Here is a 119173-nt window from a genome sequence, read left to right on the forward strand (position 1 = left end):
AACCTTGGGTTCCTATTTATATAAATAGAGATAGGATGATATACAGAGGCGTGTTATACGGATTTGAGATTGGCTGAGAGCCATAATTAACCATATAGAAACTACAAAATCTCTCCCCCACTTAGTATATCTATCTAAAGGAATCCCAAAATTATTGAAATGTATTCTTTTTTTTCCCCTCTAGTATCTACATCTAAGGAATCCCAAAATTATGGATAGGCATTCTATTTTTAATGAATAAAATTATTCAAAATATTGATTAAATGTAACAATAACAATCATATATTTAAAAAATAAATGGCTTTTGAAAACTGCTTTAATCAAGTTTTTTTTTGTTTGTTATATGCCAGAAAGAAAAATTTGCTGAAACAAAAGTTTTTGCGTTCCTCGGCAGCAGTTATTCGTTGAAAATTGTGTAAATAAACTTTTAACAATTATATGTTTAAAGAGATGAAACAGATAATAATTTATGCAACTTTGGCTCAGTTGTAAATCATTGGTATTTATAACCGAGAATATATATATATATATTTAAATAATAATAAAAAAAAACCATTATATATAGTTTGATACAACTAACATGGTTTTGATGAGGAAAAGGATAGTGATTTGCGAAAAACTATATTAAATATGGTACAGATTCCGCCACTGGAAAAAAAAAAAAAAAAAAAAAAACAACAACCTAAAATATGGTTTGATACAACTAACAGGATAGTAAAATCATATTAAATATGGGAGCAGATTCATTATCATTTCATTTTTGCAACCATTATTTTCACAATTTTAAAGCTGTTTGATTTAAACAAAATAAATTTTTAGAAACTGGGTCAAATATTATAAAAAGATATTCTATACACGTTAAAAAATTTAAAATAAGTAATAATGTATATTTTATTCTTATCCTCAGATTAAACCCTAGCTCAATAAGCCATGAAATTTCAAAGCTACTCACAGTTAGTACATTTACACACGACAGTCACTAGCACCATGATCAACGTAGTGTTATCGTTATATTTTGTTTAAAAAGTTCCCAATTATAGCTGACTGAATTACAGATATGGTAAATACTTTAAGCATTCATTTGTCAGGCACCCATAACTTTTATATAATATTTACATAAGAAATTGTTTTGAAAAAAATATTTAGAGAAACTTTATTCAAGAGAAGGATCCTTTTCTTTAGTTCTAGTATTACTAAATCATGAAAAGTATTTTAAAATATTCATTTTTTGTTATTCGATTCGGGAAACTACTCTCCCTCTTTGAAAAATGCAGGTTATGTAAGTGGACACTTTTACAGGAGTAAAACTAATTCACAAAAAAAAAAAAAAAACTTGATAACAAATTATAGCCATCAATCATTAACTGCAAAATATTCCAAATTATAATATTAAAAGAAGAATTTCAGAATTAAAACAATTGGAACAGTAGTACTTAAATATTTTTCATACTTTTGTATTCATCCAAGAAAAATTATTCCATAGCAATCATATATATCTGCTTTATTAAGCAAATGGTTTAAATATATGTTTATAAAAAATACTAAACAATGAAGTTTGCGCCACTTGTGAATGTTCCATATGATTCAGAACTGCTAGCACAAGATAAAAAATTTCTATATATTTTTACATACAATATGACATAAACTGTACACATGAAATGACCTAATAGCAGGAAAAAATAGTTTTCATATTACTTGATCACTGTAAATGACAAGGGTAAATTATTTACAATCCAATTCCCAGAAGCTTTACAATAAATAACCACAACAATAAATGCTGTAAAAAGAAACTGTGCACAAACGTTTTTTATCACTTAGTCTAGCACAGGAAATTTTAAAACACAGTTTAAAATGTTATGCATTCTTATTTCCTATCATGAAAATTTAGATTTCTTTTTATCACTTCTCTTTTTCGAATGTCTTACTTTCTTAATATAACACTCTACAAGATATTTGACTTTCACAGGGTTAATTTCACCAGACTTGTTATGACATATCTGGAAGGAAAAACGAAAAACATAAATTATCTTGCATAAGCATATTATTCCAACAAAACTACCAATACAAAATTAAAATATGCACACGTTGCAAATAGATTAAAAAAGGTCAAATTTTAATATCAATCAAAATTAATAAATGTAAAGAAAAATCTAATAAATTTGACTATGACATAGTCTTAGGCTTCCCAATAAGCCTTGCATACCAATGCATTCCTGTCACACATGATATACATTCATATATATTAAGATTGATTACAGCACCCTCTGTCGATGATGCAGAAATTTGTTAAAGCATGCATTTTAATTTATTCAGTAGACCACAATATTCAGTTTTATTTAAGATATAAGTTAATAAATTCATAAAAGCTATTTCCCTTTTAAAACTTGAGCCTCTACCCTTGCCATCTTGGTTATCGTTTAAATTTTTAACTTTTATTTTCTCGATATTCTTAGTACTTAACAAACTTTTGATGATATATTATTAGACAGCACATAAAAAAAGTAGAAAATAAAGAGGTAACTTTATTAGGGTAGGGAAAATAAAGCTTGATAAATTAATAAAATAATGGGATTTGTAGTTTTGAATAAGTTATTTAAACATGTTTTTTTTTTTTTTTTAATATTTCTAAAATTTTAATCTTATTGAACTGATGAAAAGCGATTTGCACGAGGTTAAAAATTTCCTTTAACATTAATTGCATAAAAATAAACGTAATTACCAAAAATCTAATAACTATTTGCTATTTAAATATCTTTAAAAAACTGTTGAATACAAACTTGTTTGGCAGACTTTGTGAGAAAAAACTAATAGAGACTCTAAAATACTGAATGCTTTTATCTCTAATTCTGAGTGGATGACAGACTTATATTATACATGTATCGAAAGATACTGCCAAATTAGAGTAAAAATCTATCAGCAGTTTATTTGTAAAAATTAAATAAAAAGAATTAAAAGCATATTTAGAATTTTGCCACCTTGCCTTCACTCCTTCGACAGTAGAGTCTGGTCGGGAGAGGAAGGACCCCGTAAGATTAATAATTTGCAAAGATTAAATTGTTTATAGTAGGTAAACCATTCAATTTGAGCCTACCCACGAAAAACTGGTAAGTTTAAACTTCCATAAATTTATTAAAATAAATTATAACCTAATCACAGGCTGAAATTAAAAACATTGGGAACAATTAGTAAAAGAAACAAACTTTTTACACTCTTGCTTTTTCAGTCATATTACAAGTAACTCAACTTTGCAGCATATTAAAAATACAATAGTAGTAACACTCTTTAATAGAACTCTAGAATTTAAAAGATTTTTTATATAAAACTGTAGAAATATATTATTAAAATTTAAAAACTTTATTCTAATAAAATTTACTTACTTTGGGAACAGCTCTTCTAAGAATATCTTTGTATTCTTCTTTATTTACATCTCTTGATTTATAAAAAGGTTTCAATGCTAATTTTACTTCCTCTATTACACGCTCCTGCCGGTTCAGTTTCTTTAAAAACTACACAAATACAAACAAAATTTTAGACAATCTGTCACATGAAAAATATAAAAAAGTTAATGACAATTTACTGCAAATTGACAATGTTACAGCAAATTAATGAAAGAAGTGACTATTAATACAGGGCTGAAAAGAATAGAAGCGCTAGTTCACTCCTTTGAAGAAACTCCCGCCACGCCAAACCTCCGACTTTCGCATGTAACGTCACGTTGTCGCAAAGCTTGCGTTCTTTTACTTTAAGAACGAAGCGTTCGGTCTAACTAGTTTCAACTAATATTGGAGCATTCCTTTTTGTGACACATTTCAAGACACTCTTTGTTTCCTATAATGATTTTTCTCTGTTTTGTGAAGTGAATTACAAAAATTTAAAATTATTTGTGAAATGCCAGTTTGCACGATTGCAACTTACAAAAATTCTGATAAAAACACAAAAGGAAAAAATATAATTTTCCACGTGCCCCCTAAAGTAAATGAACAACTATGCAAAGAATGGATTAAACGTTACAAACGAAATGACACAGTTAATATAGAACAGCAATACGTTTATTCTATCTTTAAGAACTTTTATAAAAGTTCACCATCTAAATAGAAACCGCCTCGTTACTTCAAAAAGCAAGGCAGGCGAAAAAATTAAAAGATGAATAAGGTCAAAGAAAATTAAAACGTAAATAAAATATATAGTATATAGTTAAAATTCTCCTAATTTCATAACATATTTTTTAATGTTGTTATTCTAAATATTTATGATTTTTTAAAAATTATATTATCTTAAATTTAAATATCTATAAGCAATTGTAAAATTTCTAATGTCATTATGAACCTAAATTATTATTTTTTTTCAGTAATTAGCGTTTAAGGTTGATGTTTCCTAATGATTGAGTATGAACAAATTGCTATTAACGGCATATTTCAAAATCATGATTCTAAATTTAACCCAGGGTTTCCGCTACGGTAGCTTTTTTCGCAAAATGCGAAAAGACCCCTCAAAAATGCTAAAATTAAACAAAGCATTTTCGCATTTTTGCTAAAGAATTTTACTAAATTTCATTAAAAAAAAAAGCTTCCGCGAAAAACCATGACGCTAACATCCATGAAAAAAACTTGATCAAACAAGAAGGATTGATCAGACAAGATTTTATATACCAATGATGTGTCTGAACAGTACCCATTAATAACTTCTGTTATAGAGTATTGTGCAACAATACCAATACACACTGTTGACTGTGAAAGGGGCTTTAGCTGCCTTAATTTGATTAAAACTAATATTCGAAACAGGTTGTTAATCAACCATGTAAACAATTTGTTAATGATTAATATTGAGGGCCCTGAAAGTGCAGTTAACTTTCAAGAAGCATTTGTAAAATGGGCAAACATGAAAGAAAGGAAGATTGTTAATTATAAACCAAAATGTTTTGATAAATAATAAATGTGTTTTTTTAGTTATAGGTATTCTTTTTGATATTCTTGTACATTAAGCTATTCTTTGTCAGATATCTTACAGTACTTGTTTGATACAAAGTAATTTTATAAGCCTAATGGCATTTTAGCATTTTGCTAAAACTTTTTTTCAGATTTTAGCTTTGTTGCTAATGAATTTTTAGACTCAGCTTAAACCCTGATTTAACCCAACTATTGTTATCAAAGAATATGCAGACAATAAAACTGTCGATATATGCTTTAATTTTTCTTAATAATTGAAGTTTAAACTGAACTTTTTAAAATAAAATATTTATAGTGTGATATTCGCCAACTAGTAAAATATTTTTATAAGTTTAAAATGGTATTTTTATTCATATAATGGCCAAGAAAGTTTTTTGAATCATGTTTATGAACGAAATAATGTAAAGTTTGAAATCTAATAACCACAAAAAGTCTAACTTATTTTTACGGAGAGAAAGATGCAAAGTTATCATATTATCTTTGCTAGCGATCTCCAAGATCTGTGTATCAGTGACGTCATGAGGAGGGAAATTGTAGCTTCAGCTCTAAGAGCGGAATGAACTAGCCCTTCTATTCTCTTTAGCCCTGCTATTAATAAGCATGTTAAAGATTAGTATAAATATTAATTTATTAAAAAAAAATGTATTTCGTAGTCTCAGAAGACACCAGGGATGGTGCATGGACATGTAAATAACAAAGTGGAGATGTAAACTTAGAAAACTATATTTTATACTATTACTACATTCTTATAAGACTTAGAATTACTGCAGAGGTTAAAAAGTTTTCATATTTAAAAAAAAGTATTTAATTAAAGAATTTAAAAATTAAATAAATAATAAATATAGTTTAGTTGTTACAGTATTTAAAATTAAACTCTATAACAATATAAATTAAATAGAGATAAATAGACATTTTGCACAATAAATAATGTTAATGAAAGACTTCAAGTTCTCATAAAGTAATATTTTTGGTGATTTTGATAACTCTTTCCCTTATCCACAAGCAAGAATAGGTAAATAATGTGTATACAACATGTAAACGTGCAAATAGCATGTAAATGTAATGAAAATATATGTAATAACAATGTAATATTAACAGGGTGCATAGTCAAATCTTTTAACAAAAAATAAGCACCTTTTAAGTACTTTTTAAGCACTCAAAAAGTATTTTTAAGCATGATATACATTAACAAAATGCAAAATAATTTTCAAGTCTTTACACCACCATCATGATAAAATAACCAATTTCTGACAAAAAAATCTTTTTTTGATTATATTAGCCACCATAAAAAAAGATCGAAATATTTTTCGGTTCGATATCACAGGGTGGAAAATGAAGCCTGAAATAGAGAATATCTTGCAAAATGCAGTAGAATTGCACATGAGAGTGCTAGAATCTCACCGAACCTAGCTCAGTAAACTCACATGCGGACTCGTAAGTATTTTCATCAAACATGTAAAATGATTGGCGCTTTTGTACGCTATGGACCGACGGGATGCCGAAATAGACTGTGGTTGAATGAATTGTGAAAACGTTGAATAGAACAATGTGAAAAGCACGCTATTGCTTAATACGTGACGAAAATTGACACGGTAAAGAATAGAAATCTCATTTTCGAAAAGGGAAAATTAAGCATTTTTAAAAACACCCAATATAAAAAGCACTTTTACAGGCTTTTAAAAAAACGGAAATCAAAAATAAGCACTTTTTAAAAACGCTATGCACCATGATTAAAATGTAATAAAAATTTGTAGCTTATGTTATTTAATTAAAGTTTATGTAAACAATTTTATGAAGTCTCTTTTTCAAAATCAATTCAGATAATTGCATATACAAATGAAGTGGATTTGATTGCTAGAACAAATAATGATTTGAAGGATGCATTCACCTAACTTTAAATGTCAGCTAAAAAATTTATTATTAAAAAACAAACAAATATAAGATGGTTACTAGAGATAGAACAATGTAACCCTACTTTGAAATTGACACAAATATATTTGAAACCATACAAAACTTCTTTTATCTGGGTTCTGCAATTGGCTTTGATAACAGCATAAAAGTTAAAACCACACTATCAACAGATATTGAAATGACTTAGACCAACATACATAAAAGATATATCCATTACAGCTCAAACCTATTATATTCCCAGCCCTGACTTATTATTATACAAAAACGGACAAATTGGAAGATATTTTTATTCATTCACCCTTTCTAATGTCACTAATTACCAAACCTTAACTTTTTAATTTGTAAAATTTTAAAAAAGGAGGATCAGCTGGTATGCATAGCAATTACATTTACAGACAGCTACTTTGCGGGGGGAAAAAACACTCAGAATAACTTTTGACCAGATCTTCACATATTAGAACTCAATGTTAATGATTTAAAGATATGTCCTCAAATATGATAATTAGTGCAGATAAAATTTTAAGTTACAAAGTTGGACACAAAAACATACTTTCTCTGAATAAGATACTTTTATTCTAATGTATTTGGATTCTTTACTTTACAAATATGGGATGAGAAATGTGGTTCGAATAGTTTGCTCAGAAGAGAGGTCAAAAGTTGTTAATGTTAATTTTACTTTTTGTACATCTCGCCATATCTTGAGAATTAAGTGAATCAAAAACATTTTCACACAATAACTTTTAACTGTTATTTTTTGATATTTTATTTAATAAAGGTTGAAAAACATTTAATTGTAAAGTATGCAACTTTTTATGACAAATACAAAATGTGAATGAAATCAGTTGCATTGTTCTCAAGAAATCAATTTTATAAATATTTGACTTTTTTAACATTTGATATCTCAAATAACATTTGATGAGCTACCTAAAATATGGTTTGTATCAATTCATTAATTAGCATATTTAAGGTCAGCCTTTTGACCCCTTAAATCCCAGTACATGAGAATTAGAATATTAGGTTATTTGGCATGTTTTTTTTGTTTTTCATTATGCATGTTGATACAACAGTGTAACCTGACAAGCTGATCATCTATTTACAGAGACCCCCACCAGGGGGAGAGGTGGGCGCACGATGCGCCCACTTAAAGCTTGGGGGGGAATTTTTACACTAAATAAAACGAATAGTTTGGGGGAGAATTTAGAATTTGCCCAAGATCTTGGGGGCGATGGGGGCTACTGTCTATTTACAACCTCTATTATTAAGAAAACAAAAGGGAGAAAAATGTAACCTAATTATCTATCTTATATGTTGATTTATATCACTAACATACTCGCATACTGAATTTATTCCAAGATCCACTGGATAACTTACTTTTTAATAGTAGTTTAATCAATGTAAGTGTAAGGTTGAACCTTTTTTCATCAAAGGTTTAATTTTGAAGTAAATATATAAAAAGAACATCAAAATATATTATGAAAAAATGTTCAAATAAAGAAACAAAATAATTTTAGAACAAATAAACATGAAGTGCAAAATTTAAAAAAAAAGCAACAAAAAAAAAAGTGTAAAAGGCATTCTTTTTTTATCTATGTTCTTCAACAAATATAATTTTATATGAATTAAATATAATCTTAAGAGAATAAATATTTTATACTGAAATTCTTATTTAAACATAAGGAGTTTTTTTAAAGAAAAAACTTTTGAAAATTTTTTACTGCTATTCAAGACGTTCTTTGTAACCTTAAGGATAACACAGACTTCAAATTACAATTATAACACTTTAATAGAACATTTTCTTTTCTTTAGAAGGTATGTAGTAATGAGTTCAAACACAAAACTTTAATAACAAAAAGCCATACTATTTAACTAACTTGCGATAAAATTAATTTTCAAAATTCATACGTATTTATTATACAAAAAATATTTAAAAGAGAACTTACCTTCTCTTTAACTTGCATCTCTACAGCAGAACTTGGAAGTTCATCTAAAATTTTCAATTGTGAGTCCTCCAATTTTAAGATTTTTTCAGCAATTTTTTGCTCTTTGCGAGCTTTCTTGTTTTTCTCTATTTGCATTTTTACAGAATGCTTTGATTTAGAGTCTGTTCTGTGATCATGCTTGGATTTTTTAGACGAGGATTCATTAGTACCTTTTGACCCTGAGCGTGATTTTGAACGTTCATGTTTTGATACAGATTCGTGAGGCCGTTTTTCAGAAGTCCTGATATCAGCAGAAAACAGAGTATCAAAAATGTCTCCAGTTTCTTTTGGAGTTGATGGCAGAGGAGAACCTGTGGGAGAATAATCATTTACACTATCAACAGAACAGTCACCTGGTGAGTATGGTGAATCTACATCCATATCAATAACCTCATTCTTTTCTCCAGGAGTAGGAGGTTTAGAAGGCTGTTCTGATTTTTGATTGGAGCTTACTGGTATAGTTTGGCAATGAGAAAGCATTTGTGTAATGGACATAACATGAGGTTTATTATTGCTAATATTTTGATTTGGCATAAGCGGAACTTGATTTGGTGCTAAAAACCTGTTGCTTTGTTGATTGGTAATATTGCTAGGAAGACTGACAGGCAGGTTTTGAGTTGTAAATGGTAATGGCGATTGATGATTTGCTAAAGCTGCACATAAATTAGGTGGAAGGTGAGGAAGGGGAGGTAACTGCAATTGTGGTATATTGAGGTTATGAGCAATACCCAGGTTCTGAAGAATCGAATTGGGTGGTAATGGGGGTTGAACATTTAGTTGAGGGTGTCTAATTTGAGAAATTAAACTAATGGCTGATGGTGGTGGCGGAGGTGGCGGCACTGAAGTCATATGAGGAATGTTAGGGGGGTTGGGTGGTGGTGGCAGAGAGGTATCTGTATGTATAAAATTTCCAGAAATTACAGGAGGCATGTGATTTGTAGCTAAAATATTAGAGCCATTTACTTGAAAACTCAAAGTTCTAGGGGGCAGTAAAGAGGAGATGTTAGCTTGAGATGAATGAGACAAGAAACTTGGAGGCGGCAGTAGCATACCAGTAAAAGCAAGTGAACTTGGTGTTTGAGTTTCAACAGTAACTGGTTGAGCAGTGCTGGAAACTATAGGAGGAGTTTGGTTATGAAGAACACTATGAGACTCTTCATGAACAACATCAGTTGGCTCAGGTTCAGGTGGCAAAGGAGGCAGTTCAGGGGAAGGAGGAGGTTTAGGATTTGATGATGGTAGGGGTGGTGGTGCAGGAAAGGATGGAGATGGACTTTTTGTGGGCTCACATGGATCATAACTGTCATTATCAGCAGGAGACGGAGGTGATGGTGATCGAGGGGATCTTCTTTTTGAGATAAAAGTATCTTCTTCTTTGGAAAATTTATCAATTAATTCTTCAGATACAGTAGACTTTGCTTCCATTTCAATGGTTCCATCCTTTGCTTCTTGATTTGCAAGATCATCAGTACTATTTGAACTGTTACTGAAATTATCTGCATCATTAACTGATCCAACAGAATCATTGTCATCATCATGATGGGACTCTTCATCTGACTTATCAGAAGCAATAGAATTGTTACCATCAGGATCATCACCACCTTGCCAATAGCTCTCGCTAACTGACAATACTTGGGTAGGTCTTTCCGGTGGGGTAACAGGTCTTTTAACTGACATGCCATCTAATGAAGATTTTTTATCTGAACTTTTAGATTTGCTCCTTAAATCTTCATTCAAATTTGCATCTTTATCAAGATCTTCCTTAGTTAATATCTGATCCGCTGAGTTTACTTCAAGTGCTTCTGAAGTGGATACATCTTTGGGAGAGGAATTACGATTAAAACTGACATTAATGATAATGCTATCACCTTTTGCAAATATTTCTTTGGACTCTATTGAAGTCATCTCAGAATAGGCATTCCTTTCAGTTTCCCTTTTGCGCTGATGAAGTTCTTTTTCAAGTTTTGGATCTTTCTTATCTTTTGTCTTTGATTTCTCTTTTCGGTCTTTTTGTTCAACTACAATTTTCAACTTGTCATCAATTTTACGCACCTCTCTTTGTTTGTCAATGAAACTCTCATGAGGATGTGTGTGCTTATGTTTTTCACGGGAATGATCTTTAGAAGCTTTGATATTATCATCCTTACGATCCTTTCGTTTGTTTTTGTGTTCTTTATCTTTAGATTTAGTTTTTTCATAGATTGCTCTTTCAAATCTCTCTTCTTTATCATACCTGGAATCTCTTTCATACCTATTATCATCTTTTATTTTTTCTCTTTCTTTATCATATTTTGATTCTTCTTTAGAATGTCTACTCTTATCATGTTTATCTTTTCTATCTTTGGAATGCTTTTCTTTAGGATGCCTATCTTTATGATCCTTGTGGTATTTCTTTTTATCCCGATCAGAATAATCCCAGTCTTCTTTACTTTTATCATTTTTCCGAGAACGTGATTCATTTTTAGATTTTTCTGAACCTTTCTTTTTATCTTCACGTCTGCGATCACTGCTTTTACTGTCAGTCCTCCTATTATTATCAAAGTTCTTTCGTTCTTTATTTCTAGATTCTCTTTCTCGATACAATAATCTTTCATCTTTAGGTCTGCCATCACGGTAGCTTCTTTCACGTGTATGTTTTGAAAGTCTTTTCCAACTAACATCACCAGCTCCCAAATCAACTCTACTCAATACACTTGTACGCTTGTTATCAAACGAGGGTGGTTCTTGAACGTTATCCTTATCGCGATTTCTTTTTAATTTAGGAATTCTAGGCAAATCTGAAATGCTCATTCGTGGAGCACGTTCCACATAATCACTAGTATCATCATAATAACGATCTCTCTTTCTTCTTTCAGTCTCTCTGGCAGGTTTGTCTTCAATTATTTCCCCTTCTTCTTGATCTTCAAATACCTGATCAGAGAATTTTTTATTATCATCAGAAACATATCGTGAAGAGCTTTCAGTTGCTCCTGAAGTTTTTGTTTGATGATTTCCTTTCCCCTTTTCAGAAGCTGGTTCATCAGGAAATTCATCAAGATCTTCACTACCAGCTTCAGAAATGTCTTCTATTCCTAAATCAACATCTGGATCTTTAACATTATCAGATGCATTATTGTTTACTACATTGTCTTCTTGTTTGCCAGGGGCATCATTTTCATATTCATAATCTGGTGTTCTTGAAAAATCTTGATTAGCATTTTCACAATGAACAGCCTGCATGGGTGAATTTTCTATTTCTCCTTCTAAATTTTCATCTAAACAAGGAGTACTGGCATCCTCAAAAGACTCACAATCTTCATATTCATTGTCAGATTTGACAGTCTCGTCATTAGAAATGTTTATTGTTTCTGTAGTGACAGTGCCAGTAACCCCCTGAGAAGGTGGAGGATTTGAATCAGTGATATCTTCAACATCACTTTCATCGTCATCATTCTGCTGTCTATTTGAAAAATTAAAACTTGATTCATTATCAACACTTACGTTTTGATTTGAGTTAACTTGATTATCTCCATCACTATCATCATTCTTATGTTTTGAGGAATTGGGGCTAGGTTGTGTTTCATTTAAAGAATTTTCATCCATATATTCACCAACTTCATTCTGAGAATTTTCATCAGTGCATTCTCCTGTCTCCCCTTGCTCAATATGTTGTTCACTATTTTTAAAATTAAAAGTAGCACCGCTTCCAACTTGTGAATCACGGCAGTTTGAGTCATTGGAATCTCCACCATCTTCTGGCTCACTTCTATCTGCATTTTGCTGATTGCTGGAAAAGCTGAAATGGGAATTGTTTTCACTTTGGGAGATAGCACACTCTTCTGGTAGAATTCTTCTGTCATTCCTAGAAGAATGAGCAGAACTAGAATTAGAGTTAGCACCAGGCTGGGAGTTTTCATTCAAGTCCACATGACGGATTTCATTACGATCATTGGCAACACAAAAATTATACTTTTTATGTTTATAAGGTTGCTCAGTATGAGAAGTGGAATCACTGACATTTGAAGTATTTTCTTGAAACTCATCTACTTCCATTTGAGACATAGAATCATTAGTATTGTCATTGGTGCAACTATTTAGAGCTTCAGGAGTATTTTTCCCAACAGGTTCTAATGCAGAGTTATCATTTTCACAGAAATCATTTTCATTACAAATGCTATTTTCACACTGAGTAAGAGACTTAGGAGATGACTTTACGCTGCATGAATTGCTACCATAGCCTTGGTAGCTTTTTCTAGTAGAATCCACAGAATTTTCCTCATCTTGCACTTCCATATCACTCTCTTGATTTTCTTCATCGCTACAAGATTCATTCATTTGTGTATTTTGAGTCTGAGTGTCATGTTTTTTACCACTCTCTTCACAGGAACTTCTTTTTAATGAGATTCTACCGGTATACTTATCATAATTTTTATTTAAAATTGGAGAACTAGATTGATCACAATCAATATCAACTTGATAAGAAGCTCTAGCATTTGCATCACCTGCCACATTATTGATTTTGGAACATGCAAATCCCTGAGGTTCAGTTATTCTCTCACTTTCTTCTTCAGCTGGCATGTCTTCATCGATCACTAGCTCATTGTCAGTTGAGTCACTTACATCATTAGTGTCACTCTGCTGAGATTCTTCCACACATTTATATGAAATCTTAACTGGTTCAACTTGATCAGACAAAGAGTTATCTTCTTCTCCAACAGATTCAATATCACTGTAAATATCTACTTCATCTTCACTATGGTGGCTTTTATTATCTTTATTTGAGTCTTGTGTTTTTTTCATGTCATCAGAGGTAGATGTACAACAAAAACTCTTAGGACCAGTAGGAGAATTAGGCTCATTGTTATATCGTTCATTACCTCCTCCACCAAATGCAGATCCTGACAGGATACACTCATCATAACTTAAAGGTCGCTCCCTAGGAGCAGATGATGAGCTACAAGAGTAATTCTGCCTAGGTGTCTCACCATATTTGGAGTTGCTTTGAGTGGAATGTAGAGGGATTTGCTTCCCAACTGCCTTGTTAATGTATGGAGATACCGCATTATCACTAAAGAAGGATGAATTAGCAAATGGACTTTCACTTTCACTGTTTTCTCCAGAAACAGATAAAGGGAACATTGAATCTAAATTGAGAAGTGTTCTTGTTTTAATGCTTGAATTACGTAATACGGAACCATCTCTAGAAACAGTTAGGACATCCGGACTATGCAGGAGACTCTGGCTTTGAAGAATACTACCAACAACATCGAAATTATCTGCTGTAGGAGAGGAAGGCAACCTGAAATATAAAATAATGTAATAATAGTATAAAATATATAAGATTAAGCATCCTAAATAAACACTAATTTCATAAACTTATAATTACAAGAATAATTAACAATCAGCTGAAAATCAAAGATTATATGAAATAACTGATAAAATATACTATTACAATCTATTTATATATGTAGTGATAATAACGAAAGAATGTTTTAAAGTTTTAACTATGATACTTGAAATAATCAAATATTATATTCAATGAAAACTTATTCATAACACATTAATGAAAATCACCAAAATCAAGTTTATTTTATGCTTTTATAGCACAATTTTTAATAAGATGTTCTTATTTCAACAAAGAAACATTTAATACTGGACAAAAGAAGAAAAATATTTGCATATGCAAATTTTTGTTTCGTACCTAAAATCACTATAGCCTTCATCAGAATCCATTGTATAGTGACTTTGAGAGTTAGTAGTAGCTGCAGTAGTGGCAGATGTAAGTAATCTTTGATTTCTGGCCCTGTATAATTCATTCCTGCGTTTAGTACTCATTAAGGGACATCTTGATTTTGTTCCATTTGTTACAACCTGATTCTAAAAAAAACATACATAACTTTTCAGCATATGTTTACATTTTTCTAAACATTTCAAAACAAAACATTTGAAAGTATGAGATAAAGTATATAAAGTCTGATTGATCCATTAATACCTAGTCTGCATGCTTCTAAAAATGTACTAAGCCCTTGGGAATTCCCTTTTTTATTGACTTAAATTATTTTTATATACAGTTATAATTGTGATTTAAATTATAATTCTGAATTATCTATGGACTCCGCAATAAGTTCATTATAAACAGTTGTTAACCATATTCAAATTCTTTGAAAAGTTATTTTTTGAAAATGACAATAGTATTCATGTTAGTAGTGATTACAATAGTAAATAATTTGTTTGTAAATAATGAATTGATTTGGATTATAAGAGCTTACCGATTTGCATATCAAAAGTTAGTAAAGAATCCAGGATTTCCTATTCCCAATTCTCTTCTGGGGAAATTTTTTTTTTTTTTAAATAAAAGGATGTTTTGGAAAAGGTTTGTGCTACTTATCAACTTGTTTGTCTTAGGTTAAATATGAAGCAAGAGTAAGACTGGACATAACGTCATAATGATATGTCCCATCACTTGCAACAGCAAAAATCCAAAGGAAATGAAGTTAAATACCTCTATGAACCAATTACAAATTTTTCAACTGTCCACTATAAGTACATGAAAGAAGGTTTGTTAGATAGAAGTTCAGGAGGGACCAATAAAAAGTTCACTACAATCGAGTGTTGACTGTATCCCCGGCTCATTATAGCAGTGTTTGACTGGATTTATTTCACTTAAATTTTCAGTAAGCACATTACATTTTTTCAAATATTTTAAATAAAAATATAATATCAAATTTCAATTTTCTTTAAATGGGGGAAAACAAATTTACAAACAAAAAACAGCACTTTATAAGGTTTTCTGATCATTTTTATAATGGTTTAGTAATACTTTTTACAAGCATTTTTTCAAAAAGCATTCTACACATTTTATCACTAGTGCTCACAAATATATTTTTTGACTATGATAAAGATAGTCAACTTTTATCATTTAAAGAGTCCAAATTTTTTGGCGTTTATTTTTCCCTTTCACTGTATGAAATTTTTTTTCTTCGTAAAACATAAAATATTAAATATCACATGCTTCCAAATATTTTACAGTTAGTGGTACTCTTTATTCATTTAAAAATAATATACTTTATATCTCATTTTGGCAAGCGTCTCACATTTTTGATACACAAAATTAAAAAGAGCAAATTTAATTAAGGTGGCAAACAACATACAAGCAGTATATAAAATAGAACAGTATAAGTATACTTATACAATTAAAATTTGTATCCACATACTTGATATAATCGAGTATTGGCAGATCGATGATCTAATTCTTCATCAGAGGACTCTGACGTTGATAGAATACTCCGGACAAGAGATTTTTGATAGAGAAAGCGCTGTGAGAGCAAAAAGTCAAATTACACATAAAAAGTATTGTGTCAGTTAATTTTGTTTCAGAATTCAGAAAATAAAAAACAAACAATTTATTGTACATGTTTATTACCTGGCGCACTCTAGCATATTCCCTTGTTGAATGTGGGCTACGTAGAGCCTGTGGCATTGCTGGTTGAGAAATTCTACTACGGGGAAATGTCCGAGAATTGCTAAAACGACGTTTAATGCTCTGTAGCACCCGATGAAAATCCAGCAAACATTTATCTACAAAAGAAAAAATTGATTAATGTAGTCACATTTTTATTAAGCTATTCTCTTCTTCTTTTTTTTTTCAATGACAGGAATAAATGTATTAGGTTATGCTAGAGAGAGAGAGATAACTAGTAAATTATCTTTTAAAAAATACTTTTTTAATTACTTGATAAGAAGACTTTTTTTGTGTTACAATTGGCAAAAATATTTAACTGATCATTGGTAAAAAACAAAATAAATCATAATTATTAATTCATAAATAATGACAGATTTATATTTTTACATATGCAAAACTAAATTAGATCACATTATGATCTTTAATCCTTTCATTGTCATTCCAGACTTTTTTGAACTTTAAGTGCCAGGCTTTCCTACATTAAAAAAAAAAGTTTCTCCTTTTTATTTAATAGAAAAATAGAGTGAAATAGAGGATTACAGTACAATTTGGCCGAGGTAAATGTTTGTAGGGTTTAAATTGATTGTTCTAATATTATATCCTAACCACTTTCTTTTATAGTTTGGCTGATCTTTGCTCTAATAATTTTTTAAGACCCAGTTTAATTTTTTAAATGAAATTCTCCTATATTGCAATACATGACTATTTTTGTTGCATGAATAATTAGAAAAAAACCTTATTCAAAACACCTTTTAACAAACACTTATAGTCAAAAATGTACATTTATTGCATTTGTAAAAATTTTAACAAATGCATAAATTAAAAAATGCTGGTTAATGAAATAAAATGTGATTCTAGATCAAAATAAAAAATACTTCAACAATAAAGGCATAGTTCAATTTCTTAAAACTTGTCAAAAGTGTAGTTTTTATAACACTTAAAAAAGGTAAGCATAATCTATTCTGTAGGAAAAAATGCATAGGTACAACCAATAAATGAGGTAGAATTTAAGGCAAAAATAATAATAAAAATAACAAAAAGAAAAAAATGGAAAACTTACCTCTGATTCGAATGTAGTTCTCACATGTAGGACATTGCCAAAAGTCCATATGAGGATTACAAAGAGTTCTGATGCATGCATAATGATAAAACTTTTGACATTCATGGCACAATAAGAGAGACTCATCACCTTCCTCTTCATTACACACTTCACAAAAATTTGCTTGACTTTCAGTATTAGATTCTGATTCTAGTTCAGAATTGTAGGGAAGTTCAGAATTGTTAACAAATATCTGAAAAGAAATAACTTAGAAGTTAAATATTTTTTATTAATCAAGACCATATAAGTCTTATTAAAGGTACAAAAACAACAGCTCCATTCAATTCATAATTATTTTACTAAAAAGTTTACCATCAAAGAAAGTTTCATCTGGAACTGAATTTTCCAGAATAGTGAAAAAACTCTGTGAAATAGGGTGGATTAAATGCAGAATTTAATGGTTTAACACAAAGATCTTTAATACTCATTGCAATGAAATCAAAGAGTATAAACCAAAGCTTATTCTTTTTAGGGTTTAAAGTCATCTGTAGGCCCTTTGATCCTAGTAACTAGGATCAAAGGGCACACAGACAAAAGGAATTGATGTAAGAGAATTTATGAAACAGTTCCTTGCAAACAGACGTGAACACACATACAATCTTTCTGCCATAAGGCAGCGTGTAAAAGTTCCATGTGACTCTGCTTAAGAGGAAATAATGTTAGTAACTTCAGCATCATAGATATCTACCACTTCCAGGGAAGAAAACTTGCATCATTCATTGAAGGGCAGCACTTGTTGTCTTTAAACTCTTTCTAAGATTTTGGAGAAATCCCCCGATATTTACAGAATCAATAAATTTCTCGATAATTCCCGGTTTTCCCTCTCGCTGGACACCCTGTAGTTACACACCTAGATATTAAAAATAACAGGCTCTATTCATGTCAATTCCAAAGATAGCATCCCTAAAGATCTTTAATTTCAGCAGTTATTTAATTGCCTTTTTAGTAGATTCTAATGATTTCATTTGAATTTTAGTTTTTTTTTTGTGACATTATGACTCTCAAATTTTGAATGATGACGATTCTACCCTAAATAAATGTTTTTTCCCTCCGGCAGTTATAAGATATTTATTTTCAGCTGAAAAAACTATGATATCGCAATTTTGTTTTATCTATGTATCAGTCTAATGCAAGATATGAGACAATATAAATTTAAATCTCCTAATAAGATTAAAACCGCTCTTTTTCCTCTGCAAGTTTCAAAATTTTTATATATGTGATAGTAATTTAAAAAAAAGGACTTTAATAAATTATTTTGAACAAATTACCTAATAATATACATGATTTCCTTCCTTTTTTTTTCAATATGGACATTATTATTTTTTTGTCATATCATACAGCAAACACAGAATGAAATAGACACTTTGGCTTACAAAAGAGCACTCGCGAAAGAATGCAACAAGCTATGCTAAAGCTTAAGACTACTAAATAAAAGAAATAAATCTTAAACAAAGAAGATTCTCACCTTTTTAATTATTTTTTCTTCTTTGTGGTGACGAATCAATATTATGTTGAACTTCAATCTATCGATCGGACAAGTGTTGACATTCTAAAAAACAATTACATTTTAAAACATTTAAATGAAGTTAAAAAAAACTTTGTACAGAAAAAATATACTTTAAGCTTTTCTTTCTTATTCAGACTTGCTTTTATAAGATAAATAATAATGAAAAATAACCAAAAAAATATTAATGATACCTTGGCCCATTCTTGCAAGCACTCAAGGCAAAATACATGATCACAGGTCTCAGGAGTAGCTATGTCTTGTCCTAGAAATTTACTGAGGCATATTGCACATTTCTCAGATTGTTCATTGTCACTTAAATCAGTAGAGGCTTCAGCACCTTCATAAATTTATAAGTTAAAGGCATAAAAATTTTTTTTTTTTTAAAAACTGAATCATATAAAATTATAATAACAATAAGAAAAATATTAAACTCTAATTTGAATTTATTTTAAAACACACTTTATTCCAAAGGAAAAATCAGGACATTTAATGAGCCAGTATACATATATCAGATGACTTTTTTAGAAATAAAGCAAATGGCAAAAAAAAAAAAAAAAAAAAAATTTATAAGCTTTCCTAAGTGTAATAAGAAAAAAATTTATCACAAAAGAATAATAAAATATACTTCAGCAGAGCCTTGATCGATTGTTTCTCAAAGACCCTTTAATTGCGAACGTAGCTACGGGAAAACAATAAATGCCAGTTAATATAAAATGTTGCCTTCAAAATATATGAAAAGTAATGTAATCTTACCTACAAGATTTGTTAGTGCATTTGTTCAAACAGGGTGTTTAGCAGGTCCAGAGAAGGAAAAAAAAAAATTCCTCTGAACTAGTTCTTGAGTCCTTTTTACGCAGCATTTTACTCTTCATTTTTTTTACTAATACTTTTTTATTTATAAAAATTATTAATGTTATTTTATTTAATGTATTTTACATTGGTCAAATATAAAAAAGCTAAAATTTTTTGATAGACTAACGACCAATAACACGTTTCTTTATTGAGTAAAAAGTCAATGACATGTCTTTCGTAAGCATGATACATTATTTAATATATATAAAAAAAATTGTGTGCTAAAACAGTTATAAATCTGTAGTATTGCTATTTTTATATGCACTATGACTTTCTACATAGAGCAATCTGGCGATAAAAATTCAACTATGTTCAAAAACAGATTCAGAAAATTACATAATAGTTTTAAATTTACATCTCTTCTTTAGATTTTCTCAAAATTAAACAATGTCCAAAGAAGAATATTTAAAAAAAATATTAACTTACATTATAATACATCCTTCCTTCCAAAAAAATCTATACTATTATTTACATAAAAGTGGCTTTTTATTCCCTCTTCAAATTTCAATACAATTAAAAATTTTAAAAAAAGTATGCAGTTTTAATGCACTATAAATCAAGAATAACTTGAAATTTTGTTCAATACATTCTAAGATGTTCTATGCATGACAAATTAGTCACACGACACACATGGAGCCAGTAATCCAGAGAAAGTAAATAAGCAATATGCTGGCTTTAGGGAAACAGAATCACAAATTCACAGAGCAACATGTAGGACGACATTTCCATAAATTTCTGATTCTGAGGAGTTCAATACCAGGGATGAGAGTAGTCAGAAAGTAACAAAGAGGAAATCCAAATATATATATATAAACAAAAATTTGACAAAAAAAGTGCGATTTTTAAACTTGTAAACCATGTGATTATAAATCCCGATATGAGGCTTTTAAATAACGTAAATATGAAACTCTACATCGAATTTAAAAAATGCGAAAATGCAAATCATGATGCGTAATTTTTAGATCACGATGCATAATTTTTAAATCGCGCGATATTACAACCGCAAAAACGAATCACGACATTGGATTTTAAGCTCACGTGAATACGTATTGCTACATAGGGTTTTAAAAGCTCGTAAATACAAATCGCGATATTGGTTTTTTAAATCTCGTAAATAAGAATCGCAATGTAAAATATTTAAATCGCCTGAATAATAATCGCAACGTTCAACTTTTAAATCAGGTAAATACGAAAATCGATGTTTGATAATAAAATCGAGATTTATATACAAAACACGATATTGGATTTTTTAATCTCGTAAATAAGAATCATAATGTACGATATTTAAATAGCGTAAATAAGAATCGCAATGCGCAACTTTTAAATCGGGTAAATACGAAAATCGATGATTGATATTAAAATCGTGTGAATAAAAATCGAGATATTTGCTGAGCCTGGACTTGGGATTTCTAAAACGCTTGTTTGTATTGTTTTTGTTTAGACATGATAAATAAAAATTTACAAGATTAATTGAATGAGAAATAAATATTTCAAATCCACCTCTATTTTTTGCTCTTTTTTTGTTTGTTTTCATGCCAGAATACAAGGAGCAGCGACGCCTGGATTACGAAAATACGAGCTATCCTGCCGACGGATAAAAAATACTGAAAATCTTACTTTCTGTGTGTGAAATCGGAGAAAATAGCTAATATAAGTAAAAATGCGGAGGGGTTAGCAGCTAGGACGTAGTTTGAATTTTCTGTTTATCTTTGAAAATCGTAAATAAATATAATTATTTTACTTCAACGGCTGAATTTTAAAAGAAAAGTGGGATATTATATAAAAAAAAGAAAAAGAAAGAAATTTTTAGAGAATCGGAGTTTTTGATAAAAAGGCTGAAATTCGAGAGACAAAAAAAATCTCATCCCTATATAAAGGTCAACCAGTTTTATCCCAAGGAAATGATTTTTAGAGAAACTTCAGAGAGAGGAACAAGGACTTCAATAATTTTGCTCCGCGGAAAATTAAATTCATCATAAAATATTTTAACTTGTGCAAAAAAAAATTTCAGCGGAAATTAGCGGAAAAAATCTGAAAAAAAAAAAGCGGAAATCCGCGGAAGAATCTCATCCCTGTCAATACTTATGCAGTGTGAATTTCAAATTCGAACTATCACTGTCTTATGCGCACCTTTCTACAGGACAAAAATCTAAAAATTGGGGCAAATAAGAATAAATCTGAAACATTGCTAACATTTCTTTTAACAAATAAATAAGTTTGCAAATGGAAAAAAAAAACTCCTCAAATTTTAAGTTATTAAAATCAAAGAGCCAATTAAAAGAATCTGTATTATAAATTTGTATTAAAGATTCAAATGCATGGAAATTATAGAAAATCCATAGTTTTTGAGATACTCTTTCCAACACATCCAAACAAACTGAAAAGGTGGCGAAAGCTCTATGGTTCAGGGATGCGTCTGGGTGTAAAGTAAAGTATTTGAGATACATAGAGTTTTAAATTATTTGTTCTGGATAAAAATAAGATTTGAAATAAGAAGAAAAATACTTAACAAAAATTAGTAATGCAATTAAACCCAGATCAAAACTGGTAGGACAAGTAACGTTCCACAAGTACTTTTTTTCCAAAACTTGTCTTGAAACTAAATTTCAATCACAGTTCCAATTGATACAGCCTCAAAAAATTCTATGGCAGCAAGAGGCAATTATTTCTTAAACTAGGGGTGCACAACCTTTTTCAGTGAAGGGCCACATGCACAGCAGATTGACCAATGAAGGGCCGCATGCCAAAGTGTTTAGACCGACATATTGAAAGCAATTGTTGGTGGTGATTGTTATATAAGCATCATTGTTTATATAACACTAAATTCTTTTTGTCGGTTAACCTTGTAATCTCTTTGCAGAAAATACAATACTTTAAAACATTTAAAATTAGAAAATGCAAAACTGATTACTTAAGAAGGAAAACAGAATTCGAAAATCAGAATCAATTTATCAGAAAAAATTTAAATAAATTGAAATAATTAAAAAACTATGGAAAAATTGAAATTTTTTTTAATCACATTACAAAATACAACAGTCCATTTAAACATAAATTTTAACGTTAAATTTTTTTTCTTCATAGAATTAAATTTCAAATAAATAAATATTCTAGTTATTAATATAAGTTCAAGTTAAATACTTTGATTTAAAGAAAGTTTATAGTGTTAAAAATGATTAAAACAAAACCCCTTAAGTGGAAAATAAAATTTAGCATTTATTAGGGAATGTACTTTAACTTTCAGACATTTTCATTTTAAATTAATAATAAGAGGCTGAGAGAGGGAAGAAAACGAAAGAAAGAAAACACATTAAATTTTAAAGAACTATATTCCTTAATAATAAAAAACTATTAAGATACTTGTTTACAACTTTTTATGACGAATATATTTTTAACATGACACTTACTATTTACAATTAATACACAATCAATAAAATTTACACTACTTTACGAAACTTATCTTGATTAAATTTTTTATACAGTTAAAATTTAATGATATACAAATCATTTCCCAGCACATAATCAAAAATGATATAAACTGCTCCAAGAAGGTAGAAAATGGTTTAAAAAATTTCTTAATGGTTATACTGTAATTTGCAAAATTTTTGAATATTTTGATAATTTTATCTACTTGATCATGTGATATTTTTTGAGCCATTAAATGAAAATGTAATGATTGTATTTAAAGACTTCTCTGCAATTTTGAACAGGCCAAATTCATTCTGGAAAACAGTCTTTCGACAGAAGCTGTTGCTGTGGGTAGTATGAAACTTAGAGCAAATAACATAATCAGTTTTGGAATTTGTCCTAGATGGTGTTCTTCCTTTCTGGGTTTTTAAATCGCGGAAATACAAATAGCGATGTGTTATTTTTTAATTGCTTGAATACGAATTGCTATGTGTTATTTTTTAATTGCTTGAATACGAATTGCCATGTGTAATTTTTAAATTGCGTAAATAAAAAACTCGATGCTTGTTTTTCAAATCGCGTGAATACGAATCGTGTGGCTTTTAAATTGCGAAAGGACTACTTACAACACTTGATTTTTAAAATGCATGAATATGAATCACGATATATGGTTTTTGAAACGCGTGCATATGAATTGCGAGAAAAGTAGCAATAGATGATTTTTTAAACGCCAGAACACGAATCGCGATTTTAAATCCCATAAATACGAAACGCGATGGATTATTTTTAAATCTCGTTAATGTTAATACGAAATGCGATACGCAATTTTCAGATAGCGTAAATACAAATTACGATGTATGACTTTTAAATTACATGTGACAACAAAAAGAATAGGTTCCATGTGTGTTGTTAAACTTGCACGTGTTCATGGGACTAAAGAATTCTGCCGTGTTTTGAATTATTTTTTTTGCAAAACGGAAATATGAACACATCTCGTTTTTTTTCTTCCTGGGAAGGTGTTGATTTGGCTAAGATACGTAGTTACTTTTTAAGTTACGAAAAAAATTAAAACTGAATCGAATTTCACGAGTTGTAATATTGTGTGAAAATATCAGGTATATTCTAAATCGCAAATAAAAATGCAGCAATAACGGGGAAGAAGAAAAAACATGTTCGAAAAACTTCTTAAAAAATGCGTGTTAAAATCGGTACAACGCAAATGATAAAATCGGCACAAACAGAGCACGTAAAAAATAATTATTTTAATGCGCGATTCAAAACTCGCTTGCTGTCAAACCATAGTATTAAAAATATCATAATCTTTTTAAATCACGGGGAAAACGTAATAACTACTAACCAAAATACTTTTATATTTCAGATGAAATTGGAGTAAATAAAGTCCATCAAAATTTTATGTAATTTAAATGCGGGATTTGAAATTAAAATCTCGCAATAGCGTATAAAAAATATCGGTACTTTCAAAACCTTGTAGAAATGTGTAGCGATAATTTCTAAAATAACGATTGAAAAATAATTTAATTTGCGATAAAATCATTACAAAAAATGGTTATCTAAATGAGCGATTCTTTACTCGCGATTCGTAATAATATCGAAGTTTTAAAAACCGGGCGGAAATGTGCAGCAATAACTGTTGAACAAAGAATCTAAAGTCATTTAGATTTTCCATGAAGTTTGCACAAATAAAGCGTTTCATAACTTTCAAAAATCGCTATTTCAGAAACTACTTGAAAATGGGTAGCAATAACTACCGAAAAGTCATTGGAATAGGCACATACGAAAAGCATCAAAAGTGGTAATTAAAATTCGTAAATCGTAATAATGATGTATTAAAAATATTGAGATTTTTAAAACTATGCTGAAATCCGTAGCGTTAACCATCGAAAAACTACATTGATTGAGATTGGGTGCTTCAAAAACTTAAAAGTGTAAATTTAAATTACCGAATTTTTTAAAATTATTTTTCAAAAACAAATATTAAATTTTTTTTCTTCATTTTTTTCAGATTGCGGCCGCGGGCCGCACATCGAGGGTTGGCGGGCCGCAGGTTGAGCACCCCTATCTTAAACCACTTATTTTTTATGCTTTAACAAATTCCAGAGACTGTATAAAGTTCAATTTAAAACCTTTTAATAATAATATTAGCAACAGAGATATTCAAATTAGAATCTGCTGACAAAAAAATTAATTGTTCAACAATTAATTTTGTTATTATTAGAAATAGAACTGAAATATATTTTTATAGCTTTAAACATACTTTTATAGACAGTTAGGCAATATATTTATATTACAATTAAGAATATATATGATAGTTTTTATCAATATTATTCAATAAATTAAAATCTTTAAGATATAAAATTATATATATAAATAAAAAATACAATTGAGACATGTATTCACACTAAGCAAATTAAACAAACTTGTTTGCAAATTTAGCAACTTAAATCAAAATCTACAGATTGAAGTTTAAGCGCTATTACAAATTTCTTTATCATGAGTCAAAAACATACCAACAATACTTTATCAATATGCTGATACACCCATGATATAAAAAATAGAGTGATAGTATACAGTTAAAACTTGATCGGTAAATTCTGAATATGTGATAATTCCAGATATTTGAGAGCTTAAAATCTCAATTCTAAACATTACCTCATTTTCAGGAAAAAAGAAAAGAACATCATAGTAAACACTCATAAAAAATTTAAAAAACGATAAATTAGGGAAAAACTAACAGTTGTCCATAAAAATTAAAGTTGTCAAGGAAAAATAAAAATTAAAATAGCAAAATGGAAATAAACAGCAAAATAATTCATAATAAAAATTACTGAAATTGCAAAAAAAAGAAAGAAAAAAAAATGTAAAATGGAAGCAAAGCAAAAAAGAGGAAAAGAGAACATTGAAATTTATGTTTTACATAACAGCACTAAAAGAAAAAAAGAAAATAATAAAGTGGCACCGGACAGGCTTTATAGTGGGTAAAAGAAAAAATCGGGACATTTCAATAGTACACTATGTTAGACTACTTTCAAAAAAGCTATAAAAAATAAATTATAATTGGTTCCACTTAAGTATTATTACGCTTAAGTAGAACTAATTTTATTTCAAAAAATACATGCTTATAGAAAAATAATAAAGATAACATGAAAATAAATTAAAATATTATGATAGTTTATGGATTATCTTAAAGAAATTTTTTTCATAGATTTCTGAAAATTCTAGTTAGTCAGGTTTTTACCACACATTTAACATAAAACACAATAAAGTTTAAATTCATCACACAAAGCTATAGTTTAATAACACTAAAATATGCAGAAAAACACTTTTCATTACAATTAGAACAAAAATATAACAAATATTACTTGCCTAGTTAAAAAAATAAACTAGATATCATGATATGTATATTCTTTTTCTTTGTTAAATTTAAAAAGACAGGAGAATAAATTAGCCATTTTCAAATTTAAAACTTCTGCAATATTTGTTAATTTCATTAAGCCAATAATTATTTTTATTATTGTGAGACTACATTAATGTATAAATTTCACAAAAGATATGCATTTAAATTAAAAATTATTTTTTGCCTTATTTCTCATAGTTTAAATACCCTAAAAAATAATTTCTTTTAATGGTATTTAAATGTACAAGCTTAAATTATTCCTTCTCTTCAATTTTCTTCATCAGTTTCAGAAAACAACACTAGGAAACTCTTAACAAAACACTTTTTCTTACTAAAAATTCTACTGTCCTGGCAAGCAATAACAACAATAATAAAAATATTAAAGTTCTGTACATACAGTCGACTTTAAGCTTTTAAATCAAAAATTTCATGCGATTTTAAAAGACACTAGGTGCCTTCACCTTCTTCCAATGTACGCTTTACATAAATTCTTTGAAATTTTAATACCTTTAGCACCAGAAGTTCGTTTTTTGATCAGAAATGTATTACTCCGAAATGTTTTTTGTAAACTTTTTCTTCACCACAAGACACATTTTAATACAAAACCAAATGTTAGAACACTTAAATTTGAAAGCAACAAAAACAAAACAACAAAAATTGCAATTGAAATGACTTTAACACAGTTTTTTGATGAGGAAAGACAAAACTTTCCTTCAAAGCTGAAACAGTGTATATAAAGTCAGCAACTCTAATCAAAAGCTATAGATTACAGTTTATAACCTTTACAAAAATTTATTTTTCATATGTCTAAATCATATCATTCAAATTTAGATGATATGCATTGTTAACACATGATTTACAATAATAAAAAAGGAATAAATAGTACAATCTTTATTAAGTTTTTTGCAATTTTTGATTTCTCTAACATCTTTATGGCAAAAAATTTCACTTACATTTTTATTAAATATTTGTAAAGACAAAACTGCACATGTAGAACTGCAAAACTGTAATCTAATAAATATTGTAGTTTTCTTTCACTGTAATCTTTTTTATTCTTAAATGCTCTTCAGTTTTACCTGGACTTAGCACCATGTTCTTACTTGATAAACTGATACTGTTTTACTATGAAATGGCATTTTTAAGAAATATTTTTAGGCTATAATTATTTTTTAAAAATATTATAATTACTTCAAAAGGAAGAAAAACATTTCAACCCCTGCTGACACCGTGCACCCTCGGTCCCTAAGCAGGATGTTTAAAGTGGTCACCCACCCGCTTACAGGTCGTAGTCAGTGACATTTAACTTCGGTGTTCTATGGGGAACCGTGTCTTTACTATCAGTCCACTAAGGGACTTGAACATTTTTTAAAGCCAATATAATTGAAGAAATATATTTATGCAAGGCAATAGAGAAGCTTACCTAGTCTATGATCCGAGATTATTTCTTTAAGCTCATCCGCTGAGGAATTGACCTCACTTTCACACTGTATTGGCTTGACTTTTTTAGGCTTTATTTCTACATCACTGTCTTCCTCTGACTCACTGCTAAGAATTTTCTTGCAATTCTTTTTACCTGTATTAAATGGTTTTCGAATTTCATCATCAGATCTATCAGACTCTTTACCACCACTAGCCATATTGATTGAAAGTGGAGTAGATTTTAATAGATGATCATCATCACTTTGAGAAGATAATACATTCAGATATTACTTTTTTTATCAGAGTAATATTGTATGTAGCCTGTAATGATGAAAAATGGCAAAATTTTAATGTTGAAGAAAATAACACAAATTTTTATAAAAAAAGTAAAAAAGAATATATTAAAGTATTTTAAAATAGTCTATAAAGAATATTTGTGGTAGAACACTGTGTGAATTTCTTGAAATACTCATCAACATACTATGAAGTTAAATTTAGAGAGAGAAAAAATTGTTTATCGACAATTTAAATCGTTAGTCGGTAGAAGTTTTGTGGCATAAAAGCTAGGAATGGTTATGTTATGCCAGTCGCTATGTTTAAAATATTGGAATAAAAAATTTTTAAATTAAAATGCGATTATTTTGATAATTAATGATAAATAGCCGTTCTCTGAAAAGTACAGCCACACTGCTACTTAAAAATTGTTTTGTCCTTTATAAAAGAAAAGATTAATTGTTTTTTTAAACACTGAAAAGGCAGCACTAGTCAAAGCTGGCAAGTTTCTCCCGAGGTGGTTAAAACCACTCGTAGAAACCGGTTAAAACTGGCAGGGCAGAAACCCTTTTCTGCCACATTTGTGGCAGAAATTCAGAAAATGACATAAAAGTAAGCACTGAGATTGACATACAATGGATAATTCATAGAAAAAACAATTAAATGCTAAACAAAGTACAATTTATTTACAAAATTATCACCATTCAAAATCAAATATTACATTGTTTGCACTCTGCAGTAATCTATAACAAAAGACATGTTTTGATGCAGTTTCTAAACCTGAACAATTTCTCAATTTGTTATGCACAAATGAGAAATTTGAAAAGATACTCTCAAGTCCAGCAGAACTAGCAGGCATTGCCATCAAGGAACAAGCAAGATTTGTGAAACTTTCAACTATTACATATTTTTTAAAACTGGACAACCATGAAGTAGCTGAGGTATTTGTCAAAACTTGACTGGAAAAATAAATTTCAGGAAATGGGGCTAATTTGTTTTGCAAAGCTATGACATAAGGTACAAAATCTGGGTTAATATTGGCGAGTAAAATTCTGGCACTTTCTTCTTGAGCACATGATAATTTCAATCCCAAATACTTTGGATGCAGCATATAAGCTGGCGAATGATAATCAGTAAGTGCCTGTTCAAATCTGTATGTCACTTCTTTTTCTATAAACAGCCATATGATTCTCTTCACTTAATTCATTTTTCAGTTAATTTAAACAAAATGTCATTAAGCAATTACTAGAACTAATAGAGATTAGTTTCTGCCGGTTTTTACCGATTAGAACCAGTTTCTGCCTTCAAAAAGCCAACCCTGGCACTAGTACTTTTGAAAAAACATTGAATAACATCCAGGGGTGCCTAATATCATTTGTGTGCCAGGTTCTCCCAAAGTTCAAAGACTGTTTCAGGGTTTACCTACTTTAAGATTATATATTTGACTGCAACACGCGCATAAATGTCTCATTTTTTTCTTTTACAAAAAGATGCAGTGCTCACTTTAAAACAGTTATATACACCACATTAATTATATTGAGAAACTATCTATCACATGAATATTTTTAATCAGTAAAATTCAGGTTATAAATTTAGTTAAAAGTATTATTTTTTAATATATATATATATATATATAGATATAAAACCCCAGGGTTGATAACATTTGAACAACTAAAAGAAGAGCATTTTGTTCATTTTGCGGAGCACTTTTTAAACTTTAGTGAAATAATTGAATAACAAAATAAAACTCAAATTTAAAAAAAAAAATTTTTTTTCAATACATTTCTTTAATGAAAGAAAACTATTAAAGCAAAAACACATTTAAACAGAACCGATAACAAAAAATATTAAATTAAGAATTTTAGTCAGAAAATCATTTTAAATATTAAATAAAAATCAAAGCATGAGAAGCTAACAATGCTTTCATAAAGAAAGAAAATAATGTTTTGCTATATTAAAAATAATTGTTTTCAAATCTAGATAATTTTTTTGTTTTCAATAGCATCTTTTTTAAAAAATCCTTTTATTTTCTTCAAGCCAATATTATTTTAACAAATCTATTAAAATTGGCAGAGCAAATGGTGCATTCAGCATTGTTCCAAAATTTTGCAATGATATTGGGAACCCTGTTAACATATTAACCAGTATTTACCGAATTTAGCACAATATTGAATTATTATTAAAGGTAATTGGCAGCTGTTAAAAATCAATGGGAAAATTTTTTTTTATTGCTGCATAGTAGGGCATCATTGGAACAACAAATTTCAGTATTTAAAAAAAAAAAAAATTTTTTTTTTTTAAAATACAAGATAGGTCAAAGCAATGATTGAAATTTCGCAAATTTATTTTCAGTTGGGTGGATTTTTTAAGTTTTATCACTCTAAAATACTTTTGAATACAAATCATTATTATTTATAAAAAGGTTAGCATGATTTAAACCATTTAATACATCAAGTCCGACTTTCAATATCTATTTGAAATACAATGAATTTTGATTAGTTTAAAATTTTTTTAACGTAACACAAAATTTATATCGAATTAAACATAACCTAAAGGTAGGTGGCAAATATAATTACAAGATGAACAAAAAAGAGGTCTCTATAAAAATTAGAGACTATGAAAATTCTTAGAAATCTTAAAATATTTCTCTGTAATGCAAGTTGTGATTTTTTGATGGGTTTGGTATTTGTATAAATATAAAAAGTAATGCACTTGAAAGTGGCTATAAATTTCGTCCATTTCTTACTTTCTCAGGGGCGGGAAGTAGTCAATTAAACTTGGCGACTATTTATGTGTCATGCCCTTGTACTCAAACCTATATTTTACTTTTATTAACATTAGCAACAAAAAAAAAAGAAAGTTGTAGAAATTCGGCAATCAGAAACAAACATATATTTATATAGATAATATACTTATATAAACCTATCTCTTATCCTTAAGTTTATATATCTCATTTAATCTACATTTATCATAGTGACAGATATAGGACTTTTAAAAGAACATTGAGGTAAGAAAAAAAAAAGGCTAATAATTGGCTGAGTGCTCATTTGACAGGCATTCGAATTATGATAGCTCAGTTTACATGACATACATAAAATCAAGTTGAATTTTCAAGAAATCAATCAATAACAATTTTATATTTAAAACTAAAGCTTATACTTAGGTATAATATAAAGATGACCTAAACAGAAATTCCATTCTGTTTTCATCCATATATGAAAAAAACTGCTTAATCAAAATCAAATCCTTTTTTAGTAAAAAGATTTGAAACTTTTTTGCTTCCTTTAATATTGGACAGCATAACTTTACATTAACTACTTAAACAGAATTTTAGGTCTTATGTAGTTTAACTCTGGCACAATGAATGACAACATAAATTTTTTAGATTTGAAATTTATGAGTTCAAAGACATAATTTGCTATTTAAAATACAGACTTGTCAGTTAAAAGTCAACTTAATGGAATGAAAGATATAAAAAGTGAAAACAATAAAAATCTAACAAAATGTATGAATATATTTAATTTTTATAGCGTCACAAACACAAAAAGAATAAAGTATTTTTAACAATAATACTTTTTATGTGATCTGCCATATTTCTTATGATTTCAGACGCCATTTTAGTTTATTAATAAACAAATATTTTCAAAAGATCATTTGAATTCACAACATAATATCAAACTCATATAATAGTATATTTGGCTTACAAGGAGATTTAAAACGAATTTTATTCGCTATAGTCTCTTAATTAGTCTAGTTTGTTATGTACGCAAACTCTACAAATCTAGAGATCGAATACTTGTCAAGAGATCAATTAATTTGTTAGATATGGTTTATATGAAAGTATATTGAATTTTTAAGAATGTTATTTCGTATAAACATTATTAAATTCATATCTAAATATTCAACTTTTCACTCTAATCAATTTAACTTAAAATATACAAATAATTTCTCCTTCGCTGCCGTCATTCCCGGATTATTGCATTTGATGCCAAAGTACGTCGTGGTAAGTAATAAGATACGAAAAAAAATTATTTCTTAAAAAAACAACGAATAAAACGAATTAGGCAAATTTTTATTCATAGCTTGGTGCTAAAATAAAAGTTTTAAGTTATTAAATTTTGATATTTGAAGCGATTTCTGGATTTTTCAAATTTTTAATAATCGACATACGATTCATTATACTTAACTGTAACCATGTTTGATTGAATCGAGAAGCAGCAAAAGATTAATTTTATCCTTGTTTTGATAGGCTATTTTGTTGATTTGCGAATTTAAGAATTAAAATGACAAATAATTCTGTGATATTTTTTTCCTTCTAAATAGACATTTATTGGTAGTTAATGTATTTTATATCAAAATATTAGTTGATTTGTTAATTTATTTCATCCAAAACAATAAGGAAAAAAATTATGTAAAGTTCTGATCAAGTTTGAAATGATGATCAGGATGCCGGCCTATCAACCAATCAAAGAGGGGATCGTCGGGGAGCATTAAGCATTCCAGGAATTATTGTTTATTTGATGAACTTGTCATCGTCATGCCAGCCGGTGCGAAGGGGTCTAAATAATCAGCTGATCCGCTAAGAATTTCAGTTTCATTTCATATTTAGTAAGCTTAGCCAGAACAAGCTTTTTTCCTGAAAATCTTTTGGAAAACTTGGAAGCTTGCGAAAAATATGGAACAAATCTTTAAGTAAGCAATATTAATGTTTTTTTGTTTGCATATAAGTGTTATTAAATCATAAAAAAATTAATTAATGTAAGAAATTTTTAGTATATTATGAGATTCATATTTTTTTTCTTTTGAAATTCATAATTTGATTCATTAAAGCAAGGTAAATAAATATTGCAATCTGGCTCTAATTCTCTTATGTTTTTCTAAATTTATATTAAAATGCTGTTTCTAGAGAATTAAAAGTTTTCTTGGGTCATCCCACACCCCTTTTTATAAGATACTACCTACAATTCTGAAATAAAACGATTTTATTTTTCTTTACTAATCAGGCACTAATTATCATTATATTTATTATTGCTGAAATGAAAAAACAAAAATAAGTAGAAACCCTGTGGCAGAATTTTTTCCAAATATCTGTCCGAGAAAGATATTAAGCTAATCTCTAACATTAATATCTTTCTGCAAGATATTTTTAATGTTACTACATATATGTTACTAATTTTAATTAACAAAAGCGCTGTGTTTACAAAAAAAAAAAAAAACTATAAATTTTTTAATTGAGCATGTAATAATGTTTTACTCCAATATGGGTGATATTCTCACATTTTGTTGGGAGGGGAGGAATTATTTTCTTCTTCACATTTTTTAAATAATCATCATAATGGGGATATTTCCGTATCCTGATATGTTACGCCAACTACAATCGCCAAGGTGTCAAATTAATTTTAAACTTGCAAATTTTTATACAAAAACGATTTAGATGTTTGCCTGGGGGCTACGAGTTATACCTTTCTAGTTGGTCCATTTCAGTGATGTGCTTTATAGTGTCTCGCGGGCCACTACCGGAAGTTTCTAAGATTTGGCTATAGTTCTGCCACAGATCACGATACTGAAATCTCCCCATCATAATAAAAAAACATAATTAAAAATCATGAAATCTATAGCAATAATTACCCCCCCCCCCCCAAAAAAAAACAGCGAAATCATGCAAAACGGATTCCTCAAATGTGTGTTTCTTTTCGAGATCAAGTTGTTGTAATAAGCAATAAATAATATCTCCTAAGAAATATCAAATTTAGAAACTGTGGAGAAATCATTAGCAATAACTGCCTAAAATTCGAAAAGAATTATTACCTTAAAAAGTAATTGAAAAAGTATTGCCAATAACTCAAGTGAACGACTCGAATTTTCCATATTGTTTGAAATATATCGGGATATTTAAAAACCGTATGAATATCAATTTAAACAAATACTGAAAATATAATCGAAACATTACATCGATTTATGGTACTATTAGGGTAAATTGAGCGAATAGTGATCCAAAAGTGATTATTTAAATGCACGATTCAAATCATACATAAATTTTACGTCAATTAGGTTAATTATACGAAGATTACGCTGTAAATTTCTGTAGATAAGAAAAGTAAAATTTTTTACTTTTTAAAAGAAAAATCTTTCTGCATGAACTCTAACGTTCTGCGACAATGGTGCCGTGTCGCTATGCTTCTGCCACGAGGAGTAGAAGATGGGCTTAAAAATTTTTTAAAGATAGTTATCTTTGTGAATTTTTTTTACATTATAAAAATTTTTATTTTAACATTCTGTTTTTCACAAGCATCACATAGTATTTTTAAATTATATTACTATATGGTACTTCGGGATTATCCCGTCAACCATTTTCGCCAAACCTAAAAACTAGTGCCAAAGGTTCTGGCGAGTGTTGGTAGGTCAACTGGATTATCCCAAAGAGGAATGAGGCACTTTGGGATTATCCCGTCGACCATTTTGTTTGCGCTTTAAAAACTATCAAGGATTTTTGACAGCCAAAATTATTTATATAATAATATATATGATTATTATTAATAATATATAATTTGTTTATTATTATGATTTGATAAATTTGTTGTGTTTACAATGTTAATTTTATAAAAACTAAGGCCAAACCTAAAAACTAGCACTAAATGATTTGGCGAGCGTTGGCAGGTTGACAGGATAATCCCTAACTAACTCCTATAAAAATGCCTGTGTATTTGCCTGAAATTGTTTAAAGTGAATTTTTCTTTTGTAAATGGAATTGCACAAGTTTTTCATTTCTTTAATTTCTGATTTTGAGATTTATTTTTAAATACAATTTAAGCATGAATATTAAATTCCTGTTTATAGATTTGTTGATGAACATCAGAAAGATTATATTAATGGATTGAAAGAAGCCGTAGCTATCAAAAGTGTGTCAGCATGGCCTGATTATCGTCCTGAAATAAACAAGATGCTGCAGTGGGCTGCCAAAGTAATCTATTATTTCTTCTACTTGGGGTGATTTTGTGTTGTGATCTGTGGCAGACTAATCGCTAAGTCTCTGCAACTAGAAACTAGAAAAAACATTACAGAACGAGACCAACTTGAAAGGTATAACTCTTAGCCATCCCTGGGTTAACCTCTATTTTTTATTTTTTTAAAAAATTTCCCGTTTAAAATGATTTTGGTGGCTTAGCGATTGTAGTTTGTTTTGCAGATCACGATACAGAAATATCCCCTTCAACTTGATCTGTGTCATGATTAAATAAAAAATATATTTAAAAAATTCTTTAGTTTATTTAAATTTATTACTGAAAAATTGCAATTAGTCTATTGCTAAAAGAATCGTTGGAAGTTTGTTACAAAATAAAATTCTAATACAAAACTTTGACTGAAGTTGCATTTTTTTGCACAAAATTACTATGTCAACCAAAATAATTATTTATGAAATAAAATTTTTTTTAAGGATGTCTGATAGCGTCTTACTAATATTTCACCCTTTAAAAAATTTTTGAACTTCATTTTGGACTCTATTTTAGGGCTGCACAACCTTTTTGAGTGAAGGGCCCCTTTCGCTGAAGGTTGACTAGCGAAGTTTTTCAAATTTACAAATTTGTTTCAAAATTTACATAAACGATGAAAAAAAATATATAGAAATTTCTATGCTCTACCTTACAATCAATCTAATTGAGGCTGATTTGAAGAAAATTTCTTTTTCTGCTTTTCACAGTCCCACTTTCCATTTTACTTTCAGGCATCAAGAATTTGACAACAGCAGTTGGTTTTTCTATCGAGCTGAGAGCATTGTTTTAAGGCATTCAATTGATGAACCAATATTATCGATTTTAGGTGACTTTCAAGAATTTTAAGCATGACACTGGCAGGTCTTGTTAAATTGTTGTTTAGTTAGAACACTTGTGTTCCAAATTGAAGTTTTTCTTTTTTTTTTTAAATGAACTATTCTATAAAATATAAATTAAAATACTTTTAATAAATTCTGTCATTTTTGTACAAATTACGCCAGAATTAAGTTGCGACGAAGGGGTTGAAACTTAAATTAATCTTATTCAATAATTTGCGTGCAGAAAATTTTTAAATTCAGATTTGAGGTTCACTATTTTATCTAAGTCTGCGGCTCCTTTACCTTATATTAACAACGGCTAATGAGGTTCACTGATTTTTTTAACTTTATATAGTAATGTATTTGTTTATTTCCCTTCCATCTTTTGTTCACTGACACTCTTATGGAATGCATTTCCCCCTCATTAAACAAAGAGGAAATAAAATTAATGTTCCACTCCTTTAAGTTTGATTGATGGCAACTTATCAGAGAACCACAGATTATTTTTAATGTACTGGAAAAAATAAAGAATTTTCTTCCTCACCCCTTATTTACCTAATGATCAAGAAATATTGAAGATTAATCTGGACATGTGTAGTGAAAAGATTCATCCACCTATTCCTCTTCTTCATGAATGACTGGAATATCCATATTTTTCTTCAGTTGTTCTAATTCAAAATGGCAGTGAAAATCAACCAAGCAAAATTTTTCTCGATATTGGATAAAAGGTTCTGCACTGTATTACATGGTGCGTAGCATTTTTAAAAGGTGCTTATTTTCGATTTTATTTTTTAAAAGCCCTAAAAAGTTTTTTTTTTTTTAATGAGTATTTTTAAAAAGTGCTTAATTTTCCCTTTTCGAAAAGGATATTTTCTTCTTCTTTAAAATGTCAATTTTCGACATGTATTATTCAAAAGCGTGCTTTTCACATTGTTCTATTCAACGTTTTCACAATAAATTCAACCAAAATCTATTCCGGCATCCCGTCGGTCCGTAGCACATGAAAGCACCAATCATTGTACATGTTTGATGAAATACTTAGTCCGCAAGTGCGTCTACTGAGCTGGGTTTGGTGAGATTATTGCACCCTCATGTGCAACTCTGCTGCATTTTGCAAGATATTCTCAATTTCAGACTTCATTTTCCACCCTCTGATATCGAACCGCAAAATCTCCTTGATCATTTTATAATGGCTAATATAATTACGAAAAGAGTTCTTTGTCAGAAACTAGTTACTTTATCATGATCATGTAAAGTCTTTGAAAATTATTTTGCATTTTGTTGCTGTATGTAGTGTTTAAAAATATTTTTTGAGTGCTTAAAAAGTACTTAAAAGGAGCTTATTTTTTGTTATAAAATTTGGCTACGCACCCCGTATATTGTTTAATTTTAACATTTCACCTGTATGGACTGATCTTGATTTTTTCTCCTAATCAATGATACTATAAAGAGTTCTAATGTTAATAACACCGATATGCTTTTAGAAATTAGAAGAGGAAGGTGCTACTGTTACTCTAGTTGACATTGGTAAACAAACACTACCCGATGGAAAGATAATACCTCTGCCTCCTATTTTGTTAGGAACTTTAGGAAATGATCCATCTAAGAAAACAGTCTGTGTGTATGGTCATCTTGATGTTCAGCCAGCTTATAAGGTAATATTTAATGTATCGGGGAAAAAAAAACAATCACAACTTATTCACAGTATCTCATAAAAGTCAAATTTTATTTAATTTATCAATAGGAAGATGGCTGGAATACAGAACCTTTTGTACTGACAGAGAAAGATGGAAAGCTTTACGGTCGCGGATCGTCTGACGATAAAGGCCCAGTTTTAGGCTGGCTTTATGCAATAAATGCATACAGAAAGACTGGTAATGCTTTGCCTGTTAACTTGAAGGTAAGTATTATTAAATTTCATAGGGTCAAAATTGTACTGAAATTTCTCACTTTCACACTGCATTTGCATATCGCAAAGATAGCAACAACAAAAAAATTTAGTTGCACAAAAACCCATCAATTTAAAGTTAGTAAGAGTCTGGGACTAATGCCCAGAGGGACAGACTGTATTCAATGTTCCAACAAAACTAAACACTATTCTCGAGAATTTTAATTAATCTAAAATAAATTTACATATTTTGTTTTTAAAGTCACATCTTAAATACAATTATCTCTCTAAAATTTACTATGATTTTAAAATATGAGCTAGCTGCTAATTACAGTTAAAAAAAAATTTTTTTTTAATAATAAATTTAAAAAATATATAATTCACCCCATTTCTAAATATATTTTTTTCGATCAGTGTAATTTACTATATTACCATATTTTTCTCTTTTTCAACTTGGTAGAAAATGCATTCTTTTTAATTAGCTAACCCAATTATCATCTTACGTGACATCTCTCTCTCTCTATATATTATTATCTCTTGCGTAATTAACATCTGCTCAAGAGTAAATTCTCTATCAAATATTTGACAATGGAGCAAAGCACCTGCTTTGTATCATTTTGATTATTTAGCTGCTTGTTTTATTCATTCCTTTTCACTTCATTTATAATTCCATTTGTTGTTTTATTTTTCTGGAAAGTATCAGTAATAATATCTTTCCAGCTAAATAAAACAGTAATTAGTTTCTGTGAGTGTGGGAGCATTTCAAGACACTCAAATCAATTCACTTTTTTGAATGGAAGTAAAGATTCTAATCTCTCTTTGTCATCTATTTTTTATTATTATTTTATTTTTTATATATTCATCTGAATCTTTTTTTATGGTTTCTTTATTGTGCTGTGCTTAAAATTCTGCCCCTTCAATTTTTTACTAAGTAATTCATTTTTGGACATCACATCAGCTACTAAAGCATTGTTACTTGTTTTTAAACTTTCTAAGCTTGTTTTTAAGCTTGCTAAGCATAATATCACAGCCAATAATTTAGAGAAAGGTTTAAAAATATGATTCATAATTTAGTATTATTTCTATACAAGACATTTTTACTTTTCACTGGAAGAAAAGAAAAAAAATTAAATTCACAGGAAAAAAGAAATTTTGTTTAAACAAATAGCATTAATGTCTGTGTTTGAGAAGACATCATGAAAATCATAAATTTGTTGATAACTTAAAAATTTAAAAATTTTCCTACTGTCGAAGTATGGAGTACAGCATATTACAAAGAGTCTGAAATTATGATAACTTTCAAAGTCACCTTCAAATTGCTAATATTGAGGATAAAATATTATCTATTTTAAAAGAGTTAAAAAAAATAACTATCCTTCTGCTATTGTGACAAATTTGTTTTGAGGAAAATACATTTTTCAGTTTAAGCGAGCTTTGGAAAAGAGCAATATGGAAAATCTTTTTTTATATTTCTGGTATCAATATCAAAAAAAGAGAGATTTTATAGTCTTTTTAAAATCTTGACCTTTTTTTATAACGAAAATTTTTACTGCTGATGCTGATCAAACTATCATTCTCCTTACATGAAAGAAAAAAATCTTTTGTTGTTTTTAGGAATTCTACCGCACTTTTCAAAAGAATGCACCCTTTTACATATCATTCATCATGTAAAACATAAAGGCATATTTGAATATTATATAGGCAAATAATATAACTACAGCTTATATACTTGTCATTGTATTAAAATTGTATACAATACTCCTGACCCTTTGAATTTTAGACTGTATTAAATTAGAAACAAATAATAGTTTTTATGTAATTTCATAAAATAAAAAATTGCTGCACTACTCTCTATTTCTATAACATACTAGCTCCTAAAAATTAATCTTAGCTCTTAGAAATTTTAAATTTTTGTTGACTCCTCTTATCTATATAAAAATCTTATCCATATTTAGTCCGTTTAATGGATTTTGATATCAATTATATATGTGTAAAATGAAGCATTTCAGATATTCTTTTCTTTAAATTAAAATTAAGATTTTCTTTAACCTAAATTAAAGCACTGAACTGTCACTGTGAAGATCTGGGGTTCGATCTCCTGTGGTGGCTCGAAGCCCCCCACCCAATTTCAGATCGATGGGTATCGGCTTGTCTGGTAAGTAAAGGTGGCCTGTGCGTAGTTATGACCACATTGCCTCTGTCATGCAGTTGGTTACGAAATTGTGTAGCCTTAACCTCCATGTTCCTCCTGATCCGAATGTAAGATTTCAGATATCCTTTTCTTTAAATTAAAAAAAAACATCAACGTTCTTATACTGAAATAAGCGAATATTTATTGTATTGTAGGCACTATTATATACTTATATAGAATTTTTTTTTTATAGTTTTGCTTTGAAGGAATGGAAGAATCTGGCTCTGAAGGACTGGATGATCTTGTGTATGCGGAAAAAGATAAATTTTTTAAGGATGTTGACTACATTTGTATTTCAGATAATTATTGGCTGGGTAAAAGCAAGCCTTGCATCACTTATGGATTAAGGTAAATTATATTAATATCTGACTTTAATTTTCAATTAGTGTACTTTTTTTATTTTAAATTCAAATTTATGAATTTTTATTATATTATGTTTCTTTCTTGAATGATTTTATATTTAATTTTTTGTTGTTGAAATTTTTATCAATTGTTGCATATATTATGTAATAATCACACAAATCATAACATATATCCCCATAACTCACGTAAAATGGAACAGTATACTGTAAGGTTGCTATAACTTAAGTGTATAAAAATTTCCTGAAAATGAATTTGTAACTGGAAAAACTTGATACTTGACTTTCACAAAATAATGTAATAAAATAATTGCTGAAAATACTTAAACCAGCTAATTTAAAGATAAACAATGTTACATGTTTTATATCATTTAAATGGAAAAAATGTTCATTTGGGTCAGCTTGAAATTTTGGATTTTCTTTTAATATGCCTGTCTTAACTATTAATATAAAAAAAAAAATCATTACAAGGCAAAATATTGTAACTTTAGTAAACTTTAAGTTTTTTTTTTTTTTGAATAATTGCTTTTTATTAACAAAGTACATGCTACTGTACTTTGGATCTATTGCATTGATTTCGAAAATCCTTTTCCTGTTTTGTGCCTTTTGTTCTGATACATTTTTTTCTGAGTAGACTTTTTGAAATTTTTATTTATTGATTCTTTTTATTTAAAAACAGATTTTCAAAATGTCAAAAAGGAAGAAAAAAAACTAGCCCCAAAATTTTCTAATAGAGTAAGAATTATAAAAAGAGGTTATAACTTACTACTCTCATTGAATTATTTTCTAAGAAAAAACAATTCAAAGTTAATCATTTTAAAAAGAGAAATTTAGCAATAACCTACTCCCACTAAATATGCAATAATATGTGCCTATTCTAAGTAAATATGTCCAAAAACCTGATACAATATTTGAGCTAAAGCTAATTTTTCTAGTGATGAAATAAGCAAACAAGTTTTATAAAGAAAAAAATTAAAAGATTTTTACCTGATGGTTTTATAGAGTAAAAATCTTATCTATAATTCCTAAATGAACTCAAATGTTTAAGCATGAACTAACTTTTGAACTAAAAAATAAATATCCTATAGATTTGAAAAAAATTAAAAATATCAGTGATGTATTTATTATACTCTTTGAAAAGAAATTTTCAAAGAATATTAATTTATTCTTTTTGTTCATCAACTATATGTTATAATTGATGGTCTAATTTATAACAACATTTTTATTTTTAGAACCAGTAAATATATTATTTTTGTTTCTGATTTTCCTTTTCACATTTTTCATGTAAATAGCAATTGTTGCATTTGTTGGGTTAAATAGTTGATAGTATTTATTATAATTGCTTATTTCAATTGATCTACATATTTTCTTTTATTTTTTAGGGGTGTATGCTATTTCTGCATTGAAGTTACATGCGCTTGTAAGGATTTGCACTCAGGTGTTTTTGGAGGGGCTGTGTAAGTTAAAAAAGAACTTTTTTTGAACTGAATGGTTTCATTATTTTTGATGAATTTCTTGACTTCTTTTGTTAGATTAGCCTGTTTTTTAGAAAGTATAACCTATTTGCACCATAAAAGTTTCTTAATAGTGAATTTCCTGCTTTGTTGTCTTTAAGTCTTAATAATGAAATAGAAAGTTGAAGATTCTTTCTTCTTATTTTCGATTTTTAAAATCCCTTAAAGGAGATTTTTTCATTGGATGCTTTTAAAAAGTGCTTAAATTTCCCTTTTTCAAAATGAGATTTTTTCTTTACTATGTTGATTTTTGCTTCAAATTATGCAAAAAGACACAGTTCACATTATTCTATTCAACATTTTCATAATTAATTCAACCCCAATCTATTTTGGCGTATTGTCAGTCCATAGCGTGTGAAAACGTCGTTTGTTTTACATGATTCAAAATTTCATGATTTTTGACAATTGTCAAAAACAATGTCGAAAGATTTTTTTTGACATGACGGTTAAAACAAGATAAAACCGTCAATGGTCAAAGAGTTTCCAACCCTGTCTAATTATGATATTTTTTTAAAGTGCTTAAAAATATTTTTTTAGTACTTGAAAAGTGCTTAAAAGGTTCTTATTTTTTGTTGAATAATTTGGCTACGCGCCCTGAATAATGATTAAATTAATCATTTATTTATTTTCAGACATGAAGCTATGAATGATTTAATTGCTCTTATGGGTTCGTTAACTGATGCTAGAGGAAATATATTGATTTCTGGAATAATGGATGATGTTGCACAGGTGACTCCGGAAGAAGAGAAACTTTATCAAAATATAGATTTTGATGTGGTAAGCTATGTCATAAAAATTTGTTCAAAAGTTTCAATTAATACCAATTTACAAAAATTGTTTTATTTTTTAAAAATTATTTTGTAGGAAATGTAAAAATGAAGTTTTGAATAGGTATAAAATTGTATTTTTATAGCCTAGTTTATTACTACCATAAGTTCTTATTTTATTCCATTCTGGCAGATAATGCTTGCAGAATTAAATGTAAAAAAAAAAGTTTTGGATAAGTATAAAATTATATTGATATAGCTTAGTTTATTACTATCATAAGTTTCTATTTTATTCCATTCTAACAGATAATGCATGTATAAGTAAATCGTGAAAAGAAGTAAATAAAATGTCACAAAATATTAAAAATTTGCCATTAATTATTATTCTGAATAATTTCTCTAAGAAATATTTTGTTATTCTGTTGTTTTTTTTCTTCCTTTTTTTCAAATTTTAATTGCATTACTCCCACGGGTCTGGGAGAACTGGGAAAACCTGGAATTATCAGGGAATTTTATTTTTACTCTTAAAAGCAGGGAAAAGTTAAATTTTTTTCCAGGAAACTAGAATATTCCTACATTATACTTGGAAAATAACCAGTCTCAGAATTGTCTGTAACAGTAATCAGTTATTGAAATTGCAGTTAAATAATTCTGACATCTATTGCAATTATTTGTTGTAAAAATTTCACATTTTAGTTCAACGCCCGTGCTTTCGTCCTCATTTAATGATATTTTTTCGCTCACAAAATCTAACATTTGACATTGCAAATAAAAAATTTAAGTTTTTTGATGAAAATGTGCATAATATAGATAAAATATGGTCTGGATTTAAATTGAAGTATTCCTGATTTATCTGTAAAAGTCAGTGAATTTTTTTTTCTGAAATTGAGTGAGAACTCTTTCATTGTTTTTTTCCCCTTCCTATTTTGTGTATGCAATTTCTTCAATAAAATTCTTAATTTGGAACTTGTACAGGTTTCTTTAAATTTATTTCATTTCTCTGCTTTTTTGTTGATTAGTTGTCTTTTATAATAATTTCACCATCAGTTAATATGCTATTGTAAATTAATGAATTGACATGTATATCTTTTCAACAAAATTGAAAATGTAGTACACCATTTTATTTTTTGTACATACTTTTTCATTGTATTAGCTGAGAGAAAAAGTAGGTTTAAAAATGAGATGTTAATTCAGGCTAGTTCCATCTATGATTTTTTGAAACAAGAAATTTTGTAACTTAAAACAATCTTTATTGTAAATATTAAAATAAAATTAATTTTAGTACTTGCAAACCTTATTTTTTTAGCATATTCCAACTGCTATATTTCTTCTTCCTAGGCAATACAGCTGGTTACCGGCCAAGGCCATCTCAGTCAATTTACCCCATCTAAATCTATTTGGTGCTATATTTCTCCATCTTTTAACTCCCAAGTCCTTTAACCACTCTTCTACTCCAACTAACCACCTTGTTCGAGGTCTTCCTTTTTTTCTTTCTAGTGTTAGGAAGGTTATTTTCTTTAATAGGATTTTCATCACTATATCAAAATACATGTCCTAGGCACCTTATTTGAGAAACGTTGATCATTTTTACTATGTTAGGTTCTTTGTATTTTGATTGTAATTCAGGGTTGTAACAAATTCTCCAGGTTCGGTTTCTTAATATTTTTCTCTCAAAAGTCATCAATATATCTTTTTCTGCCTTGTTGATTGCTCAGCAATTGTTGCCATATAAAACTATTGGTCTCACTACTGTCTTGTACAATTGTATTTTTGTTTTATAACTTAAGTATTTAGATTTGAACTGGTTTCTCAATCCATGATAGCATATTTTAGCCATGTTGGTTCTATTTTTGATGTTAATTTTTATGTTATTATTGTTTTACTATTGTGCCTAAATATTTAAATTGAGCCACTTGTTCAAACTCATACTCATTCATTTTCAGTGGTTGCGGATTTGTAATTCTGTTTGTTATTGCCATGAATTTAGTTTTTTGCCTCGTTGGCTGACAGTCCTATGTTTTTTGCTGTGGCCTCGTGTGAACAGAAAGCCTCTACTATAGCTGCTCTTGTTCTTGCCATCATATCGATATTGTCTGCAAATGCTAGCAGTTGTACAAATTTTAAAAAAAATTGTGTTCTATGTTTGTTTACCAGAGTTTCTAATTGTCTTCTCTGGTACTATATTAAACAGGTGACATGACAGGGAGTCACTCTCTTTCAGTTGTTATTTAGTATAGGAATCATCTGATACTTCTGATCCCAACTTTACTGTATATTTTATTCTATTAAGTGTCATTCTCATGATGTTGACCAATTTCTTGGGGATTCTTAACTCTGACATTGCTTGATACAATTTCTCTCTATGGATGCTATCTTAAGCTGTTCTAAAGGCAATAAAGAGATGAAAGGTATCTATATTATATTCTCTGGTCTTCTCAAATATTTGTCTCATCATCATCATAGTTGGCCAGATAGCCCAATGTGAGCCAATGCCTTCCGATTTAACTAATGCTGTGTTAACTAATCTGTCATTGATCTGCCTTTTTTAAATCCACACTGGTATTTCCCAATTGCACTACAAGTAAAAGTAACAAGTCGTTCTGCTAGGACGTTTGTCAATATTTTGTATGTGTTCAAAAGAGTAATTCCTCTATAGTTCTTACAGTCCAGCCTGCCTCTTTTCTTGTGCATTGAACAGATGGAACCATTTTCCCATTCAATGTACATTTTTTCCATAGTCCATACACAGACTATAATGGTGTGTATTTCTTTGATGTGTTTAGGCTCCTTTACTTTCAGGATTTTGGCATTGATGCCACCCTGTCTTGTCGAGCTGTTGTTATTTAGTTTATTTATTGCTTTTTCAACTTCATCCAGGTAAGTTGGTTCTAGTTCCTTGTCTTGTGGGGTCCTAATTATATCTTCCTCTGTCCCTTCTAAAGTTTCTTTTCCTTTAAGACCCCTTCTGAAATGTTCTCTCCATCTCCTAAGTATTTCAGTATTATCATTAATAAGTGTTCCGTTTTCATCACGACTATATTTCTTCATTTCATTAAATTAAATGTGTATTTTTTGTGCATGAAAAATCTCAGTTGGGTCTCACATTGTAGGGAAATGTAATCTCTACTGCAACTATGCAGGGACTTTTATTTAATGCAATTTTTTCAAGTCTTCATTCTTGAACATAAAATATAATGAATTTTATAAGTTATTTTAAGTGTAAATTTTTATAGTCTTTTAACTTCCCTTGAATGAATTTTAAGTTTGCACAATATGTTAACCACCATAGTTGCGAACTTTTACGATTTTTAAAAAAAAAAATTTTTTTTTAGATTTTTTAATGTGGTAGTTGAAAAGCTGAGTAAAAGTATCAAAGTTATTAGCAATTTTGAAATTTTGCATGGCTTTTGCACATCTAAGGCATCTTATATATGTTTTTTATGTTGTGGTTAAAACAATTTTAAATTAAAATTTTCAAACAAAGATTTATTTATTAAAAATTTAAATCGATTACTGCTAGACATCATTTTTTAAAAATCATAAAAGTTCGCAGGTGTGGTTTACATGAATTATTCTAAAAACGAAAATTTATTTTTTAATTGAAATACTTTGAGGATTTTTGTATTTTCATGTGTTCTTATTATATATTTAAGTTGATAAATTATTTTATTCTATGTATTTATTTCATTTCTCTTTACAGGAAGAGTTTAGATGTGATGTAGGCTGTGAAAAAGTAGTTCGAGCAGACAAAAAGAAAACATTAATGAGAAGATGGCGATTTCCATCTTTATCATTGCATGGTAAATATAGAAGTTCCAGTTTAAATTTTTTATTTCTCGCCCATTGATAAATACTGGAGCATTCAATCCACTTAATAGATTGGCGTAAGGCTTTTAAAATTTAAGGAACTCTCCAATGTAACTTTAGAAAAATCTTACTACTGGGTTTCTTGCTTTACATGAAAAAGAAAATACCACATTGCATGGAAAATTGCATTAGAGAAAAAAGAAAAAACATTTTATCAGTAGCTCAATTCTAATACAAGGGCATGAAATTTTAAATTTTAATTAAATTAAATTTTTTTAGTCATGCTTAAATTTTTGCTTGATACTATTTCATGAAAAGTATGAATAGTTTTTAACAGATGTGGTACAAAACTTTTTTTGGTTATCAAAATCATAAAAGAAATTAAAAAGGTAAAACATTTGCAAATAAATAAAACAGTAATTATATTAACTTAAAATAATGTTGGTTCCAATATCATACACATATTATTAGAAGTCATTTAAAAGAGAAAAATATTTGAAATGCTTCCATACTTTTAACACTTCGTGTTTGTTAACCACTGCCTTTTGGCACTAAAATTCAATTCGTCAATTGAGCCTTAGAGTCAAGGCCTGTTAATTCTGAGCAAATAAATTATTAAATGTCTTTAAAGATTATGCATTTATGCTTTCTTCAGTCTATTGTGAACAGTGAGCTCAGGAAACTGTGCTCTTTGGTAAATAACACAAAATGATATAATCTGCAACAAATTTTAAAGTCTCACTGAACACTTTTGACTGTAAAACTTTATCCAGCAAAACTTTTTCACTGTAAACTATGCAGCACTGTAAAATTTATCCATCAGAGTCAATATAAGTGAATTAGCCCCTGTTGATAATGCTTGAAAGGATGGAAATCTGGCCAGACCAGAACCTATGACCTTCTTTTGACTATTCTGCCCCTAAATTGACTGACTATTTCTGCCCTGAAACTGAATGTTAATAGTACAGCAGTAGTATAATCATTATATAAATATAAGTTATATATTTTTTTTTCAGGGATTGAAGGAGCTTTTAGTGAAGCAGGAGCAAAAACAGTTATTCCTGGTAAAGTTATAGGAAAGTTTTCTATTCGAACTGTACCGAACCAAGATCCTAAAAAAATTGAACAGCAGGTAATAGATCACCTGCAAAAAGTACATGCTGCTCGAAAAACTCCCAACAAACTTAAGTGAGTTAATAAATTTTTTGAAATTAGCACTTAAGTTAAATGAAATAGTATAATATAAAAATTTCAAAAGCTATTTTTTTCAAGTTGACTGAAAAATTGAAACCTGTTAACAAAAGATAGAGTGCATCAATTTTAAAAGGTGTGGGAGATTATTATTATTTTTTTGAGGTGAGGAAAGAAGTTTTTGCAAAAATGATACACCCTGCGATTTTTATTCTGGGTCTTATAAAAATGAGATATCTTTTTTAGTCTACTATAAAGCATAGTTTTTGAAAGAAATATTTTTTTTGTCAATTTTGTTTCTAGTTTTGTCGAACTGCTTTTTTTTTGTCAGTAAGTGCTCAAAATTTTGATTAATCATAAATTTTGCTTGTGTTATTTAGGAAACAATTTTTTTTTATTGAAATGCAATTAGGTTCAGAGCTTTAAATAAAATTTAAACACCTTATCTTGCTGAGAACTCTGATAAAATCTATTTAGCTTCATAAATTTTGCATCTAGTGGCCAAGAAACAATTAAAACATATAATGTCATTGGGCATGGAACTCCAGTTAAAATTTTCATTAAAAATATATTTCATTTGTGTATAATATGGTGATGAGTTATGCTTGTTGCAGTCAGGTAACAAATGAAACTTATAGTGCCATTTGCACAGTGCTTAAGAATGTGAGTATTCGAGCTTGTGATAAAGTAGTTCAAATTTCAAAATTTTCTCTTTGGCAATGATTATTTTTAGTAGTGAAAATAATAGAAATTTTTATATTTGTCATCAAGCACAAAAGTCCAGATGAAATTTTGGAACTCTAGTTAATTGGAATTTTGATGACAGGGAAATTCTATTTGGCAGCAAAATAACAATAAATACTGCTTATAACCATCAAGAAACAACTGAAATTTTCATTTTCTTCTGGCAAAGCTCTATTTGGATCTGAAACCATAACTATTCTGTAAGTGGTTAAAGTTTTTACTCTCACAAACTCAAAAACTAATGCTATTAATGGCTAGTAAATAAAAGAATGTTTTTTTTTATTGAATTTTAATTTATGGAAATTTAGTCTCATACTTATTTATTATTCAAATTGAACCAAATTGTTACAGTTTTTAGACACAGACCTAAATTTCTATATAATTGATAAGTAAAATTAAGGCCCATTTATTTTCTATGTAAGGAATATTTTAAATAAATTATGTATCAAATATAACTACGATAAAAATGATTTCAAGATGGTTTAGTGGTTAAGAAGCATGTAAAAGAATTTATTAAATATTTTAAAAAGTACATCTAGTAAATTCATATCTTGAATGTGAAGACTTTTACTCACTGGTTGTTGATTTATATTGATGAAATTAAATAATTTTAATATTTTTAAAAAAAGGTTTGCTTCTTTTATCTTGGTAATTTTTTTTTCCTTCAAATTTGTTATGCATATATTTTAGGTTTATTTTTTGGTTTCTGGTATTCATGTTTTGAAATCATATATAATTATAATGCTTTCATCTATTCTTTGTCTTAATTTCAAATTTCCACCGTAATTTCAAATTTCATGCACATTATAGATGTTTTTCTTTTACATATATAATAGCTAAATTAATCTTTAAAAAAATAGTAAGAAATATAAAAAATAATTTTTTCTTAATTGATTGCCCAAATTACTATGATTTTAATAGTCATTCCTTTATCTTTTTTAAGGACTGTGTTCTTCTGTATTTATTAAAGAAAAACAAGTTTAAAAAATTAACGGATTAATTATTAATCTCTGCTACAATATTGACAAGTTGGAATTCTTGTTCTAAGTAGTTTATTTTATCAATTTAGAGTCTATATGCTGCAAGGAAGTAAAGCCTGGATGAGTGACCCAGATCATCCACATTATGTAGCTGGAAGAAATGCTATGAAGAAAGGTAAAAAAAATTATAAAGAAAACGTCCTATTACCGAAGCAGTGTTGGTTGTGTTAAAAAATTCTTAGTTTTAATTATTGTTGTTAGATAAATTCTACAAGTTATTTTAAGATAAACTGTTCATGGTGCGTAGCATTTTTAAAAAGTCCTTACGATTTTTAAAAGCCTTTAAAGGTGCTTTTTTCAGTGGAGATTTTTTTCTTTACCATGTTGATTTTCACCACGTATTATGCAAAAGCGTGCTTTTTACATTGTTCTATTCAACATTTTTGCAATTCATTCAACAGCAATCCATTTCGACTTACCGTCGATCCATAGCGTATGAAAGCGCCAAACATTTTATATATTTGATGAAATACTTTGCAAGTCTGCATGTGCGTCTACTGAGCTGAGCTCGGTGAGATTATTGCACTCTAATGTACAACTATGCTGCATTTCGCAAGATACTCTCAATTTCAGGCCTCATTTTCCATCCTCTGATATCGAACCAAAAAATATCTTGAACGTTTTATAATGGCTAATGTAGTCAAGAAAAGAGTTCTTTGTCAGAAACTTGTTATTTTATCATAATCATGTAAAGTCTTTGAAAATTATTTTGCATATTGTTAATGTACTTGGTGCTTAAAAATATTTTTGAGTGCTTAAAAAGTGGTTATTTTTGTTGAAAGATTTGGCTACGCACCCCTTTGTTTTACATTAAGGTTGTATAGATCAGCGGTTCCTAATTGTTTTTGACTCTGGAACCTTAAATGATCTCTCTTCTTCTAACAGAGCCCTGAATTCATAAATAAAGTTCATTAGAAATTGTGAACATAATAACCTAGCTTACAACTAACTATTTCAATTGGACTACTAATTATTTTGAAAATAGCTAATTTGAAAAGAGGAAATTTTTTCTTCTCTTTATGATTAATAGTTTTATAATTAGAATTTTCGTCAGACAATTGAAATTGCAATGCTGGAGCAGTATCTTGTCTAGTTCTGAATTAGTTTTTAGTGTATGCATAAGCTGAAAATGAATAGAATCTATTATGGTTTTCATTAAAGTGAAATTGAAAATGTATTATAAACATTAAGAATGGATATCAGGACATTTCTATATTGTTGAGTTTAGTTATTTCATTGTGAAATTGGAAAATTCGATGAGAAATATTATCGAAACTTATTATAAATGCGCGAAAATATATTATAAACATTAAAAAATTTTGGAATTGGAAATACTATACAACAAAAGAATGAATGAGAAATATTATTGCAATTTATTATAAATGTATATTCTTTTCATAATTTATTCAATATATTGTTATTTGAATGAAAATAAAAAAAAATTTAACTTTGCTGTTTTTCCCCCTGACATTTTGCTTAAATATTGACTTTATAATAAATAAATAATGAATAGTAACTAATGTACTGAATAAATAATGGATAATTGTTTAGACATAATTACAGGTTTCCAAAATCATAAAATGCTTATAAGAAAAGTCCTGATTCTTGGAACCCCTTTGAGCTTTCCTGCATAACCTTTTCTTTGGGAACCCCTGGTATAGATTAGGTACTATAGAATTTTAATTAGATTTCTATTAAAGATACTATAGATCTCTGTTTATTCCTGAAGATTTCAGTTCTGACTGCAAGGATAATGAAAATTGTTTCAATTTTTTTAGTGGTTCCTGATTTTAAAGTTACACTACTTACATTGTAAATGATCCTTTAATTTTTTTAAAAACATGTGACAAAAGACCCTTAATTTTTACAGATTTTATTTTATTGCAGTTAAATATTATTTTATAAATTTTTTTGAATAAATTGTTCTACCCTTGTTCACTATAGAATTGCCAACCACTAAGAGATTTTCTGTTACTTTTATGGATTTCAGTTCTGACTATAAATATAATGCAAACTGCAATGTTAAATATCCCAATTTCAAATAATGGCCTTTTATTTTAGGGTATACTATTTCCTATTTTTAAATAATATTACATAAGTTGCTTTGAGATAAATTGTTTCACTGTTATTTATTATAATATTGCTGCTTCAATATAATTTTTTTTTCCAAAGGAATATTAGACTATAATATATATTGGACTTAAAGGAAAAAGAAACAACAGGAGTTCTGACACAAAAATAATGAAAACTCTTAAAAAAAAGTTTATTGCCTCATTATTCTTAGTTTAGGGAAATTGTTACCATTTTATAAATTATCTCTTTTTTTTAAATATATAATATTAAGTTATTCATGTATAGGCTTTCGTTATTTGTTTGGTAAATTCATGGAGCAAGCTTGGAACATACTTTTTGATACATATTGTTTTATTGCATCAATATTCTTTTTAATTATCTTATTGCAATCAAATGTACTGAAGTTTAATTAGAGAAAAATGTAACTTGTGGAATAGCCAATGCTGCTACCAGAAGTATTTAAAATAAATAAATATTAACCACCATTATAAAAGAAATAAGGAAAAAAAGATAGAAAAATAGCTCTACAACTATATAAAATAGCTTCACTACAAGCCCACATGCTTGTATCATTCTTTTAAAAATGCATTTTCTAATAATCTGTATAAAAAATAATTTGATATGAAACATTCTTTAATTTTTTATTTTCTTACAAATACGTATTTAATTCATATTTATTACAGTTATTAGATGTTTAAATTTTCATGACTTATTTTAATGCACTGTAGATGTGCAGCTGTTTTGGGCAGCCACAAAACAGGGAAAACAAAATTTTAATCAATCTAGAAAAAATCTGAAAATTTAAATGCCCAAAAGTCAGGGGAAGTGAATTAATTTGAATTTGGAGTACCTTAAAGTCCATTTTTTTTTTCTTTTTGAGAAAAAAAATTTAGAAAAGTTTATTTTCAATTCTTAATTTTAAGTATAAGTGCTTATAATATATTTTATATATACGAATAAGATATGATTAAAAAATTTATAATAAAATTTACACCCTTCATTATGAAAATCTAGCAAAAGTCTTGGAATTATTTGATCTGAATATATGTGCCACCCTGATTTTATACCATAGTCTGGGAAATAATTGAAAATAGTGAAGAATATGTTACATAAAATTTTTAATGAAATCGTCAAATTACTTTTTGAGACACTATAGATAGTTTTAGCTTGTTTATTAAAATAAAGTATCTTTCAGTGTTTAACGTTGAGCCAGATTTGATAAGAGAAGGTGGAAGCATTCCAGTTACTCTTACCTTTCAAGAGGCCACTGGCAAAAATGTGATGCTATTGAGTCTTGGAGCATGTGATGATGGGGCTCACTCACAAAATGAAAAAATGGATATTTACAATTATATCAATGGGGTGAGTTAATTTTTCAATATAGATTTGTTTAGATTTTAAGTAATGATATAATTAGTTTAGTTACAACTCGATACTCTAAAGACGTTATATCAAGCAAAGCTATATGTAGATATATTTCTTTACAGAAAACACAGCTACAGTAAAAATTTGAAACAGTGAAAAAATAGATTTAAATTTCAATTTCTGATTGTTATATATACTTTTAATTCATGATGCACAAATTATGCTTTATTGAAATTCATATATAATACAAAGATTAACATTGAGTATTTCAGTATTGTGCAAAAGTAATTGGTCCATTAATCATTTTAAAATCTTCGTTTAATTCATAATTTGTGTCCCCCATGGCTACATTTAATTATTTCATAGTTTGCTTCTGTTACACTCCTTTTACAGTATAATCCTTTTATTTGACAGTGGTGATTGTATTCCGTGCGCAATTCTGAGTTTTTCGTATCATCCTTCCTTGTCTAAAAACTAGGAGAGGAACGTGCGAATTTTGCAAAATTCTACATGTCTCACCACCATTGGTTAGCAGACTTAAAGAAATTAAAGAATTATAATATATTTCACGAAGTTCCTCAATCTGAAATATAGATTTTGAAAATTTGCTAAATCCCGTTAATGAGACGTTTGCGTACATACGATTCTTCTACCAATCTACAGAGATCCACCTATTTGATTCTTTCGGTTTGAAGGATTTTCGCCGTTTTGAATATTTGGAACTGTGCCAGAATGCTTCTAATATCGCGATTCATATTCACATGGTTTTAATATCAAACAGCGATTTTCGTATTTACCTGATTTAAAAGTTACACATTTCCATTCGTATTCATGCGATTTAAAAATCCAATATCGCGTTTGCTTATTTTTAAAATCAATATTGCAATTTGTATTCGGGCGAGTTTTAAATCCAAAGTCGTGATTTGTGTACCCGTAGTTTTAAAATCTAATATTACAATTCCTATTTGTGCAATTTAAATATAATGCATCAAGATTCGTATTCACACAATTTTAAAATCTAATATTTCAATTCTTAAGAGCTAAGCTTTTTCTTAAAATACTTACTATAAAGTTAGAGTAAAATATCAGTATAATGATACTTTATTAAGTTAAGTCATTAAATTTTTAATGTAAATTTTAAGAAAAAATTTAATATAAAATTGACCTTTATTCTACAAGTATTATTTTTGCTTAAATATAGTATATACAGGGAAGACACTAGGCTTTCAAAATCCCGGGTCCCTGGGACCCATGACTTTTAAAAAACTGGGTCCTTTTGAAAAAAAATGGGTCCTTTACATAAATTTTTAAACAAATATAATCTTTCTGAGAAATACTTAATAGATTATTAGTACATGAATTATAACAATTATAATGCTGTAATATGCTAATATTGAAATATAATAGAAAAATAAAATAAAACAAAATCTAAATTTATGTAAAATATTTTTATTAGTGTGCTTCCCTCTCTACTTATTTACACTGCTTCCCCCTCTACGTATTTTACAAGACTGAAATATCTTATGTGCTCTTATAATTACATCTTGGGAATTTGACATATCTGGCCCTTCAAGTGTAATCATCATTAATGTTTTCAGTTTTCCTTCAGATATCCTATTTCGAGCACATGTCTTTATTCTTTTCATGGCTGAAAAGCCTCTCTCAGCATCAGCTGATGAAATTGGCAATACTGAGGCTATCTTTGCTAATTTAGAAAATTCTGGAAATTCATCACTATACTGTTTGATGAAGATTCTAAGAAAGTCTTTCATACTCATAGATTTAAAGTTTAATACGATCTGTTTAAAATACTGAAAGTTATTTTTAAGTTTATCACCAGAAATCAATTCTCCAAATGTTCTAATCAATAAATCAATATCCTCTGACCCATAATTCAGTAATTCCTCTGAATTCGTTGGATAATTAAACGGGTTTAACATCAAATCTAGTGATTTTAATACATCTAATGACTCCGCTGGGAAACGAAACTTTAAATTACCTACAACTTCAGATATAAAATTAGACTTAAAATGTTCATTTAAAGTTTGCTTTCCAAGTTTTATATTCTGATAAACAACATCATCTTCATCATTAGTACAATTTTCAATATAATTATTTTCATGCTCCCCCTTATTACCTTTAAGATTCTCTAAAACACTTATACAACTGGATACCATTACATTCACCTTAGAGAAAATCACATTTTGATGCTGAAATAATACATTTAATTTTTTTACTGGCTCTAAAACGTCCAGTATGATCGCAAGTAAAAATGGGAAATTGGCATTCTTTATTTTTGACAACAAACCTTTTGCTTTTACAGAGTTTAAATCGTTCTTTTTTTCGGCGATATGCTCAAGTGCCTCTACAATGGACCCAAAGCACTGTATTACAGCGCTCACCGCTTCATACAAGCTCAGCCATCGAACATTTTTGGGTTCTTTCAATTTTATTTCCGATATTTCATTTATTTGAAAAATTTGACGTAGCACAGATTCTCTGACAGGACTATCATCGAAAAAATGGTAAAGTTGCTGCAAAGTATTCTCCAGGTCTTTAGTCTGTTTAATATTTTTCGCTGCTTGTGACAAGGCCAAAGAAACCCTGTGAGCAGAACAGTGAATTTGCAGCAAATGCGTTGCACCAGCAGTCTTTAATCGCACACCAACACCTCCTTTACAGCCAGTCATTACTGCTGCACCATCAGTGCCAAGACCAACAATTTTATTTAAATCAATGTTTAATTTTTCCATTGTAGATTTTAAAGAATTGACAATTGTATCAGCCTTTCCATCATTTATGTTTAATATGTCCACAAATGCGGTTTTACCATACCCATCTTCATCTATGTAAGTTAAATACACAATAAGTTTTTTAAAATTTGAAACGTCACACGACTCATCACAAATAATTCCGAAAAAAGATGATGGTTTAAATTTCTGTATCAAAAGTTCCTCAATAGCTTGGGCGGATGCTGATGTCATATCAGAGATAGACTGGTTAGATTGGTAAGTACTGGTCTGAAAATTCACCCCATTCATTTTCTGAAATAAAAAAAATATATATGAATATTTAAAAAAAAGGGGGGTTTTAAAATTATTTTATCCAAACATGTGTCGTAATAAATATAAAACAAACAAAATAATAAAAAAATTTTTTAAGTGTAAGTGAAAAAAAAAATTCTATTAATAAAAAAATTACAATTCTAAAATTGAATTATATATTTTGCAGTGTACAAAAAAATAATTAACTTTAAATTTCTTATTCATTGTAGTCAATTTATTAAAATTTAATCTAATTCATAAGTAGTTGCAAACCAATTATTGACTTTTTTTTTAAAAAAACAACTTTTTTTTAATCACAAAAATAAAATGACATAATTCATTTCTTAGAGGAATAAAACTATTATAAGTTTTTTTAATCAATTATTTTATTTAAACAATCATTAAATGATGTAATCTACACAGAATCTATAAGCACTACAACGAAGATAAAAACGGTAAAACCATCAACCTATCAATAAATCCCACGAAACTAAAATTCAAACTTTTTATAGAGAAATCTTAGCTAGAATAATCATACGCATTACAGAGAAGAAAAGATGGCGAGATTCCATTCTTATTTAAGTATTATAAATGATCGGCCCCTTTAATGAATCCCACAAAAATAAAATTCAAAGTTTTTATAGAGAAATTTTAGCGAGAATGAAAATACAAATCACGTGTAAGACAAAATGGCGCAATTCCTTTATTTAATTATTGTAAAAACGAATCCCACAAAATTAAAACTCAAAGTTTTATATAGAAATCGTAGCTATAAAATAAATACGCATTACAGCGGGGACAAAATGGCGCAATTCCATTATTTAATTATTCTAAACGATTTGCCCTTTTTAAAAAATCCCACAAAAAAAAAAATCCAAAGTTTTATAGCGAAATCGTAGGGAGAAAACAAATACGCATTACAGCAAAGACAAAATGGCACAATTCGATTCTTATTTATTGTAAACGACCGGCCCAATCAATAAACCGAACAAAAAAAAAACTCAAAAATTAATAAAAATACGCATTACAGAGAAGACAAAATAATGAAACTATGTTCTTTTATAATTAATTATTTTTGAAAACTATCTTTCTGTTTTTTTTATAAGGAAACCCTAAAAGAGAAAAAGTGGCGCTTATTTGAATAATTGAAAGCTGAATTCCGTATCACGGCCTGTGGTGCGGAAATACAAAAATAATTAATATTTATAGCATTAAATAAAATATATCCTATTACACTTTTCTAATTTATACTTAAAATGACCATTTAAGTTAATATTTAAAAAAGAAATTTGACACGTGGTCACGACTCAAACCGTATAATACGGCCCTTGCGTAACTGTTATTTAATTACTTGTATAAACATAAAAATTTTTGTAAATTATAATTCTTTAATAATTAAAATAAAAACTTACCTGCAATTCAATTAATGCGGGGAACTTAGCTTCTGCTATTTCTTCTTTAGCCATCCAATAGACCGTTCGCATTTGTGAATAATCTTGAACACAATTAGCAATTTGTTTTTCAGATGACACTTTAAAAGACCGTTGCTGTTCTAATATATTAAGAGCACGTAAATGATGAGCAGAAGAGTCTTTTCCCGATGTGTCAATATGCCGGACTAGTGCGCGACGTTGAAAATTCTCACAGCCAGTGGTGAATGCATTTTTTATTCGTGCCTTGCGGCATATATCACAAAACATTTTACCATTTTCGTAGACTAACCAATTAAATTCAGTTTTCCACCTAATATTAAAGTTACGTACTTTAGGCATCGTTTAATTATTGCACATGTATTAATTATAAAACAAAATTAAAAGTTTGGATGCGTAGGTCAGGTCATTAAAAATGTTTGACTCTAACTGAACTAAAAGTAACATATAGCTTAATATAACGGTGCGTAAGTACCTCCTTCGAAAATGTGATTGCATGACGTAGGTATTAAATAACCAATCAACCCTAATCTTCTACGTGTGTACTATGATATTTTGAAAATAAACCCCTTCAATTTTTCCCACCCCTTCAACCTCTTTCTTTCTACTTGCTCATTCGAGGTCACTTAAATCCGGTATGGTCATTTCCCCCCCATTCAATAACACCTGCGTCCCTCAGTTCCGATGACGTCACTGTTTTCAGCAGAGAAAAGAAGTTTGGGGGGAAAGTCTTGTAGGATGTTTCCTGCTATAATGGTCAACATTTTGAGTCATAGAACTGGTTTCCCACCTGTGTGTCTAACATGTGTTGGTCTAACTCTGGAGACAGGGTTTTTTTTTTTTTATACCGAGGATGCATACCGATTTATTTTTTGCGTCCCAATTTTTCGATTTTATTAAAATGTTTCGATATCAAAGATTAAAAAGTCGGGAAATTTACAAACTTTCTTCAAAAATTTACGCGTCCCACGGGACGCGTAGCGATCATTTTTTTGCGTCCGATTTCAATTTTTTGCGTATTTTACGCGCTATAGCGCGTAAATGTCTTCCCTGATATATAAGTGCACATAACAAAAGTCTGTTATATAATGACAATTCATAATGGCAGGAAAAAATGTCCTTCTTTATAGCAAGCTTATCAATCTAAGTAAATACACACACTTAATGTTAATTAGCAATAAAAAGTATGTAAATGTAAAATGTTTTAGACATATTTACTTCTTTAATTTTGAATATTTTTAGTTTTAAAATGGCTACTTAGAGCTGCTTTTGCCTGCCAGTTGATGAATAAATTATGTAGCTCTCTAATTTATAAAAGACAGAAATTTTTGAGCCACAAGTTTCCAAACCATAACTAGTTTTTTACAAGAAGGAAATGAAGTGTGATACCTGTCGACATAATTGATAACAGTGCATGTTGATTTTAATAGTATGTTGTCCAGAAGGAAAATAAAGGTGGATGATAGATATGTAAGCAACAAATGGTACAGTTTGATGTACGTTACGGAGTTTCTAAGAATAGTGGAAGAACTTTTTGTTTGTTAGGAAAATAACATAGTCAGTAGTTGTCCATAAATTACTCATACAAGAAGTAAATGATTTAAATTCTTTCCTTTTCTGCATTGATGTCAGAAATAAATAAAAATGTCTTTCATATCTTAAATGTCTTTCAATCTCTTTCATATAATATTGCTCACTTTAACAGCAGGACAGGAAGTATTTTCCCAAGAAAATACTTCCTGTACTTCGTGCTAGTAGAAAATACTACTAGTAAACTTCTTTTAACATACTGCACTTGCTATATCAAGCTTTTACTATATATATATATATATATATATATAAGCACACCGAACAAAAAATTAGTCACCCTTAGAGAAATCACGAAAATCATCATTTAATCGCGTATAACACCGCCTCTGGATTTGATAACGGCCTGAATTCGGTTAGGAAGTGAGTCCACAAGGTTTTGCAGGTACGTTGAATCTAGTATAAACCACTTGTTTTTGGATTTGATCACGCAAATCCCCCAAATTAGGAGGATGCTGATTTCAGTGTTTGACCTGTTCCTACATATCCCACATATATTCAATGGGGTGCAAGTCAGGTGATTTTGCAGGCCAGTCGAGATGTAATTGACTATCTGAGTGTTTGTAAAACCAGTCACAGATTCTTCCAGACAGATGAACTTTGTTTAGTTATCTTGAAACATAGGGGCATCGATAACACACATTTTATGAAAATATTGATTGAAAGGCAACATCTAATCATCCAGAATGTTCAAATAAACATGTTGGTTCATGCTAGTGGGCACCTCAGTGAGGGGACTCAATCCGTAGTAAGGAAACCCCCCTAAAACATGACAAACTCACCCTTGGCCTACACCTGACCTTGCACACAGTTAGGATGAAATGCTTCATCTATTCTAGTACTAGCACTATATCTAGTATCGTAGCACTTGTCAACATGCGTCTTTTGAATAAAGGCAAAAACATGATTCGTCTGACCATATTACATTTCGCCAGTCTGCAACTGGCCATGTTCGGTGACTTCTAGCCCACTGAAGTCGTACAGCTTTATGTGCCTGTGTTAGAAATGACCCTTTATGAGATGTTCGGCTCCAAATGTTCATTGCATGCAGCTCCCGTCGCAATGTTCTCTCACTAACAGGTTGGGATGGACCTTCATTTATAAACTGAAGCAATTCCTGTCGGGTTTGGAAGCGATTTTGAATGACAAGTAGTGAAATACGTCTCCGATCCCTTTCATGCAGGATCTTTTTCCGACCACAATTCTGATGTCGTCTTTTGTGACCACGTGTATTACACTACTGCTTGTAGACACGTTGAACAGTCCGCATCGAAGCACCAACAAATCCAGCAACTTCATTCACCGTTTGACCATGAGTACGGCCAAACACAATTGCCCCTATTTGCCACTCTGTCTCATCTTTACTCTTACCCATATTTATACAAAATTTTCGTTTCAAACAAATATATCTCACTGATGGCTACTTGCCTTTGATCACGGTGAAGCAGTGAGCCTGCAGTTGAACACGTCACTTGACCACCGCGTCATTTAGCAAAACTTAACGATTCATCAATGCTTGCGCACTAGGGTGACTAATTTTTTGTCCGGTGACCTTATATATATATATATATATATATATATATATATATATATATATATATATATATATATATATATATATATATATATATATATATATATATATATATATATATATATATATATATATATATATATATATTGTAAATCAATGGAAAATGGCCTTACTAGAAATGCAGACAAAATTCTAAAAACTTAACGAAAATACTGATCTTTTATTTTAATTCAGAATGTTAGAATTTTATTCATATGAAATCTTAGTTTGTTTTATGAACAAAAATAATTTCTAACTGTTTTCATTTTTCAGATTAAAGTGCTGGCTGCTTATATACAAGAAGTATCTCAGATATAGGAGAAAATATTCAAATACTTAGTTTTAAAATACTTTATTTTCTTAATTTTACAAATCCTTTTGTCATGAAATTATTTTTAAAGTATTTTTATACCTAAAAATACAAATAAAATTATTTATTATGGGCAAATCTATATATTCATTATTTTCACTTGGTACAAATGAAAAACATAATCAAAGTTTATATTAAAATTATTAGAGTGAAATATTCTACAAGAGATTATTCTATTAAAAATTTTAATTTAATTTTTTAAACATAATTTTCCAAACTATCATTTTGTTTATTACAATTTTTCTCTTTTGCTTAACTAAAAGCTTTTTAATAAAGTAATTACTAATAACTTTTACTTTAAATTACTAAAATAGTCAATATTTGTGTAATAAATAGTTTTTATTATGGGAAGAAAAATACTAAACATTTACACTATGTCTATACAATCTCTCTTTTATGAGGTATATATTTTGACACTCAGAAATTACAAATCTCTGCAAATTAAAATTCTAAAAATTAATATGTATTTTTCCCCATTTAACAATGTTATAATAGAATTCAATTATCTGGGGTGACAATTTCTTATCAGGTAACGTTTTTACAAAATTACAATTCGAAACATATCTTGCATGTTCTAACAATAGTGCACCTGACAGTTTTCATTGGAAAAGTTTTCCATTACAATTGAAACATGTCACCGCATCCAAATAGCAAAAATAATAAAATCTACATTCTGCCATAGCTTTTTCGTTCCACGTTCTGTAATACTTTATAAAGAAATAAAAAATTGAACATTGATAAGTCAGCCTTAAAATCTTTCATATGTAGATTCATGATATGCCTTTTTAGTTTCAAATAAATTCTTTTGAACACTATTCCATTTCACTTGGGAATTATGGAGGCCCCTATAATTTTCACCTTGACAAGTGTTCAATATTTAGGTGTTAATAGTTTTTTTTTTAATGTTTGATATCAGTTATTAATATTTAGGTATGACATCCAGTATTCATGTAGTGAATTCTAATTGGTTCTTCATATAGCCCTCTATCGGTCTAAGAAATTTTGTAGAAAGTAACAATATTCCTCTATTACAGTTATTGACTACCAAACAAAATGCACTTGAAAGCTGTTATCAAAATGATTCCAATGAACTATGATAAATTTAAACACTTAACTACTGAATTCTTTCATTTTGTTGACGTAAAACAAATGACTAAGAGATATATAGGGGAGATTACCAAGCCTAATATGTTCCTAGTCTCACTAAAAAGAGAAGAAAAAATATATATAGTCTGACTATGTTGAATAGCATGTGTATCAAGGTGGAAAACTACAAGACCAGGTCCGGCACAATGCCATAGCAAAAAAAATTTTTAAAAACTTTTATTTGTTTGAAGGTTAAGCAGCATTGTTTTTAATTGTATAATAATTAATATTAATTGTTTAATTTAAAGTATTTATTTACATTAAAAAAAATTTCTACATATCTTATAGCTTGGAGAAAAAGATATAGCTGCTAAAGATATTCATCATCAGTTTTGTGTTTGAACATTCTAATGTTAGATGTTTTTATGCTAGAAAAAATATCCATAATTTATTTTTATAGAAAAATTACACTCAGGCGAAAGACTGATGTCTCAACTCACTCTTTTTTATTCTAAAAGAGTATTTGTAACCAGACATTTAATTTTATTCATATTTCACAAATATTTTTCTTGGCAAAGTATTAAATTTAATTAATTAATTAATAAAATTTACGATATTGTATATCAGTGTTAATATTGTATGGCTCTCTTTACTTCATTATTAAATAATGGAAATAAAAATGATTGTTGATGGTATGGGTTTAAAAAATATAAAGGGTGTAGAAAAAAATATATAGGCTGTAAATTTAAATTGACTATTAAGACATTCTATATGTCCACATTGATCACATTCTTTTATAAATGCATAAATCTATTTACAAAAGTCATACTAAATTATATCTATGTTTTAGTGCCACACATATCCAAATAATAATATAAAAGAATCTTCATAGAACAATACATTTATAAAATCACACTTACAAACAATATTAACACTATGTACAAAAAAAATTGACATTGGCATAAACTCTCTAAATTGTATTTCACATAACTCACACTTGTCCTTCAATAATTTAAAATAATTTTAGATTTAACCAAGTACAATGGCAGTGAAAGTAATGTCGATAGTTTTATACTTTTCCCACAAAAACTGCTTTGAAAATAAAGCAGTTTTGAGTTTATTATTTATTTTACATTAAGTAAAACGTATCCATTTTAGCAAGACTTGTGTCTTTTCATTTTTTATGGTAATCTTTTTCTTTCTTTTTTTCAACCAGCATTCATTCTGCACATTTCTGTACATGACCGACACATTTCACATCTTGGATGTCATTCGTTATATTTCGTCTCAATCACTTTCAATGTTATGTATCACAAATCTAGTATTGAGTGCTAGATATGAAGCTATGAGGTTTCTGATGAATTTGATAAAATTTCAGAGTTATTCAGACCATTGACATAAAATCCTAGATTTCCTTTACGCGATTTAGGGTGGCTTGGTTCGTATTTGATGGCAAAGATCCATGCGTCTAAAGCTTCCCGCAAGTCCCAACTCACATATGTAAAATATCGTGCCACGTCCATCAAATTGTAAACCTAGGAATAAAATTACATTAAAATAACTTAAATCTTCTAAAAATAAATTTATTTTGATCTAAACAAATATTTTAATCAAAAATATTAGTATTAAATGAGAGGGAATAATGAATTTCTAAATATATATAATTAAAACATATAATTTTTTAGAAGTATGTATAAATATTAAGGAATTCATTGTCCAGATTTCAATACTGTTATTCAAATCTAAATATAGTCAAATCTAAATTATATTAAATTTAATTAATTTTAGAATATTTTTATCAATTACTTTTTTTTATATTTTCAGTGTGTTATATAATAGACTGCCCTAAACCCAATCTGGATTTATGTTGTTATCTGGACAAAAAGGCAAGATTTAGTAGTGATTTAAAATGTAACTTTATATATATATATATATATATATATATATATATATATATATATATATATATATATATATATATATATATATATATATATATATATATATATATATATATATATATATATATATATATATATATATATATATATATATATATATATATATATATATATACAGTAAAACTTGTGTAAGTTGACCACTTGTGGTGCATTGTTTTAGTGGTCAACTTATAGAGGGGGTGGGTCATTGTTTACTTTTCCGTTTCTTATATCATGTTGCTATTTAATTATTTTTTTTTTACTTGACTTAAAAATTTTATTCAGAAAATATGCAAATGAATGTCTTAAGAAATGTGTTTAAACCTGAATGAACTTCAATTTGATACATTGTATAATTCTAATATTTAACTGATTTTTAAAAAGAAAATTATTTTGTTAGTTATGCATGTGAAGTGTTTAATAAATATAATTTCTTAAAATATCAGAACACGAAAACATGTAATTTGAAAACTTTAACAAAATAAAATTATTTGAACACTTTAAAATTTATTTACTACACTTAAAGATCAAAGACCATAAATAAAGGATCAAAGCATATTTCAGAGCATTCATTTATTCAAATGCTCACTATTGCAACTGGTAGAACAACTTTTCAACTAACACACCTGTTTTCAATGAACGGATGAAAGAAATGCTCAAAAGCTTACAGTTTCCCCTGATGGTCAACTCACAAAAGGGTTTAGATTAGCTTTTTACACTATTTCACCAAACAAGTGAAATTTTAACATACATTGCCAAAATGACAGAAAATTTTCTTAATTTTTCTTTTCTGGTCAACTTATGAGGGTTTTAGAATAGAATTTCATAATACTCCTAGATAAAATTGACTTATTTCAGTGGTCAACATACAAGATAGACAGGTGGTCAAGTTACAAAGGTTTTGCTTCTTTATATTATATAGGAAAAATTCCGTTCTTGATAATTGAGGTCAACTTATGCAGGTGCCCAACTTACAAGGGTGGTCAACTTGGCAGGTTTCACTGTATATATATACATAATACCATATGCTTAAAGAATTCTTTTTAAGTTATAAGTTGCATAAATTTAGATCGTAATGTAAATAGTTTTTATATTTTTAATATTTTATGATAAACACAAATGTCTTGTTTCTACAAGACAAATTTTAAGAATGAATTAATTTAGTTTGCCATTTTTTTGCTTTTTATGAAAAGGTTCAAGGGATTAAAGGCCACCAATGAGTTTATTGGTTTATATATAAAGATATCTATAACATAATGAAAGCATAAAAATCTTTTTGATTGCAATAGGAAATAAGGAGAAATCGAAAGGTGATTAAAAATACCCCCAAATTTCATTTTGATTACAAAACATCCTGACAAGAAAACAGCTTTTAATAAAATTATAAGCAAAAAGAAAAACATAATCAGCTGAACTGAATACATACCAGACCACATAAAAGAGCTGTAGTAAGAGGTAGTTTATAAGGTGCTGGTAGATATGTATTGAGGCACAGTAAAAATGGCGCAACTAAACTAGAATCCCATAAATCCATATCTGCATATGTTACATTTGTCATCTGAAAAACATACAATAGGTTAGACTTCAGGAGAAAAAAATAGACCAATAAAGATTAAAATTTTCACGTATACAAATGTTTTATCAATTAGATTATTCATTGCACTGTGAAAAAGTTAACAATAATTTTTACATTTTCAGCGAGAATGTGAATATGTGACCAACATAAAATGGTGCCATGCAATAAAATTATGCTTTAGAACAGTTTTATGTGGCATACCTTTAATATTTTAGTGTTGCATTTATTATTTCAAAATGTATAAGTGTACCTTCTGAAAATTAATGTTTTTTAATTGATTCATTTATTTCAATGACAAAACATAGAACGTTTTATATTAAAAATATAATTAAAGTTATAAATCTAGTGAACCATTAAGATTATAAAAACTTATATATTTTTAATGTTGCATTTATCTTTTTATTCTGATGATGAATCATTTTAAAATGTAAAATTATGTAAATTTGTCTGCATTGAAACAAAAATTTTATACTAAGATAGAAATCTAATAAAACCAAATCATTGAAGTGTTTTAAGAGAACTGAATACATTTATTGAATGTCACGTTGCAATTAATTTAGAATATATTTGACAGCGTTTTATACCTACCACAAGTTTAACTGTAATTTTTGCATAAGCTAAACCAAATGCAATGATGAATATACATGGACTAAAATAAAATAAGCCTGCTGAATAAGCTCTTAAAGCACAAAGAGTAAGAGCTGTAACTGGAACTAGAGGATACCAGATCTGTAAGCTCTGAAAAAAACAAATACCATTTAATATTCTTTTTGGTTTTGAATACACTAATAGTTTTATAATATAAAAAAATACTAATATTACCGTTTTTCTTTGAATTTTAACATATTTATCAAGAGGGGTCTTCCTCCCCAAAACATAAGTAACATTTGATACTACAGTTACACACAAAGAGATCAGCATGAAAGCACCCACAATCATTCTCAATTCAGTTCCAAAAATCTAAATAAGAGAAGAAAATCCTAGCTCAAAAGTCAGGAAATATTTATATACATACATGTCACTACTTTCTTAACTTCTGTCCTTTTTTTCTTTATACTGTGCAGGTTAGGGGACATTGTTTTTATGTTTATTTTATTTTAGTTGTGTCTCGCAGTCAGTTGTGTTATCTAGTTATTGGATTTTTATTTCAAGTTAGCTTTTCTTCGTACTATTCTTATGTATTTGTCTTGTTTTTATTCTTCTGTATTTGCTTTATGTATTTTATATTGTATAATATGTATTGCATTCTTTTTTCCTGGACTTTGGCAAAACCTTTGGGGTACAGAGAGAGCAATTTTAGACTTTTGTCTTGCTCTCTCGATAGAAAAGGTTTTGCTTTTATGACTTCCGGAGCTGGTACCCCCTGAAGACGCCAGCTTTGGTTGTCATACTTATTCATTTTTTTCTCATATTTTCATTGTCTCATTTGTTTCAATTCCTTTTGGATTCCCAGCTGCTAAGTGCGTTTTTTCATTGGAAGTATCATTTTTAATTGCTTTAAAATTTTGAATTCTTTACTTAATATATGCATATGCATTTATACGCACACAGATATATGCATACATATATACACACATCCATATATATGATTTTAAATTATAAAAATATTTTTTATAATGGCTGATATAATTTGGGGGAGATCCGTCATGTTACGCATGTACCTGGATTCATTGATAACATGCAACAAAAACTAGTCTGTGCTTTTAAATTTATGTCAAGAATTAAGTAATCGAATGCGACTGCATAAACTCACAGAACTTGTCTAGGCTTGGTTTGATTTCTATGCGTTTGAAACTTAGAAAATGTGAAAATTAAAACTGAATTATTAAAATTTCTTCATAATTCAAGGAATATTAGTTTTGAAATGTATTTACTCACAGACTGTGATTACAAATATTCAAATGCAAATCTTATAATAAACTTATTTCAATTTTAGATTTATTTTATTTCAAAACTTAGAAGAAGAATACAAATACAGAAATTTAATTTGTTGTATATTTTTTGAGTGAAATAATGTTTTGAAAAAGCTAAAGCGTAACTTATGAAATAAATAGTTTTAAAAAAAAAAGAAATAAAAAAATTGTTGTTTTGCATAGAGAAGCATATGTTTTCTAGTAATAATTTTGAAATGCTAATTGTTATAGAAAAAAAAATTTGTTTTAGTTAAAACCTAATGCTTTAAAAAAAAAAAAAAAAAAATCAAGATTGAGACGGAGCTTTTCTAAGTTATGAGTTTTTTTCCCTAGAATATTCTAATTTATACCAAAAATGTACGACCCAAATTAAACCCTGAGGCATAAGAAACGTGTACATAAATTTACAAAAAAAAAAATTCGATCAAGTGAGATTAAAATTACTTTTTTTGTTAAAATTACTGTACCTCTGTTTTCCATATTTGTTGACCATAAATAGCTGTTAGTAAATGAATACCTATGACCAAAAATTGAGCCTCTGAAACATCAATTCTGTAAAAGAAACAAAGAACATCACTTTATTTTTATTAAGTACTAAATGCATAAAGTTTTACATTTGTGAAGAACTGTGCCAAAAATTCAATTGACGCATATTGATTTATAGGTAATATTTAAAACATAATTCATGGTATCTAAAATCATAAAATGTTTTACTTATTAAATTTCTCGTTAAGGTTATTTGTATGCTAAAAGTTGCTAAAATTTGTATTGGATAGGACTTTAACAAACTTTTGAATTCTAGATTTGAAAATTTTAATTATGAGCTTTTACAATAATCTAACAGTAACAGTATATTTTAAATTAGAGTTATTGAAATGTCGTTTTTGAATTTACACGCTGACTTAGTAATTTAGCTTCAGAATACTGTTTTTAATACACAATAGCAGTCTGTTAAATTGTATGTATACTATGATAAGCAAAAAAAAAATTTCTTAGTCAACATATTGAGATTGAAGAAAGATATAAATTATTTCCCAAAATTGAAAATAGTGTTTTTATTGAAAATAGTATGGCAAATGGTATAATAAAATGTTAAACTTACTTTCCAAAAATCATTTGATGTGTCACGTGATCTTGCCAATGGCTAGTATAAAATGCTAACATGGATGCAATGAAAAATGAAAACATGAGTAAAGGAGAACTACCTAAACGGCATGCTGCTGCAGTTGTTAGCGCAACAAAAACTAGAAAAGAAATTGAATACACTTAGCTAATTATACATTTGAATTGAACAAATGAATATGAAAATTAAATCACAAAAATGCTGTACAGTATATCATAGGTGATAATACGTCAAAGTATTGAATAACATTTCAATTCATGAATAAAATGGAATTTTTCACGCTGCCAATTATTAAAGCAATAAACTCTTTTTTCTTCTACGAATTATTTTATCAATTATTGAAAATATCAAAAGTATTTATTAATAATGTGAACAACATTATGGCAAAGCAAGTTATAACATTTCAATTCATAGATAACATTGAATTTTTCATGTTTCCAATTTTAAAGATTTTATTTTCTAAATTTGCAAGTAATACTATTGAAATAATAAACTTTTTTTCTTCTACTTAAATTAAAATTTTTTTCATGTTTCCAATTTTAAACATTTTGCTTAATTACGAGTAATGCATAAAGGTAATACAAAAATGATAGATAAATAAAATAGTACTCTTTATGTAAATGATAGACTCAATACTTGAATTTAGTTTAATAAAGAAATTAATTTATTTGAATTTCAAAACTAATTAAAGTTAAACCTTATAAAACTCAATTACTATTTAAATAAGCATTTATTTACCACGAATTAAAGTAAATTATATAAGTTATAAAGACGGGGAAAAAATGTATATTACTTGTAGAAATAGCATCACAGCCATGATCATATACTTCTTCAATCGGAGAATTTTGTACTTTAATTGCTTGTTTGCCATCTAAAGCGTCAAGTGTTTGATAAAGAAAAACTCCAATACCACATAAAACGTACACCCAGGATGGTGCCTAGAGAAGAGTAATTGTAATTAGTAAAATACGTTTCACTAATTAAACTTTCTATACTCTATATAAACTTGTAAACTATATAAACAGGGCTGAAAGTTGGACAGAAAAGCGAGAGAGAAAAAACTACTAGTATAACTTTTTCATTTCTCGTATTCCGAAGAAGTAAAATATCTATATCTGTTGTTATAAAATCAATTAACAGTTGCAACATACATTTGAATGTGAATCTATAACAGTGGCTTTTTTTTTAATAAAGTTATTTTATTTACTGTTTGTTACTAACTACTAATCTCAGTAGTAATGGAAATTTTAATTCTCCCTGAAAACTAGCTAGAAATGAAAAGCTTTTACTTCCAGTTCTTTATCTTGTAAAAAAAATTTCAGCCCTGGTATTAATGAATGTTGTACACATATTATAAAATATTTAATTAAGTTTTTTTTTAATTTTTGAATACTGAAGTGATTATAATGAAAAATTATTCAAATTTAAATTAACATAGTTTAGGAATCATGTAAGTGTTCTTTTAAATTTAGCCAATTTTATCAAACGTAAAATAGTATACAACCTGTTCCATTATTATCACCCTTAATATATATTTTAAAAATTCTTACAAATATGAAGTTAAAAAAGAAGAATGTACATTTGAGAGTTTGCAAATTAATATTTAAGTGAGGAAAAAACAAAAAGGTTATCAAAATCTCATGAATCACTATTGAATAAAGCGTGACTAAAAAGTTCATAACTAGTTTTAATGTTGGGAGAAACTTAAAGGTGTTTCTAACGCTTTTCTTTCTCCTCCTAATTATCTCAGACAATCAAACAGGTTTTAAGGTTTTTCTTTTCTTTATTAGGTATTAATAAAAAAAATTTCCTTTCTTAAACATTACTTTGCCATGACCAATGCATACATACTTCTGCTTAATTTTTCACAAGGGTTCTATAAATATATGTAATAAAGGCAGCAATTTCAGAACACATTGTATATACAAATAACTTATTGCTTACGATTTTAAAATATTTTGCAATATTTTTATTCATAAAAATGGTTTTTATGATTTAAATGTAAAATATTACATTTTAAATTCATACACAGAATAGCAAATAAAATCATTCACATATATCAAATTCGATTTTGTTTTAAAATTTTCAGCCTGAAGAAAAAGCAAATGTGATAGTGTTACTAGATTAGCTCATAAATAAAACTGTTAATTAAACTTAAATATTTTATGAAAATTATAAGTTTTTATGAAATTTTTCAATACAATAAATTTAAAAATTACCTGAATCAATACTTCATTCGTTTACAAAGATATAGAAATAACAGTCGACTTTTTTCAAGCGCTCAAAATAAGGCGCCCATTTTCAAGACTTGCCAGACTTGAACGGGAAAAAATAAGTGATTTGTTATATAAAACTAAAAGTTGCTAACGAAAAATGGAAAAATAAAGGTGAGAAACAAAACTAGAAAAACTTCGGTAGCAGAGGTGCTTTTCTAATTTTGTTTCTCACCTTTATTTTTCCACTTTTCGTTAGCAACTTTTTGTTTTTTATCTCAAATCACTTTTTCTTTTCATTCACACCTGGCAAGCTTTGAAAATGGGTGCATGCTTTTGAGCACTTGAAACATATTATTTTTATAAACCTATTAATATATTTTTGAAACGGATGAAGTTTTCAATCTTACCGATTCTGTTTCTTGGGATTATTTATTTAAAATTATTTGAAGAATTATTTTTTGAATTGAAAAATTTATTTCGAGCAAAACAAATTTTTTTAAAAATTTTATTAAATACGTAATAGTTAGTGTTATTAATTTCATTCTATCTATACTGAAGGTCATTATTTGTTAAAAAATATTATAAGGTGAAAAGAAATAGAACAATTATTTCACAGCTTATGTGCTAAATATTGATGGAAAATATGTGATGTGCATTCTCCCTGTTTTAAATTATCTCCTAGGTAATTAATGAAGCTTACTTCTGCTCTAGCATCAGGACTGAAATACAAAAGAGTTAAACAACTAGCAAGATTGATACCCAATCCAAAGCAAGTCAGGACACATGGAGCCACATGAAGAGGAACAAAATTCGCTAGCCACATCCAGAACCTGTAGTGAGAATAAAGAGTAACTAAATATGTTTAAAAATAATTGTAAAATTTGTCCCTTAAACGCACATTGGAAAAGAAATCTATTGATTTTGCAGCAAAAGCTTATCTCTTATATTATTCTAGCTGAGATAGCAAAATAAGGTTTATTTTCACTCCACATGAAACACCTTTGCAACATATCTAGCACTACAAAAAATGTAATTCCAATTCACTAGTATATAAGACATGTTAACTCGATTCTATTGTGGGGTACCTTTTCAAAGATGATGGTTGATAACTACTCACTCCACATTGGTGACCCGGACGTGATAGAATTCGATGAACGGATACCACTAGTTAATTTAATGTTTTGTGAGAAGACGGGAGAGCTGTATTAAGATCACCGGGCTTTTTGAGAGCTGTATTAAGTTCACGGTCGTGGTCACTCCTGTGTTGCCATTCATTAGCAGTCGAGTGAATACGTTGTGTGTGATCGAAACTGAGAAGCAACAGCGTGAGGAGGACAATGTCGCTTTCACAAGTAGCGAGTCAACTGTTCAATGTGGACCATCCATCGAAGTAGGCGTATTCAGAGCGTAGTAGGCGTTTCTGTCAAGGTAGGCGTGTTCACATCACGTCCGAAAGTCACCAATGTAGGAAATCGAATTCTATCACAGATATAATTCTGGTGGGGGAGTACTGTAGCTTGTGCTACAGTACTCCCCCACCAGAATTATATCCCCCACCAGAATTATTGGAATTGTATTTTTGTAGTGGTAGATACCACTACAAAAATACAATTCCAATTCACTAGTATATAAGACATGTTAACTCGATTCTATGGTGGGTTACCTTTTCATAGGTGACGGTTGATATGGTCGATAACTACTCACCCCACACCTTTCAATGTAAACCTAAAAAGGTTTTTATGCGGTTTAAGTGTAAACCTTCTAATCTTAAAACGAGATCTGTGGCAATCTGCTCTATTCTACGCACATTACCCTAATCCAAAACCTTGGAAAACAACCTTCGATATAAAAACCTTAAATCAAGGTTGTCTTAGGGTTTTCAAGCGTGAAAATAATTCTGGAATAAAACTAGTCTTAAGCTGAAAATAATCTTAAATCTGGGTAATCATAAGGTTTCTTTTCGCAAAGTCTTGTATGCTCAGCTGAAATCCACCTTGTCATGAAATTTTAATGGACAATGCAATTTGATCCTATCGCTAGTGTGACGTCATCTGAAACGTCATTATAGACCTAAGTGACCATTTTACCTGTGTGACAATACTTTTTAAAAATAATTTTTAATCCTTTTAGAATGAAATGTTTGAAACTGCAATATTTTTGCTTTATTGAAAAAAGGTTTTTAGTACAAACATTTTCGTGGCAATGAAAACAAAATTCCAACACAAGGTTGCTGTAAGGTTACATGCTTTCTGAGAGGTTTTCTTCACAATTGAGTAACAATACAAAATTTTGTGGAGTAGCGGATTTTATTTTTATTTATTTATTTTTTTTTACTGGCACAACATAATTATAAACTATCAAACGGAATCTCATAGTTTGTCAAGTAATCTTATTAAAATTATTGCGAATTATTGATGAATTTGCGTTAAAGTTAGTTTGGGGATTAGGGGAATGAAATATCATAAGTCTAAAAACGCCCCCCCCCCTTTCATATTAGATATTGTTAAAACATATTAATATCTAAGTAAGACGAACCAGCTGATATACAATTTGATGTAATAATACAAAATTCGAAACAATATTAGAAATAAAAGAGTTATAATGAGTTCAAATTTTTGTTACAGTATTGGTACAGTTCGCGGGGACGCTGCTTTAGAGGGGCGACAAATTTATGAAAAAATAATTAAAACTGTATTCCAGAGTAACGTGTTTTTCTCTTTTAAATATTCTCAGTATTATTTCATAATTGAGGGCCCCAATAACTTCAAATGTTTATACGATTTACCTAAAAATTGAACGGGATGTCTTTTAATATTGTACAGTACAGAACCCGTTATCCGGAAATCAGAAAACCGGAAAACCAAAAAACCGGAATTATTCTTGCTTTATTAATAAAGTTTTCCCGCCATTTCAAAAAAAAAAAATTTTTTTTTCTCATAAGATTTTAGGATTTTTCTGTCTTTTTTTAAAGATATTTACCTTACCATCATTTTGGAAATAATTATTAGTGTATTACTTCCTCGTTTTTTCTTCTTTTTAAGATTATTTCCAATTTTTTTTTTTTTTAGTTGGGTTTAACAATAAAAAAAACGGCTTTTTGTAGCGATTCAGAAAACCGGAAAAATCAGTTATCCGGAATACCGATGGTCCCGATCGTTCCGGATAATCGGTTCCCTACTGTATTTGCTTTGCAGGTAGACTTTTTATTTTATTTTTTAAATTGTTTTTTTCTTCTTTTTTTTTCCTCTTACAAATTGGGAAAATATTGGCTGAAAAATGTCTTAAGGAGAAGTATTCATTAAAAAAAAATAAACGCAATCAAAAAGTGTAATAGACGCTGTATGAATAACATAACATTGTTGAATTTTAAACCAAACCGAAGTGAAATTTATGAAATTATCGAAGTACGTTGTTTTAAACATTATGTAAAGTTGCAATATCTACTTCAAGGTAAAATTGAGAAGAAAAAATGCCCATTGTAAATTGGATTTAAATGTTGACATTATCTAAAATATAAAACGATCCTGAAGTGCGCCCTTTTATTTTTCACGGCATTTGCGCGGGGAGCGCAAAAACTGAGTTTGTCCCCGGACGCTAATTTACAATCCAACTGTGTTTAACGACTTGCTCTCACTCTTGCTTTTATTTTATTTTTCTCTTGAGATTTTTCTTTGAGATTTGGTTCTAATTCTAATAATTCACGCATAATTTCTGCACGAATACTGCACCAAAAATTGAAAGTGCATCTTCATGCAGAAAATTACAGGAGATGAAATTAATATATTTGCAAATTTGTTAGGACGATGCTCACAGGTGTCCCGTAATGACCGCCCTTAATAGGTGAAAACGAAGAGGAGGTGAAGGACGATTATTAAAAACACCTTCAAGTTTCAACATGTAAACAAACAGCTTTGCACACCCACTTTCGTCTGTACAGTGATTTGTCAGATTTCGATATAGCTCCGATAGCTCCTACCAATGTGTATTCCTTAGTTTAAAAATTGATTTTTAACAGGGATTTCAAAATGTACAGTATGGGTAGCAATTTGTGAATATCCTAATAAATTTATTTCTGAAATTTGGCTTGATTTTTAAAAATTGAGAATGCCACTATATACAAAAGTTCTTCTTAGTTATGAAATAAAACTGTCAACGTACTTTTGTAGAAAAAGAAGTTCTAGAATAGAGCCGGCAGAAGCATGGTATATGTACGGCTTTTTCGCTAAAACGTCCATCTGCTCAGGCAGAAGTATCCATCCAGTTTTGCTCTCACCATTACTCTTTATTTTTGAGTACATCTTTAAAACCCAATCTGAAAGTTTTAAGTTTAATTAGTTTAATAAATAATAATAATTATGTCATAAAATCTAAGAGTTTAAGAACACTTTATTTTAGCTCTTTTAAGAAAAGAAAATTAAATATAGTATAAAAGAAAAACAACTAATCTTCCGATGGGATTTGAAGTAGTACAACACAATGCTTAGTATGCCTTGTAAAAATAATAATTTAATTTATTAACTTAAATAAAAAGACCACAGAACTAAATTATAATTCGAAGAGTGAATATTGCGAGGTGGGGTGTGGGTGCTCTCCAATAATCTATACATATTTCAAAGATGAATTGCAAATTGTCCAAAAGCATTAAAGTATTTGTCGAAATTCGAAATGGTCCGCCATTAAGACGAGAAGAAATCATTAATTTCCCTGCCTGAGTTGGGGTTTTAAATTGGTAGATTGGCCGAAACCACGATAAAATTAATGAACCTATGACAATATAAAATTTATGCTGTTGGGACTGATGCACTAAAAAAACAGTTAACTATCGTTATAGGTTAATTATCGTATATATATCTGTTACTGTGAGAGGTATCTCAGCTGTCGTTTCATAATAATAATAGTTTTACTTAATAAGCATAATAGTTAATGCATAATCGTTTTATTACAATTTTTTCCACAGCGGCAAATTCTCATTAAAATGTCCGAGTTGTGTTCAAAATTACTAAGCTTCGATATAGTGGCTATAATAAAGAGATCTACTAAATGTGTACAGTTCATCAACAGCCATAAATAAGTTTTTATTTTTTAAAAATTAACTTATAGTTAAATAATATTTAGACTTTTAAACAGGTAAATTGTAGATGCTTTTTTAAACAATAATTTATGTTTAAAAAAATATTTTAAAAAAACTTATAGTAAATCACAATAGGAATAGCTTCACGGTACATGTAAATATAAGAAGGAAAATATTCTGCAAGATTTTTAACATTTAAAATTAAAAAATTTTACAAAATGCATCTGAAAAATACGAAATAAATACCCATTATACATTATTTGTTTCGCAATAAATACCTATTACATCATTATTTCTGAAATTATAATTTTTATTTAAAGACAAAAGTTTTTTTTTAATTGTTATGTTTCATGCATAATAATTTTAAAATGAGCATCAATTAATAATTCTATCCAAATGATAAATGGAATAAAATACCTTTATTTCAATATGTTGCCAAGGTTTGAGAATAAAATCTTGTGGATAAAAACTGTTGTCCAATTCAATTGAATAAACAACTATAAGGAGTGTTGAAAATTATTGCTTATAGTATAGATTTAATTTTTTACTAACTCCCATATACAATGTTACGAACACCTTTCAATCGCATAGGTTACAACGACCTATATGTTGAGAATCTTGAATGAGCTTCTTATTTCACTGCAGTGAAATTGTAAACAACGCAGGGCAACGGCGAATTTCATTGGATATGACGTCATTAAACGCCGTCTCATTGATTGAGCAAAATGTGATGTAAGAGGCTTTACGTACACGCTGGAAATCGAAAGCTTTTTTTCTTTTCTTTTAGATGAAAAAAAACATCGACGATATGATATTAATCTCTCGTTTAATTTTACACCTTTTACGCATCAAAATAATAAGATGCGTTTTTAAATTTATCTTTTCTTCTTGCCTCCTTTTTTTAAAATTTATTTTTTATTATTATTAGTAAGAAACGCTTAATAGTTGTGCTAAACGAATTTTAAAATGTTTTAAAAGAGCAAAGCTTTAGGAAAAAAATTATCACTGTCATTTATTAAAAAAAATGAATTTATTTTTTTTAATCTTATTTTTGCTCAATCGTATAAAATGCACAATTAAGAATGCATGATTAAAATTTGAAAGCGATCGAACTTGTTGGTATCTATTGCAGCAGTTTTAAAATTTTTTCGGCTATGAAACCCTAAAAACTCTTTAAAAATGAAGACATGCAAAGAAACTATTTTTGCCCAGAATATATAAGTTTTGTGGTGCAAATCAAATTTTTAAACCGTTCCTTGCAATGTTTAAAATTTTAGTCACGTTTTCATTCAGAAATTTCACATTAGACTGCCATGTTTAGAAAAAAATTAAAACTGAAATTCAAAGTGCATGGAATCATTTGACAGAATGACTTTTGTAAAAAAACATTTATTTAAAAAAAAAAAGAAGAAAAAAACGTTTCGTGGTGCAGATTTGTAAAATAAATCTAAACCATTCCTTGTCATGTTTAAATTTTTGGTTACAAAAATTTCTCATTCAATTACATTGTCTAGAAAAATTTTTAACTCAAATTCAAAGTGCATGATATTATTTGATTGAATGTCTTTTGTATAAAACATTTATTTCCTAAAGGTTTCGCTCTTAGGGGTTAAGGTTTCCTAAAGGTTTCCTAAAGGTTTCGCGAAATTAATATTTTCGAAATATATATTATATTTCAAAAATACTAATCATGTAACCTTACGGCAACTTGTCAGAATTTTATTTTTATTGTCATGAAAATAAAGTGCCATTTGGGGTTGCGTAATAGCCCTAGTACATTCCAGAGGTACATTAATTATGCGCTTCGTGATCTTCTTAAAGAAGGTGTTGTTGTCATCTTTACGGACGATATATTTTCAAAAAAAAGCAAAAATATTGCACTTTCTAACCTTTCATCCTAAAAAGATTAAAAATTATTTTTTAAAGCTTTTTGAAAAAGTATTGTCTCTTAGGTCCATAATGACGTTTCAGATGACGCACACTAGCGATAGGATCAAATTGCATTGCCCACTAAAATTTCGTGACAAGGTGGATTTCAGCTGAGCATACAAGACTTTGCGAAAAGAAACCTCATAATTACCCAGATTTAAGATTATTTTCACCCTGAGACTAGCTTTATGGAAGGACTTTTTCACACTTGAAAACCCTAAGTCAACCTCGATTTAAGGTTTTTATATAGAAGGTTGTTTTCCAAGGTTTTGGATAAGGGTAATGTGTGTAGAATAGAGCAGATAGTTACAGATCTCATTTTAAGGTTAGAAGTTTTACACGTAAACCGCATAGCAAACCTTTTAGGTTTACATTAAAAGGTTTTTGCCGAGTAAAAATAAACCTTATTTTGATATCTGGGAATGGTATAGATTTTGAGAGGTAATCTCTCTCTTCGCTACCAAATTCAACTGTCAAAGAAGTAGAGACGGTGAGGGGAAATTCTATATATGCTTTTAATTTCAACGAATAAACTGATGATGTATATTTACTCTATGTTTCAATATGTAAAATACAAGGCCTCCATCCAATCGCAATTTGGGATATAAAGCGTACGATATTTTAGATTCTTAACTAATTTTTTCTTCAAAAATATGCCAATACAATTCAGCAATTAACAGATAAATTGTATACAGTTGCCAGTCTTAAGATGTTTGATAAGTATCATTGTTTTTTTTTATACATTTAACGTTAAAAAAAGGTTTATCGTTATCTAAATCGGTTTTCATCACTTTAAACTGTAATAAAATTAAATTTTTAAGAATCTAAAAATCGAGAAACGTGTAGTTATAAATTACTTACGGAAAAACCACAAATCTCATCATTTTATTGCTATGTTTTGAGGAAAATATTATAGAAGCTCTAACAATTGTCAAGCGCCATTCCGCTTTATCTAACAAAGCACCCCCTTTGTTTCCCACCTTTTTTTAAAGGTATTGTGCTGTCTAATAATAGTATATCTTCAAAAGTTTGTTAAATACAAAAAAATATCGGAAGACACAAATCAAAGATGGCGAGAGTAGAGGCCTCCAATATCTATAACTTATTATAGACGCAGTTATTAATTGTGTTATAAAAATAACAATGGGAACGAATAATCTGCTAATAAGCGCAAATCAGAAAGCATAAAAATCGTTTTAAGATGCTGATAAATTTCGGAAATTGAAAGTAAATGTTCTAAAACACATAAATCACTACGCTTTCGGAACTTAGAACGACTTCTTGGTTCAAAGTATACTGAATTGACGTTTCTTAGTAGAATTTTTCTCGCAGTCGGCAACCATTTTATCGTAAATAAGGCCAAAGTATTGCTTAACTAAGATGCATCATTTCACATCTTTTGCGTCAATGGAGATTTCAATTATCTAAATTTAAAATCAACCTCTACATTTTCGAGTTTCTTTTAATGCGTGAAAACTTTTTTTTGTAGGATCATAAACATGACATTGGTGAATATTCAAAATATATCGATTACAATTCTGAATAAAATTTTAAATTCGTGTTGTAGTTTTAGGACAAAATAGCTTCGTTGACTCGGATAGATTTCGACAATTGAAGCATTAGTAAAATAAAGTACACACTTTTTAATTTATTTTACACAAAAGTGTAAATTATTTTACTGGTTCAAATTTGTATTTAATGACGATGTTTAAAGTCAGTCTTAAATTTGCATTGAAAAACGATGACTAATATCAGTCTTAAATTTGCCTTGTAACGAATGTCTATCATCAGTCTTAAATGATGAAAAATCATTCCGCCTTTAATATCGATGCGTCTTACATCAGTATTAAATATGTATTCAACTATGAAGTCTAATATCAATCTTGAATTTGTATTCAATAATGAAGTCTAATATCAATCTTGAATTTGTATTCAATAATAAAGTCTAATATCAATCTTGAATTTGTATTAAATAATGAAGTCTAATATCAATCTTGAATTTGTATTAAATAACGATGCCTAGCAGTTTTAAATTAGTCTTTTAAAGCGATTTCTATCATCAGTCTTAAATTTACGTTTAAAAACGACAACTAACATCGGTTTTAAATTTGCGTTTAATATGTATTAATTAAATAAATAAAACTTTAAATTTATTGTAGATATGTTTTCAATACGGAATTGAATTGAATGTACAGTTAAATGGTACAAGGTCCACAAAAGCACATGCTGCGCCAAACAATCGGTTTCAAAACAAATCAAAGGTAAAAAGCGTTCTGATATTTTGATTTTATTTACTTTCGAATGCACTGTACAGCAACGTAACAAGTGCATTCGAAAGTAAATAAAATCAGTTAAAATATAAATACGATAAAAACAAGACGAAATTGGTTCAAAACGTGAATAAAATCAGGTAAAAGTGTAAATTAGATAAAACAGTTACATACAACATGAAATATCAATTGCGCGTTGAAACGCAAAAATGTTAGGATGACAGGTGTCTCCTAACACAGTGTTCCCCAACCCCCGGGTCCGTGGATCAAATGGTACCAGGCCGCCCATTTCATTTTGAAACTGAGTTTAAATTCCTCGGCTTATACCCCAAATTAAAAATATCTGTGTTCCATTAAAATTTTCTGACAACCTATCTGTGTGAAGAGGGGTTTTCTGCAGTAGCAGCAACCAAAACAAAGGAATAAACTGGACATAAGCAACACACTTCGGGTGTCATTGTCTACGATTACCCCCAGATGGAACTGTCTCATTGCAAAGAAACAAGCTCAGGGTTCTCATTGATTTAGAGTTCTAGTAAGCTAAAATGTTAAATCACTTTATATTTATTTTTTAGTGTAACTGTATTTTATTTTGAAGGCATGCTTAAATGCAATTAAATTAAAGTTAATAAATCAAAATAATCTAAAATATAAACAAAAAACGCCCCCCCCCCCCAGCGGGCCGCGGTAAAATTATCAAACGTTGACAGGTCCGCGGTGATAAAATGCTTGGGGAACACTGCTCTAACAAATCTTCCAGAGATAAAGTAGAACTACAAATAAAGATAAGACACCAAACACGTAAATATTCCCTAAGATGAAAAAAAAAATGAAATTAAAAATATGCATGCACAGCTACGATCAGTTTTATATCCTACCTTACAGTTGAGTTCTACTGATCGAATTTTAATTTAATGTGAAATATTTTTAGAGATATCTAAAATATAGCAGAAGAAAAGTTAACCAATAGGCCCAGAGTTGATCATTTAGTGCATTGGAGAAATTTATGGTGGGCCGCTCCACTTTCGAACCAAATTTTTTAAGGTTAGAAATTTTTTAGGGTTAGTCCAGGGGAAAATATTATCGGGGCTACGACAGAAATCTAAGCACTAGCATTTAGGGGGGAAAAATCCACCTTTGAATGCATTTTTGATGGTCTTAGCCATTTCATAATTAACGGATTTTTACCCATGACTGCTCTTGATATTTAATTTTGGTATTCTTGGAAGAAATAATGACAAAAAGTATACATATTAAGGCGCTAGTAAAATAATATACAAGCGAGGAAAACGTGATTTGTGGAGCATTTAGCAAGAAAAGATTTATGAAAAACATTATAACCAATCATTGCCTGTGGAAACTTGCGAAAGGAGATTATTGGAATATGTTTCTAAAAATCTCTTTCGAATTCCTCTCTATTTCTCTTCCGACAATCAAACAAGTTTTGATGTTTTCAGTACCTCATAAGTAATTCGTCAGATTTTGTCAGATTTTGTTAGATTTTGTTGTCATTTTTTTTTTTAAATAAAAATAAACCTTGAAGAAAGAAGTCCTCTCATAGTCTTTATCTTCCATTATTAAAGTATTATTTAAAAAGAATTGTACAGAGGATTGCAATGAAATAAGGGAGAGGGGATTGTGAATTCAGCAATCGGCAATAGAAGACGGTATTTCTTATTTCCCCATCTGAGACTTTTATTTTCAAAGAAGTGTAAAATCTTGTATGATTTGATTCTATATTTGCATTATGGATTTTACCTTTGCCTGTATAAATATTGGAATTCGTATAAGGAAAAGTATTTCCTTAACAGACACAAAATATTTTCTCGGTGTATCTTTCTCGGTATTAGTATCTTCCCCAGAATGCCAAACTCAGGGTGTACTGGAAAATTCTTTTATAATATTTTCAATAAGAAATATATAGAATCGAAGTAGCTTACGAATTTCGCACGTACAAAGTAACGCTCTAAAATGTTTTGAATTGTGCTATGAAATGCTATGGATTGTTCTATTATATTATAACAATTCATAACAAGAACACTTGTAAGTAATATAAAAAATATAACACTTTAAAATGAAGAAAAAACACGATGTGTTGCACAAAAGATTTTTACTCTTTTGCTTGGAAAAAAAGTTTTTTTTTTTCTTTTTCAATTTCGGATCGTTTTCTTATTTTCAATTTAAAACTATTGTTATTGAAGACAAGGTGCAAGAGATATCCAGAGAAGCTTTTATGGGTTACAGACTATGTTTCAACTATTGATTGTAAGTCATACAGAATTTGAAAGTTAATTTTAAAATATTTCCTCAGAACACACATATATATATATTTTTACTTTCAAATAGCTGTTTTAAATAATTTAACTATGAGTCGAATTGCAGATACAAATTAACTTAAAAAGCATTTTATTGTTGTTTTAAAAATAGCACAACTCATTAGCAAATGAATTTGCTTTTATTGTATTTTGTTTTATTTTATTATAACTTTAACCCTTTCGCACCGACTGTCACAAATACATGCCAGCATAAACCGTATCAATCAGAGTAAAAAGATAAAACTGGTAACCAAAGTAGTTCTTTAGCAGTTTATTTGTGGGCGGGGTTATAATTGTTTGATTTATTTAATTCACCATTATTTTAGTTCAAAAAAAAATTACTTAGTTATACTTTGAACTAACATTGATTATATATATATGATTAAACTAGCAATAATTAAAGTGAAAGCAAAGTAAGTCTGTCAAATTATCAGCGCCTACATTTAAGCTATCGTTTTTTATTTATTTACATCCTGATTCTGATTTTGTAGGAATGCTTTTATTAATCACCCATCCCCAAGGGGTTAAAGGAAAAAAAAGGCGATTAATTTATAGTTTATAATTTTTTTTCTTGTCATAAATAAATACTATATTTAATGAATAAAAAAGTATAAAATGATATTTTTTCCCCGATATATGGATAGAATTACGTAGTTTAGGTGAAATACGTCCATTGAATATTATATATTTATGTGAATGTTAGCTAGAAATATTATTACTGTTTAAATGCAAAAATATGTAGCTTCCATGAAGTGTTATAACCTTTCGGAAATTAGATTTTTTATTTATAATTTATGTTAAAAATTTGTGAGAAAATCTAAATTAAAATTTTTCTTGAAATAAATTTACATAATAAGTTGGTAATATAATTAAGTCGTATTCACGTAAAAATGATTTTCATTTTTTTGTTTATACTATTAATACTTCTCATTATTTTTTTTTAATTGTGCTTTTTCTTATGCAACAACTCATTACCAAAATAAATAATATTAAAAAATACACTTAAGTTACATATCTATTTAAGATGTTCAGGGAACAGTTATTCTTATGCGGTTTGCTATTGAGTTATTTTCATATTTTTACTTTATAACCGTCGTTGAACAGCCAACCCAATTTTGGGTTTACAACTACTAATGTTCGACTCCGTAGCTTTATAATTTTGAACCCTATCCAGAAGACTAGAAAACTCCTGGATCATTACCCCCCCCCAAATAGGATCAAATTGCATTGCCCACTAAAATTTCGTGACAAGGTGGATTTTAGCCGAGCATACAAGACTTTTGCGAAAAGAAACCTCATAATTACCCAGATTTAAGATTATTTTCACCCTGAGACTAGCTTTATGGAAGGACTTTTTCACACTTGAAAACCCTAAGTCAACCTCGATTTAAGGTTTTTATATAAAAGGTTGTTTTCCAAGGTTTTGGATAAGGGTAATGTGTGTAGAATAGAGCAGATTGTTACAGATCTCATTTTAAGGTTAGAAGTTTTACACGTAAACCGCATAGCAAACCTTTTAGGTTTACATTAAAAGGTTTTTGCCGAGTAAAAATAAACCTTATTTTGATATCTGGGAATGGTATAGATTTTGAGAGGTAATCTCTCTCTTCGCTACCAAATTCAACTGTCAAAGAAGTAGAGACGGTGAGGGGAAATTCTATATATGCTTTTAAATTTTACGAATAAACTGATGATGGATATTTACTCAATGTTTCAATATCTTTCGATATATGTAAAATACAAGGCCTCCATCCAATCGCAATTTGGGATATAAAGCGTACGATATTTTAGATTCTTAACTAATTTTTTCTTCAAAAATATGTCAATACAATTCAGCAATTAACAGATAAATTGTATACAGTTGCCAGTCTTAAGATGTTTGATAAGTATCATTGCTTTTTATACATTTAACGTTAAAAAAAGGTTTATCGTTATCTAAATCGGTTTTCATCACTTTAAACTGTAATAAAATTAAATTTTTAAAGATCTAAACATCGAGAAACGTGTAGTTATAAATTACTTACTGAAAAACCACAAATCTCATCATTTTATTGCTATGTTGCTTTGAGGAAAATATTATAGAAGTTCTAAAAATTTTCAAGCGCCATTCCGCTTTATCTAACAAAGCACCCTCTCTGTTTTCCACCTTTTTATAAAGGTATTGTGCTGTCTAATAATAGTATATCTTCAAAAGTTTGTTAAATACAAAAAAATATCGGAAGACACAAATTAAAAATTTAACCTAAAATCAAAGATGGCGAGAGTAGAGGCCTCCAATATCTATAACTTATTATAGACGCAGTTATTAATTGTGTTATAAAAATAACAATGGAAACGAATAATCTGCTAATAAGCGCAAATCAGAAAGCATAAAAATCGTTTTAAGATGCTGATAAATTTCGGAAATTGAAAGTAAATGTTCTAAAACACATAAATCACTACGCTTTCGGAACTTAGAACGACTTCTTGGTTCAAAGTATACTGAATTGACGTTTCTTAGTAGAATTTTTCTCGCAGTTGGCAACCATTTTATCGTAAATAAGGCCAAAGTATTGCTTAACTAAGATGCATCATTTCACATCTTTTGCGTCAATGGAGATTTCAATTATCTAAATTTAAAATCAACCTCTACATCTTCGAGTTTCTTTTAATGCGCGAAAACTTTTTCTTGTAGGATCATAAACATGACATTGGTGAATATTCAAAATATATCGATTACAATTCTGAATAAAATTTTAAATTCGTGCTGTAGTTTTAGGACAAAATAGCTTCGTTAACTTGGATAGATTTCGACAATTGAAGCATTAGTAAAATAAAGTACATACTTTTTAACTTATTTTACACAAAAGTGTAAATTATTTTACTGGTTCAAATTTGTATTTAATGACGATGTTTAAAATCAGTCTTAAATTTGCATTGAAAAACGATGACTAACATCAGTCTTAAATTTGCCTTATAACGAATGTCTATTATCAATCTTAAATGAAGAAAAATCATTCCGCATTTAATAACGATGCGTCTTACATCAGTATTAAATATGTATTCAACTATGAAGTCTAATATCAATCTTGAATTTGTATTCAATAATGAAGTCTAATACCAATCTTGAATTTGTATTCAATAATAAAGTCTAATATCAATCTTGAATTTGTATTCAATAATGAAGTCTAATATCAATCTTGAATTTGTATTAAATAATGAAGTCTAATATCAATCTTGAATTTGTATTAAATAACGATGCCTAACAGTTTTAAATTAGTCTTTTAAAGCGATTTCTATCATCAGTCTTAAATTTGCGTTTAAAAACAACTAACATCGGTTTTAAATTTGCGTTTAATATGTATTAATTAAATAAATAAAACTTTAAATTTATTGTAGATATGTTTTCAATACGGAATTGAATTGAATTGAATGTACAGTTAAATGGTACAAGGTCCACAAAAGCACATGCTGCGCCAAACAATCGGTTTCAAAACAAATCAAATGTAAAAAGCGTTCTGATATTTTTTCTTATACTGTACAGCAACGTAACAAATGCATTCGAAAGTAAATAAAATCAGTTGAAATATAAATACGATAAAACAAGACGAAACTGGTTCAAAACATGAATAAAATCAGGTAAAAGTGCAAATAGTATAAGACTGTTATATACAGTATAAAATACCAATTGCGCGTAGAAACGCAAAAACTGTTAGGATGACAGGTGTCTCCTAACAAATCCTCCAGATAAAAAGTAGAACTACCAATAAAGGTAAGACACGAAACACGTAAATATCCCCTAACATTAAAAAAAAATTAAATTAAAAATATGCATACACAGCTATGATCAGTTTTATATCCTACCTATAAAGTAGATAAAAAGTAGTACCGATAAAAAGTAGAACTACCAATAAAGGTAAGACACGAAACACGTAAATATCCCCTAACATGAAGAAAAAAAAAATGAAATTAAAAATATGCATTCACAGCTACGATCAGTTTTATATCCTACCTTACAGTTAAGTTCTGCTGATCGAATTTTAATTTAATGTGAAACATTTTAAGATATCTAATATAGCAGAAGAAAAGTTAACCAATAGGCCCAGAGTTGGTCATTTGGTGCATCGGAGAAATTCATATGGTAGGCCGTCCACTTCGAACCAAATTTTTTAAGAGAAGAAGTTTAGGGTTAATCCAGGGGAAAATATTATCGAGGCTACGACAGAAATCTAAGCACTAGCATTTAGAGGAAAAGAATCCACTTTTGAATGCATTTTTGATGGTAATTAAAGAATTTTTAGCCATGCTCTTGATATTTCATTTTGGTATTCTTGGAGGAAATAATGACAAAAAGTATACATATTAAGGCGCTAGTAAAATAATATACAAGCGAGGAAAACATGATCTGTGGAGCATTTAGCAAGAAAAGCTTTATGAAAAACATTATAACCAATCATTGCCTGTGGAAACTTGCGAAAGGAGATTATTAGAAGGTGTTTCTAAAAATCTCTTTCCAATTCCTCTCTATTTCTTCCGACAATTAAACAAGTTTTGATGTTTTCAGTACCTCATAAGTAATTCGTCAGATTTTGTTAGCATTTCTGTTTTTTCTTCTTCTCCCCTTTACCTAAGTATTTGAGATCCAAAATGACGTAAGTGCGCCATTGTTAACATGATTTCTAAGCAATGTGTTAGGAGTGGCCATAACGGAGCGTTTCTCCATATAGGGTAAACCAACCAGTGAAGGAACACTACCCAGTGAAGGAACATTTCATATATATTGATTAAAAATAAAAATTTGAAAGTTTTATTTTAGATTAATTGGTAACAATAGCTTACTGCCAAACAATAGGAAGTCATCTAGCAATGTTTTGGATTGCCTGGTCAAATAGACTTCTCTGGAAACATTTTTGAATTTGTTATTATCTCTGCAACACCTTGTTTCGTTGAAAGAATTATAAGGTGAGTGTTTGTATTTATATGTTTGAAGTGGAATTAATTGCATGTAATAGTCTTATTTTTCTCACTGTGAAAAAGAGAATTCAAAATATAGTTATTGAAGTTACGTTTTATTTTTCTTAAAGCACCATAGCATAATCAAGTACTGAGATAAGGGGGTGTTTATTCACTGGATCACCAAACGATGAAAAACCAGTGAAGGAACAAGTGTTCCTTTACTGGTTTTTTTCCCCAGTTAATGAAAATAAAATAAATTTTTGAATTTTCTTGTACTTTTAGTCACATTATACATCAAAATTCTGTTTAAAAGACAAAAAACAACTTCTAACCAGAGAAGGAACAGGCCTGTTCCTTCACTGGATCATCAAACGATGAAAAACCAGTGAAGGAACAAGTGTTTCTTTACTAGGTTCTTTTCCCAGTTAATGAAAATAAAAGAAATTTTTTAATTTTCTTGTACTTTTAGTCATATTATACATTAAAATTCTGTTTCAAAAGCAAAAAACAACTTCTAACCAGTGAAGAAACAGGCATGTTCCTTCACTGGAAATACTTCCAGTGAATGAACAGTAATGTGTGAAATATGATTTTACATGACTCTAGGATAAGTACTTCTGCTATATAGAGGACAACCGAAATTTTGTTAAAAATTGTATGAATAATTCCTGAAATAATTTCTGTTCAAAATGTTAATTTAATCGCTTAATTTATGAAAAAATTATAATTTATATTTATTAAAGGGGTGTGTAGTTACATCAAATGTTAGGCAACTTAATAAACTATGTTTAGAAATCAAAAACTAATTAAATATAACCATAAAAATTTGAATAGAGCATTTTTTCGCTGGCTTTTGCACCAAGAACTGATAATAAGTTATCATTATAGGATAGCAACGTGATTATATAATTTATAAAAACTACTTTACTATGTTAGATTTTAGAAGAAAGCTCCTCAACAAGAAACAGAGTTAAACAGAAACGATACTCAATTTCTTCAGAAGCTTGAGAGGGAAATCCCTCAAGGTATGTTGGAAATTTTTAACGCAGCATTGACTGAAGAGTCTAATATCGAAAATGTCCAAGAGCATGTACTTTTTTCAATATGGAAGAAGTACGCATTAAAAGAAGACCACTTGGTTTAGTCAAACTTAGGAACTGAAGCTAGTATTGATAATGAATGCATCTTAGATATCGAATTTGAAATGAGTCCTCATGCTGATCCTCTCTTAGTTGAAAAAAGAAATGATTCTATAAGTAAAATCAGTACTTCTAAAGATCCTCTAGATACAAGTCAACAAGAGATGGATTTTCATCAAACTTCAAGACACCTTTCCCCCGTCTATTTTCGAGAAAGGCATTCTAGAAATGTTGCTGAAAAATCAGAAGAAGTTTGGAAGAACCATTTACATTGGCCAAATATTGATGATAAAAAGGAAGATCAAATACGCAGAAAAATGAATAAATTACCTTTTGCACTAACTTCAGAGAAATGGCAAGAAGAGGCTGAAAGATCTAAAAAAAAGTTAAAACAAGAGAATATGGAGAAGAAAAAGAAAGAAGAAATACTTAAAAAAGAAAAAAAGCTTCAAGAAATAAGAGGAAAAAGAGTAAACAAAAAGGTGATAAAATAATAATGATAATAAACAGCATCGGATGACACAATGATTCAGATTTGACTGTCAAATTATAAGAAAGAATGATTTTTTAAAATTTATTTTGTATTTAACATCACTTTAATTTCTAGTTCATGATTACCGAATAAAGTTAGCATTTTACAAGTACTTGTATGTTATAATTTCATAAATAATCTTGTTTTTATATATTTGTATGGCTAATGAATTCATACAGAGCATTAAAATATAACCAAAATTAAGTGTTCCTTTACTGGGCAATTTTGTGTTCCTTCACTGGTAAGAGCTGTTCCTTCACTGGGTCTTCTTACTACTTGTTATTTGAACCTCCAAAACTTTAAAACAATATTATGTAAGTTCTCTACAATTTTTTTTACATAATTTGCAATTAGTAACAAATATGTTGACACTGTCATTTAACTAAAATTACGAATTTTGAAATTAATATGATTTTTTAAGAGGCAAGCAAAGCTTAAGTGTTCCTTCACTGGTTAGCTTACCCTATATATATATAATTTATTTATTTTTTTAAATAAAAATAAACCTTGAAGAACGAAGTCCTCTCATATTCTTAATCTTCCATTATTAAAGTATTATTTAAAAAGAATTGTACAGAAGATTGCAATGAAATAATGGAGAGGGGATTGTGAATTCAGCAATCGGCAATCGAAGACGGTATCTCTTATTTCCCCATCTGAGAATTTTATTTTCAAAGAAGTGTAAAATCTTGTATGATTTGATTCTATATTTGCATTACGGATTTTACTTTTGCCTGTATAAATATTGGAATTCGTATAAGGAAAAGCATTTCCTTAAGAGACACAAAATATTTTCTCGGTGTATCTTTCTCGGCATTAGTATCTTCCCCAGAATGCCAAGCTCAGGGTGTACTGGAAAATTCTTTTATAATATTTTCAATAAGAAATATATAGAAGTAGCTTACGAATTTCGCACGTACAAAATAACGCTCTAAAATGTTTTGAATTGTGGAAATGTTATGGATTGTTCTATTGCATTATAACAATTCATAACAAGAACACTTGTAAATAATATAAAAAATATAACACTTTAAAGTGAAGAAAAAACACGATGTGTTGCACAAACGATTTTTACTCTTTTGCTTGGAAAAAAAGTTTTTTTTTTCTTTTTCAATTTCGGATCGTTTTCTTATTTTCAATTTAAAACTATTGTTATTGAAGACAAGGTGCAAGAGATATCCAGAGAAGTTTTCATGGGTTACAGACTATGTTTCAACTATTGATTGCAAGTCATACAGAATTTGAAAGTTAATTTTAAAATATTTCCTCAGAACACATATATATATTTTAACTTTTAAATAGCTGTTTTAAATAATTTAACTATGAGTCGAATTGCAGATACAAATTAACTTAAAAAAACATTTTATTGTTGTTTTAAAAATAGCACAGCTCATTAGCAAATGAATTTGCTTTTATTGTATTTTGTTTTATTTTATTATAACTTTAACCCTTTCGCACCGACTGTCCCAAATACATGCCAGCATAAAACGTATCAATCAGGGTAAAAAGATAAAACTGGTATACCAAAGTAGTTCCTTAGCAGTTTATTTGTGAGCGGGGTTATAATTGTTTGATTTATTTAATTCACCATTATTTTAGTTCAAAATAAAATTATTTAGTTATACTTTGAACTAACATTGATTATATATATGATTAAACTAACAATAATCAAAGTGAAAGCAAAGTAAGTCTGTCAAATTATCAACGCCTACATTTAAGCTATAGTTTTTTTATTTATTTACATCCTGATTCTGATTTTGTAGGAATGCTTTTATCAATCACCCATCCCCAAGGGGTTAAAGGAAAAAAGGCGATTAATTTATAGTTTATAATTTTTTTTTCTTGTCATAAATAAATATATTTAATGAATAAAAAAGTATAAAATGATATTTTTTCCCCGATATATGGATAGAATTACGTAGTTTAGGTGAAATACGTCCATTGAATATTATATATTTATGTGAATGTTAGCTAGAAATATTATTACTGTTTAAATGCAAAAATATGTAGCTTCCATGAAGTGTTATAACCTTTCGGAAATTAGGTTTTTTATTTATAATTTATGTTAAAAATTTATGAGCAAATCTAAATTAAAATTTTTCTTGAAATAAATTTACATAATAAGTTGGTAATATAATTAAGCCGTATTCACGTAAAAATGATTTTCATTTTTTTGTTTATACTATTAATACTTCTCATTATTTTTTTTTAATTGTGCTATTTCTTACGTAACAACTCATTACCAAAAAAAATAATATTAAAAAATACACTAAAGTTACATATCTATTTAAGATGTTCAGGGAACAGTTATTCTTATGCGGTTTGCTATTGAGTTATTTTCATATTTTTACTTTATAACCGTTGTTGAATAGCCGACCCAATTTTGGGTTTACGACTACTAATGTTCGACTCCGTAGCCTTATAATTTTGAACCCTATCCAGAAGACTAGGAAACTCCTGGATCATTACCCCCCCCAGATGTATTGTTTGTTATGGGAATATGGAGGGCTTTTCAACTCGACAGTTTTAACATGCATCAGTCATCGGCGGGGATCGAACCCATGACCTCTTGGACATGGGCCCAGTGCTCTTCCAGCCAGGCTATCCCGGCTCTAACAGTTATTATTATCGCATCTCCCGAAGCTAAGAGTTATTCTTATAAGATTGAGTTATGACTTATCGCATTTTAGATTTTTAAAAATTACATTTGCACAAGTGTAATGCAGCAGGAAAAAAAAAATAGAGAAAATTTTATCAATGGTAAGACATAAGAAAAATATAAAAGTTAAAAACTAAAAGCATGTTATTATATCGCAAGACAGGTAAAGAACAAAAATTTAAAGTTGTTTACTTAACAGCATCATCATTTCTGTTGAGGTTGATGTGTTTTCTGATGTTACTTGATGTAGTCTGGAAATATCCAAAACGATAATATGACTAAAATTTTCCCAAAAGATTAAACAAAATTCCTTTCACGAACATTCTTTTATATTCATACATATTTTCCCCTCGAATAAGTATTAAGAATGAATTATCTGTTTTGAAATTTGAAGAGTGATATATCTCAATGTTCTCTATATACCGAATAAGTTTTTTCCTCATTACTTTAAACGCTTAATGTAAATAAGATTTTAAAAAAATGAAGAATCACCAAATTTAATGGGCTTTTTTTTTTTTTAGTGTTTATATGCAAGTCATTGAAGTCATTAGGAAATTGAGGATTATATGTTAATGATTTTCATAGTGGTTTTATTTAGAAATTAGAATTATTACACAGACATTAGAAAATTGGTAATTCTTACATGATGATATCGTGAAATATTGATGTTTTCCCAATATCGTGATAATAATGTTTAAAAATGTATTCTCTTGATATATCGTAAATAGAATATTCTACGATAAATATCGAACACGCGGAAATGTTTTAGTGTAACAACGATAAATATCGAATACGATAACATCGCGAGTATTATCGGTGAAAATATTTATTGTGAATTTTGATAAATATCATCTGGATGAAGAAAATATCGAGCAAAGAAAAAATAACATAGACTGGTTAATCAGGAAAAATATTTCCCAAGGTAAGTTCTTACGTAAAACATTAGAAACAAATAATGATTTCTCCATGCTTTACCATCTTTATAAGTAAAGAGTAAAAATGGTAATGTAGGCACTTTTGTTTAAAAATATTTTGCCTACATTTTTATTCCTTAGTACAAGCCTATCCTTTAAAAATATTAAACATTAGAAATTATAACTCTAAAGTTATTAAAAATTAGTACCCTAAAGTTTTAAGAAATCCGAAAAATTATTTTTATAAGAGGAAGAACAATGTTGTATATCAAAGTACTTTAACCCTTTAATGGGCCATTTATTTCTAGTAAAGGTAAATTAAAGTATATTTGGAATTGAAATTAATATAAGAATAGTAATTCACATAAGAAAAAATAACTCATTTAGCTCATAAAAAATCAATTTATACTTTAAAGTATATTTACCATGACCTATTAGGAACTTATTGACTTTTATTTTTCGTTATTTATGGTACAAATGTTCGTTATGTAATGGTTCTTCGGTGTATATATGCATACAAATTTATAAATATTTAATTCCTTTCTTTTTAAACCCATTTTCATGTAAATGTATGCAGAAATTTATTATTTCCAAGCAAATATTTTTATATTTTTCTTAGATGTAAAAGAATACTTAAATTTTAGTAACATGAAATTTCATGATTAAATTTGTTTGAAAATTATAGTATATTTTGTTTCATACAATTTTTTGCTTGAACCAAATGTTTATTAGTTAAAAAATTAAATTTCATAATAAAGATAATAGTATTATATTTAAAATCTTTGTGGTGAATAATTGGGAATGTCGTCCCTTCGTCCTCTTTTCGTCACACCTTTGCGGAAAACACATCGAACACTTTTGCTTCAAAATGACTATAATATTTCATAAAATATTTCGCTGATGACAACAATTTCCTTTGCTATTGTGACTATTGCTGTAGCTCGATTTGGAAATTTTGAATGAGTATTTAAAAGATCATAGTGAATTATCGACTATTATTATTTTTCATAGATTAAAAGATTTAATTGAAATAGAATTTTTAATACTCCAAGCGTAAATGAGATTAAGTAACCTTGGCAAGTTAATAAAACAGCATTTTAAATTAAGTCTGCCGTACACAATTGAAAAAAGGCAATGAGATCAATTGAAGCGGCAGTGGTTCAGAAGATATAGCGTTACTCCTCCCTATGAGGTAAACCAAGTTCAAATCCCAGCGGTGACTGGTTGACTCGAACTCTGCTCCCTGCTCAAACCAGCCACTGTGCTTACGTAAAATATCCTCTGCGGTAGACGGATATTAAGTTAGAGTTTCCGTGACGTCAAGCTAACTGTGGGAGGTTTTCGTAGTTTTTCCTCTCCGTGCAACGCAAACGCGGGTTATTTCCATCAAAAAATCCTCCACGAAGGCAAAATTTTCTCCCAATACTGGATCCAGGAGTTCCTTTGTCTTCTGCATTGGGTTCAAAGCTACAGCAAGGCTACGGAAAATTACAAGATGACATTGATCGTCGTAAACTCAGAATTGGGTCGACTGTTTAAGTTATAAAATAAGATCAATGGGGCACCTTGGAATTGTGGGTCCGTTATTTATCTAAACAACGTAAACCTCATGAGAAAAACATATTAAATCGATAAAAATTATTACATTTGTGATTAATATTTTAAAACGTTTCAAACATTGTACTTGAAACGAAAGTTAACGGATGCAAATGCTTATGATCCTAACAAGAGTTACCGTACAAAAATTTAAACAAACATTATTCAAATCTGTTAACTCGTATAGAACCAAACCAGTAAATTAAAATGCGTGAAACTTCAAATTATGCTGTTTACACATCCTTATGAAACCACACGCCATTATCGGATAAGCTAAAATCAAATTGATAGTTATGCTAAAAGTTTTATATTTAAATATATATGTATACAAATTTTAGTGAAATATCTCAATTTTTTTACAGTCAACATTTCGTCTTTTTTTTTCCTGTTATTTTTGTCGACTTTCTTAGAGCCTTTCGTTTTATGCATAAGTTACAACCACCAGAAGCAATAAATATCTAAACTTCTTTTGAATCATGTTTACGTGCTATTTACTAAAAAAAAAAAATAAATAAGTAAGTAAGTACCGAATCTTAAATATCGTAAGAGACAGTAAATCATTCTAGATAAAACGACATTTTAAAAGAATTTTACAAAAATAGAAATAAAAGTATTTTTATTTAATTATTATTTGAACAATGAATTATTAAATGCTCTTGAAACTCTATGACAGAGAAATTTTAAATGAAAGTTTGAGAAGTTATTCACTAAAAAATAAACACGCAGACAAATATTTAACAAAGCAAACGATATTTTATCGCAGTTTCTGAACGTTATTTAATCCGACTTCAAACATGAAACTTACAACAATGAGAAACTTATTTCCAAAAATATAATTATAATCCTAAATATCGTACGAGACAGTAAATTATTCTAGATAAAAACATTTTAAAAGAAAGTGCTAATTCGAACATTAGGACAAGATTTTATCAAAAAATATTCTTATTTTTATTTAATTAATATTTGTAATATTTGTACAATGAGCTATTAAATACTCATGAAACATTGACAGACGAATTTTAAATTAAAGTTTGAAAAGTTTTTATTAAAAAATAAATATGTAGATAAACATTTAACAAAGCAAACGATATTTTATCGCAGTTCCTAACACTTTATTTAACCTGACCTCAGATATGATAATGGAAAACTTATTTAAGAATCATGTACTGTCATTTCAATTTATAAAGTATTGATAATTTTTTTTCCGCGAACAGTTATATCCACTCACTTTAACCGCGTTTATCTACTTCGTACAGGGAAATGACTGAACTGAAGTAAACTCACATGTCATGTACATGTGATTTTTGTCCAAACCTTTTGATAGAGTAGGTCACTTTAGAGTTTTTTTATGAATCTTCTCAGTCGAAGTTTCTATGCCTCATTTTGTTGACCCTCTAACCAATTTAATATTTTATACAAATAGGCTTTTTATTTTAACGTGTATGCATAAAATAGTACGACTTTATTGTGGACTTGTTCTGTTTTGTCTTATTCTATTAGCTTCAAATATCGAAAAACACGTTGTATAACTTCTGATAAATTCATTCTGAATTGATGCTAATTAGAATCATTCTTTATTTTTCTTTACTTTTTTTTCTTTATATCTTTTGAAACTTAATAATAAAATTTCACATGTACGGAAAGGTTAACAACATATTTGTATGACCCATTTTTCAACTTTTATCATCAACACGGGGCAGCTTACATTCATTAAACTTAAAACAAGCTAAATATTTCCTTAACTTTGAGGAAGATCTTATTTTAATTTTTGACTTAATCGTGAATCGAAATCAGTTTATTTTAGTAGTGGAAAGTGTGAAAAATATGAGCTAAATGGCATTTAATTTCTTTCAAATACTTGCATTTGCACTTAGTCATTTAAATGCTTTGTTATAAAAAATTTTGTTGGTGTTTTTCATAGCATTTTGTACTAATACATTCGTTAAAAATTTATTCTATCATGTTTAGTTTTCAAGTAAAACGGTACAAATTTTTTTTTCCAAATAGATTAGTAATTCTTGAGGATGTTGATAATGCGTGGAATGTTGAGTTTATTAGGACTGGAATTTATTGGGAAGGACTGAAATTGATTAAACTGCATCAAAGAAAACGGTATTAAATAATCTAAGTTTTATTAGGACTGGAATTTACTCGGGAGGACTGAAATTGATTAAACTGCACCAAAGAAAACGGTATTAAATAATCTAAGTTAGTCGATTAAATGGTGCTAGAGTTAGACCAAGTTTTTTTTTTTTTTTTTTTTTAAATTTTTTATAACCGTCGTTGAACAGCCGACCCAATTCTTGAATTTACTATTACCAGTGTTCAACTCCATAGCCTTGTAATTTTGAACCCAGCCAGAAGACAAAAGAACAGCTGGATCAGGTATTGGGAGAAGCTAGATTTCGTGGAGGACTTTTTGGTGGAATTAACTCTCATTTGTGTTGCATAGAGAAGAAAACCACGAAAACTTCCCACGGTTAAGGCAACAGTAAAGGGACTCTAACCCATGATCCGTCTACCACTGAGGATATTTTACATCAGCACTGGGATCGGTGCGAACAGGGTGCAGTATTTGTATCGACCATCCATCACTGGGATTTGAACCCGTGGAAAATCATAGGGAGGTGAACGCTCTATCCCCCTGACCCACCACGGCTGTTGAAACGAAGTTTGGTGTGTAACTGATGTATAAAAAAAAGAGTATTAGGTACCTTAAGGTCAAGTTGCACGAGTGAGTTGTATAGGAAAGCCAATCTCTTGAAGGGTTTGGAGGAATTTTAGTAATTAATGAGGAAAAATTATAAGCATAAATATAATTTTAAGTTTAACAGAATAGGAGCACATTTTTAGAGGATACATTTATCAGCGTACATTTTTAAGTATATGAAAATTTTTTTTTTACATATCACTTATTATTTAGATTAATTAAATTAAATTGCAAGTGGGGTCTTAAAGGCACTCAGTACAACGAAGGACACGTGACTTTCATGTCAAACAGTGGGCTTTTAAGCAAATCAAATACGTAGTTTAATAGTTTTAGTTAAATAGTTATAAAATATTCTTTTTAGAAAAACGACAAATAATGTGAACTCAAAAAATAGAGCTGTTATGAATCAATGTTCATAAGGCTATAAATTAAAAAAAAAGTATAAAAGATTAAGAGCCAAATAATTTTCACGTCAAGCGATAGATCTTTAAGTACAACAAATTCGTGATTTAATATTGCTTGATAAAAACTTCAAAATATACAAATTGGAAATAACAGTCGACATGTTTCAAGCGCTCAAAAACAGGTACCCATTTTCAAGACCTGGCAGACGTGAATTAATTGACACTTGAGTTAATAGTTATAGTTCAATAATTACTTTATTGATTCATATTTATTTGCTTAGCAAGTGATATTCTATTGTCTTTGAGACGCATTCATATCAGTTGTACAACATTTTTGTTTTTGTATCAAATATAGTTTTTCGTTCGGTTTAGTTTTGTTAATTTTTAATATGTAATGTCAAAATTATTTACTTTCAATTTTGCACAGTATTGGTGCATACGCCTTTTATGGAATTCAATTTAAAATCTAATCCAATCACGCGATAAATCCTGTTTCCATATAAAGGCATCATTAAATTAATGACGTTTAAAAAACTTTAATTAATCTAATTCAATTCAACAAAGTCAAGTAATTTAATTATAATATGCAATTTAATTAAATTTTAATATTTCATTTAAATTTACGGAAAATTTAATATTCAGAAAAAAATCGAACATTTTTAGTTAATTTTGAAGATAAGTAGGACATTCTCTAAAAAGATAAGAACACTTTTTTCACTTCACTTAAAACATTTTCCAAAAATTGTTGAGGAATAAAATTCTAACGCAGAAACTATTGAACTTCTAGGAACTATCGAAAAAAAATCATTTTAATAATTTCAAAAAATGTATATCGTGAATATAATGTATATCTTAAAAAAAATTTTTTAAACTGTTTTCGATTTTTTCTTTGTAAGTACAACAGATTATATAATTCTTAGATCGTAAAGAAAACATGTATTTCTAGTTCTGTATTGTTTACTATTTCGACTTTGTACAAATTTTTTTTAAACTATAAATATATTTATGATCTTAATTGTATATTCAATATGTTTCGAAGATAAGCAGGATATTTTCTGTAAAGATAAGAACACTTTTTTCCTCTTCACTTAAAACATTTTCAAAGAAGTTTTCCGGAATGAAATTTTAAAACAGCCTCTAATCCAGGCACTATTATAAATTTTAGAAACAATTAAAGAAAATAAACTATTTTAATAACTTTTAAAAATGTGTATCTTGTCATCAGGCAATTCGAACTGCGTTTCAATTCTTTTCTTTGTAAAGACTAGAGATTATATAATTCTTAGGATCGTAAAGAAAACATGCGTTTCTAGTTCTGTATTGTTTACTATTTCGACTTTGTTCAAAGCTTTTTAATGCGCAAATGTTTGTTTATTTGTGAGTCTTTTCAGCAACAAAATAAAAAAAAAGGTCATTGTGATCTTCTAGAACAAAAAGTTGCTTCCAAGGATGCGAGTTGTTTAGTCACTTTTTTATTATCTTACAACTTACTTTATTCAACCTTTGTTGCTTACGTCAGTTCGTATTTGATAATTTATGAATATAGAACTTTACAGGGAGATCGTACAATAACAGCCAGTGTTTGAAAATAGTTAAATACAGCCTAGTTTAATAGCGAAACAATGTCGGGTAATGAAGAAAATAGGATTTTCTTTTGTTCGTAAAAAAATTAAATAAATTGTGATAAAATTAAAGAACATTGTAAATTTGAAAACATTCTTTAAAAAAAAAGTATAAAAATAATAATATATATTGCAAAAGGAGAGAAAAATCGAAAAATTTACGTTATAACAATATTAAAAGGCTTCATAAAATTTAAAAAAATTCATTAAAAATTATAATATTAGATTAAATACAAATATTAGTTTCATTCAATCACATATGATTTTAAAGATTTAAAACACTCTTGATAGTTTTCTAGCAGCTGGCTCCACTAAGTGGCGTATGTCTCTCTCTCTTTTTTTTGGGGGGGGGGAGGGGGGTTAAAACTTTCTTTTATATATATATATATATATATATATATATATATATATATATATATATATATATATATATATATATATAAAAGAAAGTCGTGTTAGTTACTTCACTTATAACTCAAGAACGGCTGAACCGATTTAGCTGAAAATTAGCAGGGAGGTAGTTTAGAGCCAGGAGAAGGACATAGGATACTTTTTATCCCGTTCGACATCATTCCCGTGTGACTTGACATGTAACGTCAGTCACTATAAAACGTGGTATTAAATATCTATTATTACCATTAATCTATTATTACTATTAAATATCTACCATTAAATATCTATTATTAATATATAACTCAGAAGTTTAAGTTTCTGACTTGAGAAAACAAAAGCTAATTATAAGTAAATATATTTTCGACTATATAAGGTCATTATTATGAAACAAATGTTTACATGTTTATTTAGTACGATTTATTAGATTTTTTAGGTGATTACATTGAAGTAGTAAACAAAAATAAAATTCTCGCGCTATGATAAATAATTTCTAAAATAAATATTCTCTGCTTAAGTTAACGAACGTATTCATTTATATATGTAATTCTCACGCGAATTAAATACTTGTATTGCTCTTTAAGTAAATAAGACTTAACTGTGCACTTAAACAGTACCACTTTGTTTTGCATTTCGCTTATAAAGTTATTTACATACATTTTTTATGCAGCTTTCATACATCCTTAAAGTAACGAAATAATTCATTTCGTTTAAATGCTCTTTGTATTGTTTGAAATGTCGTTTTACATATATATATAAGTAAATTCAAATTCAGCTTCATCGCCAAAATAGAAATTCTCGAAAGATGAAATAAGATGAGATAGAAATTATCTAGGTTAGTGTATTAGAATATTAAAAAAGACTAAAAAAGCGAAATACTGTGCAAGAACATACTAAATCTTAGTAGTAAATATTCTAAATCTTTAAATTTTAGTAGATAAAATTTTTTACATAATTGGAAATGATACATGTATAAATGAAAATTTAAAACTTTAGCTTTGTCGATTTATTGAGCACTAATATCATAGCTTCATAAATTAATACGTATAGTTCAACTATATTTTTAATTTATTTATCAATAGATGGTGTCCAAAGGGTCTATTAAAGGTACTTACGTATTAACGCAACAAGGCCAAAATTCGCATAAATTGCCAAATTTGGCGACCCTACTTACGGCAACCCTACGTGCTATACGTGGTTTTTCGTAATACCTTATCGAATTTATATGGCGCCAAGCTCAAGCTGTTAATGGCGAAGACAGTTTTCAATCAGTGCTAAAAGCAATAGTCATAAAGCATAGCAATAGATTTCCGCCGAAAAAATATCCGCCGAAAGAATAACTTACTTTATCTATTGGTACCTATGTAGTATATTTGCTAATTCTGAACTCTACTCTCCCACCGAAAAAAGTGTTTATAACCCAGTTAATACTGTCTGGTTTTTATTTTGTAGATACAAGGACAGATTCATCATCGAATTGGATCATTACTACCTTTCGAGGATACACAGAATAAATTTTTACAAATATATTTCATGGGCAACATGGAAGAACAACTTGATCGACGCCTAGAGATCAATGCAGGAATGAAGCGAGCAATTCTTCAAGACTTGCAGTGTCTGCTTCATGAACATCATGCGTTGGTCAGGTTGTTTAAAAGTGCTTTAGAGCGCATGCCAAGTGATGACTATAAAGTTGTTATCAAAGCAGATAAACGACCATCTGGAACACACGAAAGGACATTTAATGCTCCAACAGTAGACGAAGTTGCCATCCTGATTGTTGGTGAACAATTGGAAAAACGTGATATTGTGCTTACACGTCGCGATACTGGGCAACTGCAACAAATATCTGAAACTCATCGATCATATGACACATTGCAATACCCGCTGATGTTTTGGCAAGGAGAAGATGGATATTATTTTAATATTAAAATGAAAAATCCATTGAATGGTGAGTATCAGTATCATAATTTATTTCATTTATTTGTGAAAGACACTGATTTGAAATAATGTTTATTAAAAAAATGGTTAATGTCTGTATTGTTTGCCTTTAAAATTTGCCTTTGAAATGGTTAATTATCAAATTTTTAATTTCAGGTGAAGAAACTACAAAGAAAGTTAGCTCAATGAATTATTACGCATATCGTTTGATGATTCGTCAAAATGCTGACAACTATTTGCTGCGGTTTCGTCGATTGTTTCAGCAGTATTGCGTTGACATGTATGTAAAAATAGAAACGGAACGTTTAACATTCATTAGGTTGAACCAAGCCAAACTGCGTTCTGATGAGTACATCCATTTACGTGATGCAGTTAGTACTGAAGGAAATGCAGCTAATATTGGTCGATTAACTATTCTGCCGGCGACATACATTGGTAGTCCACGTCATATGCATGAATATGCACAAGATGCAATGACATATGTTCGTCATTACGGTCGGCCCGATCTCTTTATTACTTTTACCTGTAATCCAAAATGGATAGATATTACTCAATTGCTGCTTCCCGGACAAACATCAAGTGATAGACACGACATCACAGCACGTATATTCAGGCAAAAAATTCGGTCCCTGATGAACTTTATTGTTAAACAACGCGTCTTTGGAGATACTCGATGCTGGATGTATTCAATCGAATGGCAAAAGCGAGGCCTGCCGCACGCACACATTCTTATTTGGTTAGTGGAAAGAATTCAGCCTGACCAAATAGATGATATCATATGTGCTGAGATTCCTGATTATGAAGTCGATCCAGACCTACATGATGTTGTTACTACTAATATGATTCATGGACCGTGTGGTGCCATCAATCCCCAATCACCTTGCATGGTCGATGGAAAGTGCTCTAAACGATATCCACGGAAATTAACGGCGGAGACTGTCACTGGCAATGATGGTTATCCGCTGTATCGGCGTCGATCACCAGATGACAACGGTCGAACTGTCACAACGAAAGTGAAAAGAATGGATTTCGTTGTCGACAACAGTTGGATTGTTCCATATTCGCCACTTATTTCTAAATCGTTCAAGACACATTGCAACGTTGAATACTGCAATTCAGTTAAGTCCATAAAATATATTTGCAAATATGTCACGAAAGGCAGTGATATGGCGGTTTTTGGATTGCAATCCTCGAATACCAACGATGAAATTTCACGCTATCAAGTTGGTCGTTATGTGAACTGTAATGAAGCGATTTGGCGTATATTCGCATTTCCCATTCACGAACGTCATCCTACTGTTACGCATTTGGCGGTGCATCTGGAGAATGGTCAACGAGTATATTTCACGGCTTCGAATGCTACGCAACGTGCTGAAACACCTCCAGCAACTACATTGACCAGTTTTTTTGCAATCTGCCAAAGCGATCAGTTTGCACGAACTTTGCTTTACTCGGAGATGCCACGTTATTATACTTGGAATGCTTCATCGAAGAATTTTCAAAGACGGAAGCAAGGCGATGCGGTTCCTGGGTATCCAGATGTGCGTTCTACTGATGCTCTTGGTCGTATGTATACAGTTCATCCAAAGAATAATGAATGTTTCTATTTGCGGTTGTTGCTGGTAAATGTGCGTGGGCCAACGTCATTTGAGTCACTACGAACTGTTAATGGTGTAATATTCCCAACATATCGTGCTGCATGTGAAGAATTGAAGTTATTAGAAAACGATAGTCATTGGGATACGACAATCGCTGAAGCCATTATCTCTGCATCTCCAAGTCAGATACGCACATTATTCGCTATCATAATTTCGACATGTTTTCCATCAAACCCATGTAACCTGTGGCACAAATACAAGGATAATATGTCAGAAGATATTTTACATCAAATTCGTGTCAGTTCCAGAAATCACGATATTGAGATGAATGAGGAGATACATAATCGTGCTTTACTATTGATCGAAGATATGTGTTACCTCATGTGCGGTAATTTATTAATCAGGTTAGGAATGCCAGCACCATATCGTGAAATGAATGACGCATTTAATCGAGAATTGGAACGGGAACGTGAATATGATCACCAGGAATTAGATTTAGTAGTTCAAACGAATGTACCCCTGTTGAATTACCAACAAAAGGAAGTTTATGATACTTTAATGAAGGCAATCGATAATGAATATGGTGGTTTATATTTCCTAGATGCCCCTGGTGGAACTGGCAAGACATTCCTCATGTCATTAGTTTTAGCAACTGTTCGGGCGAGATCTAACATAGCGGTTGCAGTTGCTTCTTCTGGAATAGCAGCCACATTGTTAGAAGGATGCCGTACGGCTCATTCAGCATTCAAATTACCGTTAAATCTTCAAACTATTGAAGAACCAACGTGTAATATTGCAAAACACTCAGCAATGGCCAAAGTTTTAGCGGTATCGAAAATCATCATCTGGGACGAATGCACAATGGCGCATAAACGTGCATTAGAAGCACTTAACCGAACATTAAAAGATTTACGCAATGACTCGAGATGTTTTGGAGGAGCAATGATTTTACTTTCTGGCGATTTCCGCCAAATACTGCCAGTAATTCCAAGATCTACGGCTGCCGACGAAATAAACGCTTGCCTCAAATCGTCAAATCTATGGCGCCATGTGAAGAAACTGCAACTGACAACAAACATGAGAGTTACATTGCTTAATGATACATCTGCTGAAGATTTCTCGGAGCAATTGCTGACTATCGGTAATGGTCAAGTACCTGTCGATGAATCGAGCGGATTAATATCATTTCCAAATAATTTCTGTAATTTTGTCTCATCAAAAGACGAACTTATCAACAATGTATTTCCAGAAATTATTTCTAACTACAAAAATTATGAATGGAGAAGTGAGCGAGCAATTTTAGCGGCTAAGAATAAAGATGTAGATGACCTAAACTACATAATTCAAAATAAGATCATTGGAACAATGCATTCATTCAAATCTATTGACTGCGTCACAAATGAAGATGAAGCCACCAACTATCCAATTGAATTTTTAAACTCTTTGGACTTGCCTGGCTTACCACCGCACAATTTACGCCTAAAGGTTGGCTCCGTAGTAATCATGCTTCGAAACATAAACCAACCAAAACTGTGCAACGGTACGCGTTTGGTGGTTAGAAAATTGATGAACAATGTAATTTACGCTACGATAATGATAGGAAAATTCAAAGGTGAGGAAGTTCTCATTCCGAGGATACCGATGATCCCAACCGATATGCCGTTTGAATTTAAAAGACTTCAATTTCCGATACGTCTTGCATTTGCCATGACCATCAACAAATCACAAAGCCAATCCTTAAAAGTTTGTGGTTTAAATCTAGAACATTCATGTTTTTCCCATGGTCAATTATACGTGGCATGTTCACGGGTCGGAAGACCATCTGCGTTGTTTGTTTTTGCGCCTGATAATAAAACAAAAAATGTCGTGTATCACAAGGTACTTAAATGAAGAGCAACCTATGTACTAAAATACAGAAATAATTATGAATGATTGATGTAGAAATTTAATTTTTTTTGTATTTTTTCCAATAAAAAAAAATCTGCTTATTTATTGACATTAAGGCGGAACAAAGTTCGCCGGGTCAGCTAGTATATATATATATATATATATATATATTCTTTTTTTTCTGAATATTTAATATAAAAATAAATAAATAATGAAAACTTTTTTTATATCTACATCCTACCTTACCGCCCATTAATCAAGTAATATAGAATTGGGGTGGAGTAGTTTTCGTGAGGGGGAAGAAACCGTCACGAAAACTACTTCACTAATATTAAATGCGTGGTTCATTTTAGATCAGGGGTTGCCAAACTTTTTTGATCATCGACCCCTACATAATTTTTCGAAATCCCCTTCGACCCCCATAAAAGTAATTTTCTGCTAATTAAAATAAAACTCTATTAGATACTGTGTTTGTACATTTATTTTACGATTTTGAACATTTATTAAAGTAATAGTACATAGTGTAACAATAGTTTTATGAAAAATATATTAATGTTGAAATATAAATACCTTAATGTTTATGAAATAATAAGTAATTACAAGTAAGTAGAAATAACAAGTAAAGTAACTATGGATTTATTGCTTCTTAATCAATGCCTGGAGTTTTTTTTTTTTTGCAAGGTTTGTTATAGTGGGTTCAAAATTGGTCAATTTTAATCTTAAATCCCCTCGAAACTCCGCATTTAATTTATTTCTGCTCTTAGTTAAGATTGAATTTACGTGACTGAAACCGGCTTCAACCATATAGGAACTTGGCTAAATGGATGAGCTATTTCGTAAAGTTTTACATATTTTTGCATTATATTTATATTTATATTTGTCCAAAGTTTGCTTATTGATAAATTTTTAAAACGCGTCTTTGCTTCAAATCCCCATAATAATTCAGCAAGCTCATCTTGCAGGTTGATGTCCACGTTTTCAATTTGAGCAGAAAATGGCACAATAATCCAATCAGGGATGTCAATGTTTTCCAAATCAACAAAACACAGTTTAAAATCGTCGTTCAATTTTTGAAGATTACCTGTATATATTTCCAAGTCTTCTTCTTTTATTTCTAATTGTCACATATCTGAAAAATTCTGATAATCCTTTGACCAATTGACCCTTCCGGTTCGGATCGACCCCCATTCGACCCCCTGGCTCAGATCGACCCCCGCTTATGTTAAATAGACCCCTGGGGGTCTATATAGACCACTCTGGCGACCTCTGTTTTAGATGGTCTTGGTTTTTCGATTCGAGCTCGTCTCACTCGTTCGTTGATTGGAGGATGAATCACGGCATAAACAACTGCCACGATTTACCCACGAGTGACGTCGCTTGTAGTCATCCAATTAGATTGTGATTAATAAGCACTTACTATTTTTGCTCGGGCATTTTTTTTCCCTTTAAACGTTACGAGTTAAGTAAATTTGAAGAAAAAAAATGTCAGACTTTAAATCAAAAGGAAATAATTTTCTTTTCAATCTGTTTATTTATTTACTTTTCTCCTCAAATATCTAATTAATAAATTTTGAAATGAATATTAATGATGATTAAATTGTTTAAGAATTATTTCCTTCTCTTACGATTATTTCAATATCTGTATCTAATTTTAATAGGCAAGAAACAACTTAAAATTTTTTATTACATTTAAATTTCCCACATTTATTTAAGGCAATTTTTCGCAGGCTCCGTCGTAACATGAAATCGTGAATGCTATTTTTATAACTGCTGTTAGTTTGCAACTATTACTCATAACTAAGGCCCGGATTTTGATGACATTTGCATTTTTTTGCATTTTTTGCATTTTTGGACATTTTTTGTCCTTTAGAGCATTTTTTGAGATTTATAGGGCATTTTCTTTAAAATTTTGGGGCGTATTTTGCATTTTAAAGCATTTTTAAAATTTTTCGTTAAATTTTTCTAATTTTTATTATTTTTTATAATTTTTTATTATTACACTGGTTTCCAAACAATGAAGAAAATTTCTAGGATATTAACAGGTGAAGCAACATCTTTTCAAATTGAAGAAGAATTGTCAGTAAGTGAGACCTTCTTTTTCAAGTACACACCTATAACATCAGTAGACGTTGAAAGAAGCTTCTGCAGGAATGAAAATTTACTTTTAGACAAGGGACGCTCGTTTACATTTCAAATTATCAAAAAACATTTAATAATCCAATGTAATTCTGATATTTAGTAGTATTATGAGGTGGAAGTTGTTATATCCATTAAAGCTTCTATACAAAATAAAAATATTTTGGTGTCAATATATTTTCCTTTTTTTGTTATTTTAGGATATAAAACATAGTTTTCAAACTTTAATGAACGTAGAACAAGTATTGCATTGTTTTATATTTTTTAAATGACTCATAATAATTTAAAGAGCAAAACATTTGTTTAATTCAATATTTTTACTTTATTTAAGGCATCTTTTGCGCAATTTTTGCATTTTTAAGGGCATTTTTTGCCCTTTTTAAGGGCATTTTTTGCCCTTTTTAAGGGCATTTTTTGCCCTTTTTAAGGGCATTTTTTGCACTTTTTAAGGGCATTAGTTGAGATTTTTTAGGTCATCAAAATCCGGGCTCTACTCATAACTGTTAGGTCAAGTTTAGCCTATCTAAAGCCAGTGCTGTCTACGTTCCCGGAAAGCACGTAACCTTACGGTAACCTTGTGTTGAAATTTCGTTTTTTATTGTCACAAAATGTTTGTAGAAAAAAAACTTTTTTCAATAAAGCAAAAACATTTCAGTTTTAAACCTTTCATCCTAAAAGGATTAAAAATTATTTTTAAAGCTTTGTTTAAAAAGTATTGCAACTTGGGTAAAATGGTCACTTAGATCCATAATGACGTTTTAGCTGAGCATACAGACTTTGCGAAAAGAAGCTTTACAATTACCTAGATTTAAGATTATTGTCACTTGAGACTAGGTTTATTAAAGGAGTTTTTCACACTTGAAAACTCTAAGTCAACCTCGATTTAAGGTTTTTATATAGAAGGTTGTTTTCCAAGGTTTTGGATTAGGGTAATGCGCGTGGAATAGAGCAAATTGTCACATATCTCGTTTTAAGGTTAGAAGGTTTACACGTAAACCGCATAACAAACCTTCCTAGGTTTACATTAAAAGGATTTTGCTGAGTCAAAATAAACCTTATTTTGCTATCTGGGGCTTGTTTTGAAAATGGCGCAAAACGTCAATATGGAGAAAAGCCACAGTTTCGTGAAAATAAGAAACGTTTGTGGTCTAATTTTTTAATATTTAAAAACTTACTCCAATGTTACATTTACTTGTGCTCAAAAAAATTTGCAAAAACTGAGAATAAGACTGCGATTTTGATAATTTTCATTGAGATGGAAAAATGTCGTAAAATTGGGGATTTTTAAAAAAGTTTAATAACTTTTAAAATATTTAAGTTATTTATCTGTTCTGAAGCTTTACGACAAGATAATTTTTTACGGCAAGATTATATATAAGTTTAAAATCATCGCATTGCTTCAAGTGTAAGGCACTTAAACTATGGCTTGTTTATTTTTTTGGCGACTGAGCTTCGAAAAACGGCTGTAATAGTAAGGTTTTGTAGTGTAACATACTACTTTTATTTAGGAGATCAAATGTTGATTTTTAGTGCAATTGAGATTGCCGACGCAAAGAAACAAATGCATACTTTTTCCGATAATGTGTTACACTTTCATATTATATTCAGATAAACATCTAGCCCGCTTATTAAAATAACCTTGTTTTCTTTCCTTTTAAATGCTAGCAAAATGTTCCTTCAAAAGATGAGAAACAAATAAGAATTTTTTTTAATTTTAAACTTTAGATATTATATGAGAAAACACGAAAATTTTAAAATTTAATAACTTTAAGACTTAAACTTCAATCAAGAATACATAAGATGCAAAAACTCATTACTACTGTAAAAGTATTTTAAAATTTAAACAAGATGAAATCTCTTACTCATTTTCAAACCGTAAGAGTACACGGCATAACAATATAATTATTATATATTATAGTTTCCCTCTTAACAACTTTTGCTAAACTAATTTACATAGCGAGAAAAAAAAGCACTTAAAAGCTAGTAAAGGTTTCTTAAACATTTTTTAAAAAATGTCCAATATTTCATAAAGTTTTGTATAATTTTTATTTTGTAATTTTTTTTTTTAAACTTTTGCGTTAGATTTCGCAGATTTCTAGTATTTCTTTTGCCTTAAAGTGTCAAAAAGAAAACGTAATTCTTAACTACAGCTTAGATAAATAACAATTTATACCTAAATCAATAACAAATAAATTAAAGATATTTTATTTTTATTAAAAATTGATTAGAAGTCTTTTTGAAAGTTTCTTTTGAAAGATTGCTTGGTAAAAATGCATGAAAAATAAAATTTCTCAGCCAATAAGTTCATTCTTATATTTTTTTCCTCTTCTTTTTAATAAATAAATGGTTTATTTGGGAACGATTAAATAATAAGATTTTTTTTCCTTTACTTATTAAAATGTTGATGATTTAATTCTAATCAGATGGGGAGTTTTCCACACAATTTAAGATAGAAAATTAAACCTTGTTATCAACGCAATTTACTTGTTCTGGTAAACGCATTGAAAGGCAATGATATCTAGACACAGAGTTTTAGTAAAAACAAATAGTTAATATTACTGTGAAAATACTAAAACAATTATAATACTTTGCCATTAAAAAAGTTTTCATTAAACATATTCATAAAAGGAATTTAAAAGAAATTTAAATAAACCCAATAAGTGTGTCAAGACTTTTAAGTCTGTGTTTTTTAAAACCGATTTTATAGGGATTTATTCTTAACTGTGTAATATATATATATATATATATATATATATATATATATATATATATATATATATATATATATATATATATATATATATATATATATATATATATATATATATATATATATATATATATATATATATATATCTTAATCCTTTTCCTACTCGATGTAATTATAAAAAGTTATAACTGTAAATTATAAAACCGCATAACTTGGTTTAAGTTTTCGAACAGCAATAGCTTTTTTAATATTAAACTACGTTTTTCAAAATTTTAGATATGTCTTAAAAGTTTCCTATGTTATAAACATGCGTAATAAAAACTATAAGTTTACCAAAATAGAAAGCTTTTTAAAAAAAAAAAAATAAAAATCCTTTTTATACTCGTTAAGAAATTAGCTTTCAATGAATTTATTTGTAACACTTAGTTTAAACCATTTAATTCGTTTGTGTTTTAAGATTCCCCTTGTAATTCGAGAAATTTGAAATTTTTTATACTTTATTGTTGGAAAAATAATAACTTTTCTTTTCAGAAATTTTTTTTTCCATAGAAGAAGAAAAAAAGACAAAGAGAAAAGTAAAAACAAAATAAAGTAGTAACAAAAATAAAATAAAAAATACAAAGAAATTTTAAGGCAAAAATTAATCCATCGAAAAAAAGATTATTAAAATTCAAAATGGAATTAGATTTCTCTAAATATAGATCTTAACATCTGTTGTTATTTATTTTATGATAATACTCTTAAGACCATATATGGAACCTTGTACTATGCATGGAACTTTGTTACTTCTTTTCTATAAAACTATCTGGCTACCTTCCCACACTTGAGAAAAAGTTACTTATCGTCATTGTAATGAGTTTTATTACTAATCCATCCATTATCTCAGCGAAAAGTCAGATCGTTGCTTTGATAATTCTGAAATATTATTTTATTAGTAATATATGAACTTTATTTTACTTATATGACTGTATTATACTAATTTTCTTTTAATACATCTTCCCATTTTTTGTCAATATATATTATGTACTAACAAGGGGACAATGATCCCTGCTCATTTCGTTCACCAACACTACCAGCGATTGCTAAGCAATTAATTTTTAGTTTGCTTCCGATAAACAAATATTTACATCAAAATTGAAAATAGTATTCATATGCTTTAAGACAGTACACATGCATTTTATTTTATAATTGGTATTGAACAGCCGATTCAATTCTAAGTATACGACTGTCAATGCTCAATTCTGTTGCCTTGTAATTTTGAACTCAACCCAAAAGACAAGGGAAAATCAGGATCAAGCATTGATAGAAACTAGCCTTAGTGGAGGATTTTTTGATGGAATTAACTCTCATTTGTGTTGCATAGAGAAAACCACGAAAACTATGTTATAATACGATAATTATGTTAAAATTTGAACCTACAACTTAGTTTATTTAATTCCTATTCATTTATATTTTTACTATAAAAACTGGTTAAATGTGTTTCGCCAAAGATATTATCCATTAAAAGTCCAAAAAGCTAATTCCTGCCAATGCCTTACAAATTTGTATTGTTATCATTATATTAATTGTGTTGGTCGTGTAGCCATAATTTTACATTAATTTATTATAAAAGTAAGCAGAACTTATTTACTATTATGGGGTTATTGTTATAGTTTAAATATCATGTAAGCATGTTTTTTTTTTAACAACCGTCGTTGAACAGCCGACCCACTTTTTGGGTTTACGACGACTAATGTTCAACTCCGTAGCCATGTAGTTTTGAACCCAATCCAGAAGAAAGGGAACTCCTGGATCAAGTACAGGTAGAAATTTGCCTTCGTGGAGAACTTTTGATGGAACTAACCCGCATTTGCGGTACATGGAGAGGAAGACCACGAGAACCTCACACGGTTAGCCTGACGGCAAGGGGAATCTAACCCATGATCCGCTTACCACAGAGGATATTTCACGTCAGCACTGTGGTCGGTGCTAGTCGGATGCTGATTCGTATCAACCAGCCACCGCCAGGATTCGAACCCTGTTCACCTCATTGGAAGGCGAACGCTCTATCCCCTGAGCCATCACGGCTCATGTAAGCATGTTTGTGGCAATTTTGGACTCTTCCTTCCCATTTGCCAGCAACAATAAGCGTATCACATACGCCCTCCCATGCTTAAGTAAGAAACTCGCACCCCCTCCCTCTAAAATGGTTTTTGATTTAACGTTGACTTTTACTGTAGCAATCAAATTTCAGGACTAAATTCGAATGAAAGATTTAGTTTTGAATTCAACAAAATTTACGTTTTCTTTCTATGTTTCGTTTTACTTCCGCTGAAACTCTTTGAAGACATTTTCTGCTTCCTCCAATTCATCTTTCATTTCAAAACTTGAAATTTTTCCATATGTAATTTTTTTGTTGCATTTTCAATTTTGCTTTTCTTTAAAAAAAAAATTTAAAAATAAGAGGGTTTTAATATTATGCGTAAGCATTTCTCATACTATGCTCCCCCTTGTCTTCTAAAATAGGCAAATGACGCACCTTCCCTCCGTTAGGTGATCCGCTATATTTGAGCAGTCCCTTAATAATTATAAAACGATTAATAAGTTAAAAACCGTTTCAAATACGCGTATCGTAATATTTTGCGGGATAAAGCAATGTGGATACTGATCCGTTGAATATGGATACTAATCCAATGTGGATACTAATCCAATGGAAAACCTATTACCACAATATGTATGTTAGGCAGGGAGGTATGTGTATATATATAACCACATTACCTATTCTGTACCAGTATTATCAATAATGGTTTTACGATTTTTATCCGTATTATTACTTACCGTAATTTCCTATAATGAATTTATAATAAAGGAACAATTACCTTTAGTTTTAAGCTTTTAATTTAGAATAATAATCAAAGTCAAGATGTAATAACAACAAAAACATTGCTATGAAAGGGTGATAAATTAATCTCACACTATGAATGAAACTAGGGATATTTTTAGGTTATCAAGGTATTGTTTACAGATAGACAAAACCTTAAAAACATTTATTAATTTAAAATGGATGACAACCAAAGAAATTTAGATTTTTAAGCGAGAAAACTGAGCTGAAAAATGCCATTTGATTTATTCGTCATAAGAAAATGCACAAACCATTTTTTTTTTTTTTTTGCCATAAAATAATTTTAAAAACTATCATGAGATGTGATTCTACAGCTTCTATCTAAATATTTGTTTTTCAAAGTTTTCTTTGTTTAAATCATTTGGTTTAATAATTTACTTTGATATTTGTATTTTATATAAATGTTTTGTCTCTTACGAGGACGGCTCTGATGTTTCACCAATCCAAATTATTATGTAATTTAAAATTCTCATTATAACAAACACCGCTCATTATTTTCTTTTGAATTTTTCTCTAAACTGTGTAAAAAGAATTTCGAACATTTATGACATGTAAAAAAAAACCCGAAAACTTTTACTCGGAAATTTTTTTTCCTGATGCTGCCATCTATGAAGAATAAAAAGAGTTTCCAATTGTCAGATTATTTTATTTTATTATTGTTATTATTTTTTACATTATTCGCTATTCATTAATTAAAATTTTGAATAACTTTTCAATTCGTGTTTTACAGTACTAAACTTTCGATGCCTCTCTTCTTAATATTTATTTATTCTAAAAGCTCCATAAGTTGATAAAAAAAAAATTATAATTAACGGAAAGAAAGAAATCTTTTTGTTATCGACAATGTCAACCTTCATCTATGAAAAGGTACCGCGTCATAGAATACAGTTAATATGTCTTATATACTAGTGAATTGGAATTGTAATTTTGTGGTGGTAGACGCAATACAGTACTCCCCCACCAGAATTATAGCTAAATTTCAGAAAAATGTTTGAAATTTTGTAAAATAATCTTCCAGATAATTTCATGACATTTAATATTAAGAGGTAGGTAGGTACTTTGTTTACGTCGCATTAGAGCTGCACAATGGGCTATTGGCGACGGTCTGGGAAACATCCCTGAGGATGATCCGAAGACATGTTATAGCAATTTTGATCCTCTGCAGAGGAATGGCTCCTCTGCTTCTGTAGTCTGACTACCTGCACGTAAAGTCGAGCCCTCTACTGTCGAACAGTTTAACGAGAACCGATACCGTCCACCCTCGGTCTCTACGCAGGCTGATCAAAGTGGTCAGCCACCCACCACCATGCCTTTACGATCAGTCCGCTATTAATAGAAAAAGCAGTATTGAAATAATGTGAGGTGGTCATTAATGGGAGAGGGAAAATAGCCATCATTACAATAACGAAAGTAAATAAATTAATAAATTTGACTGTAGTTCTAAATGAAATTTTGCTCAAAATTGATGAAAACTCGAAAGCTGAAAAAAAATTTATTGCTATACGTAAAAAGTAAAACGTTCGGTAGATGTTAATTTCCATTAATTTTTGAATAATTTTCAGAAACATAGGAAATGGGATTCGAATTTTTGAATAATTTTCAGAAACATAGGAAATGGGATTCGAATTTTTGAATAATTTTCAGAAACATAGGAAATGGGATTCGAATTTTTGAATAATTTTCTGAAACGTAGGAAATGGGATTCGAATTTTTGAATAATTTTCAGAAACATAGGAAATGGGATTCGAATTTTTGAATAATTTTCAGAAACATAGGAAATGGGATTCGAATTTTTGAATAATTTTCAGAAACATAGGAAATGGGATTCGTATTTTTGAATAATTTTCAGAAACATAGGAAATGGAATTCGAATTTTTGAATAATTTTCAGAAACATAGGAAATGGAATTCGAATTTCTGAATAATTTTCTGAAACATAGGAAATGGAATTCGAATTTCTGAATAATTTTCAGAAACATGGGAAATGGGATTCGAATTTTTGAATAATTTTCAGAAACATGGGAAATGGGATTCGAATTTTTGAATAATTTTCAGAAACATAGGAAATGGGATTCGAATTTTTGAATAATTTTCAGAAATATAGGAAATGGGATTCGAATTTTTGAATAATTTTCTGAAACATAAGAAATGGGATTCGAATTTCTGAGTAATTTTCTGAAACATAGGAAATGGGATTCGAATTTCTGAATAATTTTCAGAAACATAGAAAGTGGGCGCATCGCGACATATTCGTCGATGCACATATATATATTTCGATAACACACATATAGGGGAAAGTGGAGTAAGGCCTTGTATCTAAGATTCGAAGACCTGTTGGAGCTAAATTGTTTGACCTAGAAACTGTCAGATTTAATCAAGATACTCATAGTTAAGTTGTGTACAATATATGATTCCCGAAAAGTCAATAATGTACTACTTTTTTTTAGTAAATGATTTTTTTTTAGTAAATGATTTTTTCTAGAAAAAGTCAAATCACCCGGTCCCCGATCTTACCCCTAGTTTTTAACTCTATAGGAAATTTAGACACACTAGAATTGCAGTGAAAAAGTAGCAGACATTTCTATTATTATGAAAAGTTAAGAAGATTATGCACGTAGTTTACATGTGATATAGTCAAGGCCGTACTCAAGAAGTGGAGAGAGAGGGCTGTTGAGGACTCGAATAAAATCCCTTACAAAAAATATAGTGCTTATTGAGTAGTTTTTCTTCAAATTTATTATTATTTTTTTAAAAAAAAAGAAAAGAAAGAGAATTGTTGAGAATTTCTTTTTATTTTGGGTGTACAAATTAGTTCGGTTCGTTTTTTCTGTGATCAAAAATGTATTTATTTCAGAACAAAATGAATGAACAGATTAATCAAAGTATTGTCCATCGCTGGCTACTACTTTTTTCCGCCTCTCAGACAATTTTCGAATTCCATCTCGAAAAAATGTCTCCTCTTTTGAGGTGATCCAAGTTAGGAGTCAATTTTCGATTTCTGCAAAAGAAGTAAACTGGTGATCTGCCAAATCGTGTTGCATCCGTCTGAACAACCAGTAATCAGAAGGAGCATTGTCGTAATGCACGGATTAAACGAATCAATTGTAACCTATACCGATCGCCCGTAATGGAATCACCAGGTTGTAGCAGCTCATAGTATACAAAACTATTCACCATTCTTCATTCACCATTCCTTATTCAGCATTCTGGAAACTTCGTAACCATTCCCTACATGATTTATCAGTTTGAGCATTGTCATCATAAACTTCTACAAGAATTCGATGCGCTTCAGCTGCACTTTTCTTCCAATTAAAGCCAGGGACCGATCAAGACGAATTCAGGCCCAAGACCCGCAAAATTTTCCGGGAATCTAACAAAATATTTTGAAATCAAATTTCCGAAGAACATAGTCCTAACAATTTCTTTTATATTTCTTCTTCTCTTCTAGATTCTTTTTATAGTGCTAACAATAAAAAGAATCTACTAAACTGCATGATTCAAGAGAAACATTCTAAAAAATTTTGAAAGCAGACAATTGAAGATTATTTTTCTATGATAAAGATTAGACATCTAAATATTTAAGCAAAATGTAAAATAACAAAACAATGTATGAAAATAAAAATAGTTTGATCACAAACAATTGAAATCAGTGATATTTGATAAAAGTCACTGATTAGCAGAATTGTTTTAAAGATTGTAGCCTTCCATCTTCAGCTTTACATATTTGTTAAGAATAAGCTTTTAGTTCTTGTTGACACTATAAGAGACTTTGCGAATATGCATTCTCGTTGCATTTGCATTGCAAGCTGTTGGAGTAAGAATTGCACCAATTTAAATTCAGCTTTCGAATTTGATTAGTGCAATTCTTACACGAGTTTGGTTTATCACGATATACAGAAAATTTGAAATAAAAAATGCCTTTTTTGAGATAAACTGTTTCTTTCGGTATTTTTTTTTAAAAAAAAGTAATATTGTGACTTTTTACTAATTTTTGAGGCCCCCCAGAAAGTGTGGGCCCTAGGCCCGTGCCTATTGGGCCTAGGCGATAATCAGGCCCTGATTAAAGCCGAAACATAAAACCTCCCGCAAATGGTGCTTCGTTACCACAAAACTTGACATATTCAACAAAGTAAAAAACAGGGTTTTTGTATGAAACTCAAAGCGATATAAACTGAATATTATTGACAGATGTTTAACCTCTCTGAAACCAGCTGTCACTTTGAAACATTCATAACAGCAGAGCCATATCTTAAAAACGGACCGAAGTAATTTGTACTCCCAATATATAAAAACTACGTCTAAAGAGGCTTTAAAAATTCCACAAAAATATTTAAAAAAGAAGGCTTTTTGTGCTTTGAGAAAGAGGCACCGCAATAAATTTTGTCCTGAAGCCCGTAAAATCTTTGTTTAACCGTGGATGCAATTATTTTCTGCCTCGGATGCTCTGTGATTCAAATGTTTTTTCTTTATTATTTTTAAATTTCCAACAAGGAACCATCGTAAGATATGGTTCCAAAGTAGGTCACCGAAGTCTGGTCACTGACACTGGTCCTGACACTGGTCAGTGAACGGGTGGGTGACACTTTCGTCAGAATACGAAGGGATCAATGGTATGCGGAAGCCGTCCTCGTTAAATTGGGCTACCGTTAAGTGCTCATCTTCACGCGCAGTATCGTTGGCCTACCAAAGCGGGGGCTCCATCCCCTCTGCAAAGAGTTAAAATGATAATGGCATGCCTTCGTATCAGCTTCAGGGATGTTTCCTAGATCACCTCCAATAGACCATTGTGCGAGCCGTAATGGCATAGAGGATAAAGCGTCCGCCTCCTAATGAGGTGATCCAGGTTTGAATCCCAGCGGTTGATGGTTGACCTCTGTCTTACCTGGCTGATGGTTGACCTTTGTCCGCGGTCTGGGAACCGCGGTTGACCTCTGTCTCGCACCAACCACAGTGCTGACGTAAAATATCTTCAGTGATAGACGGATCATGGGTTAGATCCACTTGCTAACCGTGATAGGTTTCCGTGCTTTTCCTCTCCATGTAACACAAATGAGAATTAGTTCCAGTCTAAAGTACTCCATCAAGGATCATCGATTTCCCGGAATTCCCTTGTCTTCTCAGTTGAGTTCAAAATTACGACGCTATGGAGTTGAGCACTGTTAGTCGCAAACTTAGAATTGGGTCAGCTGTTCAACGCCGGTTATGATATAAAACAAAATTGGCCATTGTGCAGCTCTAGTGCTATGATACGTAAATAAAGTGCTACTAATGCTACTTATTTTCTGTCTAATCGCGATAGATTTCTTTTCCTTTCCTTCTCTGTGCGAAGTTTTCTCACTGCTTAACCCAGGTTGCGTCTTCCGAGTTAGATTCAAAATTACATGACTGCGAAATTAAACATGCACATCCAAATTAAACAAGAGCTGGAAATAATGTAGTTCATTTACGTCACACTAGAGCTGCACAATGGGATATTGGCGACGGTCTGGGAAACATCTCTGAGGATGATCCGGAGACATGCCATCACAATTTTGATCCTCTGCAGAAGGGATGGCACCCCTGCTTCGGTAGCCCGACGACCTGCACACGAAGTCGAGCACTTTACGGTAGAACAGTTTAACGAGGACCCATACCGCACACCCTCGGTCCCTACGCAGACTGATCCAAGTGGTCACCCAGCCGCATACTGACCGCAGCCAATGATGCTTGACTTCGGTGATCTGCTGGGAATCGTGTCTTAACTATCAGTCCACTACGGGACGAAAATATGGTCCTAATAGTTTGGTCAGGAGAGCGGTCGAAAGTTTGGACAGGCTTGTCTGTCCATTAATGGATCACGGCTTATAAGCTTTTATCAAGTTGCGGAACAAGAATACAATGATATATCCAAGATTGCAACGGGATTCGAAACCGCTCACTTCACACTATAGAGCATTTGGCAGAACTGCGATACCTCTCGGCCACCGAAGCCCCATTCACAGCTTTTGGTGACTGTAAAATGCGGGCAGAAATAGACAACCAGAATAGAAAATTTACTTAATAATTTAATGTCGAATTTCATTTTCTAGTATAACAACCCCTCAGGGGTAAGCTAATCCCTGTAACTTAAGTGTAGAGAGCAGTGTTGGATTACCCATTAGGCCAGACTAGGCTATGGCCTGGGGCCCCCAATGATTAGGGGCCCGCTTAAAATGGATTTTTTGAAAATAAATTTTAAAAAATTAAGAAAAACAATTATTTTTCAAAATGTTATGATTATTTTTTAGTTCTAATTTAATAAAATAAAGTAAAATTTAATTTATTATTATTTATTTTTATTTTAAATATGCTTTAATATTTGTATATATATAATCAAATATAAATACTTTTATATTTGAATAAATAAAAAGTATACGAGAAAAAAGTTTAATCTAAAGGCCCCAAAAATTTGAATGGCCTTGGGCCCCGCGCACGCTTAATCCGGCCCTGGTAGAGATCAACCCTGCACGAGTGGTAATTACCAGGACAGCCGGGTCTCTACTTTAACAGAACCACACTTACTTACACATATACGCACATCCTCACATTCCTTTAACTCGCCCCCCCCCCCTTTTGTATATACTCCCAAACTGTAAATACTGTAAATATTCACTAGTGTTGATTTTCTCATTGTACTTTAATTTTACCGTTTTCATGTACTTT

The 119173-nt window shown here is 29.4% G+C and overlaps 4 protein-coding genes across 6 annotated transcripts; 2 read left to right on the forward strand and 2 right to left on the reverse strand.

The window, feature by feature from the left end:
• Positions 1-1486: 1486 nt before the first annotated feature.
• Positions 1487-32239, reverse strand: LOC107451712 (uncharacterized). Of its 3 annotated transcripts, none has more exons than XM_043053707.3 (11): positions 31952-32239; positions 27976-28295; positions 19075-19220; positions 18842-18925; positions 17338-17569; positions 16239-16393; positions 16030-16131; positions 14517-14692; positions 8798-14114; positions 3378-3506; positions 1487-1997 (listed from the first exon to the last, which is right to left on the reverse strand). In XM_043053707.3, exons 2-11 carry the CDS (start codon positions 28190-28192, stop codon positions 1875-1877), a joined length of 6681 nt encoding a protein of 2226 aa, XP_042909641.2. In that variant the 5' UTR covers positions 28193-28295; positions 31952-32239; the 3' UTR covers positions 1487-1874. The 3 variants fall into 3 exon arrangements, with proteins under 3 accessions (XP_042909641.2, XP_042909647.2, XP_087009469.1); XM_043053713.3 differs by having other exon boundaries at positions 31821-32237; XM_087153343.1 differs by having other exon boundaries at positions 30994-32237.
• A 45-nt stretch (positions 32240-32284) lies between these two features.
• Cndp2 (Cytosolic non-specific dipeptidase 2) lies at positions 32285-61078 on the forward strand. The gene is made up of 12 exons (XM_016067908.4): positions 32285-32939; positions 35085-35208; positions 37542-37712; positions 37802-37957; positions 40330-40484; positions 41878-41952; positions 42642-42786; positions 46477-46576; positions 47600-47771; positions 49588-49673; positions 52827-52993; positions 60904-61078. The coding sequence occupies exons 1-12, from the start codon at positions 32923-32925 to the stop codon at positions 60946-60948; spliced, it is 1413 nt and encodes a 470-aa protein (XP_015923394.1). The 5' UTR covers positions 32285-32922; the 3' UTR covers positions 60949-61078.
• An 806-nt stretch (positions 61079-61884) lies between these two features.
• On the reverse strand, positions 61885-76599 carry LOC107451718 (cholinephosphotransferase 1). Its single transcript, XM_016067907.5, has 10 exons — positions 76343-76599; positions 75013-75166; positions 71555-71684; positions 69432-69576; positions 68618-68759; positions 67983-68067; positions 66425-66562; positions 66191-66340; positions 65453-65584; positions 61885-63621 (listed from the first exon to the last, which is right to left on the reverse strand). The coding sequence occupies exons 2-10, from the start codon at positions 75150-75152 to the stop codon at positions 63430-63432; spliced, it is 1254 nt and encodes a 417-aa protein (XP_015923393.1). The 5' UTR covers positions 75153-75166; positions 76343-76599; the 3' UTR covers positions 61885-63429.
• A 24283-nt stretch (positions 76600-100882) lies between these two features.
• On the forward strand, positions 100883-104769 carry LOC122269206 (uncharacterized). Its single transcript, XM_087152884.1, has 2 exons — positions 100883-101291; positions 101438-104769. Exons 1-2 carry the CDS (start codon positions 100883-100885, stop codon positions 104767-104769), a joined length of 3741 nt encoding a protein of 1246 aa, XP_087009010.1.
• Positions 104770-119173: the final 14404 nt, after the last annotated feature.

The sequence above is a fragment of the Parasteatoda tepidariorum genome, chromosome 10 (genome assembly GCF_982258835.1).
Source record: "Parasteatoda tepidariorum strain Cologne lab strain chromosome 10, Ptep-v5.0, whole genome shotgun sequence".
NCBI lineage: Eukaryota > Metazoa > Arthropoda > Arachnida > Araneae > Theridiidae > Parasteatoda > Parasteatoda tepidariorum.

Excerpts from the sequence above, each read along its gene's own strand:
- LOC107451712 (XM_043053707.3), bottom strand. The coding sequence starts at position 28,192 with ATGGCTAGTGGTGGTAAAGAGTCTGATAGATCTGATGATGAAATTCGA. Across the intron at positions 19,221-27,975 it reads AATCTCGGATCATAGACTAG|GTGCTGAAGCCTCTACTGAT; the intron begins GTAAGCTTCTCT and ends AAATTTATGAAG. Across the intron at positions 14,115-14,516 it reads GAAGGCTATAGTGATTTTAG|GTTGCCTTCCTCTCCTACAG; the intron begins GTACGAAACAAA and ends TTTATATTTCAG.
- LOC122269206 (XM_087152884.1), top strand. The coding sequence starts at position 100,883 with ATGGAAGAACAACTTGATCGACGCCTAGAGATCAATGCAGGAATGAAG. Across the intron at positions 101,292-101,437 it reads AATGAAAAATCCATTGAATG|GTGAAGAAACTACAAAGAAA; the intron begins GTGAGTATCAGT and ends TTTTAATTTCAG.
- LOC107451718 (XM_016067907.5), bottom strand. The coding sequence starts at position 75,152 with ATGTACTCAAAAATAAAGAGTAATGGTGAGAGCAAAACTGGATGGATA. Across the intron at positions 66,341-66,424 it reads TTAAAATTCAAAGAAAAACG|AGCTTACAGATCTGGTATCC; the intron begins GTAATATTAGTA and ends TGTTTTTTTCAG. Across the intron at positions 65,585-66,190 it reads AAATTACAGTTAAACTTGTG|ATGACAAATGTAACATATGC; the intron begins GTAGGTATAAAA and ends TATGTTTTTCAG.
- Cndp2 (XM_016067908.4), top strand. Across the intron at positions 35,209-37,541 it reads TGCTGCAGTGGGCTGCCAAA|AAATTAGAAGAGGAAGGTGC; the intron begins GTAATCTATTAT and ends ATATGCTTTTAG. Across the intron at positions 41,953-42,641 it reads GGTGTTTTTGGAGGGGCTGT|ACATGAAGCTATGAATGATT; the intron begins GTAAGTTAAAAA and ends ATTTATTTTCAG.